The 144,179-nt window shown below is 41.0% G+C and overlaps 1 protein-coding gene and 1 long non-coding RNA gene across 4 annotated transcripts; one reads left to right on the top strand and one right to left on the bottom strand.

Moving 5' to 3' along the window:
- Positions 1-48,085: 48,085 nt before the first annotated feature.
- LOC125739806 (pancreatic progenitor cell differentiation and proliferation factor-like protein) lies at positions 48,086-50,360 on the bottom strand. Its single transcript, XM_049010266.1, has 5 exons — positions 50,224-50,360; positions 50,050-50,129; positions 49,837-49,932; positions 49,502-49,598; positions 48,086-48,845 (listed from the first exon to the last, which is right to left on the bottom strand). Exons 2-5 carry the CDS (start codon positions 50,102-50,104, stop codon positions 48,833-48,835), a joined length of 261 nt encoding a protein of 86 aa, XP_048866223.1. The 5' UTR covers positions 50,105-50,129; positions 50,224-50,360; the 3' UTR covers positions 48,086-48,832.
- Positions 50,361-60,843: 10,483 nt separating this feature from the next.
- Positions 60,844-107,235, top strand: LOC125739808 (uncharacterized). Of its 3 annotated transcripts, XR_007397318.1 has the most exons (5): positions 60,864-60,930; positions 61,065-61,293; positions 62,955-63,101; positions 71,428-71,517; positions 71,985-73,402. It is a non-coding gene; the product is annotated as an uncharacterized LOC125739808 (long non-coding RNA). The 3 variants fall into 3 exon arrangements; XR_007397316.1 differs by having other exon boundaries at positions 60,844-61,293; XR_007397317.1 differs by lacking the exons at positions 71,428-71,517; positions 71,985-73,402 and adding an exon at positions 106,138-107,235 and having other exon boundaries at positions 60,844-61,293.
- The last annotated feature ends 36,944 nt before the right edge of the window (positions 107,236-144,179 follow it).

Below are 144,179 nucleotides of genomic sequence, written 5' to 3'. Positions count from 1 at the left end.
CCGTATTCTCTGCTTGGCTGTTTCTGTATCTGTTTATCACTGTGTATCTGTATATCAAACCGTTTTACTAGTAGCTATTGAGGTATGTGAGATGAGTGTCACTGTTGGAATACCTTCTGGAATAATTTGCCTATACAGTTCAAAAATCCAGTAATGCTTTACGTGAACTGCACCTTCAGAATGCACTCATATGAACAAGATATGAAAACATTAATATCCTTTGAACATTATATGATTATATGATTATACAATAAAACGTGTTTTATTAATGTTATCTGTCGTACAGTATCTTGTTCATTAACAATATTGTGAATGCGATGCCTTAAGGTATGTTAAGGTATACTTACATGCTGCTTATGGATGTTCTATGAAGGCGCTATAAATGCATTACGAATGTGCAGTTACCAAAAATTCAACTTATCCTCATCATTTCTTGTTTTCTTTTTATTTCTTCCTTCTTATAGATAATAAACTGCAGCACAGACAGCACATGTCCAGAGAAGCATTTGTATACCTTGTCAACAATTCTTGCTATCTTCTCAGCCATGGATAAAGAACTCTTCAGGATTGCATCAGCAGCTGTGGATGCTCAGTAGTCACCCAAGTAAAATCAATATTCATGCAGAAATCAATGTACAATGAAAAATTCAGAGATCATTGACCATTTGAATGCCCGGATATTTCAATGCCATAAGCTTTCATTCTAAACAATAAAAGCCAATGAACTTGAACATAAGTATGCTTTTATACAGTGACTATCAATAAATGTGCTCTACCAGAACGTATCTTCTGCAGAAGGAAATGCATAAATAATTAATGGGGGTGCAATATACTGTAGGAACTATTTTCTTTAAGGTGACATTTGTTTTATTCCATATGGTGAAGTAATGTAGTGAAGAGCATATTATATGAAGACAAAATTATAAATATTAGAATCAGTCTAAAAGACAATGTGTTAACTAACCTAAGAAGTGACCCTGGATTTTTCTTAGAATCAGTAAATTGAACCTCACGTTACGCTAGCATATCTTTATGAGAACGGAGATATCTGTCATATCACTCCTCGTTTCCTCCTTGTCATGGCCCTAACAAGTCACGCCTATCCCTCTTATCCTGCCTCCCCTTCTTAATCCTCGTGTGGAAATCACTCCAAGCTGCCTCTCGTTAGCTCCCTTGTTAGTCCAGTATGCATTTGTGTCCCTATCTCGTGTTCCCCAGTTCAATCATTTACGTCATTCCTCTTGTCAGCCTGTGTCTTTCCCTGCACTAGCCTTCCTGTTTTTATCATTTGTGATCTCATTTACTTCCAGTCTCTATTCTTTTTGTTCAATAAACCACCTTTTTTGTTTTGCCACAATGCCTGCCCTCAAGTCACTTGATCCTGAAGTCCTGACAACATTGTCTCAGTCATGCTAAGAATATGTAACAGTAGCTGTCATGACAACAGGATAGAGTTAAAAAATAGAACTTCATTAACTAGCTCTTGAGCGTTGGTACAGTATCTCAGGCCAAAGGGCTTACCTTAAACCGCAGACACGCACACAGCCAAATTTCCTGCCTCTCAGTCCTTTCCTCTTCAGCAGCTGAGCCCCTTGAGTACTCGGTGCTGACAGGACTTGGGATGCTGATTATGAAGAACACAGCTGAGGTGTCTGGGCATGACGCAGGCACCAAGTGCAAATGGGTCAAGCGAAAGACGTCAGAGTCGCACGACTCAGAAAGGTCAGTTAGTTGATAAACAGGCACCAGCATAATTAGAGAACAAACCAAAAGTCAGAATCAGAAAGAATCGATTCAATTTCGATCGGAAAACCACACAGAGCCAGAGAATCCAGTGTTTAGGCACAGATTTGAAAAAAAAAAACAACCAAAAGTGAAATATCAAGACTGAGCAAGGAGCAGTGATCATGACCTGAAATGCATTGATTATAGAGTGTGTGTGGTTGATTATAGATCAGGATCACTGGGAGCAGGTCATGGCCACAGGATAATTATCCCTATGACCCTGTACTGAATAAGCAGTTGGAAGATGGATTAATGCAGCATTGCTTAACAAAAATTATTCCATCTATCTTCTTCTTATCATGCCCGAGGAAGAACACACAGATCAGAGGGTGAACAGGTGAACTCCCTCACACAGAGTATTGATGGGATTCAAAACAACCCCCAAGGGATGACGCAATAGTGCAACCTAGTCGCTGCCATTAGTGTACTAAGAGGAGCATAATCAGAGGTTGCAAACACTAAGAGGAGATTTATTTATTTTACATACTTGGTTTTCTTGGCTATATAATAATCTAGAACCTTATCATGTCATTACAAGTCATTAATTGTTAATTGTTCTGACCTTGAGTCTAGTTAAAAAATTGTTCTCATTACAATAGCTGTTCAGTTACTTTTCTTTTGTCTTATAGTCGTATTAAACATGCTACTTGCGATGTTTTTTGGTGTTTCTTCAACAACATGCTATGCATTCCCAGAGGACTTCAGCAGAAAATATATGAAACTAATTAAAAAGCATTTACAATAATCAGCTGTACAAATTGACATTTAATTTAATAAACGATTTAATTTTCCAATGATTACGCTTCGCAATTCAGCTTTGATGTACAAATTTGCTCAACTCACAGAAAAGAAATCATTCCCAAGTATTGCCACATCAGTTATAGTAATATGACCTGAATTGAATTACATAGTCAGTTCTGGTATTTGGAACGGAAGCATTCATTTAAAAAACCGCAGTCATATATATTTTTTTCAGTCAGATATCAGCTATATATCGCTACACTAACCAGCAATGTAACATTTTATCTTCTCGTTTGTCACTTTATTCTCTAAAGCTATATAATTCCACAGAATAATGAGAAGAATTGCAGCAAACCTCTAAGTAGAATAAAAGAATGTAGTAGAATATTTATATTTATCAGCAACATAATATTAAGGAGCCGTTTATAACAATGGGATGGAGTGGTGACTCTGAGGCTAGGGATCTGTGCCAGCAACTGGAAGGTTGCTGGTTCAAATCCCGTGAATGCCCAGAGTGGTTTTACTCTTTTTGGCCCCTAAGCAAGGCCCTTAACCTGCAATCGGTTCATCCTGAGTACGACGTTAATCTACATCCAGCCAACTTACAGGGAAAAACTTGGTGGCAGGATTGGCTCTCCAGCCACTGGAAAAAAAACCTCACACTGGTCCAGCCAGACTAGTGTGGTGCTCAGATATTGCCCACTGCATGGCTGTGCTCAGGTTCTCATCCCTGAGTGGGACGGGGAAGCAGGAGCAGGGGGACGGAAGATCGGAGAGCGCGGGATTTATTAGGACTCACACAACCACAGGACACTGGCAACATGTAACGTCAATGACAGGACGGATGGGGAAACAAACTCTGACGTGGACTTAAATACACTGAACTAATCAAAACTAACGCAAAACAGCTGGTAAACACGGGAATCCACACGGGGTAGATGAGGGGGCGTGGCACATGGGGTAGGTGAGGGGGCGTGGCACACGGGGTAGGTGAGGGGGCGTGGCACACAGGGTAGGTGAGGGGGCGTGGCACACGGGGTAGATGAGGGGGCGTGGCACACGGGAGGATCGGACGAGAAGGGCATGACACTGAGGTGGTTTGTTGTGTGGTGGGTGCAGCAATGCCACCTTATAACAATACTTCATTGAAACAATACATCTGCCTCGTGCCCATTGCTTCCGGGATAGACTCCGGACCCCCCGCGACCCAGTAGGAATAAGCGGTTCCGAAAATGGATGGATGGATGGAACAATACATCTCCACAAGCACAGGTGTACCAGAATTCTTGGTTTTCATATATCCCATCATGCTCTCCCATGAGACCAAATCTTGATGTCAAAGCACAGGATCGGTCATTTTTTTTTCAGCACCCCAGAGCAGTTTAATATGACCTCACTTAATCACCCATCAGTGATGTCATTAATCTGCAAGCCGCAACATTTAAACTGGCAACTTCCTGCACAGAGCCTCCAACTTCGAACCTGCAGAGCCAGATCAGCACTATTCCATCACTGTCAGTCATTACTTTAAAAATAATAAATGAGTTTGGATAGAAGCCAAAAAAGAAGCCATACTGATATAGATTACAAAAATATAGATTACAAAGTTGGACATCATTAAAATCAACCTCATGTGATTTTCCTAATTACTTCCTATTATGTGAAGGTGTGGGGCACTAGAATGACATATAATTGACTGAATAATTAAAACAGACATCTTTCACATATGAGAATTTGATATGGGAAGGAGACTGGACAATGGGTAAGGTGGGAATCCACGTTCTATTGGCTGATGGGCCGCGTCTCTCTGCCTCTTGCTGCTGTTCAGTGACTGCAGTGCCTAGTGCTGGCTGGACGCCTGCGGTGTCGTGGGTGGAATGGAGTACACAGCTCTCTCCACCTGAAGAGAGAACGAAGACGTGGCTGGTGGGTGGCACACACACGCCGCATAGGGACCATCCCTCGGGGACGAGACCTGTGTGGGTATCGGCTGCATATTTTATTTATTTATTTATTCGTGTCTTTGTTTGATTTCCATTCGTTTGTCCATTGTTATTATTACGAGCATTAGTCATATAATTTTGGAATTGTACCACATTTTACCACATGGAATATTTTTTAAAAGTGTTCCAACGGGTTAGGATGCTGTGACAATGACAGGAAGATTGTCAGCTCAAATCCCAGAGTAATTTCATTGTTGGGGTGTTTAACAAGGCCTTTATACCCAGTTGCTGCAGGGATTGGCAATCCAGTCCATGCACAATCTGTCGCCTCACACCTCTGGACCAAGGTTCCATATGTGGAGTTTGCATGTTCTTCCTGTGTCATTATCGGGTTTCCTCTGGGTACTCCGGTTCCCCCCACATTGGGGGGATGTGTTAGTAAATGGTGTGCCCTGCGATGGGTTGGCGCCCCATTCTGGATTATTCCCTGCCTTAGATCTGTAGGCTCCAGGCCCCCTGGGACCCTGAATAGGACAAGTTGTCACAGAATATGTATGGACGTATGTGTGGGTGTGTGTGTGTGTGTGTGTGTATATATATATATATATATATATATATATATATATACACACACACACGCACAATTAGCTGAGGCTAACTGGAGTTGCTAAATTGCCCATAGGTGTGCATGTGTGAGTGAATGGTGTGTGAGTGTGTCCTGTGATGGGCTGGCCCCCCATCCCGGATCCCTGCCTCGTGCCCATTGCTTCCGGAATAGGCTCCGGACCCCCACGACCCAGTAGGATAAGCAGTTTGGAAAATCACTCATTTCTCAATTTATGGTTATGCATGTGTGTAAAATATATTTTTTTTTTTGCAAACTGCAGCCTGTTTTTTCTCTTGCTTCCACCCTCTACCTGACTGGTTTCTGGTCGTTCCCAGTGTCTCCTCCTTCACCCCACTCTGGTGCACTGCTGTCTCAGAAACTTTGATCCTGGAAGCATCCTGCGGCTCAGTGTAGCTGCCTGCCAAAACAATGTGGAGTGGTCTCTTAATTTTTTCCAGAGCCGTATGTGTGTTCGTGTATGTGTGTATATATATAATCGATCCAGCGTACAGTATGCTGGCTTAGTGAAATCTGTTTTTCAATTTTATATCATTGTTTCAATGCCTTGAATATATAACAAATTCAACAATTAGAAATTTGAAACCTTTGTTTTTCAATGTACAAATGCTGTTATGAACAGATGACAGATGTACCTTCTCACAACATCACCAGGCTTCTGGTAGATCATGGGAAATTTGTGTTATTTATGCCAATGGCTTTTGTGGAGGTGCTGACAGTAAAAACGATCTGCTCATATAGTCGTCGTCACTGTCATTCCTCTCATCCACGCTCCCTTTTCTTGGAGGTTTTTGCGGTTTCTCCCCTTTGGCTGCATCCATCTGAGATGTTCCTTTCGAACGTGCTGGTCTGCTGTCATCTTCTGTGACGAGTCCACATTTATTTTAAACCCTGAGCAAAATGAAGTGCATCTCTCAATATAAAATATATCGATACCATATCATTTTAGCGTAATTTTAGTTATAATTTACATTCTCTTATGCTATGGAGGGTCAGAAATGCTTTACATAAACTTTTGCAGACCGGTAACTTTATGTGTCTGTGCAGATTATGAAATATTTGCTGAAAACAGTCGACCGATTTAGTCACTTTGATGAAAAGTGGAGAAATGAAACCTGACAGGCTAAATGAACTGATGTTTAGGAAAAATAAAATAATAAGAAATAAAACAAAAACTAATAAAGCCTGAGCACTGCTGGTAATACTTTTCATGTTTAAAGGTGATTTATTTTCACCATTAAGAATATTATTAAAATTGACTATACCAGCCATACAATACTTCAGCACATATCACATTTTGCTTTTGCTATTTTAACGTATTTATACTGCATAAAAATGCATGGTGATTTCCGTGTCTGAACCCACATTCTACTTTGCAGGGTGGCTTATTTGACTTGGAAATGTGCTGCAGTGTTATCCATGGCGAAAGAGGAAAAAAATGTAGTAAAGCAAAAATGGTGGAAAATCACGGAACGCAAACAACCTTCTACATAAATCTAAAATTAAAGCACAACCTCAGTTATAAGATATTATACAAACGGATCTGCTGCATTTATGACTCCAGACCAGAACTGCATCGCTATGTAGGGATTTATAAACACCTACATGTATGAATACACTAAATTCAGCTATGCTTGAATTAGACGGTACTGGACACCAACTTAATCGATCTTTGAAGTCCATGTAAAAGTAAGTGCACTCTGAAACTATTAGATAAAACCTATTCTACTTATGTATACAAAAATTTGAAATTCAGGTAAACCTGCTGGCGAGAGTTTAAAAGGTCACTGTTTAATGCTATGTGGGTGTTTTCCTCTGTAATCATGCTTTTTATTGATACTTTCTTCCCACAAACCTAGTTTATGTGACTATAGACCTGTGTAAAGTATAATGAAATACTTATTTTGTGCTAAATCTGCATCAAGCCCCATTTCTCATTGACAAGCACCAGAAACCTCCTGTATTCATCTATGAAGACTTTCCCAGCTGACAGTTATCGGTTATTCTGCCAGTTAGTTGATGTTCAGTATGATTCCAATCCCAGGGAACATCATATACTCCTTGCTCTCTAGTTGACCTTTTTTATTTTTTATTTTTTTTTTGGGGGGGGGGGGGGGGGTTGCTGCTCTGTACTTATTTTTTCTTACATTTGCAGGGAAGATCTGTTTGTGTATCTCCAAATGCACCGCTGCCATCATCGATTAATTATAAGTCATTAATAAATTCAGTTATGCAATAACATCTTAACCATGTGTGGATCTTCACAGCTATTTCATTGGTGCCAATTTCATGTTATGGGAGATATATTTGTAATTAAAATATTTGTTAACAGCTCATGCCTTAACAAAAACAAATCTCTCATGTTCATTGTACCCAGTACCCAAAAGAGCCTCCCCCCATTGTATAACACTTTGGTGTCATCAGCAGTGGTGTTTACCACCATTCAAACCATATGTTTGCATGCTCTTCCCCCACCGCAAGTTTTGGCCCCCTGTTGGTCACAAACAGTCACTACACTAAATATTAAATAGACAAATTCCTAAATAGGAGTAGTTGGTTGAATTAGCGTGTTCTGCTAACCAGGGAGCTAGCTACCTTCTTCTGACTCTACTGACTTGCTTTTCATTTAGATTTTCGAACATCTCAGGAGAAGTGGGGGGCCCCAAAGACACTTTTGAGTGTGGCCCCACAGACAAGAAATGGCTTTCATGTGTTATAACGTGCGCTTCGTCACAGTGCCCGGCAGGAGGTTGTGAAACAGGGAATGTGCTAAATCACAAATGTTTCCTAAAGCCCACGCTCTGCAGTATCCTCAGCAGAGAGAGTGCAGAATAGTGGCTAAAGTTAACTGTGAGCTGTCAAATGTCTCAGAAGAAAAATAGCACCTCTGTAATCAGGTAGTTAAACCCAGTCCAGTGTGTCTAGATTACTTTGTCTGAAGATGGTACCAGTGTCTTTTCTGTGCTTGAATAATCAGTTATCTATACTCATTTCTATTTTCTTTTATTTTGTGCTCAGTCTGAATTCATTGGTCGCCTGCCATTTTGTCTCTGACATGACTCCCAACATAAAATGTCACAAAACATATAACGCGTGAAAAAACTATTATAAGCAATCAAAACAATTAAAAACACCTGTCTTTTTTTAAATATATGTATTAGTATCAGAACAGTACAACATGTAAAACAAATCAAGCAGTAAGTAATATAGATCAAAATAATCACATGTAAATGGAATATACTTTCTTTGCCACATACTGCTTTTTAATTGCAAATATCTCCTGAGGTTTAAACTGGATTAACCTCTTGTAGCCGTAATTTTAGATAGCATTATGTCCATCATCTGTCAAAATGGCTAAGCATTAAAAATGGTTTAAATTGCCTTTTGAAAAATCATTATTATCTTCTTTTGGTAACATACAATAAATTATTGTATCATAATCTACAAATCCGAAGGTGGACTTGTCATAATTTAATTCCATTAATATGATTAATGTGATACGATTTCATGAAATATAAAACTAAAGATAAAAGAATTTGAAGCACGTACATTTATATAGATTAAGAAGTCAAGAAGTGTTCCTTACTTATAAAATATTTATTTTTAACATCTGTGTTTATTTCTTTACTATAATTATTCATTTAGTACAGGGTCAAGGTGAGTCTGTGGAATATCCCAAGAAGCACAGGGAGCAGGGCAGGGCAGCCCATGGTTGGCAGGGCAGGGCAGCCCATGGTTGGCATACAGCCACACACAGGGACACACCGTAGACAAATCTGAGACGTCAATCCACTTATAGAAGACGCAAATTCCACACACGCAGGGCTGTGGGTGGGAATCAAACATAAAACCCTGGAAGTGCCAGGTTTCCTACTGAGCCTCCATGCTGCCGAGTGTGATTTTATAGACCATAAATTATATAAAATGTAAAGACGCAAAACATTCATGCAATTATTTCAGCTTGCAGTGATTGGGGGAATGCGTCCCTTCTCTCTCTTACATCTTCTTACTGAAGGAACTTGTATGGAGGTTGAGCTATTCCCATGGACCAGATAAATTCCTTCAATAAATATAAAACATAAAATCTAAGAATTATAATGATGGTTTAAGAGGGTAACACGTGTATTTTACTTATTTAAAACTTAAGTACTCTGAAATGTTTTACTATGCCTTTGAACTCCTGATCTCTTCCCTTTTGATGAGTAAAGTAGCAATAGTAAGAAGTATTTGACTATATAACAGGTTTTCATTGCCATGAATGATCAAAATTGTCGTCATTGGTCGCAATTTTAGACAAATACTCGGCTGTTTACTTTCTTCTATTTTTTTCATAGTCGAGATGCCTGTGGTCTGAGTCATCGTAGGAGGAGTGGTGATGATGAGAGGCGTATTGGCAGAGCTCAGAGAAATTCCCCTATTCACCTGCCTTGCTGAGTCGCATCATGCCATCTCGCTGAATACAGACTTTCTACACGCACATCCAAAGCTTTGAGTGGGTAGCTACCTGGGAGACTCACCATCACTCCACAATAAATCTTACAACATAAACCTCAGTACTAAAACTGGTTAGGATTTTTTCTCCTTATAATAGAAAGTAATTATGACAATGCTTGACATAAGATCTGAATTTTCATATTTTTGAAAAACCTGAAAAAATGGCTTTGTTCACTTTTTAAAAAAAATCCCAGAACATTCGCAGGACTTGCACGCAGGGTTGTATTAGTACCTACAGTATGTGAGCCTCTTATGAATAATCATGACAATTGACTAATGATCATATATTCTTCGAATGTTAACTGCCTTTGAAATGTTGCAGCTCGATACTTTATATATTATAAAAAATTGTTTTACTGATTAACTATCCCAGTGGCAAGATCAACATTTCAGAGAATAATATAATGGCAGCCTGTTGTTAAACTAGTTTAAAAATTAGAGGACTGACATGTCACCAGAGTTTCTGAGAATAACCCGTCTTGTAAGAACAAATCCATATACTTCAGCTCTTTTCCCTCCTCATTCAGAACAATTCTGTAAACAAACAATTTATATGGTGTAAATGTCAGTATTATTCGTAGCACGGACTGAACTGAAATAACTCAGTGTCGGGCAGCTGAAGTACATCAAGATGAGCACATGCACTGCGGCTCATGATTGCAAAGACACGCTACCTGTTTTGGACCTATTTTTGACTCATTTTAATTGAAAGAATTATCTACTTCACCAGTCGTTTAGCCTAATTGATTCATGTTACAAAAGGGCTTGGTGAAGGAGAGAAAATAGGGACAATCCATGCAACGGCTCCAGTGAAAAGGGGTTTATTAACAAAAGCAAGACAAAGGGGAACCAGAAAAAAGGGACCGCAAGGGGTCAAAAACAAAAACAGGAAGAATAAGAACTAAGCAAAACTAACAAAGAAAACTAATAATAATGTTTTCTTAACCAAGGGGAAAAAATTATAAATTTCCCACAAAAGTCTGTCCATGAGTGATTTATATAGCAAGGATGAAAATGATTAGGAGTGACTGGAAGAGCGCATGCAGAGCTCATGCAAAAGTAGCGGCGGTAAACTTTAAACTAATGTTAAACATATACTAGATAATCCTGACAAGGGGTGTTTATTAAAAGTGTACACCTTGCCCCCTACACTACATATATACAGTCACATACATCTCCACACACATCCAACACTGTAACTCTCACACAGGGGCATGGGGGAGGAGAGGGGGAGGGTCTTCCTATACCACTGCTCCCTGCTGGAGATGGTGGGGGGGGGGGGGGGGTGCGCTTGGGTGGTCGCTCTGCTGGTGCCACCCTGGGGTCGCGGCTGGCGCTGGGAGCTGCATCCGTTCTCCCGCATGTCGGAGGGCAGTCAGGAGTGGATGGGCCTATGTCTTTGTGTCTCTGTGTGTGGGTGTCTGTGTATGTTGTGGGGATGTGTGTATGGTGTATGTGCTTGGCTGAGAGGTGTGTTCGCGGGGTGTCTGTGTGGATGGTGGGGGCCTGGGTCCGGGGCTTGCTGCTCTGTCCTGGGTGAGGTTGGTCTCCTGGGCATGGTTGCTGGCCCCTTTCCTCGGGGTGGTGGCCCAGGGGAGGCTTGGGCCTCTCCGGTGTGGGTGGGGCTCTCTACCGGGGGCTGGTCACTCCCCAGTTGTCTGGGGTCCTAGGGACCCTGGTCTTGGCTCGTACTGGAGTGTGTTGCCTCTGGTTCTCTGGGGCTCATGCCCTTTTGGCTGCGAAGGCAGCGTCTGGGACCTCCCTCCTCCCCCGGCTGGAGTGGGGGTGTAGCTGTCGTTGGGACGTGGGGCCCTGGCTCTTCCGTGTTCTTCGGAGGCTGTGGACATCCTGATCCTCCTGGGCCTGTCTCCGCCGACCTCTGGCTCTCGTGGGGTGTGGCTGTGGCCTCCCACACACGCTATTTAGTACATTCCATGTTGAAAATGCAGGCAGACATGAACCCACACAACACACACACACATGCCTGCACATCTCGCCTACACAATTGAACACGCATGTACATACACTTGCTCCACCCCTCCAAGCACACACAAGAATTTTGTATGTTTGTATAGCTGTGTTACTTTCTTTATTCTTTATTTTTGTTTGTATTTATGTATTTATCCATTTATGCGCTTCTTTCAGATACTGTTGATCTTTTCCCTTTTTTCCTTCCCTCTCCTTTACACATGCAGCAATTGGAGATTATGCTCTCTACTCTACTCCTATCTCCTTCTTTTTTTGTTCTTTTGTTATTTTCCTTTATTTATTTTTATTCCCCCTCCTAATCTGCCCCCCCTCTTCGGCCAGCTCAGCCACTGCAATATTTAACATCTGCTAAAAATGAAACAAATAAATGAAATAAGAAATGGATCAACATGAAGGGCCCATACAGAGTTTATAGAGCCCCTCATGGTAAAGCAAACATGTTTGGCATTCAGTGCATTCAGACCATGATTCTGCTAAAGCTGCCGGACAGGACAAGTGGGGAAAAAAATGCACAGCTTGCTAAGTTTTGTTTCCTATAACAATATAAATGTTTTGGCGAAACGTAAACCTCACGCTCTCGGAAAATTTTATAACCAACATTATAAATACTGGAACTGCAGTGAAAAATAACGCTGTTTATGAACATAGGGAAGTCAGAATTTCGAGTTAGAGTTTCATTGTACTTTGTACACAATACTGCTTTCTTAGAAACTTAACGTGCCATTGCATTTTCAAGACGCTGTACACAAGAGTGCTGGCAAAATTTTCTCTCTTGCCTCTGAAAATACACAGTTCTTCGGGCCATTCATTCTTAAAAACATGTTACCGTAATACTAAGTACGATATATACTGTAAACACGATATGGTCCCATGACAAAAGGTGACCATACTGCCACCCCAGTTTTTTGGCGGTACTGCATCTCGCGTACGGATAGCGTTAACTCCTCGCGTAGGTGCACCTACGACACGTGGAATGAACGCAGAAAACGCGTGGCGGCCATGATGCGTACGAGTATGTGTTGTGAACGTAAATTCTAAATCTGCCCTTACTCTATTCCTGCTCTCAAACTAAAGGCATAATTTAATTGTCAAGGGGGATAAATTGGATTTTTGTGTAGATCACGCTGTGTCTGCTTCTGCTATAAAGCTCTCCAGCCCTTGGCCTTCAGGCTCTCCAGAGCCCACAACACAAAATAAGAAACCACTAATGAAATCATACCATTGGGGAAAAAGATGGCAGCGCCTACTTGGGAGTTTAGTAGCCGGTGACAGCCAGGACACCTCCTGCGGGCCTGTAAGGGGGGTGTTGCAGCAGGGAGTGCCTTTCTGGAACATTCTGGGAATGAAGAGCTCATGTTGAAAAAGAAAAGGCAAGAGCAGGTCGGAGAATGTAACTGTAGCGGTGAAAACACTGTGGGTGAAGAAAGAAATATTAGACATGAAAGTTCAGGCAAAACAAGAATGATGCAGTCAAAATGCAAAAAAAAATCTATCTATCTATCTATCTATCTATCTATCTATCTATCTATCTATCTATCTATCTATCTATCTATCTAAACCTGATACACATTACCTCTTCATGTTCTCAGGAACTGCTTCCGTCTTTATTTTTTGTATTATTTTTCTCCAACACAATAAGCATACATCTGTACTCTATGGGTTCTGGGTATGCTGTTACATCTTGAGCACAGTCTAGTGTCACATGATCAGTGTCACATGCATGTATTGCTGTTTTGCTGATTTCTAGCCTGGGACTTTGAGAAAATATCGTGAATATGTTCAATCTGCACACTGTGCCATATATAATACCCTCTATTTGTTTGGCCACAATTATGGTGCATGGAAATAGCACATTTCTGTATTGTTCTTTTACAGCATATTGCATTGTTTAAATTTACATTTACGTGTGTACTTTACCCCTGACCCTGAGCAGGACAAATAGTCAGAAAATGGAGGGATGTGTACTTTATATGGTAATACAATGGAAATGTGTAATTTTGATGCTCTTTTATTGATCGCATCGTAGAATTTTATTTGTACCGCAGATGAGATACCGAAGCAGAAAAGGTTAACTAGCAAGTGGCGTGTTAGCATGACCCCTCCTGTGAGCTGAGGTGGCTCTGTTGTTTTAATATTCCCAGAAAGTGCCGGCAATAACAGAAAGGCCCTGTGTGGGTGGCTGGAGCTGTTTGAGGCTTTGGGGTCAAGTCTGCGACTTGCTGAACTAAGGGGTTACGATCAACAGTGTGGCTGGAGGCTTCTGCGGAACCATTGGGGGGATGAAAACCGAAAAAGGAATACAGTTTAATAATAATGTGACGCTGTTCAATAAGTGCCTGGACTTGCTGGGGTGGATCCTGGGCAGATGGGCAGACAGACCGATGTGGGTCAGGTACATATGGCAAAGCTGGCTTCGGGCGGAGATGTAGCTACTGAACCGACGTCGAGCAGAAGGTACCTCCATGTGGTCCCGTGTCAGATGATGAGTCTTCCGGAGAAGTCTTTGCTTTGCTGGTGACCTGCTTTTTTTAAGTGCAAATATACCACTATTGTTTCATGGATATAATCATCTAAGATAGTGTTTCCCAATTCAGTCCTTAGGGACCCACAGACAGTCCATGTTTTTGCTCCCTCCCAGCTGCCAGTAGGGGAGCAAAAATAAGGATTGAATGGCCGGGAGTTAACGCAATGGGTATAAATGTTACTCCTTATGTTTTAATTATTTTCATTGTCTTTTAAGATATGCAAATGTATGTAAATTTGAAATTATTCATAGCCCTCTGTCAAAAGTCTAAAAACTTTATGATTCTTGCTTTTGGCTATTTATGTATTCTATAAATAAAACGAGTCAAAAATGGAAATTTCCCCATTCTGATTTGTTCATACAGGTGCAGAATGTGCTTAGAAGACAACCTTGATTGATTGATTGGGTGATATATCCCCATATATCGGTGCATATATCTCCTGTCTGTCATTACAGTTAGTGCATGTATTCAGCCAGGAATCAACCAGTCAGGGCCATGATAGTGTCAATTAGGGGAATCACAATAATAAGCAGGAAAAATAATAATTGCATGGCAATGGCTGAGATACATTTACATGTACTGGGAGTCCACCCCCACTTTTGTACCCAGTAATAGAAAATCATGTTGTTTATATAGTCATTCATCTCCTAGCTACTGTATGAGGTAAGGTTTTTTAAAGCATAATCTGATAATGTCTTTTCCTTGCTGAATGTTGCATGCAAGTTTGTAGCTGTGTTACTCATCGTGCCCTGGCATCAGTCATTTAGACTTCTGCAAATTTAAACAGTAAATTGCAAAACTAAAGTCTCGTGTTAGCAATGCCAAGAACTTCTCTACTAAGTGCTCATTATATGGAACTAAAATATATTTTTTATGGTGCTTCCAGCATAACTTAGACCTAATATTAATCTTTAGGGTGTCATTTTCCTCCTTTGGTCATTTTGAGATTGAAAATGGAAATCATGTTACTGAATTTAATGTGGTTTAAGTATAAATGCATTTTTTTAAGCCATGCTGCCTTTCAATTATATGATTCTGATTGGTTCTTCTCAGCTGCAGATTGAATAAAAGAAGAAATAAAATTTAATCAGAAGCTGGTGTTTTTAAAATTGACCTCTGTAGCATTAAAAATTAAATATGATTATTAATGGGAGATTTTTTTCTATGTGATTCTTCATGAAAATAACCAGGACGTTTGTGGAGGTTTCATTTAAATGTCAAAAATGAATTTGTAAATATCTTTGTTTTATTCATCTATGGGGCTTATTTTTTCAGTTTTAGGCTGAAATTCAGTTTGGATCTGACACAACTGGCGAGTACCTAAGCTATTAAAATCATGAGGTAAAGCAAGTGATCTTTGGGCACCGTTTTGGAAATAATCTTCACAGTGCTGTTTACATTCAGAGTGATTAACAAGAACACACTTAGACCATGTAGGCACACTGAACAGAGTAACACATAAACCAAATTAGCATCCATACTCTCATATCCAGGGGGAATGGAAGAAGCAGGAGCAGATGAGGTTTCAGAGTAAAAGCGGTGTAATGGATTACAATGATAAAACAGACGAGAAACAACATCACAAGGGATCCAAACGAGGGACTACAGAGGCCAGCAGAGGCCAGCAGGGACCAGCACGTGCAAACACAGTGTAACAACATCAATGACAAACCTGGGGAAGACTGAACTGGGAGGCACTTAAATACAAGATTAACAAGAAAGCAAACAAGAGGCAGCTGGGAGTGATTAACACGAGGGCAGGTAGGAGACGTAAGACAAACCAGCACTAGGTGTGGCTCATTAAAGCCTTGCCAGGGACGAAACAAGAGGATTAGACAGACAAGGCAGGAAGGACATGACCGACACATTTTTCATATTTGCTTAACCAAGACCGTGGTCATGGCAAGTTTGATATTTATCCCAGGAAGCGTAGGGCAGAAGGGATTGCATAGATGGGAGGCCAGCCCATAGCAATGCCAGGCTCCTGCCAACTACCACACAGCAAGGCTATTAGAGATGGCAATTTTTCTATAATAATCCGTATTTGTATTAAATTCCGAATGCAGAAGAAACTAGAGGACCTAGAGCAGACCCTGATAGTGACAGACAGCACAGTGCTACCAACGAAGTCACCGTGCCGAGAAAAAAAGCTACTCAGTCACTTCTGCAGGGACGCGTTGTTTTTCTGAAATACCTCTTTGCCCCAAATTTTTAGTATACAGCAGATTTATGCAGCTCACATTGGATGGGCGTCACGTCCCGCGTGCAAATGCAGCTCGACAGGCAGAACTAATTAGTGAATACAGCTGCCCCTTGGCCATTTAAACTTACCTGCCCGAACACTAAGGGCGAGGTATTGTTTATGACGCATAGCGTGTTGAGCATTATGTGCAATATTAATATCATCACGTAAAGTACTGGCACCATGAGTATAAAATGCAGCTTATGAAACACGTTCGCTGTACGGCATTTTAGCTAATTATCTTTCACAGCGAACTAGTGACATTACAAATTAGCTACATACAGTAGTTACAGATAGTCGTTTATAGAAAACAGATTTTCTTTTCTCCTAAAGAGTTGATATTGTTGATTATTTGTTATATATTCTCTCTGTTATACTTCCATCCATCCATCCATTTTCCAAACCGCTTATCCTATTGGGTCGCGGGGGGTCCGGAGCCTATCCCGGAATCAATGGGCACGAGGCAGGGAACAACCCAGGATGGGGGGCCAGCCCATCGCAGGGCACACTCACACACCATTCACTCACACATGCACACCTACGGGCAATTCAGCAACTCCAATTAGCCTCAGCATGTTTTTGGACTGTGGGGGGAAACCGGAGTACCCGGAGGAAACCCCACGACGACACGGGGAGAACATGCAAACTCCGCACACATGTGACCCAGGCGGAGACTCGAACCCGGGTCCCAGAGGTGTGAGGCGACAGTGCTAACCACTGCACCACCATGCCGCCCCACCTGTTATACTTTATTTTGTGTATTCAATTTTCGTTTGCGATATTACTTTTTTTCATTTTGTTTTATAGTGTTCATCGTGTCCACTGGTGTCTTTGTCTATCTGTGCAGCTGTAGCAGAAGCAATTTTCTCCCTGGGATAATAAAGTTTTTTTTTTTCTGATTCTGCTTATCATTCTCTGTGTCCTGCGTCCTGCCCTTACCCTCTCTTCCTCTCCAGCTCCCGATCTCCTCTGCCCAAACCACCTTGGACTTCCCCGGTGTCCCCTTCTGTTGTTCGTGTGTTCAGAGGAATGACCACTCTGCTCCCTGACTTCTCCTCCTGCGTGACCCCGACCAAGAGCCCCGCATGTTGATTCACTGTCCAACTTACTGGTTTCCCAAAATATATCCCCACTTACCTTGGGTCTCCAGGTTTCTTTTCTGACAGTAGGATATTGCAATAAAACATTGTATTAAAAGAGCAATGTCATCCAAATGTAGAATCATTGCAAGAGGAATGGACAATATTAATATACAATGGATACAAACATGTCTACATTGTAATAGCATTTTAGCCATTAATGCTATAGAAACATTTTTCTGCTGCTATTTTTATGCTGTTGTTCTTTATATTGTTTTTATGTTGTCATTTGCTTTATAATTATGCTGGTCCTGTGACGGGCTGGACTTTTATCTCCTGTGCTGGCGCTGCTGGGATAAGCTCCAGAACCATGAGTGACCCCAAACGGGACAAGCAAAAGCCCCAAGATCGATAGATCGATGGATAACTGTTGCCGTTGTGTTACTTTGTCCTCATTAGCCAAGGTGGTGGCGCTGCGTTCGGAGGTGCTCACAGTGCCTATTACTGCTCTGTTTCTCTTTGACCTGGGTGGAAATGCCACACTGCATTACAGAAGCCCCTCCGCTGCTCGCTCTCCTCACAAGCTAATGAGGTACGGCTGCGCTTCGATTTAGGCAGTTAAGCGTATCGTTTTTGGTAACGCCTGACCATTCAGTGCTCTGAAGAATATTATTCAAAACATCTTGAACGACCTACCTGTTAAATATATACATACATACCTATACATTTTTATAAAGCACATTTTTATAGTGTATTGGTGAAGTCATATATAGGTATATACCCAATTAAATATAACTTTGAACTTTTCTTAGTGGGAAATGGTAGATGAAATTCACACAATAAAAATACTTCATATATCACCAAAATGATTTTGTTGCAGTGCAGTCAATACCAGTTAGATATATGGTATGGTTCATGATTATTAATTTTGTAATAACTTGCCAAGAACCATTTGTTTATTATTATTTATTATTATTATTGTTATTAATAGTGATAATAATAATAGGGGCGGCATGGTGGTGCAGTGTTTAGCACTGTTGCCTCACATCTCTGGGACCCGGGTTCGAGTCTCCGCCTGGGTCACATGTGTGCGGAGTTTGCATGTTCTCCCCATGTCGTCGTGGGGTTTCCTCCGGGTGCTCCGGTTTCCCCCCACAGTCCAAAAACATGCTGAGGCTAATTGGACTTGCTAAATTGCCCATAGGAGTGCATGTGTGAGTGACTGGTGTGTGAGTGTACCCTGCGATGGGCTGGCCCCCCATCCTGGGTTGTTCCCTGCCTCGTGCCCATTGCTTCCGGGATAGGCTCCGTACCCCCCGCAACCTAGTAGGATAAGCGATTTGGAAAATGGATGGATGGACGGATAATAATAATAATATTGTTGTTGTTATGATTATTATTATTATATGAAGAAGAATGATGATGACGAGGATGATGATGTGATGATGATGAATAAGGAATAAGGAATGAATAAGGAAGACAGCATGTTGTAATGTTATAATGTACAAAATTCATCAAGTAGGAAGCGGCATTGGGAAGGTCAGAGTGAGACTTTAAAATTGATCATAGTATCATTTAAAAATACTATTTCAAAGCATCTTTGCAAAGAGAGAAGTAAATGATTTATGTGGATTATGTTTTCTCAGGAGGAAAAGATCAATAATCATGGTCAGCTATGAATTATAGCAAACTATTTCTCAATCAGTAGAAGTATAGTTCACAGCAACATAAAAACCATAAAATAATACAGGAGCCCAACTCTTCTGTGTGAGAATATGTGGAAACATGCCAACACACTCTGCTTTTGCTTTATAGACTTGGAGAATAGATACAGTAGGAGCAGAAACCCCAGAATATACTGTTGGAATATGCAGTACTGGGACCGCTACACTGCAGTCCAGTCTCTGTATGAATGTACTAAGAGTTGTACCTGTATACTTGGCACAAAGCTGAGGTAATTTAGAATGGATGCTGGCCTACAGCAAGGATAAGTCTTATCTCGGCTACTGTTTGCAATTTTCCTGGACGGGATATCAATGTACAGAGATAGAGGTGACATTCCACCTATTTGCAAATGATGCTGTGCATTTGGCCTCATCTGGCCGGAGCGTCCAGCATGCAACTTGGGCGAGTTGATGCGAAGCAGCAGGCATGACAGTCAGCACCCCTACATCCCAGGCCGTAGTGTTCTGGTGGAAAAGAGTGAATTTCTACTTATAGGTGAGGGGGAAGTTTCCAGTAATGAAGAAGCTTATGTGCATTGGGATTATGTTTCTGAGTCATATTATGACGATACGTGTCGTTGACAGGCAGTGGGTGTAGCGGGTGTAGCTTTTCAGATTGTAGTTTTTCAGGCCTGTGCTGGGGATTTTGCTATGTTCCCTGTGCGCATCTGTGATCACGAGTCATAATGACTGAAAAAAACAAGGTAAAAGGAGCATCTAAACCTGGGTTTCTCAACAGAACTTGAGGGCTGAACTTTCATGATGGCATGACAAGTCTGGAGATGGAGGGACCCTTATATAGCCACTAGTGCTTGACACCAAGAGGATACAGCTGAGGGCGTCTCAGGAATCTCACAAGAATGCCACCTGATCAGCACCCCAGGGAGCTGGTCTGGACATGTCCCTCTGGACGGAGACCCTAGAGCATATCCAGGACATGCTGGAGGGAATACATCTCAGACCCAGGTGACTTGGGGAAGGTTGGGGATCCCATAGAATCAGTGAAAGTCCCAGGTTTTGAAAAGCGAGATCTGTTCTGATTACCTCAGAATGCCAGCTCTGCAGCCCTCAGAACTGTGTGGAGGAGTGAATTCCACAACATATAAACAAACTGATTAACAAACAAAACATCCATCTTCTAACCGATTATCCCCATAAATGTCACGAGAAGGCCTACAACCTGTCCTGCGCAGCACATTTTACATGGCTGTGATACCCGCTAGAAGTGACTACTCTGGGCTATTAGTCAAGTTCTGCCCAAACGAGCTTGACGGGTTGAATGGCCTCCTCTCATTTGTAAATTTCTAATGTTCTTATGATGTTATTCAGGTAAATCGATTGCGTATAAAACAATTCATCACAGTGAAACAACAGTATGAGCATCTACATGATAGAACAATAAAGGAAATAGCTTGTTACAGGTATTCTAATTAAGGAGGCAAGTGAACTTTATTACATATCTCCATCAACATCATGACTATTATGACACAGTACGGTTGGCCCTCAGATTGTTTTAACTTAACTTCAAATTATAAATCAACCAATATAATAACAACTGACAAATATATATTTATCATTTGAATTTGTTGGCATCAAAATAAAACAAATGAAATTGAACCTGGAGCAGTAAACACTAAAACGCAAATATTAAAATGTAAGATGAATAATGATAACGACAAAGAGGCAGCGTGTTGCTCTGTGGGCTAAGCCTGTGTGCCTGTAACCAGAAGGTCGCTGGTTTCAACCCATCCTCAGCGCATCTGCGGGTCTTTAAGGAAGGATCTTAACCCCCAGCTCCCTGGGCACCGCAACAGGTGGCTGCCCTTCGCAGACAACTTACTTCACACAAAAAAAGTATCTATTATTATTATTATCCATCCATCCATTTTCCAAACCGCTTATCCTACTGGGTCGCGGGGGGGAATCTCGGAAGCAATGGGCACGAGGCAGGGAACAATCCAGGATGGGGGGGCCAGCCCATCGCAGGGCACACTCACACACCAGTCACTCACACACGCACTCCTACGGGCAGTTTAGCAAGTCCAATTAGCCTCAGCATGTTTTTGGACTGTGGGGGGGAAACCGGAGTACCCGGAGGACACCCCACGACGACACGGGGAGAACATGCAAACTCCACACACATGTGACCCAGGCGGAGACTCGAACTTGGATCCCAGAGGTGTGAGGTAACAGTGCTAACCACTGCACCACCATGCCACCCCTTGAACACACCAGGTACAACTAATTATGCTTTGAAAATTAGATGATTAATCAGATTGTCAGAATATTTAAGAGAAAAAAATTATATGTAATGGCTCAGTACTTAGAAAAGTTACCAGTGCTATTGGTGTTCCCAGTAATTGTAACTCAAAAAATACATTTTGATAAACGGATTTATTTATTATTTATTATCCCTACTGATGTCATATACGAGTAGCACTGGTTTAGCACTGTGGTACATTGCAGTGCACAGGAAGCCCCTGCCTTCCCAAAAAGCAGTTAGAATTTCTTATCGGCCCGAGTAATTCCTCTGAGACTTTATAGCACATTATGTCTGAATTCTTGTAATGGTTGTGATGTCATATTACGGAAAAAATACAATCCAAAGAGAGATTCGTCTGCCTGAGAGATTGGAGACAGCATGTTTGGCGCCTTGACAAAAAGAAGCACTTCTGTAATAATAACTGTTTGGACACTATAGGAGTCTCATTACCAAAACAGAGGAGACATTGATTTATATATGAGGGTGTGATTTAGGTAATTTGACAGGGCTGAACTTTGCTAAACACCTCAGCATCCCTCACCATCACTCTAATTCAAATCGCCGATAAGGTGATATCTACTAATAGCCTTGTGCTGTACACTAGATTTCCCTCAGTTTATGGTTTAGTTTGTGTGTGTTATTTTTTGTTGCACACCAGGCCTTCCTCTTCTCAAGCACCCCTACATTCTAAAAATATATTTTAAAAAAATAGGACATGCCCAGAATAAAATGCTTATTACTCTTGGACCACTTGTACTACATGCATGAACAATGGCAAGTTTTAGTTCTGACAAGTTTTAGTTCTGACAACAAACCGATTTCTAACTATGGTACTTATACAGATAAAAAATACTTTTGCTGTTAAGTTTTTGTGCTGCCATAAATGATTTTCTGATTTTGTTTTTGTTATTAGAAATATTTTGCTTAGTCCTCAACTCACCCAACAGCGTTTTTTATCAAAGTTACTGACCTACCTAGCTTTTTTTTAAAAAAAAAACTTTTGTGTTCAGTGATCCATAGAAAAATCTTCTCTTTTATCACAAAGTGATGAATGATATGAGCTACCAGCAGACCAGACCTCCATCCACAGGAAGAAAATTTGCTTGGAATATTAATTGTCAAATTTATGACAGAGTAAAGCAAGCATATGTCCAAAAACTCCCTAAGTTATTAACTGTTAAGCTGCACAGTCCATTGAATTTTTACTTCCCTTGAAAGAAAATAAATGCATTGCAGTACAGTAAATTAAATCTTCTTGACAGTTTTCCAGGTGCGTGAAAGACTCCCTTTATACAACTGAGGCAATGCCAGAGTTCATCACTCGCTGAAATTTGAAAGTGTGAATAATTTTCAATTGTTTTCTTTAATGTTTATGCACAGTGCAGCAGCATAGAAACAAACTGATTTTTTAAGCCAACTCGACGACAAACATGCCAGGGACAGCCCCAAGGGAAAATATACACAGAACTTTGAAGTTTCTATGTTTCTATAGTTTCTATATGAAGTTTAAGTCAATCAGTCTATTTATTTGCTTCTAACGTAGACTTAACCCAACCAAACTTGAAGTTTTCAAATTTTATTGTCAAATGTGTTTAGAGGAACACAGTGATACACTTGTGCTGCAGAGTGTGTTATATGAGATAAGAACAGACACAATAAATAATAAATAAATAAATTGGAGATGCAGTATGGGGCTGTGCACATTAACATGAATAAAGACTCCTCACTTAACGACCTACCTATTTAACGACCGCCCTGACTTACCACCAGCTCTCCGATAGTCGGTATTGTGCACTGTACCAGAACTTTGGTCGTGGAAATGACAGAGCGGCGTCTCAGCATCAAAGATCTCATCTCGTATCATTTATAAATATACTGAAAACGTTATAAATGCTGCAAAGGTGACAATATCTAAGATGGTTGAGAAAAACCTACTAGTACAAGGCTTGAAATATCGATAAGGGGCGACTCCTCCCATATCAACCAATCCGCTTAACGTCCCAGTCGTAGGAATGGAACTCGGTTGTTAAGTGAGGAGTGTCTGTAGTGTATAAAGTGTTGATAGGTAGGTGATATATGTATTAACACAGAATTGGTAAGCAATGGACACAAGAATGACGGATGAATTTATGGAATTTAAAAACATCAAAGTTAGTCTGTGCTCCAGCAGATTCACACAGTTAAGTTTCAAGGGAAATTCTTTGCCACAGGTTCAGGGGCGGGATTTCTTCATGGGCGGACAATAAGACAACAACAGTGCGATGTAAAACAAGGCAATGCAAAACAAAAATAAGTAAACGATAAATTGTTAATAAACAGGGAATGTAGCATGGAGAGGAGGATGTACAAATTGAGAGCAGTGCAGTATGTAATGTTGATAAAGTGCAGGTAGTATATTGACAATAGTGCATTACAGTGAGTATGCAGTGAAGGGATAGATGCAGGTCACAGGATGTTAAGCGGCCTGATGGCTCGAGGAAGGAAACTGTCTCTGAAGTGGAGGGGGGGGGTTATGTACAGGTTTGCTTTCCGGCTGGCAGAAGTGTGAGAAGGGTGAGAGCTGGAAGGCTGGCATCCCAGATAGACTTGACTCTCTTCTGGCAGCGGGAGATTGATTGTAGGTGATCATGATCAGCAGGGATCATCGTCAAAAATGTCCCAACAGTCCTTTGCAGTAAACGGTGGACCAGAACAGTTAGGTTACGCAGCCATTCTGTCAGGATGCTCTCACTTGACCAGTGGTAGAAGTTTGCCAATGTTTTGGTTGCCACCACAAAGCTCTTTAGCCTCTTCAGGAAGAATTCATTGCTTACATCCTTCGGTAAGAACAAACTGCGTACATCCTTCAATCTTTTGAACACTAAACCTGTTTTTTATTTATTTTTTCCTGCTGTCTCACGTAGCAGGCGAAGCAGGGAGAGAGGTAAGGAACATTCACTGATTACAGCACATTGAGACCCAAGAGCTACCCAGCGGGTGATAACTCAGCACCACACTAGTCCAAATGGAACAGTGTGAGGTTTTTTTCAGTGGCTGGGCTGCCAATCCTGTAACCAACCCCACAAATTTTCCTAGTAAGTTGGAGGATCTCCTTGCAGGGCTGGATGTAGATCATACTTAAGGTGAAGTAATTGCAAGTTAAGGGCCTTTGCTCAAGGACCCAACACAGTAGAATCACACCTGGCATTCATGGGATTTGATCCAGCAGCCTTCCATTCCATGGGATTTAAACCCCTAGCCTCAGAGCCACCACTCTGCCCCAAAAACTGAGGTGGGACTTAAATTCCCAATTCTGGAGTTATGAGTCAACAGTACTAACCACTCAGTCTCTAGGTATTTGCTTACATAACAAAATGTTTGCAAACTTCTCTGGTTTCAGGCTTTCTGTTTAAAATATTTCAGTGCAAAACATGCATATCATGTTTCATAAGACGTCTCTATTACTTAATTTGCTTTCTGGGTGTATTCATCTGCTAAAGTTAAAGTGCTTTCCTTAATTTTTTTTTTTTTTTTTTGAAGTCACAAGAGGACTCACAATTTATCTCCACATTTATTGAAGTTGAAAAATAAATATAAAATGCTTCATCTTAGAATGATTTTTTCACTTCCTCTCTGAGTCTGTTTAACATTTTCAATGGGTAAAACTCAGGGGATTATACATCATGATTGGATTCAGTAAAAGGCCTCACCGCGGGGAGACTCTCATCTTTTCATATGACTGTGCCTTTGTGTTGACTTGTCATGAGAACTAGGAGTTTCCTTATATATCTTGTTGCAGAAGGACGGAGTAATTAGATAAGCTGTGTTTGTGGAGGCAAAAGTGATTGAGAGCTTGATATGAAAAACAGCCTTTGGGATGAGAGGTAAATTGAGTTTTGGGTTCCAGGGTGGAGACATGGCACCTCTACATGGGTATGTGCACAACACATATGAATGTTTATATCAGTTTTAAAATATAATAAACTAACACAGTATAATGGCGACTTAATGCTATTTTATGTCTATCTGTTTTCCCACCTGAGATGCAGCCTGCTGAGTGCGGCGTGCTACTTGTAGGATTCCTGTGTACTTTGGATTCCTCCAGCGGTGCAAAGATATGCAGTTAGGCTAATCGGTAGCACCAGATGCTACTCTAAATTACTATGTTGCTGTTGTGAGTTTATTTGTTTTGTGCTGTCTGATGCTGTTACATGTTACTGACTCAGTGGTGCAAGTAAGAGTTCCTATGTACTGATGTACAAAAGGCAGATAATGTTGAAATGGAAACAGCTGTTCTCACTTTGATCCAAGCAACACAACACTGCATACCCTTCCTCTCCCGGGCTTATACTTGTCCAGGTATGAAGCAAGTATGAATTTCACATGTTTTTGTATTCGCAGTAGCCAGGGGGCACTTCACTTGCTTGTTTCTGATCGACTTCAGATTCTTCTTAAATGACTGCAGTAAAGAAGTGAGAATGCACTTTGTTTCTTGTTGCTATAAAAAAACTTCACTACATGAATACTCTCAAGAAAAAGCCAACTTATAATAAAAACATGCTCCTTAACAAAGTCAAATTACTATATTCTGCATGTTGAACTATTCACCACTATGCAGAGAGTAGATGGTAGCGAACCGTACACCATGGATCATATGCCAACTGACATATAGAGATAGTAACAAAACTCCAATTTAGTGTTACAAACCCATCCAGTCCAGCGTGTACCCCAGGCCAAAACAGGGGGGCGTGATGCAGGGAAGGATGAAACACTGCATGTAGTGTCTCCAACAAACGGAGACTTTAATAAATCCAAAAACACACCAAAAACCACAAGGGGTAAAAAACAAAGCAAGACCAAGAGCAAAACTGTAACTAATCAGCAAAGTACACTAACACTAAAAATACAATCAAAAACCCACAGGTAAGTAAAACATATACTGCAGGAATCAAGTAAGGAGCAACACACAGGAACAAAATACAGGAGCAACCACAATGACCAACTGAGGAAACAAGACAAGGACAGGTACATATACATACGCATAAGAAGGGCTAGCAAGGGGCAGCTTGGGGCTATATACAAACGAGGGGCAACGAAGAGCAGGTGAGGTCAATTAACAGATACAGATAGTTCAAACACCAAGGGAGACTAAAACGAGTAAAACTGAACATGCCACAAACAGGGAAGAGGGAGCAAAAAGAAGCAATTGCAACTGAGACACATGACACACCAAGAAAACACAAAATAACATAAAAATGAAGTTAACCTGCAGCGAAAACAGGCGTCTTGACAACAGCCGACCACTTAGCAGGATACGGACAGCGGCACCTGCTGGCTAAACAAGAAAAAGACATACTGTACCAAAGGGGCAGGCCAGGGACCGGTCCTGACACAGTGCTGTCAGCTGCCTAAAATAAGCACAAACAAAACAAAAATATATAAAAAATATGATAGATAGATAGATAGATAGATAGATAGATAGATAGATAGATAGATAGATAGATAGATAGATAACATGAAAAAGTAAGGCTAAAATCATCTGTATTTAGCTAAATCAAAATATATTTTAAACCACAAACGTAAAAAGATCCATTACTGTGGAATTTAGACTACTGTATATAGAAAGGGAAAAATTAGAATTTTTTTGTTCGCATGAATAACTTTTGTTTAAATAGTGAAGTAATTTGAGCTGCAGTGGGGAAGTGCTTCACTGTAAACCTGCAGTAGCCAGCCGCTACTGCTTAAGTCCCATAAAAGCTTGCAGATATCTTGGCTAAAGTGGTGAATCTCGGCTAGGGAAGCTGGTGCTCACCATGCTCTTCTACGAACCCAGAGAACCTATAGCCTCAGCTATAGGTAAGACCCCCCAAAACATGCAGTTGGTTGCCTTGCCAGAATTCCTCTTAGAGATAGTTTCTTTGCACATAATTCCTTTTCCCAAAGACAATGTACTGTAAGCAGAGAATGACAGAGTTTTCAAATCACTGTTTCTTTTTGCTGATATACTGTAAGTGAAGTTTTTACATATGTTACATTTTCATTGATCAATTTCTCTTTAGCATAACAAATGCTGAACAAAACAAATGTTGAAATGTCTTTAATAATAATATCGGAACTGACCACTCTTAGAAATGGACTAAAACCTCAATGTTATCAGTGAAGCTGTTCTAAGATAAATGCCTCTATCGCATCATCCAATTACGTGAGCTGGTCAGAACTGCCTTCTGTTCGTGCATGAGGTTGTCATCCTCATATTCTTTTTGCTAATTCTCCCCCAGAGGTTTGACCATATGGCTGTTATTGTTCTGGAAGAACATGATGGGAATCTTATGAGACATTTCATTCCAGTTTATTAGTAACAGTTGTATACTCTCTAGTTGGGTAGCTGAAATACCTTAAATGTTGTGTATCGCTAAGAAACCTGCCAGTTTTCTAGGGCAACCATGGATCTTTCCTGAAGAACATGTAGCGAACTTTGCAAGTCCCCCCCCCACCCCCCCAAGGGGTATCTGGCACCATCAGCCACTTCTCTAAGTCAGCCAAGTTTTCAAACTACCCCAACTGCTGGTCTCCAGATTATCTTCAGCCTCCAAAACCTGTGCTACTGAAGACTGTTTTTTTCTGCACCAGTCTGCCTATCTTCTCTATGGGAGTTATGTCTGGTCTCATGCATGTATAAATAGTTTCATACTGGCAGGCAAGAACATCACAGTTTCACACTAACAAAGCAAACAGTTCTCCAATGAACAAAATCAATTATATACCAAGTAATGTCAGTTGCTGCATATATTGCACATGTCCTATTTTAATGCTGCAAAATAGGATGACACAAACAGTGCCTCGAAACACCCATATATTCATCCATTCATCTTCAATAGCTTATACCAGAGCTCAAAGCAAGACTGTACCCTGGATGGAATAACCGGAAAACATGTCAGACATTGATAACACTGCTTGTCTTTGATTTGTTCATATAAAGCAAGATATTGTAGGATCACACATGCGCATATCACAGAGCACAAATTCCAGGTGGCCTGAGACAAGGCCTAGCCTGGTACGAGAGGTACACATTGGCCTAGGCACCAAAGGCGGGTTCATGACCCCACACACACAAACACACTTAAACACACACACACACAAACATGACCTGTATATTGAGACTAGCGATCATAAGCAACGTACTATACAGGGTATACAAAAACTGGCTTAGAAGAAACTTTCTTTAGGGTGTTGGTCTGTTGGATGATTGGTATGTAAGGTAGGATGTCTGGGGAGGGGGTTGTGTGCCAAGTCGAGGGACCCCTGTCCTTGAGGTCCACTCTGCTGTCTGTAGGTCCATAAATCTTTGGGCAATATAGGTTAGAATGCTGGCCTCCCTTGTTATCTGTGTGTGTGTGTATCTGTGTTTAAGTGTGTATGTGTGTGTGGGGTCATGAACCCCCCTTTGATGCCTAGGCCAATGTGTGCCTCTCGTACCAGGCTAGGCCTTGTCTCAAGTCACCTGGAATTTACGCTTTGTGATATGCACATGTGTGATCCTACAATATTTTATGCAAATTATCCTCCTTCTATTATGTTATATTCTGTTCATTATGTATACTCTGCATTTGTTACCATGAAGCATAAAAAAAAAAACAAATGTTTATTAAGAAGGATGGGTGATAATATTTAGAAAATTAGCCCAAGCAAGATAACGGTGATGAACCACTGATATTCTATTATCAAAGTATTGTTTTTGAAATTCTGTAGACAATTCAATAGGCAATTTGTCCATTTTAATGTTGTAGCATTCTCAGAATGAAAACAGCACGATTGAGCGTGTTTTAAGCTAAAAGCTAAAAGGTATTTCCACATGTTTATCCGAAACTTTCAAAACCCTATAAAATGGTCACATTTGATAAGCAAAATCTAGATAAAAAATCAGGATATTCTTCCTTGTTTATCTATTCAGTATGTACATTTAGTATATGTTCGTATACTTGTAAATCGCTGGGAGGAATGGTATTCGGCATAAGCACTTTCTGGTTCTTTTTGCTGGAGAAATTCCAACTTCACTCAAACGTCATTTCCAGGCCTGTATTCAGCGAAATATGTATCGCCATCTAAGGGCACTAATAGTCATGCAATGTCTTAGAAACACATGTTGCTTTAAGAGAAACCACCCAAAGGATACTGCAATCATACTCTCTCAAGATTTTCACCTTAAGTAAGTCAGATTTTAACAAGTGCTATAGAACCCAATCAATGTGCTTGCTGTGTAGCAGAACATATTATATTGGCCTTATGCTTGCCGTGGGGCTACATTTTGTATTACATGCACTTTTGAAGTAATAAAAGTGGCTAACTTGTAAATGGTGAGAATGAGCAGTTCTTGCGTCTCGACTCTGAAGTACCGAATACGGTAACACGTTACTTCAGGGGCCACAAATGGTAGAAATTCAGCTGAAGAAGTATAGTAGCTACATGAGATAAAAGATGCATCAGGATTAATTAATGACGAGCAAACATGAGATCATTATATAACTTATGTTATTCATTACTTGTTCCTTCAATAGTTCCTTAGGAATTTCTTCAGTAGTTCACAAAGGTTTATAGAATTAGATATTGTTGCAAATATAGGAAATATATTAGTGCTTAAGATAAAAAACTAATTTATGATAACTGAACATGAGATAAGTATGTACTAAACACTTAGTTTGTGGTTAATTCCTATGTAAGTAATATCTTAATACTACATTATTTGTGGCCTCTCAAGCAAAGTGTTACCCAGAATACTATTAGAATACTGTAAATGTCCAGTGTTAAATGTCCAGTGGTAAATGTCCAGTGGTAAATGTCCAGTGTTAAATGTCTGATAAATAATATTGTGCTGCAAAAATCAAAAGCATATCCTGGTTTCAAATCAAATATCTTTTGCCGGTAAGCCAGCCTCCTGATGTGACTGTCAATCTGTCACAGCAAAGCTTCCTTTTCTGAGCGGATTATTTAATACTCTGTGGTCCCGGGCTTAGCGTGCATTATCAGAGAGCTTTGAAGATGTGAAGTTTAATTGAATTTATAGATATACTTTGAAACTAAAAGCTCAGGTAAGTTTCCTAAAGTCCAGTGAATAATGAGTGACCACAGTCAGCCAAAGGACATTGTAGGATTCCATCCTGTGAGTCTGTGTTTCATTATTTGTTATTTACTGATGTCTTTCAGTTGCTTTTTAAATGCAATCATGATCAGTATTTATTTTGTAAATTGTATCAATTGATACAAGTTCTTGCATTTGGCAACAAAATATATAGTTGTCAATTAAATGTTAACAGTGCAACTTTTTACTACGACGATTAAAAAACTTGTGTGAATCCCTTTATGTCTGATCCTGAACACAGAATACAGTGTTTGAAGAAGTAGTAGCAGCTGAAACATCTACTAATCTGACCCAAATGTAGGGGGTGGATGTAGCCTAATAGATAGGTAATCAAATTGTTCCTCCATAGTTGCATAACAGTGATGTTTATTGGTGGAGTTTTGTACATTTTGCTTAAAATATTTTACTAATGTCAACAATGTAAATATTACATTTAAATGATGCCTGTTATAGATTGCTATGAATAACGATTTCCAACCCAACAAGCATTAGAGAATGTACTAAAACACTCAGCCAATCTTGTAAAACATTTCTTTTTTTTACAACTTTTCTGGCATCGATGCCATAAGACACTTTGGATAAAGGTATCGGTTTGGTGCCAGTGTAAAAAGGATACAAAGTGCATTCAGACTGATGTTTTATAGACAGGAAAACAGAAATGCTGTTCTTGTTCAATGTTTCTGTGTTCCATTGTAAAGGCAAACAAATGTCAGAACTGTTAAGAGATTTCAAAGCACTCTGTGCCTGAAAATTCATAATACACAACTATATCATCATTAATAGGGTTAATGTGTCTAAGGGATAAAGTGTGAAACCCCCTTGTTTAAGCAATAAGGCACTTAAATCACTTCCTCCGAGACGTTACATATTTCTCTTTGCATATTTAATGCTTTTCCTGGTAGCCTAAAGAAATCTTTCTCTGTTGTTTGAAGGGAAATGGCTGACAGAAAAACACATTTTTCTTCTTACGGGCCCTGGGGTTTTTACAAATCAAATTTCTAATTTGTCTGATTCATTAAATATCCAGTTTTGTTTTGTAACTTTCGTTTGCATACTAGTTTGCTTATCAGAACATTTCCTATAAATCGTATTTGAAACAATGTAATTTCTTACATTCTTGTGACAGCTTTTCTCTATCACTGCTTGGACCCCTTATAATGGAACCTTTCTGTAAACAATCTCTGATCTTGAAATAGGTACGTAATTCACTTATATCTCAGCAGAGGAATCTATGTTGTTTCGCACCGTGAATGTAAGGTTTTCCTAAGGTTTCACGTGTTTGTTTGTGGGCGTATATGTAATGGCCCTGGACTTCTTCTGTTTGGTGAGCATGACAGGCATGCAAGGAGAACAGCACTTTTGATCAGAATGACTGTCACAGAACGAGGACGGCTTGAGTTTGTGAAACTATTCTCACGGCAATTTTAAGCCCTAGGTAAGACATGCTGTGTGATGCGTACCCCGAAATCGCAGCCTTTGCAGTTTGCTAATTGCGTTATTTCAGATCGCGATTTAGATTTGAAATCGTTAAGTCGTTCAGCCCTGTAACCTTGCAACCCCATTGACCCCTTCACCCTGTTTTATGATAATAAAACGTTCTTCCTTTCAATTATTTTACTTCAATTAATGGTTTGATTTTTGTTAATATTTTGAGTGGAAGATCAAGAGGATATTTTTTGTGTTCCGTGGGTAAGATGAATCGGTCTTGATGGGGCATTTCAGGTTGTTACCCCTCTGCGATAGAATGACCTTCCTCTGCCACTGCATTTTGCTGATTCTGTTGAAGGTTTTATTGAAGAGGAGCTCAAAAATTACCTTTTTTCAGCCTTTTGGGAAAATCTGATCCTGTGAAATAGTGTTTGACTATGAATTGTTATCTATTTTTACTTGGCTGTTTTACATTATTGTTTGATTTTTTATTATTTTTTTTGCTGTTTTCCTGCATTTTAGTTTTGCACAGTGCTTTGTGACTGTTTTCTCTATGAAAGGCACTTAGTAGTGTACTACAGCTTATACTATACTTATTTCCTATTTACCAAGGATGCCGCTAAGTCTAGAGGGCACTGCATCTTCACATGTTCATTAAAACCATATTTGGGCATCATTCATTAAAAAAAATAATAATTAAGCAAAATGTAATTAGACTGGGGGCGGCATGGTGGTGCAGTGGTTAGCACTGTTGCCTCACACCTCTGGGACCCGGGTTCGAGTCTCCGCCTGGGTCACATGTGTGTGGAGTTTGCATGTTCTCCCCATGTCGTCGTGGGGTTTCCTCCGGGTACTCCGGTTTCCCCCCACAGTCCAAAAGCATGCTGAGGCTAATTGGACTTGCTAAGTTGCCCATAGGTGTGCGTGCGTGTGTGAGTGACTGGTGTGTGACTGTGCCCTGTGATGGGCTGGGCCCCCATCCTGGGTTGTTCCCTGCCTCATGGCCATTGCTTCTGGGATAGGCTCCGGACCCCCCGTGACCCAGTAGGATAAGTGGTCTTCCAAGCATTACAGATACATGGGGTTAAGCTGAAACTTATCCCAGACACTATACAGAACAATAAAATGGTAATTATTGTAATGTCTAATCTTGCTTTGCGAGGATTGTCACTCCTCTTCTCCCAGGATGCATTGGTATGTCATTGACAGGTAACGTTTCTTCTATACTAGGTATTCTTAAGACCCCTCGTCAAACTAACTCAGTATGACTTGTCCTTTCTGGTCTGTTTGGCGCAGATAGTAGCATGCATTACATTCAGTCTCTAGCTTAGGCAAACCAAAAAAAGTTTAATTATTCAAGAGCTCGTGTGGAACAAAACCAACACAGCCTGATTCCCCTGGCCTGACCAAGGACTTCACATTAAATTGGTCAGCTTTCATTATGAACCAAGCTATGAGTGCGCTGACCTTTCACACTTCAGATCAGAGTCCGCTCAAAGCATTTATGGAGAAGTTATTTTAGGTCAACCAGCAATTTTCAAGTTCATATTTATGTTTCCAATAAGCGCAAGGGGTTTGTCTAGCGTGCTTTATGGTTTGGTGTGCATGTTTTTTAATACATAGTACAATGTAAAAATTTGCATTATAATATACATAAATGTTATACGCTGTCACTGCTTATCCAGGACTGGGCCACAGTGCCTGGAGTCCAGCCCAAAAATGTCATTCACAAAGGGGACGCACAGAATGAGCAACGTTGATACACCAATTCATCCGACAACATGTTTTTGCACTAATAAAACAGGAGGAATCACACAAACACAAGGAGGGCAAGCGGTCTCTGTGTCCCAGGGGTGTCAAACTCCTGTCTTGGGGGGCCGGAACCCTGCACAGATTTTGGTTTCCCCTCATTTAACACACCTGATTCACCTCCTTGTGCTAATTACCACACAGCTCTTGAGCTGAATCATTTATGGTGGAACAGGGAAAGAACTGAGCTACACAGGGCTCCGGCCCCCCAGGACTGGAGTTTAACACCTCTGCTATATCCAAATGCCCAACTCTGCCGGTGTAAGGTTACATACAGACTTGTCATTTGTATTGCAAAGGTTTCTCTAGTAAAAGTGAGTATGCTTCAAACAGCAGTGGATTAGTGGGATAACAAAACTCACATCCCAAATACCCATTTAAGCAAAGCATCTAATACAGGCCTAATAATAATTATGTATTGTGTGTTTAGTGATTATTTGAGCTTCGATTTATTTTTTTACATGGCAAGAAACAGAACCATATGAGGAAGACCAACCAGATAAAAAAGAGGAAGATCTCTCTCTCTCTCTCTCTCTCTTTCATATAAGAAAAAAACTTAAATTTAAAAGTGGAAAAAGTCAGAACATATTTAACAGTACTGAGATTGAAGAAAGGGTTCACGGTTTGAGTCTTGGAGAGAAACAGATTAGTAAGAGATGGTGAGTTCCAAAGGGGTGAGACCCAAACAGTGTATTACCTACTGAATAAACCAAAGGGAAAAATGACAGTAAATTGTACAGTGATATCATGCACTGTGGTACTGTTGGTATTTATGATTTCATTTATGGTGAACATCTCACCAAATGTTACACCCACCAGAACTGATTAACGGGCCATCAAACCGATAATTACTAACGTAAAAAAATGATAAGCACTTACAGTATGGGCCTGTAGTCTGTCCCAAGGAGCATGAGGCACAAGGTAGTATTATAATGGTCTGTCACAAAGAACATATGCAATCATCTGAGGTGGATAAATCAGATCCAGAAAGTAAAAATCCAGACTAAGATTTTGCTGCAACCCATCAGGTAAGTTTAAGGAGTCATAGTCACAGAGTACTCAACTAGTTAGTTGAAACAAAATCTTGGACCGGAGTTTTCACTTTCTGCACTTGAACAATCCATCTCTGGCATTCATACTCTATGGGCAAGAGTACCCAGAGGAATCCTGTACAAGCAAGGATAGACAGACTCTGCACACAAAGCAGAAGCATTCAAACCCTCAGCCATTTACGTGTGAGGTAACACTGCTCCCTACTAACATGACATCCATTCAAAATGACAATAGTGCCGAAAAACAGTAAATTCAGATGTAAATCAATGGTATAAACCCATATAATCTGCTGGTGAAAATGAGAAATATGTATTATAATTCATTCAGGATAAGATTCCATCCATCCATATCCTACTGGGTCACGGGGGGGGTCCGGAGCCTATACCGGAAGCAATGGGCATGAGGCAGGGAACAACCCAGGATGGGGGGCCAGCCCATCGCAGGGCACACTCACACACCATTCACTCACACATGCACTCCTATGGGCAATTTAGCAAGTCCAATTGGCCTCAGCATGTTTTTGGACTGTGGGGGGAAACCGGAGTACCCAGAGGAAACCCCATAACGACATGAAGAGAACATGCAAACTCCACACACATGTAACCCAGGCGGAGACTCGAACCCGGGTCCCAGAGGTGTGAGGCAACAGTGCTAACCACTGCACCAACATGCCATCCCAGGACAAGATTCTTATAACAGAACCCAAATTTTAAATAAGGATTTGGTTTTATACGGTTGTGTATAAGTTTATGGATATAATGATTTGTGGTGTCCTTTATTGGTGTCCCTTAGTGGTGTTCCTTAGTGGTACAGTATACCTCAATAGTGTCCCTTAGTGGTCTCCTTTAGTGGTGTACCTTAGTAGTGTCCCTTAGTGGTGTCCCTATGTCCCTTAATGGTGAACCTCAGTTGTGTGCCTTAGTGGTGTCCATTAGTAATGTCTCTTACTGGTGTCCCTTAGTGGTGTCCATTAGAGGCGTACCTTAGTCATGTCGCTTAGTAGTGTACCATTAAGAAATCAAACAATCTACTTTTTCTGTGGCATACAGTAGCAGGTATACTGTTTGACTAAGATAAATTTGAGAGGCTATTTTTTCTCATCAGCTATTTGCAGACATCTGTTGGATAATGATGGTTGTTCAACAGAGGTCAGTTTGTGAGAGGAACGGATCAATCAAAGCAAAGAAAGCATCCCTTTGATGCGTGAAATGAAATGGGGATTAAGCGTAAACTGGGCAGTTTTAGAGAAAATGACACGGATCTCTGTACTACCATGCATACGCACCTGACATTTGTTACTATCGCTTAACAAATCTGGGGGTTATAACTAATAATCTATATGTGCATCGAGTGTGTACCCTGCAGCGAAGAGCAACCCAATTCAGGGAAGTACTCTGTACTTCCTGGAACTCAGTACTTTAGTGGTTGGATGGATGGATGCACGGACGGACATACGCACAAAATTTTTTACCATAAATTTTTGATCACTATAAACCAAAGAGCTGGATCGCTCAATCAAAAAGAACATTTCCAAAGTTCACTCACATTTTTGAGACTATTTCTGTGGCCTTAGTTACTGGAAAGTATAACAAAAGCCCTTCACTGGATGACATGAGGACCGAGTGAGGTTCAGTTCCCAGTACTGAAACATAGGATGAGGAAGCCTGACACTGAAGGTCTCACCTCAAAAACAACAACAGCAACAACAAAATGGACTGAGTTGCTTTAGGAAATGTGGTTGGAGATAACGGGTATTATCCGGAACGACCCAGGTTAAAGCCTGAGGTTGGACTAGTGAGTTCGTCTTGTGTGGTCGTGTGTGGTTCTGTGGTTATACCTCTGTCTCTGTGTTCAAAAAAAAAAAAAACACAAAATATCCAGAGTTGTTCGATGGACAGCTGAGCCTGCACTCAGACCACCTTCATTCTCACATCTATGCATGTGTGCGGGTCTCAAAAATGTGAAGATATGTGGGAAAAATGCATTTAAATGTCCCTCTCTGTACAAACGGCAAATAAAGCCTGAGTTCATATCTCCATTTACTGTAGATACTGTGCTTTATGGTTGATGGTTTATGGTTTCTCGGTGCTTTACTCTGGCTTGTGGTAATTCTTCAGCTCCCAGTTTAACTACCCGTAACACCATGTACGCTCTGCAGTTTTCTAATAAATTTGCATTAGGATTAGTTTGATATGACCAAATAAATATATTAATAGATAGTACAACATTTTACAAAGCAAATTGAATATGGTGAGGATATGTACTGGCCAGACTTGTTATCTAACATCTTAATTTAAAAAAAAAAACATTTTTGACAAAGAGATAATGAGATCCCCTCGCCGTCTTGAAAGGCACAAACCCGCCACTCTCATATAAAGGCTAAGGTAGGATAATGGAAAGCAAACAAAACCCATTGCAATTATTATACTCTGACTGAGAGCAAGTGCTCTTTGTCGGAGTCAGACACCACGGCCACGTCTGAGCACTCTCGAGAGAGACAGGTGATGGAGGAAATTACTGTTTCAGTTAAGTGGGGTCTAGATGTGCACTTATCCTGAAAGAGGCCCCAGAAAACTGTTAGAAAAACAAAATTATGTGAACCGCCGCTTTATTTTAGGATGCACTTCTTAAAAATGTGCTTTGCGATTCGCTACCATCAGAGCATTTTTTCTATATTAACTCCATTTATGGGGCTATTTTTCTCATTTAGGGTCTCATTTATAGGCGAATTCTTACCAAGGAAACAGCTAACACCTGTGATGAATTCCTGAACCGATATTCCTACGCAAGTGTCATCTGTGGGCCGTGTGAATCACTATCTGCTCTATCACGTTTATATTAGATAATCAGTTAACAATAATTTCCCTTATGATCATTTTTATTCAGATATATATAGCAATGGTTATGTAACATTGTTAAAGAAAATAAACGCTAACCTGACTTATTGATTTGCGCTAAAACAGCCATGACTGATTAGTATAAGGAATGGAAAGGTGTGTACAATGTAAATATTTTAAGATAAATTTACATGCTTTATTGCCTTTTTCCCCCAAATGCAGTTAGAGATTAATTGCCAGTGCTTGGAATGAAGGGGGACACAGTAGCTCGCTGATGGAGTCAGCACAGACAAGCCTGTTTTCCTCGTTGATGCACTCCATGGTGCTTCATCCCAGATTTCTTGTGTTACATCTGGTACTTATGATGCATGCATTATTTAGGTGATGCGTTCACTGATGTGCTCTGCCAGTGTATTGATGTTCCGACATGCCCAGTATGGCATTTACATCCTTACAAGCACCAAGCAACACGTACTAATTGCTTCATCAGAAGGAGTCCTCTGATTCACACTTGGCACTGAGCCTCAATAAATTAAAAGTCTGGAATTATGAGGAAATTGGGTGGTTGTGGGGGGGGGGGGGGGGACTATTGCTGGCTACTGACGAATTGGACGTTGTGCCATATATGTTTCTGTTTATTTCTGTCCTATTTTTTCCTGCTGTAGATTAATATGGTATGTTAACTGTACAAGAAGCACAGGTGTTTTTCCATCCATCTATCAATCATCCATCCATCCATTTTCTGAAACCGCTTATCCTATTCAGGGGCGTGGCGGGTCTGGAGCCTATGCCGGAGGTTACAGGTGCAAGGCAGGAAACAATGCAAGATGGGGCGCCAACCCACCGCTTTCCCCCTTCATATTACACATACAGACACTCCTCTACTTACGAACCTTCAACTTACGAACTTTCCGACATGAACGAAGCAGACGTTAAGTCCAAATTGTGTTCCTTGGGCTCCCGTTTCCTGTCCGCAACAACATTTTTTTTTTCTGTGCGCCAATTCCGCCCAGTACGACTTCTGGCCGCTACTCCCGCCGCACAGCAGCGTAGCTGTTGTGAACAAAAAATTTCCAGAACGAACATAACTTCTGCGTTCATAATTCAATCTCTGTTGGGTATGTGCTTGCAAGATGTATGAATGGATATGTAGGACACTGTCTCCTGATGAACGTAATTAATTACCTAATAATTTTTGAGTGGGCTCCATGTTTAATTAATGTCTCCACACACAAAACGCATGTTCATTTTGCAAAGTTGATTCACTGTGAGTTTATCCCATGGAAACTGGTATTGGAAACTACATCCGTGACATTTTCTCTTACAAGGTAGCAGAACAACCATTAAATAAAATTATTATATTTCTTTGTTTAGGTCTAATTAATGCTGAGCACCTGCGTCGTGACCAGTACAACCATAATGACACCCCCACGCACTTTACAACCCTATGAAAAACACATTTCATCTAGCGAAAACAGAGTTGATTAACTGACTTATTGGATTTCATAATTCCTCTATAGTACTTTAGCATATTTCATTATTTAATGAATGAGCATTCCAGACATAGTCATAACCATCAGGAGAAAATCAAATTCATTGTTATGTAACTTTTATACCCACAAAGCTCTACACTAGTTGGAAGATAGATGGGTATTTTGGTTGAAGTTTGGTTGATAAGACATGATTTTCTGCCAGTACATATCTTATATCTTTATATCTTTGGTTATAGCTTATATCTATATCTTTGGTTATAAGGTAAAGCCTCACACTGAATGTGCCATGCATTATGTACCCTATAGCGAATTTGCCCTTTAGCTTGAAAATGATTGTGTGAAGAGCATACCAAGTGCTGGGATGACCCAAACTGACTGAGAGAGAGAGATAGATAGAGAGAGAGATAGAAAGAGATAGAGAGAGAGATGGAGAAAGACAGATAGAGAGAGATAGAGAGATAGAAAGAGAGCGATATAGAAAGAGAGATAGAGAGATAGAAAGAGAGAGAGAGAGATAGAGAGAGAAATAACTGCCCTAAACCACACGACAAATAGGTTTTTATACAAGGTGTCAGAGAGAGCAATTGCTAATAGTGATACTGTGATACTAGTGTGCTGTGATTAAGTTTATATTGTTTTATTTTTTGCTTTATAAGGTCTCTTGTGATTCACCACCCACTCTTTTCCCTAGTCGTGCTAGCTAGTGTTATTTAATGGAGTAGTAGTCTTTTTATAGGACAAACAGCATAGTGAAAAGTGAAATGTATCAGTGGAGAATTTTGTTTTGTTTTACATTGTTTTTACCCAGTGGATTCAGGGTGTAGGTGGGTTATATACGCCTGTTCTCATTAATACTGTCTATCCTCCCCTGCTCACATCTTATCTTGCTGGAGCACACAGTCGTTGCCTATTGGATCATGTTTGAAAAGAAACTGTGAAAACCTGAAAGAGTGCCGATACAATCCATCCTGTTTTACGCAATGTCATTACAACAAAATGGAAAGAGTTTAACAGCAATCAAATGCAGATTATGTAATTTGCAGCTCCTACTCACATGTGTTTTAAATATATGAATATGTGTTGCAACATTTTCCCTTTGGGGATATAGGGTAGAGTGGGAGAGGAATTGCCAGAAAAGCTATTTATCTATGCCTCCATTTTATCATCTTAAATGTAAATTGTTTGTTTTACTTCACAAAGTTCACCGGAGGGCTGGTTCTCCGTTTTACGTTTTCTTGAGCTCATTGAAGCCATCTACAATTTGACAAAACACTGGTGTCAGTAATTAGGAACTGAAGATACATCAATTTATTATTATTGCCTCATGTATAAAGCACATTTTAATTGTTTTCTCTAATATTTATATAGGCTTGGTATTACAGGCAGTCCCCAGGTTGCGAACGACGTCCGTTTCCTAAATTTCTCTTTAAGTTAAATTTGGAGGTAAAAATGAATAGGACATCCGGGTTAACAAAATGGATGGATGGATAATAACAACAATAATAATAATAATAATAATAATAATAATAATAATAATAATAATAATAATAATAATACTGTAATAACAAAAGTACCTATATTTGGTACCGTAGTGTACCTCGAGCCAACAAACCACTGAAGTCACACAATGTTTCCATGAGTGTCATAAAGTAATGTGCTTTGGTTACAAACCATTGTGCTTAATTTAAATTTTGAATACAATAGGCTTTATGGCAGTCCATAAATACAAGTTGTATATCAGACGTTCTTAACAAAGGGACTTCCTATAATAAAAACATACAGGTAAGAAGATAGAGAGTATGTGTATCACCACTTCACAGAGATTGATTTCTTTTTCAAATGAATAAGAGGTTTTACCTCTTTGATATATTGAGCAGAAGGCCATACCAAGATATGCAATGAGGACCATGTCTTTCTGGAGACGAATAAAACTGTCCTGGAAATTCAGACCAGAACAATGACGGACCTTTAATGAGAGGCCCTTTAACGCTAATATGACATAGAAGGTCATGAAGGGCAAGAATGAAAAATAATTATCAAAGGTTGGGCCATCCATTAAGGTTTAATATAAAGATGGCAATTTCTTACCTGATATTCTTCTAGGGCTTCTCAGTAAGGAAGTCCAGTTCTGGGTTGTAGGACGTCCAGAGCCTATCCTGGAAGCCATGGGCGCAGGGCAGGAAACAACACAGGATGGGGCACCAACCCATGACAGGGTACACTCACACCTACAGGGTAACTACAATTTACAGTGGGGGGAAACTCAAGTATCCAGAGGAAACCCCACAATGACACGGGGAGACCATGCAAACTCCACACACAAGTAATAAGTCTTTCTTGTGACATTGTGGAGATGCGAATCCTGGTCCCAGTGGTGCAAGGCAACTATGCTAGCCATACTCAAATTGCATTTTTCCTCATTTCTCATATCTGATTACAAGTGCTAGTGATGGCCAAATGAAGCTTCATGAATATCTTCTGATCCTAGATGGCGTTCTTGGTTTGCTTCGGGGCATGAATTTGAACCCTTTTTTTGAATAGAGAGCACCATCTAGTGGTGTCAGAAAATACAGCAATTGGTTCATGAAGCTTCATTTGGTCATTAATATCAGGTGCATTTGTTGGCCTTGATTGAAAGTAAAGATGTTTCTTATAGATCTGAGATAAATAAAATTTGTGAATTTTTTTCTGAAAAACAAATCATTTTCTTTTTAGTTCTTCTTTTGAGAAGCATCTGTGGATCATGTTAAATGACGCAATGGTGCTTTCTTAACATTTCTAGTACTTTTTTGATATTAGTTAATAATTAGTAGATTAAATGAAATAACATTTCATTTGTCAGTTTACCATAGACAAAGCACCCTGAGGTGATGAAACACCTCAGATAACTTAAAAATTGGTGCAGCTTGTTGGTCAAGTGTGTGTGAAGGTAAATCAAAATTGGAATTATAAATGTATTTGGCAGAGGGGAGGGGGGGTTGGCACTGGACTACGGCCACCGAAGATAGACACTTTCTTGTTAATGCAATAACTCTTTTCAGGTACATTGTCTGGAGTATAAACTGGAGCCGGTCCAAATTCTAAGATATATTGCACCAAAATTGTGGCAATGCCACATGGTGATACAAAAATAAGCACAGTTGCAAACACTTGATTCCATAAAAATAATAATTCAAAGATTATTTGACGGGTTCTTCTCAAACTTTGCAGATACATTGTATGAGTGAACAACTGGAAATCACCAAATTTCAATACAAATCACCCTAAAATTTAATCAAATGCCACTTATTGTAAATATAGTGAAGGGCAACTGGGGCAGTTTTTTTGCCAGATCACTGGAGGTTCCGTATGCACAGTTAAAAACTAGGCAGCAGTAACTTTTGAATAAAAAAAAAAAAATCAGAATAAGGTCTTCATGTGTTTGCATGTATATACATTACAGTATACGGTACATACTTAGTTATACCATTGGTATGTCTGTTATGGTTGTTAATGTTATATAATGGAAAAAAATGGTATCGATGCAAATAAGAAAGTAATAAAAAAAAGTATAAATATTTACACAAAAAATTTTAATAATATAAATGTAATTTTAAGACGAACATTACGACATAAACACAGAAGGTTTGTGACTGAATCAATTGTACTCCCCCTCCCCCACTACTCAGGCCCTGTCACAGCTGAAAACATGTTGGCCCCAAAACTGATGTCACGTCTTCAATTCCCATCCTGAACCTCAGGTGCTGCATCAGTGAGCTGAAACCAAATACATTTCGTTGTGTTTTATGATTATTTTCTACCACTGAACGTGGAAGGCGGCACTCTTTCAAAATGTTCTGTTACTTCCCCTTTATAATAGTCGCTTTGTTACAGTCAATTGGTTGAATAATTAAATTATTGAAGCCGCACCAAACGCACAATAGGAACTGCATGAGGTTTAAAGCTGCCACCTGCAGATACGGAGAATCCGGTAGTGGCTGACGTCGCGGCACAGAGGAGTCTGCGGCTAGGCTAGGCTAGGCTAGGCAGCCCTGTTAATTAGGGGAAGGATGCCAGGGAAAGATTGATAAATTATACATGAAAGGGAGGCCTTGGAAATAATGAAGTTCCCACGCACTGTCTCGCACGCCTGAACACCGCCTCTGAATTCCCTGCCAGCGTTCAGCAGTTCTCAGCAGCGTTAAGAAGATTATATCTACTTGTTACTAATGTGAGTGAAGGGGAGGCTGTTTGCTGGGGTCATGCTGTTCCTGAAGGGGTCCTATTATAATTATGGCATGGAAATGACATGCACTTCCTTTACGCTGGTGTGTGTGTGTGTGGATTATGTTTATATTACATTGTGGGGACCAAGTGTAATAGAAACCTGTTATTCAGACATTGAGGGAACCATTTTTTAGGTCCCCACAAAGTTCTGAGAATCCAATACAAAAACTACAAATGCCAAAAGTGTCTTATTTTGTTTAGTTACTTAAGATTAAGGTTAGGGCTGGGTAGGGGTTAAGGCTGTTGTGACTGGGATTAGAGGTTTCCCATAGAAATGAATGGAAGGTCCTAATTTAGATAGGTACACTGTGTGTGTGTGTGTGTGTGTGTGTGTGTGTGTGTGTGTGTGTTTCTACTTGACCCTGGAATGCTCCTTGATACAAAATTTCACACCTGGAACACCATCAGAATTCTATACCTGGCTAATGTTACTTTAACTCTTTAATCTGGATTTAACCAACAATTTCAGGACCTTACTTAACCTTTATAAAATAATGTTCCTCTAATAATGAATAATTTACCACCAGAGTAGGACCAAACCCATAAATCCCTTAACATTCCTATGTACAGAGCACATTTTCCACATTCCCCAAAGGCTATCCATACATGCAAGCCTTGGGCCAAATGTTTACACATTATAACAGTTTTGCTGTGCCATCATACATATGAAAATATATATCTTGTTTTTTAAAAACACCTGAAAAGACTTTTTTTTTACATTCACCCTCAAATGAAACATCTTGAGAAAGAGCAGAAAGCCTCTCTCTGGAGAGCGGTCTTGGTTGAGGAGATTAATGTCGACTCTGAAATCAGTATTGGGATCTATTGACAGTAGCATTAAAGACCTACTGTGTAATTGACATAAAATCTATTCCTTTTCGCTTCATTTTGGTTTTCTCATGAATTATACACCACCCACTACCCTTGAATACAGAAGACTTTAGATAGAAGTCCAAATTGTAGATTTATGGGCCTCAAATCCAAACAGAATATATTTTCCTTCTTGGTATATGGTGTATTTATGCTGGATTGTTGTATAGATTTCAATTTACTATGCCATTAGAATAACTATTAAGTGATTTCAGATCACTCACTCCATGTTTTGACTTTGAGGATCCTGGTGGCAAAAACCTGTGCAGGGAAGGTGTCAGTATCTCCTGGGGGGATTCCCAAGCTGTCTGGCTTATGACTCATTAGTACTTCCCAGGCTCATCCAGGGAGTCCATTGGCTGTTGGTGAAGTGGTAACCATGTAAGGTAGACCTCTGCTGGCCCTCTGCTATTTAAAGGAGCTCCATGTCAACTCCAAAGCTCCCTCAGCTAGCTAAACTTCTTACCACGCCATTGAATGCTGGCTCTGTGACTTTTGCAGCCGAACCCTATTACAGCTGCTTGTACCGACAAACCCCATTCTTTCAGTCACTCCCCACACTTCAGGCCTATAGATAAGGACAGAAGCGTAAATTGGCCAGTAAACCAAGGCTTTGTCTGAGAGCCTCACGTTACGCTTCGCCTCCGCTGCAGCAAGCGAGCGGCTGCACATCAGCTGCACCTGACTGTCCGCTTGTCAGCTCCACTATCCCCTTTTCCTTGGAATAATTTAAACTTCTTAGCTGCTTCCTCGACTTACATAAAACCAGAAGCAGCTCTGATCTCTCCTTCTCAAATGTAGCACAAAAAAAATGTAGCAGAACTGGGAAAAACAACATTCACTAGCAACTTCAAAGATATACTTGCGGAGCCCCTTTCTTGACATAATGATAAAAATTTTACAGTATATACAGTATCATGGCCACGTTTTATTAATTTGTTCCCACGATATATTATAATGTGGGCGTGATTCACTATGTAGCCTCCTTATCTCCTAATGTGTCACTCTCATTTAAGGCACTAGACATCAGTATATATAAACATACATACACAGACACACACACACACTACATACATACATAATCCTCAGGGATGCACATAACGCAAGTACGCATTCACCTTTAAAAGGGATCCATGCGGAAATGGATTGTTGTAATTCCGTAGGTATGCATTCGCTCTATGACCAGTCTATGTCAAAACTTGTGTGAAGGTTCTGGAAAAAGGAAGAGGACAAGAAGCACCACTACTAGTTAAGCAACCTGTAGTTAACTATTCCGAGTGTTAAATCAAGGTTTAGTAAACCATTCCAGGCACACGGTTGTCTTTATAGCCAGTAACCCGCAAGCTGGAATAACATTATGATGCAGCACGCAGACCTCATGTATGATTGATTTTTACCGTGAAACTGAGTTTGGTCAGTTAAATGGACTTTAAAGTCTGGTCGTGCCTGTTATTGTGATAGAGCCTGTATGAGATGCCCATTGTGATGGGCACAGTGATTCACAAAGATGCATTTTACACGCTCCCATTGTGAAGACCATTCCAGGATAGAGACATTTTGCACATCCATCATTACAAATATAAAGTGCCTTTATTGTGAATCCGGCATATGTTGCATGCTCAATTTGTGGGGAGACATTTAATGAGTTTTTCTTTATTTCCGAGGCCTGCATGTATTACATGAGCACCCATTAAACGTTTCATTGCTTTGCAATATGGATAATTAACACGGCATCGATACTGTCTGCAAGTCTGGCATTTTACTGTAGGTTTTGGTTTTGAAGTTTTGCCTCCGAACTTCATGTCACTTTCACTGACAATGTTTCCGTGGACTTTGTGTGAATAACATTTTGGATTGCAATGAAATTTCAATAATAATAAGAATACCGGTCATAACAATTTGACTGCCAGTTATGAAAATGAAAGTGTGTTGAGTACGCAACAAAAAAAAAAAAAAGATCTTTTTAACATTTTTGAAGACAATACCTGTCGCTAAATTGACTATGATATGAGATGACAAAAGCAATAATATTGAGTTATGAACTGTATTGGTGGTAACTTCTATGAGAGAAGTCTTTTATCATTTCTTAGAAGTGTAATTTATTTTAACATTTTGATCCCTGCACTGGTAATAATGGCCCATTCAGAAACCGCTAGTGACAATAGCAGCACAATAACAAAGTCTCAGAGGAGGAGAATTTCATAAATACTGATTAATGACTATGGTTTATTCCAATATGAAGAATTTATGTTGAATGAGTTTTTCTACCACATTCCCAGATTAATTTGATTTTGATGGTCATATTTGAAAAAAAATATTTTCAAGTTTTGTACCCTGCCAAGGGTTGGCAGTAACTTCCGGGCTAGACTACGGACTCCCCGAGACCCTGCATGGGACAAGCAGATATATGAAATGGATGGATAGATGTTCAGATTTCATGGAGTACTTGAAATGCCTGCTGTTACGGTTTACCCGATGGAAGCGATGCTATTATTATTCGCTATACTTTTCAATTACAGTTCTCTGATAGCGATTATGCTATGATTGGGTGATTGCATTGTTTATGCATATCAGACGACTAACTTGTAGCGTATTTCAATAGCTTCACATTGTTTTTTTTGGTGAGGTTGACGTGACCTCAGATTTCCTGTTCACCCACGACCCGGATAAAGAAGATTCCATTTTTCTGTACCACGGACAATCCAGTCATGACTAGACCTTGGTATCTCCAAACACCTTCACTGCCATTAAACAAATATAGCAAACTGACAAGCTAGCACCTTTCTCCCTGGGTTGGACCAGAGTCTTTCTATCTAAGGGAACACAAATGTCATTGCCAGCCAGCTCTTTCCGAGCTCTGCGCCCTTGCCAAACTTTATAAATAAGACCAGGCCTAGTTTTCCCAGACATTTCGAGATAAGTCACTAGGCTATAACTGTAAGAGAACACGAAGGATCTGCGCACTTGTCTGCTGAATTTTGCTAATCCTGACAAATGGGCAATAATAAATAGTAGCACTTGGGATTTACCTGTTACATATTAATTAACAGCCACGCCAGAGGGAATGCGTCTCCTTTTCATTTTGGGACTGGCGTATGTGTGACATTTCCTTCTTCCTGAAATCTGCGTTGACACAAATAAATGCTCGGTTGCGCAGCGAACGGTCATTGGTCCTCCTTACAGCTGCTGACTGTGACGCTCGGGTACATGTATCCTCGTTGATTAACAGTGGAGAGATCGCGGACCGTGAATTAATGGGTAGGGTTTAACATCTGCCATGTGGAGGCTTTATCTTGGTGTATCTGGAGTGGAGCAGGTTATATTAGCACCACGCTTATCCAGAACATCTGGGACCCTGCCTCGGTCAGAGAATTAGCCACATTTCGGCAACATTCTATGTTCACAATACGTGGCAAATAAACCATTGGGGATCAGGCTTGATGTCAGCTAGTTGACCAAAGATCTGTATTTACCTCATTTAACATTCAGCTAGAACGTTGTGTGACGAAAAGGGTTTTGAGGTTTTTTCCGTGTGTTCTGATATACATGCACACAAATCCACTCGATTTACATCTGAAGATATTTGCATTTAAATGATCTCTGAAGTGAAAAGGTTTGATATGTAGATATTCAGTCGATTCCTTTCTGGTATATGAATGATTGGAATTTAAAGAAAAATAGAAGCAGCGTTGTTTGTTTTAATTGCATGGCTGCACATTAACCGTAAAGTTTATAATATATGAGCCTACTTTACTATTAAACATGATCTGTATACAAACTCAGGAATTTCAAGGAACATTCATAGACATTTAAAAATGTATTTATTTTCTCAGTACAAAATGTGCAAAATAATAAATACAAAAGACAACATTTATTATTTGAATTACTGGTTAGCATACAATATATCTAACTTACATTAAATCTTTCTTTAAATTGTTCATTTGACCGCTGTTGAGAACAGCAATGGCTAGACCTTACTGGAGGTTTCTGTTTTTAAACCACTGGTAAAGAAAACTTGCTGTAACTGTATCCACAGACGAATATGAATGCTCAGGTTTAACCACCATTAGCAAATTTATCTAACTGGTAGCTGAAGAGTCTTGTGGTCTTCAGTTAGAGTCAAGCTGTTTTAATTAACAAGAGCTCCTTCACCTCATTCCATCTTTTATGGATACCTTTTCTATACATTGTTTTCTTCAGCTTCCAGTCTTAACTGATAGTAACAAATAATCATATGCATTTTGCCTTCTATACCTAAAAATTTACTTTGGCCCATTGTGTGTTATGTTTATCAAACGTTTCAAAGAGATTCCCTGACTGCAGAGACAGTACCTTCTTGAATCTAGGTGAAAGGCCACCCTGTACAACTGAAGCTCTGCGCAGAAGTGTCCTAACCCCAGAAATCATTTTAGACTTAATCCCTGTCTTCCCCTCTGCTGCAGTTTTCCAGGAAGGAGATGTAGGAGTCAAGGACATGTGGTGTCCACTCAGCAAGTGGTCTCACTTTACAGGTTTCCCGACGGGTCCAAGTCCTTCCCAGGTCCTCAAATATTAACTGCTAGCACTGTAGAGACAAGAGTAGAGAGAGTGGCTGTTAAAAAACAAACTGCTGTCAGGGGTTTGGAAAAAGCAACCAGGATAACATCATACATGTTAACTAATATGTTCCTTCTAGAATTTATCTACTGTATATTTGATGAGAAACTAGATTCGTATGCTAACACAAGGGTGCTTTTATGTCAATTGTCCATTTATGCCATGTCCTGACAAAAATTGCATGCTTTTTTAATGCACAGCAGAAAAAAAAACACATTGAAAAAAATGCCTTTTTATTCAAATGGACAAAAACTAATGTATTTTCTAGTGTTGTTTATTAAACAGTTACTGTCATTGTGCCAATTATGTCAAATTATAGTGATTTAATACCCTGCCTAGCGGATCCCACAGACAATGGACAAGATGTGAATAACTGGCTTATGAATAAATTATTCTTTTGTCTGGAAAATGTTAATTTGAGTGAAAATGTGTGGTTCTCTGTCTCCTGATAAAATGATTGCTCTTTATGTTTGTTTGTTTGTTTGTTTATCTTTCAGCATTGCAAATGCCAATATTAACTAATGCTAATTCTGCTTTTGACTTTTTGTATACGCTTCATGACTTTTATGACTTAATAGAAGTGCGATCCATTATTGACTAAGGAATGGAATAATTTAAACGTACCTGTTCATGGTGGTTGGTTCTGTTACAGGAAGGGAAACCACTTCACATGTGAAGAACTTCTTCATCCACCAGCATTTATCAAATGGTACTTGTATGCCTGCGGATTTTAGAATAAGCTGTGTCAGACATGCACGCTTGCCGATTATGTGTTAAAGACATCCACGCTGTTTTTTTTAGCTTAGAATGCAAAGCAGTTGTGAGTTGCTAGTTTAAATCCTTTGATCGTAAACCCTGCATGTAACCAAGCAGAAAAACCACAATGTCAGCTAACGACCTCAGACGTATCACAGTTCTGGGAAACGACTGCATAGTGCAATAACAACAATTACGCTTACCGTGTGAGACGGGCATCTTCTCCTGATCTCCGGCAAGATCACAGCAAGATTGAAAGGAGCTTGAAGAGGAACTGCTGGAGGCAGAGTTGAGTCGCGCTTCACAACAAAAAGAAAGAAACGCAAAGATTAGGATCTGCAGGTTCCGAGATCTTGTCGATCACATTTGTTCAACTGATGGGTGAAGGTGATCTGAAAATGAACTTTCGCTCTTACTTCGGTAGAAGTGATTTTTTGCGAGCAGGCATCCAGCTGACGGGACTGCTGCCATTTTGTCGGTAGAAATACTAGCAGCACTGTATGAGTAAAACCACAGGATTAACATATGGTAACTGCAATAAACAAAAAAAATGAACAGACAGAAGGCACTGAGTTAGCGTAGAACCTTACCTTTCTGTGTGAGGTTTAGGCTGGTATATGTTTTAGAAAGAGCTCTTCTCTTCTTGACGTGTTAAGGAAGCAGTTTGCGAGAGTTGACCTCAGCCTGGCTTTATAGTGCAAGCTCAGGAGCTCCTGTAAACAGTGGAAAGCAGCCAAACACGTGAACAGGGAGTGCAGTAGACACCGAGGAATGTTTTGACAACAGCCTGGCTGGTGACACGAGCCGGATCTCTGCGTGTTCGCATTTGTCATCAATGACAGAAGTTTCTCGGCGAGCCTCCGCTGCTCTGGTATTACCTAGTCTGGCAGCTGCGCTTCAACGTACCTTTTTAACCTTTAAAAGATAGTTTTGCTTTTTAATAAGGCGCCTCAGATACACCCTCTGCACTCTGATTTGGATAAATTCCCTCCAGTAGAGGGCTACAAGAAAAAAACAAATGACCCAAGCACAGGCGAAGGGGAAATGTTACAAAGACAACCACACAATGAAGTAATTATTACACGCTCACAAGCTGACTGTGCAGTACTGCTTCATTTACCGCCGTGGTAAATGAGCTATATACTGTGGTAATTATTACACTGACAAAGGCAAAGTATGCTATTCATGTTGGGAAAACACCGCATAATGGTGTAATTAGATCCTCATGGAACATCTAATCTAAGCACACCTGTAATCTTTAATCTGTAAACACCGGGAACCTGTAATCTAAGAGGCAATACGCTTGCTGCATGTTTGGCTTAGTCCACAGTGTACGAGAGGCTGTCCCAGTACCGTGCCATCATGCCTACATGTGCTTAAACAAAAATACCCAGTGACGGGCACAGTTTTAAAACAGGGCATGCTGCAGGCTGGCTTTGGCTATGTAAGCCTCCATGTGGGTCATCGAGGGTATGCAACCTGAGAGCGCTAGCAGATGTTTTGTGCACTTTGCAGTGAACAGAGAAGCACCGAAGCCACCACCAGAGCCCAGCTGGGGGGGGGGGAGGGAGTATTTGCATGGGGTTCGTGGCCTGCGTCCAGGACCCCCAACGACAGCTGTCACGGCAATAAATATGGCGCCTTTTACATAATGCACCAGCAATGATGCTTCTGTGATAAGAATGATTATCCCGTGCACATATAGGGATCCGAACAAGGCTGTAAAGCGATTGTGACAGTGTTTAAATAACGCAAAGCTTGTTAGCGATCTTCTAAAGCCCATCAAGCAGCGTGCAGCAAGGCAATGCCGGCGGACATGTCCCTCTTCTCCAGTCAGTGTCCCGACCTGGCCGAAATATGACACCTTGGAAGGGATGAATTAGCCGCAGGGTCTCCTGTTTGATGTCCAGTTATAGCTCCTGTTTAACCCCTACCCCAATTCCTCCCTCACGTGTCGGCCCACCGTGCAAACAGGCAGCTTCACTTCTGCACAAACACTCATCCTTTCTGCAGTGCTAGAGAAATGAGAACCGGGATCCGAATCAACGTTTCAATTGCCTCTCCCATAAAATGCAATGCTGCTTGATGTCATTACAATTCGCGCCAAGCCATTCATTAAAAATGAGGAGTACGGGTGTTTTTTTCTTTATTTATTTTGTGGCATCATTAACTTGTAGACACATTCAGCGCTGCGATACTGTAATAAGGCTCCCGTGAATTGAAAGTGATCCCTCGACTATCAATTTGATTTCATTTAATATTTTTTTTTGCATGGTTCATGAAAATCAGTCAGCATTTCTCAGAATGTTGATAACCCTTTCAAATTTAGTTAAACTCATCATGCGATTTCCTTCTGTGGTATATGCTGTTTTTGCAAAAAAGCACATTTTCTAGTAATGCATATAATAATGTTCTTTCAAATGGGAAGTTATCTTTGAAATATAATACTTTTTGTCCATGCAGCCTGAGAAAAGCCCTTGTGGCTCTCATTGGCTGAGGGCTGTCCCCCAGCACGATGTCACCGCTTGCATCACTGTGTACCAGAATAGTGACAAGAAAATCCATTTGTATAACATTATCAGTGGTTTGCAGCCGTCCTAGACCCAATAAACATGCTGTTAACCATTCACTACTGTACAATGCTTTTATTGTAATGTGTCCACACACAGTATAAGTAACATTGGAATTTATTAATAAATATGTGTAATAGGAAGGAAAAGGCTGCTCTGGGTTGGCGTCCCATCTTGCGTTGTTCCCTGTCTTGTGCCCACAGGCTTCGGACCCGCCAAGCCCCTTAATAGGATAAGCGGTTTCAGAAAATGGATGGAAGGATGGATGGATGGATGGATGGATGGATGGATGGATGGATGGATGGATGGATAAGGGGACTTATACAGTCACGTCTGTTCTAAAAGTTAAAGACCATGTGGGCACACACAGAAAAATGTTAAAATTTAAACAATTATCTGTGGTTAAAAGTTTACAGCCAATCTCATGCGGTAAGAACGTGTCATTTCTCGTTCCCTACCTTACAAAATGCAGACAGGTAGATATCAGACTAAGCATGATCCTACCCTGTCGATTCTGCTCGTGATGTGTAGATGCAGGATGTGACAGGGGGCCTGGTCCTGTTTGCAGTGTCGTTTTTTCCTATTGGAGTCTGTTACTAAAGGAATACAGTAAATATGGAAATGCCTATTGCAGCTAAGGTTGGAACCTGCACAGTCACTGAAGTGGATTATGGGTATAGCGACTGCCATAAATGTATGACTCATGGAGCACTCAGACACAGAGTATCTGTCTATAAATTATTTTAATAAGCAGAATGACAAATGCGGATGAAAACTGAAAAGGCGTCCAGTTTTTTCGCAGCTCGCTTCCTTGCCGAGAATCTAATCTAAACAGAAATTAACTATCAGCTATGATGTCATTCGAACTGAACAAATGATCATGTTGTCCTGCTGTTGTTTTTACTCCTGTGGAAATGGACTGTGACTCTGGCAACCTGACACGCTCCAACCAGTAAGCATGGACTACGGTGGCTGATGAGGGTCACAGGCTCCATGTGCAATGTGTTATTTCTATGACTGACAATTCTGAATGGCACTCAGTTAAACTGAAGGACAGCCCATGTTTACTTTTGGAAATAAATAATATGCAGTTTGCTGATGGATATGGGAGGCAGAAAGGTTTCTCGCTGGCTGAAAATTAATTATTAAACTCCTTGGTTTAGAACACCAGTTTTTTACAAAGTAAATGGTAATGGTGAAATGCTTTAAGCTATCATTTATAAATGTATCAGTGTTCCCTATGTATACAATAAGCATAAAAAAATCTAAGTGTGTTTATCTTAACAATATTCTGCCAGCGATATTAAACCACCTCTGTGGAGGAAGCAGAAACACAGTAAACCTTGAACAACTTATCACAGGATGCATACGATGTTCACAGAAAGGCTTTGGGACGCTTGCTTAATTCTGTAATAATGTTGCAAATTTACTGGTTTCATGACAAAAGTCCATGGATAAGCAATGGTTAACATACCACTGTGACGGACTGGCATCCAGTCCAAACATTTTCTTTTTATTAAGTGTCATACCTGTAGTTTTTTTTTTCTGACTGACTCTTTCAGTTCATTTCTTACCATTTTGCAATCAATTGCAACTGTAGTCATTGACTCCTAAGAAGATACTATATTTTGGCTTTCAATTTATTACTACTTCGATGTTTTTCTTAAAACTATTGATTGTTCCTAATGATATATATAAAATTATATCACAAATTATATCAATTATATCTATTCATATCCTACTGGGTTGCAGGGGGTCCAGAGCCTATCCCGGAAGCAATGGGCACGATGCATTTCTAAACAAAAGAATAAATTGATTATTTTGCAATAAAACCAATAAATTTGCAATTCAGCATCCCAAAACTTCCTATGACCGCTGTTTCTGCAACATGCAACATGTTCAGGCCCATGCAATACATTATGTCTTTATGTCTTTTAAAAGCACACAGCTTTCTGATTAATGCACACTTTACAGCACTGTGGGAAATATCTTAGGCTGCCAAAGAAAATCTTGTTTATAGAGAGTGAGAGAGAATACTTTATGCACCTCTATGAGGATAATGTTTAAAGCTATTTATCAGGACAGTAAAAGTATATCTACACTGAAAAAAAACACATTAGCATATATGCATACAAATAAACATTAATACAGCCCAACGTAATAAGAATTTCTTCAGTTCTCCAAAAAGTCACTGATATCTAATTGGATAGCTAGCCTCTCCTCAGGGGTACTGAAGCTATTTGATGTACTTGTTAAATTTTACCACCAGCTCACTAAATTAATTAATTTAATTAATGAACATCTCTGGGATGTTGCTGGGGGTGCAGTGTGGAGCTTGCAGGCACTCCCTGTGTTTTCATGCGTTTCCTCTCCCACTACAAACCCTTTCGCTGTGATGAACTGGCATCCCATCCGGGGTGTCCCTCTGCCCTGTGCCCTGTGACGGACTGGCATCCCATCCAGGGTATCCCCCCGCCACTGCCCTGTGTCACCTGTGATAGGTTCATGGTTAACCCACCCTGCATCAGCAGTTATTAAAGATGGATCAAATGATCAAAAGTGTTTCAGGTGTAAAGAAAGCTGTTTTCTAGAGTGTCGCATTTTCATTCCACCAGCAGGTGAAGAAAGTGATTCTAACACACTTTACTGCATTGAAACAGCAAGCCTGAGTCATCTCTGTGTCCAAACCTTCACTCACGTCACACTCTTTCTGATCAGAAGTGTGGATATCTCGTTGTCTTTATCTCTGAGAGCAGATACGATTCTTTTTTTTTTTTAAACAAAAGCAGCCCCTAGGTTATGACAGTACAATCTATTACACATCAGCCCTTTCTGCACAACATGAACTGTGTCACGTCCATCCATCCTTGTGGAAGGCAGATGTGACAGGTGTCATGGCACTGCAGAGGCAGATAGACCAAAGTCACTGCACCCATTGTCATATTGACAATATTGATTCTTTCAATGGGAATAAATTGTATCTTTGGTAACTGGCCAGATAAGGAAATACTTTAACTTTTAAATTTAATTACCAAGCATGGTCCTTTAAAGTATTTCATTAAGCAGTTTTGTTAAACGTACCCAGATACGGATATATAGCAAAGGTATGACTTTGTATTACTTTTTTCCCTTTTGCATGTCCAAGTAGCGTTCTTCAATTGTTTTCACATATTAATACTGCAGTAATTTTATTCAGCATAACATAGATTTTTTGTACAAATTGCACTAGTTTTTTTTTAATCTATCTATCTATCTATCTATCTATCTATCTATCTATCTATCTATCTATCTATCTATCTATTGTACCTGTGATGATTTACATTTATCTTATATTGTAAATAAATGTTTTAGGTTGGGTAGCTTTCAAAAGCTTAGAAAAGATTAAACCAGGACAGGTAATGGACTTTGCTATGTACCTGACTGGGAAATAGATTTGGGATGAATGAGCAGAGCATGATCAGGACATGAGCTTGGGAGTTTAGATGAACCATAGTTATATAACTGTACTTAGAACTACTAAGTACAGTTACCTTTCATGATCTCAGCGCTGCCTAATTTAAAGGATTATTGTAAAGTATTAATGTCCAATATTCATGGTATTTATAGCCTCAGCAAGTCAGTTACTCCCAAATAGCAGGTCTCATTCTTGGTTTTAGCCATAAAATACTTTGCCATGAAGCTGTGGGAGACTTAATTTTGAACTGAGCATCCAATCGACATTGTTCTCTGCTGGTCTTTAAATGCCACTTAGTTGATAATCAGCTTCATTGCCTAGAAATGTAAAGGGCGAGACTCCAGAGACCATTGGGCGCCTGGCTGAAGAAGTAAATTCTCTCTTTAATTTAATTTTAAATCTAAAACTAGTCTCGAAAAAATTGGTAGAAGTCATTGTTCCAAGGAACATCTCGTCAGGGATAAACAAAGAGCTTTAAAAGGATTCAGAGCAACATACAGACAAAGCAAGCACGCAGATTTTAAGGCACTCAAGCAGAATGTTCCAGAACTGTGTATAAAATGTTATGTATAATACCAATATCGGAAACAATGATTTTTGAAATTGCAATCCATCCATCCATCCATCCATCTCCCAACTTTTATCCAGTATAGTGCAAATATATATGATCATCAGAGTTGGCTCAGAAGAAGCGTTATATTCAATATCTGAGGGTACAGGGTGAAACAATAACTGCTGCAATAGCAAACAACCATAATTTATGTTGTATCCATTCAGCCATTTTCCATAACTGTTAGGTAACTGCGGGGCTGTAGAGAGTCTGAGCCCTGAATGGGACGCCACTCCACTGCAGAACACCGACACACTAGAGGAAATTCACTTACCATGCAGCAGAGACATTTAGAGATAAATTTAACTATTTAATATTTTCTGTGATACCAGGACTACATTTAACCTAATAACCTTTGTATAAAGCAGTTAATAGCTCTTAATCCTAGTCTGAGGCACCTAGTTGTACTGATTACTTAATTTGAAGTAACTTACACATCAGTACTAGTTTAAGAGCTTGAAGAACTCGGTTACTTGTTTTCGCCAATACTCATTGTTTAATGAGCTCAGTTTAAATAAAATGTTTAACTAGGTTACGTGACAGTGGCTCAGTCATTCATTATCTTCACAGATTTGTGACTGTGCAGGAACAAATCTACAAATCATTAGTTAGGTTAATAATTAGCAATTTAGCATCACAGTAACTACTTGTTGCTCAAATTAGTCTCTTTTCAGAGCACTTAGTATATTGTTTTTTTTCATGGTAACGGATAAAATTATAAAGGTTCTGTCAAGTCTAGTTCAGTCACGATGAAGGATTCTAACACGTTACACCCAATAGTGTAGATTTTTTTTAACTTTTTATATAAATTAACAACAGCAGTTAAGAGGAAGGTTTTAATTCTTATTTTAAACCACTACAACTCAGATGCAAGAACAGGGTCTCAGCCTGACTGTTCCGATGAGTCGTAAAAGCTTTTGCCCTCTTTACTATCTGGGCCAGCTGTCATTAATATGTATTTCGGTGTGATCGTGCTAACGAGCCTGAACCCATACAGCTGCAATGTGGGCGTGTCCTGGCTGGTCGCCCCACAGGAGCAACGCGCCCAATACAGTCAGTGAAACTGTACACCAAAGGCCACGCCCCCTTCAATCCTATGCTTTCCATCTGGGTATGTTTATAGCCAGGCAGTTGGATGGTATGCAACAAGAAAGAAATAGCTCTGCATGAATTTCTGCACCCATAACCTTTAAACAATTTTCCTCTGCTTGTATTGTCATTGTCATTCAACAATTTTTAAATTCACTTGCTGGATGCTGATGATAATATTTTTTCTGTGCATGCTCCGTCTGTATTACATGCTTACATAGGGTACAGCAGCGCATTTCTGATAGTATAGAATTGTGTGTAAATGCAGGACACAAAGCTTCACAGGGTGCAGGGCTAGATGCCCGGCCGACACAGGGCACACACTCATGATTATACGGGTTGGGCATTTTATACAGGTTGCAAAAGCACATGCAGTGGTTGGATTCACCACGCTAACCACCATGCCAACCCTCAAGCATTTATGCCATTAACAAAGTTATAAAATGACAAATTGTATCAGATACCTTCAGTAGTGGAATAACTTCTGCTACATTCCCTAGAGACTCAGATAACAGCAGACGGAATAACACAATTTGGGATATGAGATGTCAGGCCATCCTTTATAAGCTCTTTGAAGAGATATTAGCAAAGCACCACAATATCTCAGGTATGTCAGTTCGCTAAAATAAATAAAGCTAAATATTAGCTACTAGGAAGTGATAAAGAAGGGCACATTGTGTTCGGGAAGGCTTGAAAGGCTTTTTGATTTAATGAGAGAAATTAGCATCAAAAAGCAATACATTTGTGCTGTCTATGGTTAACACAATTTTTCTTTTTTGTCTCCAATCTGCAGGCATGGTTGTGCAGAGGGATAATATCACATGTAATACCTCACTGTGCACAGTCAATGGCTACTTTAATAAGTACACCTGCTCATTTAGCCAATCAGAGCCGGCCCAAAGCTTTTCGGGGCCCAAAGCAATTTTTGATTAATCTAGCTGTCATTTGTTATTCTCCATCCCATTTTGACAAACTGCTCAGAAGGGGGCCCCCTGGTGGCTAATGGGCCCTAAGCAGCCACTTAGTTCACTTATTCCTTGGGGCGACTCTGAACCCAAATAACCTTCTCCACCAAACAGCGAATCATTTTGCTGCAGGACGGCATCAAGAGGGTCAGTTACTGTGTGGATAAACATTACATCTACTAAAGCATGTGATCTTGGGGATTGTACATACTGTGCCACTGCCAGGCGTCGGGGTTCCAGCATCTCAGAAGCATCCACCCTCCTGGACAACGCTACAATGTCTCGAATTTACAGAGAATGGAACGATGTATAAAAATCATCCAATCAGCGGCAGTCCTGTTGCCAAAAACACCGTGCTAATAGGAGCGAATAGAGGGGAATATCCCGACTTGTTAAAGCTAACAGGAAGCCCACAAGTGCAAGCATCCTGTGTAGAGAGCCATGTCTGCTTCACCTTTGAAGTGGTCCTGGAGAAAATAGGGCGTCCTAACAGATACTAAGTAAGGTTAGTTAGCAAAGTGGACATTTTTTTTTTTTAAGTGGCCTGATTTAGAAAGACAGGCGATATTCTTAGTCTAGCCATTATAACAAACCGGTATCAGACAAGGTGTTCTGCTCAGGCAGTATAGGTACTCAAAGGGCAGGATGGAGCCAACCACACTCAGGGTGGTGTAACCTTGCCCTGCCTCTGCAAGAAAATGCATTTGCTGGTGCCGAAGTGTGAGACCAAATGTGATTTCCTTCTCGTCAGCTTCCGTGTGAAATGCATACAAATTAATCACATACACCCTACTTGGCAACCCAGTTCTGTCAGCTCCACACTAAAAACGAGGTTGTAAAAAAAAGCATTTTTACAATAACGAGACTGGCCTAAATCATCCATTTCCCTACGACAGACTCCTTCCCAATGTCCAGCTTGCGTAGGAATCTCATTGGGGCTTTTGTATTTCCCAAATATGTTGTGATAATCCTTTTATGGTGCCTGCGCTTAATCACTCCAATGATGCATTATAATCCTTGCGCATACAGTGGAAGTCAAGCTGGTCAACAGTAGGGTCATTCGCCGTGCCTTTGTTATGGCACCTATTTCTGTAGTACTTGTCTCTCTAAACAGGTTTTATGTAACAAATTACCTATATTCAGGACCATAAAGACGTAATTCTTGCACAAATACAGAATCATCTCACTTATGATACAAATGTAGCCACTTGAATTTTCCCCTGTTTCCATGATGGGACCTTGGCTGGTCCTTGGCTGGTCCATGACTGGCCCCTGCTGGGTCCTGGGTGGGACCTTGACTATAATGAGATCCCCCACAGTGATGTAACGAACAAGGGGGCTGGCATGATCCGCCCCTTACCTCTGTGTGTAAAGTACTTGCAATGATTTATCCATCCACCAGGGGGAGCAGTGATTATGAAAGCTGAAGTGACTTACCTGAAATCAGGTACAATACCTGATTTCAGGTATCTTAACTTCACTACAAAAAATGAAAATCTAAGCAAGTATAATTTTCTTATATTTAGACAGAATTCCAATTTCATGAATAAACTTACTACACTGCAATAAATGGCCTGTGGAATTTAAGAAAGTGTTTCTGTTGTGAGGCAAAGATGGATCAAAATGTGTCTTAGTTTATTGATGAAATTAGGATTTTGTATTTTACTTCACCTTTTGGAGATGAGGCGGACCCAAGATGTGTGCAGTATAATAATTACAGGGTAACACTTTATAATAACAGTACATGAATTAGCATGTACTAATATGTGAATTAGTAATTTCTTGACTAAGAACTAATGATGAGCCTAGACATGTATTAATCAAGAACTAATGAAGAACTAACGTAACCACGACATGATTCATATGAATTAAGGCATGAATAGCACCGCCTTAATTCATGTTAGTTCCTGCATGTTAGTTAATGTATTAATTAACAGTTTGCGGTAAACTAAATCAAACATGTTCTAAAAGAAAGATGGCACAATGCAAAATCGTTTAGAAATTTGTTACCTGCAGCTGTCACAAACATCAGTGAATGCATCACTGTATGTTGGATGAGTTAGGCGAAATCATTCACTGAAGTGTTACCAATTACACACCTAAACAAAGTAATAAGATTGATATTGTCAAGCAATGAGGGACAGTGTGGTATATGAAAATTAAACAGATTTAAACTTGTTTGGCACATGATGATATAGCTGTATAGCAATGAGAAGACAGTATAGAACTGTTTTCAATCTGACATTTTATCTCCACGTTTTAAGCAGGAAATCAGGAATGAATTTCCACAAACTGCAGACAAACAGAGAACAGCTTAATCTGTTGCTTTCAGAGAACTTATCAGTTGCAACGCACTGACCTTCAGTCCAGTTGGCACTGGAATGAGGGGGCCTGGGCTCATGCAGTGTGTGCTTGTGGCTTGAACCATTCTCTGGCGAACCCAGTGAGTATAAATATAGACCAGACTCCACGTCCTGCACGTTAAGCGCCCTCGGCGTCCACCCTCGCTTCTTGTTTTTTTTTCTTTGCTAATGCTGCATTTCTTTGTTTGCCCTCTGGAATCCCGAATATTTTGCTTTTCGATTAAAAAACAATCTGTATTTCTATACGTACGTATCCATATCATACTAATTACACTACGTGCGTATAGCAGTGCTTTATATGTAGAGCACGGTCTTGGATTTGAGTGAGCCACACATTTATCATCGATTTCTGCTAAATGCATTCCTGCTCATTACTACAGGACATGCAATCCAATGAGAAGAGGCCCATTTCACCTCACTGACAAATGAGGGCAGGCAGGACTGGTGTGAGCAGCTCCAGTCTGTCCTCTGAATTTCCCAGAATCCCCCCATGTTTGGCTGCCACTGTCAACTTCAAAAACCGTGTTAGAAACACTCCAGCGATACCCATGAATCAGAAAGTTCAGGAGCAGAGAGGGTCTACAACCTTTAGAATGTGCTTCATGACAGGTAAGGACTATTTTTACAAGACCTAGTTTTACTAGGTACACTTATATTATTTTGTCCTTAAACACTTTTAGCATTTATTATGGACAAACTTGAAATGATGTGAATAAAATTGAGCAAACTGAATCGCCATATCTCTGCTGCCTTTGTCACAATGCTGTTCTTAGAAATTTGGTACTTGTTTGGATTATCCTGTACTTAAACAAGCCTGTATTACCAATACACGTGTCAGGCCCATTACTAGCATTTATAGACGGTGTTAAACTTTGCTTAGTCTCTGTGTAAACACTAGTCTAAAAATAGCACTAGCAAACGTTACCGCGTTCCTCCATGTTGGAACATTCCCTTCCTGGAATTCATCCACCCCCGCGGCCTTGGCACCAAACAAACTTGAACTCAGTCAAAGTCAAGTTCTTCCTGTTGCTTTCCATAAATGTCCATGCGAATGTTAGTTCCCCCTGAGCGCTGGCATGTCTGCAGATTCAACTGTGTAATCTGTGTTGATAAACAGTAATGACACGGTGCAGTAGTCAATAATGACCTTAATAATGACACCGCTGAGCTGATTTCCATCTACTGTGAAATAATCTTGATCATTTTTGAAAATGCAGGAAGTGATATATTTATATAAAACTCCCCCATTTTGTTGCATTTCTTGAATTTTTAACAAAATCTAATAATACTAAAAACAGGTCACTGATAGAGGAGATTAAAGAACTTTATCATTGTATTATTTCTGATGATTTGTACTTGGAGTTTAGCCCGATCAGCTATAACATTAAGACCACTGACAGGTGAATTGAATAACATTTGATTATCTTGTTACAAAGGCACCTGTCAAGGGTGCCTTCATTTATTAGGCAAGTGGACAGTCAGGGCTTGAGGTTGATGTGTTGGACGCAGGAAAAAATGGGACAGAGTAAGGATCTGAGCGGCTTTGACGAGAGCCAAACTGCGATGGCTAGACGACTGTGTCAGAGTATCTCCAAAATGGCAGGTCTTGTGGGATGTATGAAGTGGTCAGTACCTACCAAAAGTGGCTGATCATTGATGCGCACGGGAAGCTAAGGCTAGTCCATTTGGTCCAAATCCACAGGAGAGTTACTGAACCACAAATTGCTGAAAAAGCTAATGCGGGCTATGATAGAAAGGAGTCAGAACACACAGTGCATTGCATATGGGGCTGCATACGCACAGACCGGTCAGACTTCCCATACTGAACCCTGTCCACCATCAAAAGCACCTACAATGAGCATGTGAGAGTCAGAACTGGACCGTGGAGCAAAAGTGGCCTGGTCTGATGAGTCACATTTTCTGTACCATCATTTGGACAGCTGGGTGTGTGCGTGTGTCGTTTACCTGGGGAAGCGATGGCAGCAGGATGCACAATATAAATAAGGCAAGCCGTCAGAAGCAGTGTGATGCTCTGGGTAAAATTCTGCTGGGAAACCTTGGCTCCTGGCCTTCATGTGGATGTGACATGTGCCACCTACCTAAACACTGTTGAAGACCAAGTACACCCCTTCATGACAACAGTAATCCCCAATGGCGGTGGACAATTTCAGCAAGATAATGTGCAATGCCACACTGCAAAGATTGTTCAGGAATTGTTTGAGGACATGAAAAGGAGTTCATGCTTTTGACTTGACCTCCAATTTCCCCAGATTTCCATCCGATTGAGCGTCGGTGGGATTTGCTGGACGACAAGTGCGATCCATGGAGAGCCCACCTCACAGCTTACCGGACTAACGTCTGGGTGCCAGATATCGCAGGATGCTTTCAGAGGTTTTACAGAATGCATACCTCGATGGGTAAGAGCTGTTTTGGTAGCACAAGAGGGACCTATACAATATTTGGCAGGAGGTTGGCTGATCAGTTCACGTTCTCTCTCTGTGTATATTTATATACATCCATCCATCCATTTTCCAAACCGCTTATCTTACTGGATCGCGGGGGGTCTATCCCGGAAGCAAATGGGCACGAGGCAGTCTATATTTTTCAACATCATTTTAAGGGTATATGCAAGTACAAAGAACTAGGATGCTGGGAGTTCGCACGCTACGCTGCTGCGCGGCGGGAGTAGCAGTCAGAAGTCGTACTGGGCGGAATTGACACGTAAAGAAAAATTTATGTTATGTACAGGAACTGGGAGCCTAATGAACACAATTTAGACTTACAGTCCTCTTCGTTCATACATCGGAAAGTTCGTAAGTTGAAATTTCCTAAGTAGCGGAGCATCTGTACTGTATCTGTGTGTCTGTGTGTGTGTGTGCATGGATGCTCAGTCAATACTTAACCTGCAGTGCGATGTTAAATATTTCTTGAAAAATATGAACAAATCGCTTCAATGCAAACAACTCATTTTGATGCATCACTGTTAGCCTGTAGTTAGCTTTAGGAAGATGTTGCTCAGAAGTGTATCAGCCAATGAAAACTACAACTGTCTAATTACTATATAGAGCGGGAAACTAGACGACAATCTCCAATGGGACAAAAGCCGGCAAACAGGCAAAGTGCAGGAAGAAAGTGCAAGAGGTCCAGTGAAAAGAGTGAGTTTTTGAAATGCTGATAAAAAAATGGGAAAACACATCAGTCAAACCTGATTTAGATCAAGGCAACAACTGTAATGTGTGAGCAAACAGTGTATTTCAGCTGAAGTGTGATTAATTTGAAGCCGTATGACATCTGAATGATGCCTATTTCCCAAAAATCCATGGTGTGATTTGTTCCTGTTCATGAATCAGCTAATAAGGTCATGCTTCACTCAGCTCAGCTCTTTGTCTAGCAGGTCCCTGAAGATGTCATCCTCTCCATTAAAGACTTAATGTGTAGAAATATATATGTTAATGCATTATTAGGGCAGATATTGTTCTTAAACACATAGTCTTGTCTAATCTCAAGTGACAGAAGCTGAAAGAAAAATAATGTAGTGCAAAAGAATGAATGAGTAGATTAAATAATGAATGGTCATAAGATAGATAGATAGATAGATAGATAGATAGATAGATAGATAGATAGATAGACCTATACAAGGAAAATAATATGTTAATGAATGAACTGAGAAACAAATAACTAAACAACAGTAATTACTGTGGCTATACAAAATACACACACCTGTATCTGACATTTATTTGCAAAAATCTGATTCAGTATACATTCACTGAACAGCGATGTTATGTCATTCCCTGAGTATAATAATGTTTTGAGACCATTGGAGAGTTGAGTGATGTAGATGTGATTTGCAGTGTTGATGCATCGGACATGAAGCTTGTGTGTACAAAGGGCGCCTGTGTCATGAGGCAGAGTTTCTTCTTTAGTGGGATGACTGGTCTGAGCTACATTTACATTTAATTTAAGTAATATATCCTTAAATTTTTTATTAACCCAGCAAAAACTAAATGTTATACTTTGTTTACAGGGCAAAAAACCACCGACATAAAACATTAAAGTGGGACAATAAGACAGATGCAGGTTTATAGATTTAGCAGAACTGCTTCTGAGTCCGTCCCTGAAGCAGATTTATTACTCCTTCTTTGATCTGATCGCTCTGCTGAGCATTTGATACGAATAGAAGAGGCTTCCTGTAAGCCCAGACATCACAATAAGGTTGAAGTCCCTCTACTCTGATATCTACGTGACTAGTTTTAATCCATACAGCAGCAATTACTCCAGGCTTTAGAAAGTATTCAAGGAAAAGTAAGGAATTTAAACCTAACGATAAAGGCCCCATGATGAGGAGCTAAACGGATTATTTCTATAAAAAGATCAGTAGACGAGGAGTCGGGGGATGACATCAGTAATTTCTGCTCCTTCGTTTCCCTTTAATTGAAAAAGGGATTAGCAAAAAGACACATAATCAACCTGTAGTTAGGGTCTGCAGGACCAGAGGTGTCCCTGAAAAGTCTGTAAACATGGCGGGCTGGCTATCGGCGTCGCCTCTCCCGACATCCTACGAAGAAGAATCTGGCTTTATTATTTCCGCTCCACGTACTCGGAGAAGCCAAGCGCTGGAGATGAGACGTGACGTCCGTGGTCATTTCACGGCCTTGGCTGTAAACGTCAGACATGATTAATGAAATGGGAGCCTTCTCCGCTATTCGGTTTGTAGTCAGAGACACGCCGTACTTCGCTCTCGTTCTACTGCCCGAAACGACTCCCAGCTTGATGCAATGCCATCCTCTGCTTTCTCTGACACTGCATCTTCAATCATCTTAGAAAAATGTGTGAAGCTGGTAGAGGGACGTCTGTGTGCAGGACTGCCCGTGCCGCCGTTTCCAGAGGGATTGCACAGATCCAGTACATTTTACTGCATTGATTCCTCACACCTTGGCCAATCAGCACATTAAAAGCGTTATTTCTGGAAATAAAGGTCTTTTTTTTCCCTACCCCATGATCAGCAGCACTTACTTAAATGACTGGCATTTAATGTTTAAAATCAAGCTTGGAAAAGTACATTCATTGTCTTTCACTATTATTATACAAGACTGAGCTGTTTCATCTTGCTACAAAAAGCGCATGCATTCTGTCATCCAGAATCCGTCTCCAAAACCCAACATCTGTTTCTCTTTTTTTCTTGTGTGTGCCTCTAATGCTGACACTAAAATATTTGTTTAAATCCCCCCCCACCCCTTTAAAGCCATTAAACTCATCTCCATCCTTGTCCCTCAATATAGTCCCTATTCCTTCCTCCTGTCTTCATGCTGCACGATTCCGTTCACCATTCCACCCGGGGTAACTTACAAATGGCTTACAGCTGATGGTGGAGTCCTGTGCGGTATTAATTAACCGTCTTCCAGGGTGATCTGTGTAAAGCCTCTACGAATCCGAGGGCCATTACTTGAGCAGTGCTGCCTGGATTAAAGGAAGCCTCATTTGCATGCACAGTCTCCACTGCGTGTGATAAAGAGAAGCCGGTTAGCCCAAGGTGATGACTTACTATACAGAATTTGCTCCCTAGGAATATGCTGCTTGTGTGAGGCTATTACAAAAGGCCACTTTGTCTGTCATTTACTTTGTGGGAGCCAAGCTGGGCTTTCTAAAGTATCGAGGTTCGTCCTGCCCTCTCGGAATTAAAACCAGCACAATAACCGTAGAAATTTGCAGCTAACTTCTCCTGCTGGAAAATATGACTGTACAGCTTATCTAAGCCGGGTAGGAACCTGCTCCGTGATCCCAAACATTAATCTGAATGTCTCAGAACGTAAAATATCGTTGAACTGTCGCTTTCACTCAAAGCCAGCGATGTAGAACTGCTTGGAGTCAAATGGTGTTGGCTGTTTTCTAAGCTAAGAAACCAAACATGACCAAATTACAGAGATCGCAGACATATTTCTCTGGTTTAAAATGAGCATTTTAAAAGAATATATGAATTCGAAAGCATCCATGTCAGCATGAGCTTTTGTGCAGGTTTAATACCCGGAGGAAATAATTACAGCCAAATCCACAACCACGAAATGGGAATGGTTTAAAATAAAAATAAAAAAGTCAGAGCTAAGCAGTCTGACATTTTCTGAGTTGTTGGGCAGTGTTAGCGGAATAACAGAGGAATTCCTTTAGATCTTTTCATGCTTTTGAGTAAATTTGCAGAGGTTAGGCTCCTACCAGACGCAGGCTGTTGTCAGATTATGAATGTTATATTTACAAAATTAAGCTAAAGGACAAATCAGTGGCTGACTTGGAGGCAGAGTCTCTTATTCCTGCAGAGTCGTGAGTCTTTCTGTGTCTGTACAGGATTTTCATCTTCTCCTCGTGTCCATGGCTTTCCTCCAGATGCTCTGGTTTTTCCCTTAAAAGATATCTGTATTGGCGCAAATGTATTATGCATCTTCTCTAGAGCTTTGCCTGGGATATCTGGGGCGAGATCTATTGTGATTCTGATCCTGCAGTGGATAAGCAGCTGTAGAAAAGGCATGGACTGCTACAATCAAACCGAATGCTACTTTAAAAGAAATTAAAGAAAGAGGACAAGCAAACGTAAAAGAAGAAAATGTGCAAACAACACAAATTGGCAACTGGCCCCAAAAAGGACTCACTCACAATAAATCTCACCCTTCTATAACGATTTGGAATTTGGCTGCTGTATCGGACTTACAGGAACTCTCAGCAGTATATCTTCGCCTGACTGATATATGAATAAATGTCATTATTCCTCAATGTCAGTTAAATTCGTAATCCAGATATCGTTAGTCTGTCATGGATCATTCCAGGGGGATTCCGTCAGTGTCATTCAGGGGCCCACCTGCTGGACAGTCACACCCCCTGTGGGATTCTCACCCTGCAACCTAGAGCAGTGTTTCTCAATCCAGTCCTCGGGGAGCCCAGACAGTCAACATTTTTGCTCCCTCCCAACTACCATCTGTGGGTCCCCGAGGACTGGATTGACAAACACTGCCCTTGATCACTGGTGTTTCCTGTTTTTGGCAACGCCCCTTTCCGAGCTGTAATTGATTGTCTTAATTAAACTCTTTAATTTGCACCAGAGTTCTGTCAGGCGGATACAAGTTTGAGCGTTTTATCCTAGTGATTACTTGTCTGTCTGTCTGGTTGCCCGATCCCATTTCTGTCCTTAGGTCCCGAGTTTGCCTGACCCTACTGATTGCCCATTGCTGGTCTCCTCACTTCTGCTTCTGGCAGCCAATTTGCATCCTCTCTCTCTCTGTTTTTGACCCGGCCTATCGATGTGGATTCTGCAACTGTTTATTTGCTGAAATTCGATCCGCATTCGAGTCTCCTACTGAGGTGTCTCACACAAGCTCATTAATAAAACACCCAACACAATTTACCATGAATCAAATTTTTATTGAAATGGTAAATATTGCATACCGATCATTTATAATTTCTAAATTTGGAGGTCTTGAGTTTGTCATTCTCTTAGGCATGTGCCCTCAACTAGACATTTTTACTAGCGTTAGGCATTAGAAGTCATTTTCAAGCTTCAGCGGTCTACATGGATTGTCCTTCTATGCATAATTTCTACCAAGAGCTGAGAAGTAAAATGATTTCCTGCGGCAGTGAAATGAGGCAGAGAAATCTTCAATGAGCGTGCGCTGTTGTCTGTGGTTGTCGGAGACCAGTGTTTACTTTGTGCCGAAGCTCGATGTGTTCAGAGACCTCTAGGGAGCAGTCATGACATGAAAATTTTAACAAGCGCATTTATAATTTAAAAATTATTGTAAAAGGTGGTCAGTCTTCCACCTCATCGAACTGTATAAAATCCCTAATTGCAATACTGAATGAATTCTCCTGTGTGCTGAGTGCAGAGTCCCATATACTGAGTGCTGTCTTTTCCCTTAACAAATGATCCAGCGAGTGTCGATTCTCATACGGTGCTTATAGCTGAGACTGAGAAAAATGAATACGATGAAAATTGATTTAAATTATCAAAGATTATCTCCCTGCGGTTCTCCATCCTAACACATTGCATATTAAATGTATCAGACTGGAATTACATTGTCTAGTAGGAATGTAGTCCTCGAGCTGCTTCGATTAGACTGCTATGTAATGTATTGTATAAATCTTGCCCCAGTGCTAACTTACAGTTGTTGCTAGTCACTCACTAGAAGCTCATTCTAACAGCATTTTTACCTAAACTGGTTCCTTGACAGCTGTATGCTTGTTTGCTGTATATTACAGAGCTGCCAGGTCTCAAGCATCCACTGTGACACTCAGGCTTTCAGACTCTCACGCTAATGCAAGGACTCAAAACAGCAAATCTTAAACTTAAACTTAAAATTAGCTACGTCAAAGGGTTTGGTAGTTTGCAAACCATACAGGCGATTCACAAGGTAATAAAACTGTTCTGTACATGTAAATGTGTGTGTATGTGAGAGCAGACTTGTCTTGAATTGAAAATCTAATGATAGCCAGCTAGGGGGCGGCATGGTGGTGCAGTGGTTAGCACTGTTGCCTCACACCTCTGAGACCGGGGTTCGAGTCTCCACCTGGGTCACATGTGTGTGGAGTTTGCATGTTCTCCCCATGTCGTCATGGGGTTTCCTCCGGGTACTCCAGTTTCCCCCCACAGTCCAAAAACATGCTGAGACTAATTGGACTTGCTAAATTGCCCCTAGGAATGCGTGTGTGAGTGACTGGTGTGTGAGTGTGCCCTGCGATGGGCTGGTCCCCCATCCTGGGTTGTTCCCTGCCTCATGCCCATTGCTTCCGGGATAGGCTCTGGATCCCCCGCGATCCAGTAGGATAAGCGGTTTAGAAAATGGATGGATGGATGGATGGATGGATGGATGGATGGATGGATGGATGGATGATAGCCAGCTGTCCAAAGTTAGCAATCCAGGATTTATCTGTCACACGTGCAAGTCATGTAATGTACATGTAAATGCAAACAGACAGGGTCAATCAGAAACACTACCTTTGGCAATTTGAGGTTGGAAATGGATATTATCCATAGCTGTTTGGTTCATTTACACATTTGAAGATTAGCTTAAGCTATTAAACACATAGGCTGTGCTTTAGCTGCTGTGAGATGACATATTTACCACGCAGTCAGCTTACATTTTACATTAATGGCAAATGTTGTAGTGCAACATTGTAACAAGATCAAAAACAGCAAGGAGGAAGTTTAGCATTATAAACAAAACTTCGTGAGATATTGCAGAGATACTGATACTGTAGTTAGCACATTAGCATTAAACTCCGGTCACTGGCACAATTCAGAACATTTTAACAGCCTTTGATGAGTTGATCTTACATAAACGAGATATATTGTAATAGTTCGGGCTGTCAAAGTTAATGTGTTACCACGTGTGATTAATTTTGAAATAATTCCCCATTACTATTTTTTAATCTTCTCCATGTGTTTTATCCACAAGTGCAAATTTGTAGATTATAATGCTTCCTGACTTATTATTTAGCATGTGTTAAATATTAATACTCCCCAAAGACTGAAACCTTGGCATAACAGTAGACCACTTCAAGTTGAATAATCTCAGTGATATCGTTCATGACAGATGGGTTTTGGTAATGTTTTGGTTAATGCAAAATTCACGAATACATCTTAAATTAAAATGCATCCTACCATTCCATTTGTTGTGGGTCTACAGAAATACGACCCCTGAGACTCTTCCATGCTGTTCGTACATGAGCATTTGATGACAGGGCCTCCCACATTTAGTCTTTGGCAGCATGTTAACCATCCCGTGGGAGTAGGAAGTGGAAGGTGCCTTCAACCAGGGGAGGCTGTACTCCGAACTTGCCGCTGAATGCAAGGAGGCTAGCTGGAGAACCATCATCTTCCCGGAAGTAGGTTATCAGCTGGTCACCTCCTAAGGGATATGGGAGGAACTGGAGCAAACCAGGAGAGGACCCTGAAAGGCCTGGCAGGAGAGGTTGAGAAGTGCAGATTTTGGCTGTGGAGAGGGGGTGGGTGACACCTAACCCGAGGTCCAGTTGCAGGGGGTGCCAGGGAGATGTCCCTTCTCCGCCACCAGGAGTCTTTCCGGAGTTAACGGAGCGAAATGCTGTCGATTGGTGGTACCCAATTGATGACCCTGCAGCTGACCTACGGGCACCGGAGGAGGTGCCACAGGCAGCAATGCCAATGCAGGTCAGCACCTACCTGTATAATCAGAACAGGTCTGGTGTGATCTTGTGTATTGAGTGGAAAATGCTAGAATGTTCAAATCCATGTTCATTTCCTCTCTCCCATTTGCACCAAGTTCTAAGACCCTATGCCGATGAATCCAAATCTAGATGTTCCAAGATACTCTGAGTGCCAATATTCTGCTTGCAACATGATCAGCAAAACTTTATTAATGAATGGATGATTAATATCATCCCATCACAGGTATCATCCCTACACACTTATATGACCAGAATAACAATACAAATGTTTGGGCTGTAACTTGGCCATATTCGGCCGCAATATGTTTATCATAAAGTGGACCTTTTTCTGGAATTAAAGTGGAAAATCTGTGAGTAGAAACGTTGCCTTTCTGATAAAACATGCAAAACCAAAAGCTTCAGGCATGAGGGCAGCACAGTGGGTCAGTGAGAAGCACTGCAGTTCGAATGCGACATGTTCTCTCCTGGTCATTTAGGTGTCCTACTGCTGCTCTCTCATTCCAATGGCATCTTTGGTTAAGTGGTGTATCTAAATTGTCCATGTGTGCCTTGTGACAGGCTGGTATCTGGTCCAGAGAGTGCCCAAGCCATGTGAACTCTGCTACATGGAATAAGCTGCATTTCCTGCTGTAGCCCTAGACAAGATGGGTATGTTGATGAACCTCAATAACAGTTAAATCTTTATGAAAAATTAAGTTGCTACCTATTCTCAGTCAATAAAAAATAACAGTAATTAAGAATAAGCAAATGGATCAGGAAATTTGGACAATTGAAATTCTCGTTATATAAGAACCACATTGTCCAAAATAAGGAGATCATGGCAACACTGCCAAACCCAATATGTGGAATTCAAATTAGTTATTACGTAAACGCTTGCACATCATTGCGGACAGGCAGCACAGGTGGCTCGTATATATCACAACTATTGCGTTGAGCACTTTGTGAAATGTTTATGAGCAAAGTGAATGTGAGTAATCGCTCTAGCAAAATTGACTGTTTCTGAAACATTCAAAAGATATTCTGCCAGTTTTCAGAGAAGTTTTAACAGGACTAAACATGAAATAAAAGCAATAAGCTTATTCCAGCATTCTACAGTAAGAATTTGATGTTTGCAGGTCAGCTGGCCATCCAGGACGGGGTGACGATGACACTATCCCACAACGTCCCTGTGACAGGTTCCATTGTTTAACACACTCTCATAACATATGGACAATTTGGAGAACTCTGAGAGGAAGCCAGAGAAAATTCACATCTTCAGAGGGACATCCATACATAGACACCTATAGGTGTAAGCATGCATTGCTAGTCAGTGAACTAGCCTGCACTCTGCAATTGTAAACATACTCAAAGGGCACGTCATTGGATAAACCAACCCAGGATCAGGAAGAGCTCATTTTTGTCTCCAAAACCTTAAAGCTTCAAAGGATGACAAGTGATACTCAGAGCTTTCTGACTTTCTGCACACTATGCTCTGCTATACTGACCTTTTATGTTTGTATATATGGTCTTCCTGTTAGATTTAACAAGTCTGACCAGTCTCTTCATCACTATGGTGTTTTTGAGCACAAGCTCTATGTTTTGTTCTTTATCACACGATCTCTGTATCCTCTAGACCACTGTTTCCCAATCTTGTCCCCAGGGACCCACAGACAGTCCACGTTTTTGCTTTGGAAGCAAAATGTGGACCGTCTGGTAGGGAGCAAAAACAGGGACCGACACTGTATTGCATGAAAATCCCAGGATGGTATCTATTTCTGAGGCGATGGAACCACCGCATGTCGTACCGACGACCACACAATGTTCAAAATTGCTTAAATCATCTCTCTCTAACAGTGACTCAATTATTTGATCCTGTCTGAATGCAGTGTATATCGAGCTGCAGCCACATGACTCATAGTGTGAGGGAGCATGCTGTTTGTATTAATGAGCAGGTGAACATAAAGTGGCCAGTGAGTGTTTGCAGTGCGCTATTATATATGACATTATTTGGATGTGAAAGGCACAACCGTTCCTGCAAATTGGGGAAAAAGAAACGTTGGTGACCACAGATTCACAAAATCGGCTTTATGTTGACAGTCTCCCTTATCATATAACGTCCTTTCAAGCCTTTCCGAACTCAACAATGTGCCAGAGAGGACTGTTTTTATCATTTATCAAGGGATGCAGAGTTCTGCATTCGGAGTCCCTTTACAGGACTGCTTTACCGAGCTGTTATTCTTGGAACAGTGGACTTTCCGTTACCATTGATTCTAGCCATTCTCACCTGATCTCTCTCACTAATACGGTGTTTTCATCCACAGAAATGCTGCTGACTGGATGCTTTTAGTTTATCGCACCATTCTCTGTAAATTCCAGATGCTGTAATGTAGGAATTAAAAGCTCAGGAGAGTTGGCTGTTTCTGAGATGCTGAAATCCACGCCTGACACCAACAATCACACCGTGTTTAAAATCACTAAGTTCGCACATCATAGTTGTCCTAATGCTAAGTCAAGCTCTATGAACCAATTGACCCTGTCTGTGTGCCGTATGTATTTATTTGCAGTTGCTTGACTGGCAGAGTGATGGCCGGGGATGTGTGCTGGCATTCGGAAGATTGCTGGCTTGAATCCTGCAAATGCCTGCAATGTCTCTTCTCCTTTGGGCCCTTAAGCAAGGTCCATAACCTACAATTGCTTCGTCCAGGGTATGACGTTAACCTACATCCAGCCTTATAAGCAGGTCCTCCAACTTACAGGGAAATTGGCAGGATTGGCACTCCAGCCACTGGGATAAACCTCACACTGTTCTGTTCCATTTCAACATGTGTGGTGCTGAGGTATCTCACACCGCTATGGCTGCAGTGAGTTGGTTTGTCATGTGGTGGGTGTGGCAATGTGCTGAATTAGTCTGCACCCCTCTCCGCTTGACACACAAAAAAGGGTATTTGAATCATGTATTTGCAAATCACAATAGTTTGTACAGGCAGTTCCTAGGTTAAGAACCTACTTATGGACAACTTATACATATAAACAGACTGCCATAAAGCATGTTATATTTGAATTAAGTAAAATGGTTCATAATAATGAACTCAAACACTATTTTGTAACACTCCTGAAAACATTGTGCAGCTTCATCGGCTCAAGGTACTGTATGTAGTTAGTTTTATTGTTAATGTATTATTAGCAGAGTTAGAGGTTTCAGGTCCAGAAAGTACAAATCCAGACCAAGATTTTGTTTCAACCAACCAGTTGAGTATAAAGAGTCACAGTCATAGAGTACTCAGCTGATTGGTTGAAACAAAATCCTGGTCTGGATTTGTACTTTCTGGACCTGAAAAATTCACCTCTGATTATTAGTATTTACTGTATTATTATTGTTCTGTCTTAGAAATCCCACTGAAAGACAGACGTTCATCACTTGGGCACTGCCTGTAATGACAGAAGGCCATTTCTGCATTTTATGAAGTCTTGCATTAAGGAGGGCACATGCACAGCTGGCAGCAAAACATACACAGCATGTTAACACTCACCCAGCGAGGGGTGGCCGTGCTGCATGGCGACACGCCAAGCGGCGGCAGAGCACACGCTCACGCTCACGCACGCGCTCACTCACAGCGTCCCAGCACAAATGCACAAACCCCCTGAAAAATGACCGCTCCTGTGGTCATCTTGTTTAATTGATTGAGATAAACACGCTTGACAGGTGTCTCCACTGTGAACTCGGCGGGTTGCTGGAGAGGGGAAGTGCGAGGTTCACATGAAGTGCGCATACCGACCTCGGCCTGCTTCGCCCGCAGCTAAATGTAGGGTGGAGATTAACCTCCATACAGAGAAAGAATCAAACACAAGCAGTTTAAATATTGCTCAGTGAAGCTTGCAGTTGCAATTCTGCTATCACAGGTGGAGCCAAAGTTTACTCACTGCCCCCAGTGGGGGCCAGATACTAAGAAAAGAAGCATTATAGCTGAAATAGCTTCATCGTACAGGTACTTTACTGGTGAATTTATATGAAAGCAGAGCTCTCGAGTCACACAGCAGCAGATAGATAAGTAGACTGCAGAGTTTTTTATCAGACCCTTACCGGGAAATACAATATACTTTAAAAGTGTTTACACCAAAAATGCAATATTTATTCATAAACATTATACAGCAGTGGTGGAAAGTTTAGGTCCAGAAATTTAAAATCCAGACCAACCAACCAGCTGAGTCCTCTGTGACTGTGACTCTTTATAACTATTGGTTGAAAACAAAAACTTGGTCTGGATTTTTACTTTCTGGACCTGAACTATCCACCTCTCTTGTATGGTGTTTATTACTTTTTCCACCTGCTGGAAATATTTCATACTGAGCTCTATCTGGCTGTACTGTTATCAGCACCATGTGTTAATATCTAAGATCAAGTGAACATTAAGGATCATTTTGCCTTGCATTATATTCATCCTAGCTTGCATTTTCTCCTTTTTGTAGCACATGTTTTTTTTCCATTGTAATTATAATACTTGATGCAAGTACTTGATCATTGCAAGCTCTTATTGTTTATTGGCATCTATCAGAGTCTTTTCACACTTGTTTTATACTGACAAAGACGCTTCTCCTCTGCGGCGGTCTGTGATGAGTAGCAGTTCAGTCTCCGGTTAACAGCATCCTTGGCACTTTTTTGGTGTCACGCTTTAGTGTGGAATTTAGCTAAGCGATGTCCAGTTTATTCTGGTTAATTAGCCACTGCTGCAAATGTCAGATTGAAGCTGTTCCCAAGGAACAGAAATGCCAGGAAAACACTGGGAATGATTTAGAAAGTCAATAAAGCTATAATTACCCACTAATGTATCCTTAAATAAGGTAATTCTAAGCAAGGGGATGATTCCGTAAACACCAAATGAGGAAGATAAATTCCTAAAGACTTATTTGTGTCTAGGTGATGTGTACATAATTGCCTCATTATACAAATGGTCAATTAGACTTGGATATAATCCTCATTTAAGAGAATATGTAATACGATCTCATCTAATAAATAAACTCCAGTGCAAAGCTGTGAATGAAAAAAGAAGAAAGCACTGTACTATTAGCTACCCATCCATCCATCCAACTTCAAACTGATCCCAGGCAGCACAGGACACAGGGCTGGGGTACACCTTTGGTGGGGAGCGAAATCACTGCAGGGCACTGGGGAAGGAAACCAGCAGGCATGGACGGGCCATCGGCAAGTTCGGGAATTTTCCCAGTGGACCAGTCTCGTGAAGCTCGGCTTTTACTTCCCCCACCCCAGCATTTTATAGCCCATATTCCAGGGGCGTGCAACCCGTCAGCCGATCTCGGTGTGTCTTTAGGTAGATCACAGATGATGATTAATGGATAATTCTATTATTTCATTGGTCAGAAAAATATACCATGAGAACTCCTTCCCCACCCTGATTGGTGGCGAAATTAACCAAGACGACCTCCTTACATGCTTATTCTTGCAAGTCTACACCTGGAGGAAACCCTTGGAAGTGTGAAGCATCGGTCCTCAGCACCTCACCGCCCAGCCTGGACTATAATTTAGGGAAATGATTACGTCTATATGTTGATCTCTGTGAGAAATACTGTAAACTTATTTGAATTTGGCTGCATTTACAATATCATTTTCAAATAATAACATTTTCATTCATTTGACGATTATAAAAAATCATTTCCACTTGCCACACCTACTCTTTTTTTTCTCGGTGTTCTAGATATAGTGCACTACTCTATCTCAGTTGTTGCAGTAAAAAGTCCAGGATTAGAAATATGCAATCCCCCTGTTCCCGCGTATTTGGTGGGGCTCTATCAGAGCCTACAGTATTGTCAGGCTGGAGTCTTTACCAAGTTTAGTATTCACCAAGTTCTTATGTTGAGAGTTGATAGTGGTCATGATCGTTTTTACACCATATTTATCATAATTTAAAAATAACTTATTTCTGATGGTCCCAGTAAATCGATCAGCACACTTCTTATGTTTTGCCATAACAATAATCTTATGGAAAAATAAACAAAACACAATTAATGAGCAGTGTTCTGGTGTGTGGATTTAGCATGTCCATCCCGTGGTGACTGCAGTAAGAGTACTCTGATCTATTCGCAGCCTGACATGCTATTGAAGGGAATTAGATTAATTATTGACTGTGTGTGTGTGTGTGTGTGAATTATGTTTATGTTACATTGCGAGGAGAATGTTGGGGTTAAGGTTGTCGTGTTGGGATTCGAATTTTCATCATTGAAATGAATGGAGAGTCCCCACAAAGATATAATATTTGCAAACTTGTGTGTGTGTGCGAGCGCGAGTGTGTATGTACGATGTTTACAGGCAGAGCATCACAGTGACTAAAAGTGTGTGTGTGTTTTCTCTAACAGAGAAAACAGGAAAGGTCAAATGCCCTTGCCTGCCCAGAGAAGGCAATTTTTACAGAGTGACGAGCAGGATTTATTTGACTTGAAGATTGTTTATAAAATAGCTTCTTTGCATCCACAGATTATTTTTGATCAGTTTTACGATAGATTTTTCCCTTTTCAGGATGAAGGTGGGGGTCTGACAGCCACAATGTCGTGGGAACATAAATAAGTGTATTCCATTGTACAAAGGCAAATTAAAACCAATTACTATTACCTTAACCAAAAACAAGCATGCTGTGTGCAGTGTATTTCTCAGCCAAGAAGCTAACAGCTATATCACATGCTGGTTTATTCTAAAAATGCAGCAAGTGGCAGAATTTAATACAGGATAATTGTGGTCACCTGGCACAGTCACCAAAAACGAATTAGACACCATTAGAAAATTTACATAATCATGTATTACTTTTGGTAAATTAAAGATAATAAAGTAAATTAAGAATATCCCAACAGTTTTCATAGGGGCAGGGAGTACTTGTGTAGGAACTGGGAAGGTCTTCGTGGGTAGTTATTGACCTACTTAATATCATGTGTCAGTTGGGTAATTCAGGTCCAGAGAGTAAAAGTCCAGACCAAGATTTTGTTTCAACCAACCAGTTGCGTATAAAGAGTCTAGTTGGTTGAAACAAAATTCTAATGGACTTCTAATCTCTTGACCTGAATTACCCAAGTCTACGTATCAGCAACGGGGAAGGAGATGGACTGAACTTTCCTCTCGATTTTTTAACTAAATTCGTCCCTCAGTATCTGCGGGGGATCAGCTCCTGGACCCCCCACAGATACCAAAATCTGCAGATGTTCAAGTGCCTTATATAAAATGACATATATAACCTTTGCACATCCTCCCATACACTTTACATTATCTCAGTATTACCCATAATACCTGATACAATATAAATGCTGTGTGTAAATAGCTGTCGTACTGTATTGTTCAGGTTACAATGACAAGAAAAAAAGTAAACGTGCAGTACAGATGCAACAATCACAGACAATATATAAATTATCTCTCTTCCCACACATCACTTCACTGGCGTGCAGTTAATTCAAGTTTTGCTTCCTGGAAGATTCTGGAATTTGTTACCCTAATATTCTCAATCTGTGGTTTATTTAATCCATGGGTTGCAGGACCCACAGACACGGAGAACCCGACTGTACCTCGGTATCGTTAACCAGGCAATGTTTTATTTCACTTACACTTTGCTGATATTTATATTTGGTTTTCGAATCTGCAGAATCATTATGAGGGCAGCATCAGTCAAGGCATTAACACAGCTACACCTGGACAGCTTGTTTTTGGACTGTGGGTGGTGGAATGGGTAGAACATGCAAAACCAGGATGTGCAAGGTCAGCATACAAGCAACTGAGACAGAGTGCTACATCCAGAAAGAGGCACAAATAGATCCCATTTGTAAATTCATTGGGGGGGGGGGGGAGTGACATGGAAAAAGGAATAAGAACATTATTTGGACGTGTAAGGCAGCTTCAGGAAAGCATCATGGAGAACATGCACAATACAAAATGGACAGAAAGCATTGGCTGCAGAAGGCCTGCTGGGGAATCGGTGGGATTTTGGGTCTGGTGGTATTTTTTGAGGTGAAATAAAACAAAAAAACTCCGTGTTGTTTTTTAGCAGACCCAATTATCGAAAACAGGGTACATTTCTGTTTATTATTATTTTAAGAAATCAGTCTGAGGCAGTCGCTAAAACAACCAGAGTTTAAAAGCCATGCTGTAGAGCCCAACAGTGACACTGTTCATCTGACCCTGGGCTTTAAACCAGTGACTATCTGATCACAGACGCAGCCATTTAAACCACTGAGCCAATTCATCACCACCAGCATAACAACAGCCCCCCCCCCCCCCCCCCCCCCTCCGCCCCCACATCATCTTCCAGGGAGATTTGAATAAAACCTTTAACCTAATGTGCATAAAGTATAAACTATATATGAAATGTCTTATTGTCTCCTTCACAACCCAAATGCCAAACGTGTGCTTTTCATATACTATGAGATCATATGGGTTCTCAGTTGTTTCAAAAGAGCCCCAATCATTCATTAATTGTTAATCAAGGCTTGTGCCTTCTTTTAATGTCATTTTAATTTAATTAAATTTAACATACATAGATTTTATATTACTATGGACCTTATTATCATGATTAAGAATATGTCTAGGGAGAGCTGATCCCATAAAAACATTTTTTCTTCCCGCTGTTTAAGAATAGAGAACTGAAATAAGTCATTAATTTATTATGGATTAGCCTATCACTCAGGAATATTGTCTTTCTTCCTTGAGATGTTGAATGTTCTCCTGTGCATCTCTAAGCATTCGGGTCAGTCTTGTTGAGGCCAATCAGAGACCTGCTGAGCTCTATGAATACGAATATATCCTAGTTACTGAGCCCAGAGCAACTGGCTCGTCAAAAGTTAGCTTGTCATGTGTCACATGTGGGCTTTGGAGATGAACTCATGACCAAAGGTTCCAGCAGAATGAGGTCACTAAACAAGGTCAATATTTCTGAAAATTGTTTTAATCTATCAGCATGGAAGTATTATACACATATTAATGATATGAATATTGTGTGCAGCTTTGGTCACCTTGCCTTAAAACAGACAACGTAGGGCTACAAGAATGATTCCTGGTCTTAGAGGAATGTCTTATGAGGAGAGGTTAGCTGAGCTGAATCTGTTCAGCCTCGAGCAAAGGAGACTAAGGGGGGACATGGTCCAGGTATATAAGATTCTAATAGGTCTGGATGCTGTTCAGCCAAATAGTTACTTCAATATTAGTTGAAGTGCAAGAACTTGTGGCCATAGGTGAAAATTAACGGGAGAACATTTTAAACTGGATTTGAGAAAACGCTTCTTTGCACAGCATGTAGTTAGAGTATAGAATACTTCCTGTTCGTGTAGTTCACGCTAAAACCTTTAAATGAGAGCTAGATAAAATGTTAACAACTCTAAGCCATTAGTTGAGTTCTCCCCAAATGAGCTAGCTGGGCCAAATGGCCTCCTCTCTTTTGTAGTTTCTTGTGCTCTCATGTTCTTATGGATGGATGGATGGATGGATGGATGGATGGATGGATTGTTCAATGGATGGATGGATGAATTGATGGATGGATGGGTCAATGGATGGATGGATGGATAACTGAACTAATAACTGAAGACCCTTGAACTTTCAGCTGTGATTTAAATACATTTTTGACCCAAATCTACAGCAAATAGCACACTGGCTTGCTACAGAATTTATTTCTTCATTTCACAGAATGCCAAAAGGATTGATTTTAGACCTTTCTTAGTCACTCAAAGGCATTTCACTTTTTAGTATTAAGCTACTCCAGTTTAGCTTCGGCCTTCAAAGTGAATTTAACATACCAGTTTTGAGCTTTCAGGAGAATGAAACGGATTCACCTGTAGTTTTTGGCTTCTCTTTATTACTAATAAAATTATTGCAAAAACACACATTTGCTGTTGGTTGTGGATAAACAAGAACAAGTTGCTTATTTGCATTTAAATTGTGAGGTATGCTTTTAACAAGTTTAGCTTGATTTTGATCATAATACTATTTCATATTTGCTGAATTAACCATACGTATTTTTATAACAAAAGAAGCAATATTGTAAAGCATTCTTTGTGGTTTCATTCTTCACTAAAGTTTACAACCAATATCAATACATATAATAAGTGGTTTTAAACTGAATTGAAAATGAAGCAGTATCTTGTAAATATTTAACAGAGTATTTTTTCAAGTCTAAGCCTCAAAGGCATTTTAGACCAATTCTGAGGAAATACAGGATTTACGATATAAGTTACAGTATACTTCTCAGCTTTCTGAGATCAATGAAAATAAATTCCTTACCATATTACAAAGAATAAAATTGAAAAAAGGTAAAGAATAAGGTTTTAAGGAGAGAACGATTTACTTATTAAAGGCCCTTCCATTATCCTTTTTGACTTATTTTGAACATACCAGTTTTGAGCTTATGATGTATTAATTTTAATGAAATTTCCATGCACTTAAGCAATTTAACATATAAAGTATGAATCAATAAGTCTTGGTTTGGAGTCTAGATTCTGGCTTTGTGGGACCAAGTTTAATCTGTTGTTGTTTTGTCTCCCAGTTTTGGTCAAGGTTCCTGGAGTCTTACTTGTACGTTCATGGTCTTACTTAGCTGGAAGTTTGTCGTTTTTGTATTTCACCTCCAAAAAGCCAGTTGAGCATTTACTTGCTTGAGGTTCTTGCGATCATTTATCACTAACAGTTTATGATTGTCCACACAATAATTAGCTTTAAAGCAGGGCTCAATCTCTGTGTAAATGGGTCACAGGGGGTTGCTGGTTCAAATCCCATGGTTGGAAGAGTGGAGAGTGGTTATAGGAAATGTCTCACTAAGGTTATTTCATCCAAAGGGGGAAATAATAGCTAGTGTAGTAATCGCTGGTCATGACAGTAGGGCACAGGGTTAAAATCTCCCTCAGTAGGAATTGGCATCGTAGTTCATTTCTTTTGTTAAATAAGTGAATTTGTTTCTTGTTTTTGCACAGGTGATGGAATTATATCACCTTTATCTATAGATATAATTTGAAAGAAGATTTAATATTGATATGCAAATATTTGGTAATGAAGAACTAAATACTTGATGGGGTGTCCTATGTTTTTCACATAACGGTAAGATCAGTATGTCATCGAAACAAGCAATGATGATGAACCAGTGAGGCATGTCCCCAACAATATTCACAAAGCCTCAGAACGCAGCAGGAGCACCAAATAGCCCAGAAGGCATAACCAGATATTTATAATGCCCAGTGGAAGCCGACATGCTACTTATGCCCCTCCCATATCGGAAAATGACTTTAAGTGGGTCTTTGAATTGCACACCATGTTTATTTTTGTTTTTTCCTCATTACAGTATTCAATTTGAAGACGATGTCTGTGAATGCTGTCGGTAGCAGTGCAGCCCTCACCTTTTCCTACAGCGCTGACGATTCCCACAAAGTGATTACCTAAAGCATCACAGCGGATAATTCTGTGTCGTTTCTGCTGTCTGCATGCCTTTGCTTCATTGTGCCCAATTTAGGGATTCTTTTCGCAGTGCCGGATATCGCTATTGTTTTTGCGTTTCCTCCACAGTGCGAGCAGTGCCTAGGTTCTGCATTTTCCCACTTTCTTCGTGTGATTTTCATGATTATGCCATGTTATCCTAGGATTTACTGCACTGTCTATTTTCAAAACTGAGTCTTTCCATTGACTACAGCCTGAGCTTTTCATTCTATTCTGTGTTGTTTCTCTAGTTTAGCTTCCAGCATCAAATCTGACTTCCCAAAGAACTTTTCTCTCAGTCTCATGTCACAATCACCCATCAGTATTCTGTCAAGGTAGAGACCCATCAGATAGATCTCCAAAGTTAGATATGATTGACTTTCCAATTTTAAGTCGATATTAAATTCTAACAACATATTAACATATTCTAACTGTCTGTGATCTTCTGTGCCAAATAGATCTTCTGTATGTCTTGTTTTTGTTTCCTGGGAGAACAACTAGTTTCAGTGCTTTCCCTTACCAGCCTGTTGCAGTGTTGTTAGCTGCTGTTGAAGACATTCATGTCACTGAAACGACTTGGCTGTCTTCCTTGTCATCGGCTCCAATTTCCATCAAATACGCGGCAAACAATTTCCTTTGTTCTTTGACGTTCTCCGTCAGCTTTGTTTCAGTTACAAATTCTGTTCTATTGTTCATTCTTGTATCTATTTCCTGCTCTCACATAACTTAGCTAGCCTGTTCTGTGCTAACATTTTGGTTCCTAGTAAACTGGCAATTCTGCACTTCTTCATGTTCCCATGCTCGCCTGCGTTCCTGTTTATCGTGAGTTTGTACTCTGGTACAGTACCATGGTGCACTGGTGATTGATAAAAAGACTGGAAAGAAGTAGTAGCCAAAGTGTCTGCTTCATTGCCAAGCTTCCTTCCCTCTCTACACTCTCTTGACTCCCTTGAGACAGATCAGGTAAATGGTGTCTGGCACACATCTTCCCAGCCAAATTACAGGTTTCCTTTCGATGACAAGTTGACACTTGGAAAAAAAATGGGATGTTGCAATATTATTAAAAGTGAGCGCTAAAATAAATTTTTACCACAAAATTGAAGAGCACTGAATGTGTCTGTGGTTTTCAGAGCATGGTTTTACAATTACATTTATATCTTTCGTAGATAGTCTTATCCAAAGTGACATACAAGCATGACAAATAGTACATTACAAGAATACATCTGTCAAGGAGCTAACTAGGTGTAAGTACAGCTTGGCTCAGCTTCCAGTGTATGACTAATAACAAGTGTAAATTGACATCAGACAGAGAGCTAAATAATATGCACAGGTATAGCAAAAAGGGGGCTATTCAAGGAGAAAGTGCAATAATAATCACATTCAGGATACAGAGGAGATTAGGCAAAGGATCGAGGAGCAGGACAGTGGTTGTTGGGTTAGGAGGTGTTTCCAGTTAGCCGGAATCATGCACAAAACATCTAGAGTAAGACTTCTCACATGGCAAAGGGACGACTCAGGAGTGTTGGCTTGGTGACTAAAGGGAGTGAGACAATATGTAGATCTTTTAGAGAAATCAAATGCAACGTTTGGCTGCACTCTGCAAGTTAGATAAGTAGTTTTCTGAAAAGCAGTTTAAGATCATTAACAACAGAGTAGATAGATAGATAGATAGATAGATAGATAGATAGATAGATAGATAGATAGATAGATAGATAGATAGATAGATAGATAGATAGATAGATAGATGGGTTAAATCTGAACTGCATAGGGGTCTGATGCCTGAATGCCCCATTCTGAAGCAGTGAAGTGATTATTCAATATGACCCACTCATTGTAATCTTCCATGCATCTGCTGCTAAATCTGATTTTAAGGCTTTTATCAGTTCCAGGAATGTGTATCATGGTTAATTCCATGGTAGATAAGGACTCCATAGTACCTCAGTCCTATTTAAATGATACACAGCATTACTCCTCAGGAAGTTAATATCTATGGTGTCAATATAAAAAATCTAAACGCTTTGGTTTCTACCTCTAAGATACCTAGGGAACATCTGCTTTGAAGAAAGAGACAAATTTGTCAAATATGTTTTTGCTTGCCAACATTTTATAATTAACTTGTGTTATTTATTACTTACTTACCGTGTGCCCTTGCTCTGTACTCTGTTGCAAATAGTTGTTTATTATTCTTTAAACTGGCCTTACCTGACAAATGAAACTAATAAAGAGATTGCAAGCCAGGGCACCAACCTGAATAATTATAAGGTAAGTGGTAAATGTGGCAGCCGTATTGCTATACAGCTATGTATAACAAATAAAGCCAAATATGCTGAAACATGGCAGTTTAAGGAAACATAAGGTTGGCATCGTCTAATTGCATGTCAGTGTTATGGTCTTTAACTTGACATAAGCTTAAACTGGCAGCCAATCAGAGAGCAGGGAAAAGCCCAGAAGAGTCTTTAATAAAATTATGTAATATTAAAGCTGCAGTAAAACTTTCTTCCAGTAAATGTTCGAATATACACAATGAGGCATATGATAAATGTGGAACCTTTAAAGTATATGTAGCCGTAAAGCTAAAAAAGGTCATAAAGTTAGAGAAAATCATCGTTCATAACTATAAGAGTTGCGTCCTTTGGGACAGTGAGCATATCGCTACGAGGTGGGGACTGGAGGGCGAGGAAGGGATTTTATCAGCAGCCTCTGGATGCAGTGAGCTGGGGGAGCAGAGCGAAGGTCTAAAGGAGGCACTGCAGCCCTGACAAAGGACAACCTGCCAGGAAAGATGGGGTTCAGCCTCTAGTTTGGCGTCCTCTCTCCAAAAAAGGAGACTTAAATCATTAGCATATGGACAGAAATGATTAGCGTAGCATAGACTGGCCAGCCCCCTGACCTTGTCCATCCCTTAGAACATCCACAGCATGCCCCCCACCCCCCCCCTCCCCCATCTCATGTTAACACCTTCTGTTTCCCGGGGATGCATTTGAATTTGATTCAAACAACCAGAACAAGTGGATTTTCATAAAGCACATTTCATCGTGAAGGTGGGTACTATGTGATTTGAATAAGAAGCTGAAAATGTTGAGGTACGATATATATATATATATATATATATATATATATATATATATATATATATATATATATATATATATACGTCCAATCAGTTTTGACTCTTAGCTTTTACAGCAACAAATCCTGTCAACTCTGACTCACAAAGACATGTAGCAGAAAACAGAATCACCTGATTTTACCCAGGTATGCTAGTGCCACAGAATTCTCCAATAACTCTAGAGTTGACTCTTTGTTGCATCATTTCCTTTGTCCTCAAGTCAATGAGGTCATCTCTGCCAAGGTCTGCATCATTGATGCTGTCTAAGCCAGCAAGGAGAGGATTACAAAATCACCTTTCAATTTTCAGGTTGTCTGAGCAGAAGAAGCCTTCTAAAAATTCTGCGGTCTTTCCCGGTGTCTACATATATCTGACTGGAGGGGGGTTTGTCAGTCTCCTCTTCAGTCTGTAGAACCACCTTCAAGGCAATAATGAACCCTTTAAAATTCAGAATTATAGGCCAAACAGACAGCAGTGTGCAAAATTTTAGGTAGTATAAGAAATTGATGTTCAAATGATCTTCATGCTCATGTAAAACTATGATATTATGCCTGTCAAAGGGTGTTAGCTTAGTGATTTCAAAACCTCTCCCAAAGTCACCCCAGTATTTGCAGCAACCATCCAATATACCCATGTATTTTTTGACTCGACCACCAGCACACCTTGTATAACTAATCAATATCTCACTAATTAAATTAATTAATTGAGCTGGTGGTGAAATGCAGCAAACTGCTGGAATGGCTAGGGTGCCTTTTGGGAGAGGTTAGGGAACTGAAACCGTGTTAATCTACCCATCCAAGTTATCAACAAATTTTTGGGAAAACAGAGGAGGTTCTTGTTAGTTTTTGTTGTGTTAGTTTGAATTGTCATATGTTCTAATGTTAAACTGTGTTTTTTGTTTAGAGCACATCTACCTTTACTACTTAAATAAATAGCTTTAAATATTTCCTTTGACTCCCTAAGACATTTGCACAGTGCTGTACATCAGATGCATGGTCTTCATGTATAATGCGCTATAGATACCTTCATAATGCAATATAGTGGTCGGTTTAAGCTTTAAGGATGCTTTATACTGCATTATGAAGGTATCTATAGTGCATTATAGAATATTCAGCTTCATAGAGGATTCGTTAATCATAATAAGCATGAGGATAATGTAGCCTTCCGTGCATCTGCTGTTAAAACTGATTATAAGGCTTTTATCAGTTCCAGGAATGTGTTTATTGGTTATTTTAAATGTTTTTTTTCCCATGTTTAAAATGCTTTATGATTGCATTAGTGTCTGTTACGAATGGGTTCATAGATTCTTACAGACATGACATTCACAGAAAGTGTTACCGTGTCATTTTTCGTAAAAAGCATCAGATAACAGGTTATGATCTCCTGTTTTAAAGTTTCAGTCTTTACACATATGTTGTATATGTTATGATGAAAATGGGTTCGTCACAGTTTGTAAATCGTTTAGTACATCAGCTGAATAGTAACTAGATCAGAGAGTGCGACGACACCTTTACAGTACTATAGCAGGAAATCAATGGAAATGAGCAACCCTGTGTCAAACGCAATAACCATTCCTCTATCCATCCTTCATTCCCACCTGTCAGACTCACGGTCATTGGGGTCCTACCCGTTAAGCTTTGTGCTCAAGGCAGGGAACAGCACAGGACGGGGCGCCAACCTATCGCAGGAAGATACAATAATTTTATCTTCAAATTTTTCACTACAAAAGTTATTCCATAGTGATTAAGATGCTTTGGCCATTAATGCTGGTTCAAAGTACTAATGCAATAACTGTGAGATTAAAATGACATAGCATAGGAAAAGCTAAATCTAGCCGCAGACTGCCTTCCACATCAGTGCTTACTGACTAAAGAACTGATTAGATTAATTCTCTCTTCATGTCCATTAGAGCTTCATCGCCCATTTTCACCTGCCATACCTATTAGTACCAGATAATGAAATGCCTCTCCTCTCTGCAGGAAGTTTCTTTGGGGAAATATATTTTGATAATGTTATTTCATCCTCATTTTTATATTCTCCAGTTATTTCTACTTGTTGCATTGATGTGAAGATAAAAAAAAGTTATTTTCACTAGTTGCCTTCCATATTTTTGTGTGTCATAAACAGGTTATCATAAATGGCAAATCCATTTTGCTAATTAGATCACCTGCAGTTCATCTGAACCTGCAAACTTTTAATCAAAATTTAAACAACCAAAGCAGTATGCCCCCTACAGGCCTTCTTTAGTCCTCCTGGCCACCAGTAATAACTGCTTTCTTGGTAAAGCAAGCACCTAAAAATAATTGTGCTATTATTCATTTTTCTAAGCGCTCTGTAATATTCTGAGGTTAATTTATCCACACCCCGCGGTCGATCTCTCCCTTGCATTCCAGTGCCGTGTAGTTGTGCTGTTACTGTGGTTACCATTTATCTCCTCTGTGTTTCCAAATCGAGGCAATCGCTGCCTGGCACCTGATATTCCCAAAAGGAGCGCTATCCATGCACAGCATGTACATTTCCAGCACCTTCGCCTCACCGCAGACTGATTCACCAGCTCCGACTCCTTGCAAAGTTCTAAGAAGTTCAATTCATGGAAAGTGTGCGCACTGCCCCTCTCCTAGCATGCAGGATTTATTGATTTGCTCATCCAGAAAATGTGGCATGAATGCAGTTTCATTGTAAATGTTATGCATTTGGAATTTCAGAATATGATGTATGAACAGCATGTCTGTCGTAGGTCATAGTGTTTGTACTGTATTGGAATAAGTTTAGACATAGATAATTATATGTTTACCCCTATATGCAGCTTCCATACCTGATTATCCAGAGCAGCTGTGACCCTGTAATAGGTTTCACTAAGTACAGGGCACCAATGCCAGTCCATCACAGAGCAAAACACACTTACACAGACGATGTAATTGAGAGACACCAACTGATAAAAGAATTCTATTTTTGGACTCCAGGATAAAACTGGAGGTACACAGAGAAAAAAAACTCTCTCTTTCACACACACATAGAGCAGGAATAATACCAGCAGCCCTTGAAGTGTAAGCTTATACTGCTAACCAAGTGACATTCAGATGTATTAATTAATCTGTATTTGGTTATTCATTTGGTTGGGAAACTAGTGGCTATTAAATGAAGATGTTTATCTTGGGCGTTGTGTACATTGTGGAAAAGCAAACTGCATTTCTTACTTTTTAGGATAATAGGTCATTAATGCTTCTAGAGCAGTGCTTAGCTACTTTGCATGGAAGTAACTTTACAGGTTCTCAGTGTCCTTCTGCAGTGTCTCCTTAGTGTGCTGGATCACGCCTGGATCACTCCCCTCTCTGCATGAGTCACTGCCCCCCTCCTGGATCACACTGCCCCTCTCCTGGATCACACCTGGATCATTCCCCTCTCTGCATGAGTCACTGCCCCCCTCCTGGATCACACTGCCCCTCTCCTGGATCACACCTGGATCATTCCCCTCTCTGCATGAGTCACTGCCCCCCTCCTGGATCACACTGCCCCTCTCCTGGATCACACCTGGATCATTCCCCTCTCTGCATGAGTCACTGCACCCCTCCTGGATCACACTGCCCCTCTCCTGGATCACGCTTGGATCATTCCCCTCTCTGCATGAGTCACTGCCCCCCTCCTGGATCACACTGCCACTCTCCTGGATCACACCTGGATCACTCCCCTCTCTGCATGAGTCACTGCCCCCCTCCTGGATCACACTGCCACTCTCCTGGATCACACCTGGATCATTCCCCTCTCTGCATGAGTCACTGCCCCCCTCCTGGATCACGCCTGGATCACTCCCCTCTCTGTATGAGTCACTGCCCCCCTCCCGGATCACAAATGCATCACTCCCCTCTCTGCATGAGTCCCTGCCCCCCTCCTGGATCACACCTGCCTCACTCCCCTCTCTGCATGAGTCCCTGAGCCCCTCCTGGATCACGCCTGGATCACTCCCCTCTCTGTATGAGTCACTGCCCCCCTCCTGGATCACACCTGCCTCACTCCCCTCTCTGCATGAGTCCTTCATGGTTCACTCCCATTTGGTCATCACTGCCAAATAAACAGACTACATACACATACACACAAATACACACACATACACAGACATATGTCTTGCTGATCCACAGTAACACAGCCCCCTGTTTGGCATTATGGCATGATGTCCACTGGCTCACTACCTATTCTTACTCCCTACATCTCTGGCTATGAGGCTACCCTATACAGGCACACATACTTATCTATATTCTTACATTGTGACAGGTGTTAAATCACTTTATGTTATGTCAAATTTCCCTATGAACTTCACTTGAATCACTTTCAAAAAGAATGTAGGTTTATCTCACAGCCTCAGGAAATTTACTAATATTCTCAACAGTTTCCAGCAGTCAGGATGTTATACTGATTAAAATGCATACCTGCTCATTAACAAGAAGGAAGAAAGTCTTCTGTTCTACTTTTTTTCCATTAAGACAGGCAATAGACTAAGGAGTGTCACAGAAATAATGTTAAGCTCCATAAGCAAGTGGAATAATTGAAACATTCCTATTTTAATGGGAATTTAATTGCGCTTTGAGTGAATTGATTAGCCAGAGATTATCAGACCATTCTAAGCGTGATTGTTATTAACATTTGCCTGTCTAATTTGAACTGAGATATAATTGATTATTTTATGTCCACTCCTCTTCATAGCACTTTGGGGGGTAGCAGAATAAATGCGAAAATGAAGCTAATAAATGGTGACTAAAAGAGGAGTCACTGTGTGTGCCAAGTTCAGCTAAGGAGGAATCTAGCTGATTACTAAACATTTCAGGATGACAAACAGACCTGCAGAATTTTTACGCAAAAAACTTCAGGCTGAAAATTGAAGTACAAGGGTCTAACTTGGAGTTGCCCGTTCAAAAACAGCAACAAAACATCCATTTGGCCATCAAACCATTTTCTATACCTACTTGTCCTATGGAGGGTTGCAGGGGAAGTAACAGCGGAAAAGTAACAAACGTTGTGGGAACAGGGGGTAAATATTGCTAATGGATACAAAGAGCTCCTGGCACTATCTTCCATGAAGGTCTTCCATGTCTTCATGCAAAAAATTTAATCCAGACAGTGAAGAAAAAGCGGCCAATGATTGCTCAGCATTTATGTGGAAACTCCTTCAGGACAGCTGGAGAAGCATCTCAGGAGGCCACCTCATGGAACTGGCATAGAGGAGACAGTAGGATCAGCCAGTCCCTGGGGTAATTGGGGTTAACTGCCTTGCTGAGGGGTTCAATTGTGGGATCACCCTGCCAACCCTGGGATTTGAACCAGCAACCCACAGAGCTGCCCCCCCCCACAAGAAATATGTTATTTATTTATTTTATATTTTTTAGTCAGTACATAAATCCATATATGATATTTTATAGTGTTGATGTCTTAATAATTATTTTAAAATGTACAAAATAGTTCAAATAAACCTTTCTATGGGTGGGTGATCAGTACTGGGTATTTTTAAGCCACACTTTTTAAAAATAAAAAAAAAGCCCCTAACATTCACCTGTTTAGATACAATCAGAGGAAAATGGAAGTTTTAAAAACTTTAAAACTTATAAAATCTGCCCCGCCGACTGATCCGGCACCAGCACCCTCCCCTAGTCAACGAAAGTCACCGATCGATAACATTTTCACACATCCTGAACCAATCCACGGTCATCAAAAACTTTGGAAACCCCTAGCCTAGTGTATGGGATGTGTCCTGTACTATCTGGGATAGGCCCCAGACCCCCTTGTGGCAATTTGAGCAGGATTACCCGTTATATACGCTTCCTTCCCTGTAAGTGTCAGTGTGTTTGTCACTACAGCTTCATTCTAGTTTACCGTGCCCTTGTACTGAACTGACACTGGAAGTCATTATTTCTGACAGCAGCAGCACTGAGCATTCCCCTGTCATGTGGCTCTCAGTCTCTGCTGAAGAAGGAGTCGTATTCAGCCTTGTTATCTACTTACTGATGTCGGAGCAAGCAGATGTCAGGAGGGTCCTGGGAACTGCGATGCCCCCTCCGTCTCTGTGGGCCTTCGTCATTGGAGTTGTGAGGCTTTCCGGCGTAGTGTTGAGGAACAGCGGAATTACACCGATTGACATCATTGGCGCCAACGATTAAGCTGGTTTCTCAGCAAATGAGCATCTGAGTGATGCTCAATGTTGTGACAGTTTAAATAAAGGAAATATGCCCATCTAACGTAATCTGTTTGCCATCTCAGCATGTCCTCGCAGAACGGGAGCTCATTTAAGGTGAAATTAAGTGTCATTGTCATTTTTAACCATTTAAGCGTTGAGTTTCAAGGGCAGCATTCGTCGCTGAACTGTCTGCAGCCCGTTTTGCATATCTGAGCTCTTGGAACAACTGACTTCTGTGCGGGTGGCTAACGAGGGCATCCCATCAGCATTCAGCTGAGCGACGGGAAAGACGTGACGTCACAGCTTTGGAGAGGTCCACCATCTTGCAAAATGCCTAGCAAAGTTAGCCAAACAGATGGGAGCTGCCAAATATGTCAGGGTATTTCAGATTAGATCCAAAAACTCAAGTATAACAAATCATTCTCTAATTTGGATCACATGCCCTCTTCAAATATGATGATTAGACTGTTTATTTTGTGGTGTGCCAGAGCTTCCACTGATGAAATATAATTAAAATACATCCCTTCTATTCATGAATTCAGATAATGTGTATCTTTGTATATTGCAAAAAAGTCTCTTGTTCTCTAATTTTGATCACCACTGTATGTAGGTCTGATTAGCATTTAATCCATAATACATCACAACACGCTGTTTTAGGGTGATTCAATCATTTCAATCCATTCAGCTTCACGTTGTCTATCCAGTACAGGTCACAGGGCAGCACATCCTGGACAGATAGAGAATGCCCACAGGGCAAGATGCCAGTCCATTGGAGGGCATACAGACACTCACAGAGGCACCATCCCAACGTATAACGAGGGCATGATATTCAAGGATCGCCACCCACCCAATAAGCTGTAATTTAATTAATCGCCTGAAATATATTCACAGCTAAGTGTGAATCAATAGAAATATCGATCATGCAATTCATAAAGATCAACTGTTTCCTTTCCATAATGCCAGTGGCGTTGCTTTATAAACAGCTACACAGACAAAAATAAAGGCAAAGATTCTGGACCAGCAACTTAATCACATGAGGCTGAAATACAGCGTCATGCTAGTGAGCCAAGAGAGAGAATCACTGCAACCGCTGCCTCTAATATCCTGATCAATGAATCTAAAGCTTAAACCTGACATTTAAAAAAAGCTACATCGTGGACACTTTGCGATCCTTATGTACGTCACCATTCCCAGTTGCCCTGGGCTGATCCCAGGAAAATGTTCCAGTGGTATGAAAGCACTTAATGGTACTCATATTTCTACAATGAATGTATTTCAAAAAAGGACACATCTGAGGAAAACATTTTTATCAGCATCACTTTCTAACCATCAGGTCACCAGGTTAATAGTTACACAATTGAAATTAGCAACCAATGGGAAATGTGTAGGATTAGCGTGTAATGAGTATGTGGTTACACTTTACATGAGGGGGGACAAGTATACCTCAGTAACTCAGTTACTATTCAAGTACAAATCAAGAGCAAACATACAGCATACTTATACTGCAAAACACATGAACCGTTATGACTGATTAACGATGAGCGAACATTGGATCAGTATCTAACTAACACTTAGTTTCTGGTTAATTAATACATTAAGTAAGAGTGTTCTACTGCAGTATTTTTGCCCAATCAAGTAAAGTGTTACATAATATTTTAATATTTACTATAATATGTATAATAATGACTAATATAAGATCCGGTCTGAAATTATACTAGGAATGTATTGACTTGCCGGCAACTTAGTAAATTTTCTCACCAACCTTATTGCAGGTAACTTATTGCTGATGACTGTTCAGTTTCCGATTCAGCTGCTTTATAAATCGATTCCTTCTATCTTGTCCCCTCTTTCAGTGATTTTGTGGAGTTGTTCTGTTTATATATGATTGGAAACACCTTCAGAGAGCGAGTGTTCTCCAGCCAATTGGTAGCGTTCCCGAGATGCACACCAAGCATACTTCCACCGTGTAGCCCCGTTTAGGCACAGTTAAGCCTGAAAACCCAGAATAAAGTGTCCAGCATTGCAGAACTGAACAAACAACATCGAAACAGACGGCAGCAACCATCCAGTAATATACCAAAACCTGGCCATGGTAATAAGCTACTCCTTTCTATACCTTATAAGAAAAGACCAATCATAAAGTAGTTGACAGTATAACAAGATTGTTGGGTGTGTCAGAGTAAGACCTGCAAGAACAAAGAGTGAAGACCTACAAAAGAGTCCTGGATCATGTGAGTGAAGCTGGATGGGAAATCGGAGAGGCGGACAAAGAAGTTGGGACAGAAGGTACCAGGATCCCACGATGCACAGCGGCAGCCAAAGCTCGCAAAGCTGCAGCCAGCATGCCTGGGAAGGGTAGGTATGGAGTGGGGCGGGGGGAGGGCAGAAACCACATGTACAGCAGGACCCACGGGGGCAGCTGGGCCCTGCGATACACCAAGCAGCAGAGTGGGAGCCAGGCAGAGGGGGGTGGGAGCCAGGCCGGGGGGGGTGGGAGCCAGGCCGGGGGGGGGGGGGGGTGGGAGCCAGGCCGGGGGGGGGGGGGGGGGGGGGGTGGGAGCCAGGGCAGGTCCTAGAAGAGAAGCAGCTGCAGGCAGTCCAGTCCAGGGGGTGCAGAAGCCAAGGTAGGAGCAAGCCGGAGATGAGAAGGCAGCCTGCCAGAGAATCAGCTGGCAGCTAAAAGGCCCAGTGTGCCTTAGCATAATGTCCCTGCGGTATGGACCTTTTTCGGGGGAGTCGACCGGTCCCTATTAAAAATATGCTTATTAGTAAAATTAATTCATTGATTTATTATTTACTCATACAACATGCATTTTTTAAAGTACTTAAAAATACAAATTCCCTCACTTAAATTCTACTGAGTCATTTGCATATATGTGGGTGTTATCGCTGTTAAAATGTTTAACTTGAATGTCCCAGTACTCACTTAAAAACCATTACCCGCAACCTGCACGGAGAAGCACATTCCCTGCATGTAATCTTATATAAATGTTTACATTCTCATATTTTTCCGAAATTCCAAGGACTTGTGATATACCAGGGTATCGTCCCTTTTTTTGGAATGTCACTTGTGCAAATTCCGGGATGATGGAAACACGTTTGTTTACAAATACGCATATTCGTGTACAGAATTCGGATTACGTGTTAGGAGGCCGTGCGAGGACGTAAGGATCACTGCAGGAACTTAAATCTGCAACCATGAATTCCAGTTCCTTAGACAGTTTGCTGCCTCCTTCCCATCAATGATGAGTCGAGGAGGATGTCCAGGATGTGGTTATAAATTACGAAAGCAGTGACTGTAGCCACAGGGGGTGGAGAGGATGAGGATGCAGAGTAAGTCTACCAGTGTAAGGGAAGGATGCACCCCGGGAGTGAAAACGACCTGCTCGCTCCGCTCTCCTTTGTGTTATTTTTGGGCCAATGCAAAACGGCTGCATGCACAGGAAACAGTCAATCAGTCCCACACCGTTAGTATAGACTACTGCTTCTTCTGATTTTTATATTTAGCTGATAATTTTGAAAAAACAGTTTTTTGTTTTTTTTTTCATTTCCCAGCTACCTTGACTACTGCGTGTCTAGTGTTCTGTCTCCGACGTTTGATCTGCACGGGTGGTTTGGGGGATTGGGGTGCCTAAGCTATAATTTTGACTTGTTTTTATTCTCACTGTATGATCTGGAACAATTTTATACGAGACAGTGCGGAGCAAAAAATATGATTTTTGTGCTTCGTTAAAGCCAATAAAGCTTAATTTTGTGCTAAATATTAGATTAGTTCATTTAAGAATCATCATGTAAAGCATGTATGTAAAGTACTTTGAAGTGCATTTCATGCATGAAAGGTGCTGTATAAATAAAGATGATGATGATGATTATTATTAGTAGTAGTATTACTAGCATTAGGACAGTGCAGTGGCGCAGTTGTTTGCACTGCAGTTGTTCGCAACAAGAAGGTCCTGGGTTTGATCTGGGGTCCTTCCTGTGTGGAGTTCGCAGGCTCTCCCTGTGTTTGCGTAGGTTTTCGCTGGGGGCTCCGGTTTCCTCCCACAGCCTAAAAGTGTGTAGGTTAGGATTGGTAAGAGTAAATTGGTGCTGTAGTTGTGTGTGTGTCCTGTGCCCTGTGGATTGTTGGTGACCACCCAGGGTTGGTTCCTGTCTGTGCCCATTGTTCCTGGTATAGGCTCTGGTGACCCCAGTTTGGATTCAGAGGATGGATGGATTATTATGTATTGCTTAGTAATATTGCAGTGAAAGTATGGCTACCCCTGGAACTATAGATACTTGCAGACATGCCACATCTATGGTATCCAGTACAGTGACATCCTCTCACTGCAGTGGCTGCAGTAGCTTTTTAATCATTAGGTTCAAAAGGGTTCCACTGCAGGGTTTTGAAATGGAGAATATGGACCAAGGGGTGCCTCAGTGGGTCCACACCTCCGTGGTTGCGTGTGTGTGCCTGTGTGTGGAGTTTGTACCCTCCAGGATGGCCTAACACTGATAGCTGTTAGTGGACTTTGATCTGCTCTTGCTGGAAGGGCATCAGAAGGTGTTACCTTGTAGTTTAGCTACCTGTCCCCCATTATGTTGTATGTGCACAGTAGGTCAGGAAAGGACTTGACCTGCAGTGTTGCATGATCTCAATCCTGTACCTCCTCAATGCTGAGATTAAATTCAGCTTGATTCACATATATCAATATGTCGGCACCATTTTTCGGGATGTGAGACAATAAAGACGTTAATGTTACACTCATGTCATATAGATTTGTTGTGGGTTGGTCTTTCGGACCTTAATTAAAAAAAAATAATCCAACGATCAATAAAACTGAAAGGAAAGCTTTGTTTGGGGCTCATTCCTTTGGTTCTCGAAGCCCAACAGTTTGCGATCCTTACTTTTCTTCCCAGGTTTCATTCCCATGTTCATAGCTTATACCCCATAATCCATTTGTCCATCCACTGCATTGCATTGCATGCTGTTGTTAATATCCCACTTCTGTACTTTATCAGTGATTCACTACTTTTGTAGTAATTTACACACCTTACCTATTTATTTCTTGTCTTTTATTGCACTGCTGTTTGTCCCTTTGTCCCATAAGAATTAAACTGTGTTCCTCCAAACACATGACAATAAAACCTGAACCTTTTTTGGCTTCGTGTTATTGTTCCAGTACCCTATTTCTCATCCCCTGTCTTGACCAATCATCTCATCCTCTGTCTTGACCAATTACCTCATCCCCTATCTTGACCAATCATCTCATCCCCTGTCTTGACCAATTATCTCTCCCCTGTCTTGACCAATCATCTCTCCCCTGTCTTGAGCAATCATCCGCTCTCAAGCCCTCCTTCTGTGCACTTTGCTCCAAAGCCTCCCAACTAGTTAGCATCCCCAAGCCGCATTCTTTCACGTTTCCCTGCTGCGTTTGGTCCAGCAATCTCAGGGACCACTGGGCCAGAAACTCATCAATGTAGGTTAGAGGGTCCAGTTTGTGGTGCAGTGTTTGTATTCTGTCGGACCTTGCAGCAATATCCATCCATCCATCCATTTTCCAAACCGCTTATCCTACTGGGTCGCGGGGGGTCCGGAGCCTATCCCGGAGGCAATGGGCACGAGGCAGGGAACAACCCAGGATGGGGGGCCAGCCCATCGCAGGGCACACTCACACACCATTCACTCACGCATGCACACCTACGGGCAATTTAGCAACTCCAATTAGCCTCAGCATGTTTTTGGACTGTGGGGGGAAACCGGAGTACCCGGAGGAAACCCCACGACGACATGGGGAGAACATGCAAACTCCACACACACATGACTTATCCGGAGACTCGAACCCGGGTCCCGGTTCCAGAGGTGTGAGGCAACAGTGCTAGCCACTGCACCACCATGCCGCCCCCTGCAGCAATATCATTGACATAAAATATCTCAATGATTGTATGAAATTCCTTGAGTTAGACTATGGCAGGTAAATGTAGGGGAAACTGAGATTAACACTGAGGCTACACATTTCAGGGAATAAAGGTCTGATTTCTTGCCCTGCCTCTGTGTACAGGCGTCCTCTGAGTATTTTGGTTTCGGCATTTGGTTTTTTGAGGATTTGTTTCTGCTTCCCTGGATAGGTTGCATACTCACTATGATATGTGTTAGATGAGAGGGTTATGAAATACAGATAGATGAATGAATGTTCACAACTGAATATGCTTACAAGACGAATTGGGATGGACGTTTTCTGAAGGGCATGAAGGTCCGGAGCAGTGGCTTCGTCTCGTTTGACGAGGTACCTGTTCTACTTTGAAGAGCTCTTCCGATGTACGTCTAGAAACCCGATGATAACAAGAAACACAGATGCTGGAGTAAACAAGAAAAATACTATAACCCACAAGCTTCAGCACCTGGGTACCAATTCTTTTTCAAGATTCCACAGATGGTCAGGTGTTCCTGTGTCAGTAAACCAGATTACACGAATGCATTAATCATTGGTGCGGGACGACTGTCTGGTTATGGTCCCGAGTGAAAACAGAAGGGAAATCAGACAAAAGGGGCTAAGCAATTTGATGACAAATTGTTTTTTAATATACTCGTGACCTAGTACTCAATAAGCAGTTGCAAGATGGATGGATGGTTACAGAAAGTACTCAGGACAAGTTTTTGTCATACTCTCATGTGGAATAAATACATTTTTATAATCATGAGTCTTTCAATTAATTGAAAACAAAAATGAAATTTCCTGTGATGGGTTGGCGCCCCATTCTGGGTTGTTCCCTGCCTTGCACCCATAGCCACCAGACCCCCCCACCCCACCCCCCGCGACCCTAAATAGGACAAGCGGTTTCAGGATGGATGGAGATGAAATATCACATCTAAATAGGTTTCCAGATTCAGCTACTATAGGTGACTACGGCACACAGTGGCCCACTCATTTGTCCATATTAGCATGTTAATTTGACAAACAAAACAAAAAAAGTTTCTTCAGAATGTGATGATCTTCTTACAGTTATAACACAGCGTCTAAGATTAGCTCCTTCTGTGCAAATCCCTAGCAAACCTTTTATATCGCTCTGGCATGAGAATGGGGGTTTTGCTCTGAGCTAATTCAGATACATGGCAGATGTCACCTACCTGCTGCCTAATAGAAGGTCCTGACATCTTAATGGCCTATCTTGTCCACATGTCCCACAAGGTAGCGCATGCAAGCAGAGGGGGGGGTAACCCAGTGATAAATTTTGCACCATTTTTATCTTCAGTAGCACACAATCTTTGAGGAAGGTTATGTCATTTGTCACTAGCAATATGCAGTGGAGCAAGATAAAGTCAAATCTGCTCCCATGTATCTCTTTGATTTTATTCAGATGACTCGTTGTATAAGTGAAATTTGAAAAAGCTTGGTAGCCTTATTACATCAGTGGGAATGACAGCATGCTGGGATTGCGGACGGTGTCTCGTTTTGGGCTGTGCGGTGAGCCACGCAAGCAGCTTCAAGTTATGAGATGAGGGAACCTGCAGCTGGTGTGTCGGTAGATGACCTGACCTTGAGTGGCTCTCTAGCTCTCCAAGCTGAGAGGGGGCGAGACAGAAGATGGATTTAACTCCTGTTTCATTATGCTCATATATTCCATGTTCATTATAGCTTTTGTTTCATTATGTTCATGTATATATCACACTCAATTAATTTTTGTTTAGCTATATTTATATGTAAATCAGGATGTGCATGCCTACTGTAGGTGTGGCGATAGCAATTACGGTATAATAATCAGTACTTGTGTAAAAGGGCATATAATTTTTACAATATATTTATAATCATGTCCCCTGAAATGTTCATTTCCCTTTTCACATTTATTGAACAAGGAATACTATTTGAACAAGGATAAGGGTTAGGCAGGTTTTAAGGGCAGAACTGACAGGCCCTGTACCAGGATCCTTGAAAAGGTAGCATAGATAAGAGGCGGACTAACAAGGAATAAAGGGACGAGCTAAGGAGAAACATCTGGAAAGATCATGTAGAACGTCACCCATAGAAAAGGTATAAAAATGGATGCTGATTTGTGAAGAGGAGCTCTCCTCCTTCGAATGAGGGGAATCCCCATTCAAATAGACCTAATATATGGGAAACATCCTGCCCGTCTGAAATGTTTAACTTCCACGATGTGAATTTTTATTTGTGGTTGTAGACCTACTGCTTAAATACCCCATTAGAAAAGCTGCTGATAGAGTGTTAGGTGCTTCTAAGTAAACATGGACTACTGGTATCTGTGAATAGTTTGTGGAGGAATGCATGTTCTGGGACAGTTATAGAAGAAAGTTTGTAGATTGTTGTAAAATTGTGAGGGTGCATCAGGGAGGAGGAAAGGGAGTAGAGGAGTGTAGTGGTCAGGCCTGGTTCCACTGGGGGAAGGGGGGGGAGGGGTCACATTCATAGAGTACTCAACTGGTTGATTGAAATCTTTGGATTTGTACTTTCTGGACCTGAACTTTCCACCTCTGATTAAGTCTGTGTTATGATGGAGCACCTGTGATGAGTGGTGCTCAGGCATTCAGCCAAAGTAGATTAGACTGACAAATACTGTACATCCTTAGCTCCCACAACCAGTTTAATCTGGCCAGCATCCTTTCCATTCCAAGTGACCTTTATGGAAAAAGGTTCTTTGACTTGTCCGGCTCCCCGTATTCCGTTTTTCAGGTATCATTTTGTTACTCAGACATATAGTTGCCCCTCTCTGAAGAAGTTGCTGGAAATACACTGGACAGGTCACTTTGAAGTGACCGAATATGTAGTCGAACGTGAGGCCTCCGAATGAAGAGGTAATCCTGGATATTTTTTCAAAGGTTTCCGATGACAACAATGCCTCAGTTTATATGGCAAAGGAAGCTTCAGGGGTTCTATGCTATTTGAAGTAACGCAATTTCTTTGAAGTTGGCAAATTTCTATTCATTTTGAAGCCTGCAACTGTGATCCTTCAGTCCCAGTTTATTTTTTATGCAGTGCATCTAAGGTGGTGCAGGCATCTGTTGATGGAATGACAGCGAATTGCTCAAGTACTGCAGTGACATGTCTTCAGATGAGCCCTCTCCAAACCTCTAAGGGCTGTGAATACTCACTTTGCTCATTCAGTAGTCTTATCACCTTCAGGGCAGGAAGAGCACTCAGACACTGACTGTACTACGGCATCAGAGACCCCACGACGGCCCTCTCATGTTTGCTGCCAAAATCAAGCGCATTCCTTAATAGCGAACTGCTTGTGCCTTTATGTCATCATGCAGAAGTTTCCATAAATGAACTAGACCATGAAATTCTTCTTGCCAGACCAATGCTCTTCAAAAAGCTTATAGCCGATGCCGACCGCTCTGTAATTTGCAAACTCCTACAAGAATGTAAAGATGCATTTCCAAGTCTGCATAAATTATATGCGTGTGCCCATGTCCTGGGTGTCACAACGGCCTCCAGTGACAGTTTATTCTTCACATCTATCAGCGTGCTTACACCTTTCCAACACTAAATACGCCATGATAGGAAAAAAAAAGTTGTTTCCTTAGCTCATACAAAGACAGTATCATGTGCCCCGGACATGGATGAGTTTGTCACAGAACTTTCTGCAGGTAACAGAAGTTGTACTACTCAATAGATCAGATAAAGAATAGAAAAAGTAGTGCAGGTACAAGCTAATATTTCCAAGTTTTCCATTATAATAATTAGAAATGAAGCCCTTTTATATTAACTTTTTACACCCCTTAGGCAGAATTATCTATTAGACAAAACGAGACAAGACTAGACTAGAGGTAATAAAATATAAAAACAGTTCTACCACTAAAACTTGAGAGTTCAAACTGAAATGCGTCTTCCGTAATCCTCCTAACACAATTTTAATGTGATAATGCACGCACATTTTTTTTTACTTTTAGACCTAATTCATTCATTTCAATTTTCTTTGTGTGCTCATGACCATTAATAATTGATATAATTCCATTATAATGATAAACTAGCACAAATCTAGAGAGCTTCATCAGACGATGCAAGGAGACTGGACTGGAGCAACAACACGGAGGCGATCTACAGGAAAGGGCAAAGTTGAGCTTCCTTCTTGAGAAGTCTTTGGGTCTTTGGGGTGTGCAGCAAACTGCTAAACGATTTAATCAGTCTGCTGTTGGCGGCATCCTGCTCTTTGCTGCTGTCTGTTGGGGGCGTAATGTCAAGAAGAAGGATGCTGCAAAATTGCACAGGCTAATTAAGAAGACTAGCTCTGTAGTAAGGCCAGAGCTGGGCACAGTGGAGGCTGTAGTGGCGAGAAGAGCGATGTTCAAACTGCTCCACGTTATAGACAATAAAGAGCATCCCATCAACATCGATATCATGGAGATGAGGAGCACATTCATTCTCAGACTCATCTCTCCCAAATGCAAAACTGAGTGACACAGATCCTCTTTCTTACCCACTGCCACAGCTGCATGCAGCGGTATGTGCAGGTAACATCTGACTCCCAACATTTTCACTGACTATGAAATTAAACATTGGAAGAACATAAATGCCACTTTAAAGATAATACATTTGTTAAATGACCTGGGGATATGTTGTATGTTCAAAAGCTAGCTGTTCGGTATGGTCTTGCGTAAGTACTGCCAGAAATTCTAAGCCAGAATTCAGCTTCTCTCTGTTTCATTTACAGATGTAGATGTGATCTGTTTTCTGACTCATTAACATTCATCTTTACTGCCAGATATCTCCTTAACAAGGTCACTAAGAAAATGACATATTGCTCCAATTATCCCACACCCGGATATGTACTCCTGTTAGACCATGGAGACCCTATTCCTGACAGTTTACCCAGTCAGGGTAATTGTGTGTTTCTCCCCAGTAAGAATGTACGACAGTGGGACAGTTATTTTTGCAATTCAGTTGCTAATGCATTTACATTTACATGTATTCTTTCAGAGGACACGTTTGTCCAAATCGCCCTACTACAATTCAATTCAATTCAATGCAATTTTATTTATATAGCACTTTTAACAACAGTCATTGTCACATAGCATTTTACATAGAACCGGACCGAACACCCACCAAGCTAGCCTGAGGCGACAGTAGCAAGGAAAAACTCTCTCTAGCAGGAAGAAACCTTGAGAGGAACCTAGGCTCCGAAGGGGACCTCACCCTCTTCTTGGCAACAGAAAATATATTACAAGTATTCAGTATTGGAAATCGTATTAGAGCAAGCACTAGAAACACTGATACTAACAAGAATCTTCAGGTGGAGCCATAAATATGACCATTGCAAGGCCTCTAAACACTCTTAAAGTCCATATTTCAACTAAGGAAATTAATTTCCCCAAAATTCGTCCAGAAATTGTTACCTTGCTTATCACATTCCTACTAGGAGATAATGGACTGTATTATCTGTAGTTACGTTTTGTTGGTACCGTTAGACCCATTAGTGAGATCAACTTTGTTACTGGGCTTCTGTAAAGAGACACTAATACAGTATGACACCATGGACAACCTTGTGGCAGACACTGTGCCTCTTTGAAATGTGGTTCTTCAAAACTGTATGGCACTTGACTTTCTGCTGGCTTCCTTTGGCAAGATACGTGCGTTTATATACGCCAAAATATGTAACTATATTCCAGATGAGTCAAGCACGATTTATGATCCTGCAGATTAAAGTCGAAAGCTAAAAGACATCCCAGATGACCCAATGAACTGGCTTATGTGCTGTGCCTCTGTACTTCAAGGTTCTACGGCTTTGCTGTTTGTTCATGTGCTAGTAACAATATTTATTTTGTTATGCAAAACCCGCTGTTCCACTGCTAAAAATCCTATTCTCCAAGCTCCAGTGGAGCGTTTAAAAACAAGAAGGAATTTACGGATCTGCGCTCTCCCCCGATGATGAAGAGCCTCTTCGCGAAGAAGAATTTTGTTGAACTGAAGTCAGGTGATGATGTAGGTTTAAGCTGCGATGAAAACTCAACAGGGAGGAATGTCGACATTTGAAAAAATAAACACCATATCTGTGTGGGCTTGGGAAAATGTGAGAGTTTGTGGGCTGAAATATTATTCTACCAGTCAGTTAATCTATTAACTAATCTTGTAAATACAGGCGATTTGTGTCCTTGATAGTATCAATCAAATTGTTGCTCTTATCTCTACACCATTCATTTTCAAGTCTTATATATGTAACACTCTTGTTGAATAAGCCATGTACAGTAGGCTATATAGAGTACAAGAATGGAAGAGGCTATCTTTTTAAGCTTTCACTCAGTGATAGTTAGAAGGAAGCTTTTGTTTTAACAATTAGACGACCCATTGATTGAGAAGCTCAGCAGAGTGAAGATATGTCTTTAAAAAAAAAACTGTGAAATCAACGTGAGCAATTCTGACTGATAGTATGTGATCGCTTGGACAGCACTGAAGTCCAGGAGCACTAGAACAGTGACAGAACTGCAGTCTAAGGAGAGAAGAACAAAGTCACTCGTCACGCTGACAAGTCGGTCCTTTGTATAAACCTAGAATAGAACATGACGGAAATTGTAAACATAGACAGCTGCCGTGCAGTGGATCCTTTAAAATGTTACACTAAAATGGATGGTTTGAAACAGAACTGCAGTTTGAGAGGCAATACAGACCCGGCCTGCCTTTCTTAAAAAGGGGCTTCATCATTTTTATTTAGTCATTATACAGTTGAGACTGGTATACACTGTATGTTCTGTTCTAAGACAACATTTAAGGCCTTTCTCATGAAGTCCTAAAAAGTATTTAAATTAAAAACCCGAGTATAGGGCCTGGCCAAGTTTGAGCGCCCTCTGTGAAGACAAGAAGACCTGAGCTGGGGATGAACATTGAGCTGATGCTTGCAGTGATGAATAGAAAGGGAGGATAGTCAATATTCAAGCAGGGATCCCCAAGATAACAGTCAATCAAGCTGTGAAGGGAGTGGAGGCAGTTGTTTGCAAAGAGTTTTGATTTCAGTGATATTTGTTTCACATGTGGAGTTGCATAAAGTCATTAAAAAGCTAATTTTTCATTTTGCTTTTGCTTCAGGAGATTCTTGGAAAACATTAAAAAAACATTACATTAAATACTTTGATCTGTTTTAATGACATATTTGGGGTACAATTTTTAAAATGCAGATGACTTGCAGGTTTGTGATTAAATAGATATGGTTGATCATCTCTAGTGGGTCAAGCAACAAGAATTCTTTTACCCTCATCAGATGTTACATGTTCCAGCAACCGATAGAACCACGTATATTTTACCCCTAAAAACTTAAATGATGGCTGCTGGGATTTCAGCTGGGATTTTCCTGTTACTGACAGGGTCAGTGTCGTCTGACCACGCCCTTTGGTGTCTCTTCCCCGATTGGCCAGCAGGTGTCGTTGGCCATCCCACTACTCCTCTCCTTGTCTTTTAGCCCTAGTGTGTTCTTCCCTGTTCCCTGGCCTGCTGCATAGCTCCATAGGTTGAGTGTGTGGTTTAAAAGCTATGAAGCCGCAGGTCATGGGTTGATCTGTTAATCTGTTAATTTACATTGAACGGTTTTGGTTCCCCACTTTTTTGCTATTTTCTATCTTAGTTTTCTTCTCCTTGGTTTGCCCTATTTGTGTTCTGTTCCAGTTCTGTTTTTATTATCTTTGCTTTGTATCCCTAGTGTATGGTTATGTTTCCTTGTTTTGGTATCTGTTTCCGAAGTTCCGTGCTCTTTATTGTTAGTTAACTTCACCTAATCCTTGCTGCGCTGTGTCTGCATTGATTGGTTGTATCGGTCATGTTCCACTCCTGCTCTCTCGTTAGCTTGGTTTGTGTATTTAAATGCCTGCCCAGCTCTGTTCCACAGCCATTTATTGTGTAGATGTCGCTGTGTGTTGTTACTCTGCCTGGTTCCCAAGCTGTGTTGCCTGGATACCTTTCTAGGTCTATTTATGGTTCTGTTAGTTGTTTTCCCTGTTTAGTTTTGGCCCCTTATTGTCCCTTTGTTGTCTGGTTTGCTTTTTGTTTAGTTCTGCAAGGATGGTGAGGAAGAACGTTGCCATTTTGAGCATTGACTCAATCCCGCTGAAGATGATTGTGATGAGCAAATTAAATTTGCTTTTTGAATTATTTTAATAATAGTGATTTTACTCGGCACCAACTCTGCACAAGCACAGCATAATAATTATCACCCCATAGCTAAAACCTCTGTGCACTAATTTTTTGTCTGTCACTGTTTCGCTTTCTCTTACTAGTATTTCATGCATCACTGTATTGCTTCCTCTCACTGAATTTTATGCATCATCGTACTAAGCTCATGTAGCGTGAAACTTATGTCACAAAGCAGCTTGCATGGAAGTTGTCTGAAACTTCTCTCTGTGCAGAAAACTATCAATTGTGAAACTGCATAATATTGTGTGCCATGCAAATTAGGATTGTAATAATCATCAGGTCCAACCAGAAGACTCATACAATACACTGCCATTGTTTTGCTAAGTAGTCTCATTATTGTAATGTATATGTAAGGTGTGAATGGTTGTAAATGTGTCATAGCTACTGCAATGTGTAAATGGTATATTTTCACATGCAACACATGAGAGGCCAACTACTCACATTTTTTTAATTTATTTTACAGCAACTTGGAGAACATTGTGGCAATGACCAAAAAAAACACAGTGTCAACACAATCAGAAACCATCGTCATGGAAGATAGAATGTGATGGTGAGGCGGCTCCACTGCCGCTGTGGTTTCTTCTGGCGAGCGAGCCTGGTGTGCAGCTGAGCAGAGGGGACAGTCACGCTCCTTCAAGCCTCTTCGAGTTCTTTTCAGAGGATGCTGTGGAAACCCTCTGCCAGAAGCCGAACAAGCAAGCCGCCAGGACGAAAGCCAGAGATGCAAAGTACAGTACAGATGGGTTGATACTGGAGCTGCTGAATTTTACAGACTGGACTGATTCTTCATGGCCACGACCGAGCTGAATCACATAGCAGACTGCTAGTCAAGGAACAACATCTTTTCCATCATTTTCCTGTAGCAGGTAATATCACACATTATTTACTTATTTTGTATTTTCCATCCTGTTTTTGTCACAGGTGATGTCAAGGGATGGATATCGGACAACATCCGGGAACATGAGTCCTCCAGATGAGGACAGTGATGCCAAGAGGAAAACCCCCTTGTGTACACCATCCAGAATGCCCCTCACCTTTGACGGAGAACAATAGGCACATGGGAGGTGTGAATTTGTTAGAGCAGCTGATCCAGTACAACACAAGATCACAAAAGCTTTGAAGTGGTACAGGACACCTCTTCTTCACTTCTTGGATATTTCTGCAACCAATGCCTACATTCTCTACAAGGAACTCAGGCAAGACCCAGTAGGTTTTCATGGAGGAGGTCACTGCACAGCTGAGTGGTGTGATGTAGACTACCCCTGCAGAGAGAGGCAGTGGCATTTATGTGCCAGTGCTTGGGACTTGACATCATTGACTGCAGGATGAAGGATACCTCTGGCCATAGGACTACTGTACGTTACAGAACACATGGCGGAAACCAGGCAAAAACCCCTTGGAGATGCAAAACGTGCAATTCCCGCCTTTGCCTTCAACCAGACAGAAACTGTTGGGAAGCTTGGCATCCTGATCAAGATCGACAGTTTGTTTTATTTACGTATTTTGCATTGTCCCTGTATCCACTTACTCACTTATTTGGTAACATTCCGTTTACTCTATCCATTGCATTTAATAAACTGTAAAGAGGATTTTATTGTCTTTTCTTACGTTTCAAACTAACATTCCACATTGACGGCTGTGGGCAGTAACAATGAAATTCCGGAGACCCATACCTGACATAGAATTGGTGAACGGCCCGGCGTGCCGAGTTTCACAGTCTGTGCCCGTGATCAGAAGATCACCAGTTTGAGCCCCGACCCCAGCAGAGCAGTCATAGCCATTACCCTCGGGTCCAGGGGCGCTGCACACTGACTGACCCTGTGCTGTGACCCCCAAGCTATGGAGAGCAAGATGGGGTCAGCAAAAAAAAACATTCCATTGTACTTGTACTTCCCCCAAATAGCAAATAAAAGCACGTTTTGTTATGCAAACCATTATAGGCGTGTTGACACCAACCTCATCAATATTCACTGTGTTGGCAAATGACTTTGGAAAAAAAAAACAAATGATGTCACTCCAAAGTTCTATACCTTTAATAATAACCACATGAAATTTCTGAATGATTCAATCACATTTGTGTAGCCAACCCTTTTGTCTATAAACTCCACATCTCAAAAGCCTAGAAATGCCTAGAAATGTTAATGCCTTTAATCATTTTTCTGCACCTCTGAAAATAGGTTCTTGAAAAATGTACTTTCAAAGTTCAATTTTGTTTGATTTAAACAAAAAAATAGAATAATTCTAAATGGTCTCAGAGTATAGGTGCTGAGTTTGTGCTGAATAAAGTCATATGTAACACTCTGGGATAAATGTTTTATGGGTAGGTGAAATATTTAAAAATGTCGAGGCATGTCAGGCAAAAAGTCCAGAACTCAGAAGTGGCTGAGAGGCCTCAAGCTCCGGCGGGTTAATAATGACCTTTTCATGTGAGTCGCTCAGTGGATCGTTATCTTTTCCCTGCCTTCACCATGCCCCGCCATGACGGTTTCTTGTCGACACATTTTAGAATAAGTTCTTCACACACACACGCACACATTTATATTCATATCTTTTTGGGGATCATTCATTCATTTCTGTGGCCATAATCCTAATCCCAACATGACGATCTTAACCCCTGCCCAGTCCTAACCTTAACCAGAAGTAACCAATCAAAATACAAAACTAAAAGGACTGTTCCAGATGCCAAGACCACTGTGATGTGTCAAGGATGCCCCCATGGATTCTCCTAATCAGGTAAGCTATAAACTAATCTTGTAAATAAAGAGGGTCTGTGCTCCTGATAGTATCAACAAAATTGATAAATCTGATAAATGTTGTCAGCTAACCACATAGGTTTGTATGCATGCACAAGTGTTAAAAAACATTCACTATTTTCACCATATATCTAGCCAAATCTCTCAGCAGCGTGGATGGCCGCGTGAGACCCTCCTCTTTTTCCCCTTCGACCTGCAGTCTTCACTCTTTAAATATATGAGATATCCCAGTTCACTTAAGACAGCTTGAGAATTTAATGGACAATTTAATTTATAGAATTTTGTTTCCCCCATCTGCCGTTTCATAGATTTCAGCACACAAACCCGGGCAGTTTATATTCTGAGTTCTGGTGTCTTTGCTGCCAAACTATGCAGCTGATTCTCCAAGCAGGGTAACTCCAAAGGAGAACTCAGGATTTCATTTTGTCTCCTAATGCATCTTTCCAAGGATATTTCGGCTCAATTTCTTGGGCTTTCCGTCCCATTAAAACTTGGCTTAGGCAAGAGTTTCGGCACGTCCCAAACCTAGACGACCGACGTTAGTGCGTGCACTGCCAAAGGCTACCTTGGTGCTGCTTGAGCAGAACTAATTGATAGCATACAATCCTACAGTCCATCAATCTTCTATATAATGCTCCACCTCTCAAATGTACTCCAGTCCGTTCCATTCCCCGAGGTACAGTTTGGACTTATTTTTCTGAGGGTGAGTTTCCGATTCTCTATATATATGAAGTCATACCTTGACTTTCTCAGGAACATCTTTTGTCCTGGGCTGTTTGATAGATCAGGAGCAGTAGCTACATCCAAAATCCAAGGCATAGCATGAATTAGAACAAGATCTGAGGAATATCTGTCATTTGTGAAAGGCAGGAAATGTCCTCGTAGAAATTTTCTGAAATCGTAAGTTTTCTTCTTCACCTGAAGGAATCCATAGTCTTCCTCAGGTGTATCACAAGGTTCTTTAGACCTCCCATCCAGGTGTGTAGCCATGTAGTAAAATAGTGAGTTTGAACCCCCCCCCCCCCCTCAAAATTTGCTTCAGATCTCCAGTCAGGAAAATCTCCCAGTTTACACAATCTAAGAAGATGTGAATCCCCCCAGCCCCAGCAAAATTTGTTGGACCCCCACTAATTTTACTTCTGTCTACAGACTAGATCCCATCATAATTCTGTTTGGCATCCACTGGTGAATGTGCACTGACAGTGGTGCACTACTATGTCACTTAGTAGCAGAAAAAAATACATCAGCCTGTACTATTGTGAATACGGCAAAATCTACATTGTAATGTTTCAAGGTAGGAAGAAATTTGTGGGTAGGATAGTACTGCTCACTCTTGGATAAACCTTATTTGCGAATGATAAGTCCCAGAGCAATTAGGGTTTAAGGACCTTGCCTAAGGGCCTAATGGTGAAATAACTCTGCTCAGCCTGGGATTTCAATCGGCAACTTTCCGACCACAGGAACAGTGTTTTGACCCACTGGGCCACAAAACACTCTATGGAAGTGGGCATTTAAATGCAATTAAGAGGTTGCTGTAATCCTAACATGGCAATGTTTTCTTCCAAGAATATTTTGCTGAAACAGTGCTACACAACCGTGTGGCTGTAAAACAAATGTTCATGCAAATTCCTGGAATTGAGTTGTTTACATGGCATTGGTGTTCCTCTTCTCCACAATAGATGAATTGTTGACAAATGGAAATTAATGGGAAGCATATGAGCATTATAATAAGCCTGGGAATTGTTTCAGCATTTTTAAGAGGGAAATAGCTTTAGTCTGACTGAACAGGCCAGAGAGTAGCATATGAGCTGACATACTCATAAAATTTCTTCCCTGACGCCTTTCTCGCATCCCTCACCCCACCATACTTCAGTTCAAATATATATCCGGTCAAAGTATATTCTCATGCAGGTCCGCATATTAAATTCTGCCCTTCCGCCATCGCTATGAAGGGCTGAGTGCCTCCTGTGCAAACAATCATATTTGTGATCCCTCTCATCTGTTTGCTTGCGTAGGGTCATGGCCTCCTTGTATTTCTCAGTGTTATTGGCCGATCCCCTTGTCTATAATGCCAGCTGAATGCATTTACGTGGCAGACGATGCCGCCTGCGTCTGCTTCCATCTCGGATGGTTTCCCCATTTATAAATACTGTCACTTTAATTGGCTGTGTTTACATTATATAATAAGCATTCATCCATTGTTTCATTGTTAGCTGATTCAATGGCATTTATCTTTTGCTTCTGTAAAACGTCTGGGTTTTTCCTCTGTGCTCCTGAGTAAGTTTACTTTTGTTTTTGCTGATACTTGCATCCATAGATTTTTAAATCTCCAAGCTTCAGCTCTGTCGCTCCACACAAAAGTTATACAGGCAGTCGCTGGGTTAATAACATCCGACAACTCCTATGCATGGACGGGCTGCCATAAAGCATATTATACAAAAAATTGGGGTTAAATACAATGGTTTGTAATAACTAACGCATGCGCTACTCTGCGAAGCTCATGAAAATATTGTGTGGCTTCAGCAGTCCGTCGGCTCGAGACACAGTAAAGTACCGTATTATGTAGTCCTATTATTATTGCGACTTACCTACAAATTCAACTTGAATTACAGACTTAGGGAACGGATCACTTTCGTAACCTGCTGACCACATTTAGACAGGAACAGCTAACCCTAAGGCGAGGGTCTCGCCCTAGAGCTGCTTGTTGTTATCGGAATACAGTTATTTTTTACAAACATAATAGCTACCTTTGTATGTGACTTTACAAACTAACGATTAATGATGTACCGTGGCAATCACACTCTTTCAAATATGAGACCTCCTCTTCACTGGGAAAGACCGAAAGAGTGCAGAATGTCCTGCTCTGCAATCAGTCTGTGGTCCATGACTAGTGTTGAATCTTGGCAGAGGTTATATGAGCATATTGCCAGGGCGCCTCCAAACACTACTGTGCTCTTCATTCACGCCATACTCCAGTCTGTCTCACAATATTAGTTTGTGGGAGTTTTACTTACACTAAAATGTTCTGAGGGCGGAAGGAATAATGATTGGTTCACAGTGATAAGCAATCAAATTGTACTGGAGGTGGATCAAAGCAACTAGAGGAGGCAGGGTCAAGACACCTCCTCTACAGTCTGATTGGTTATCTCTCTGAACCAATCATTGTTCCATCTGCCCTCAGAACATTTTTGTGCAAGTAAAACTCCCATGAGCCACAACATATGGATGATATACATAACACACCTATTTTCAATTAAATATGATTTGCAAGTGCATTCTGTTTTATTCACATTTTACACAGTGTCCCAGCTTTTTTTGAAACGGGGTTGTATGTAATCGCATTAAGAGCTGCAATTGACTTGCCAGGACCCCTCGCTGTTGTGTTGAAATAGAAGCGCTAATGTCCAAGACTTTCAGACAAGCATTTCCATTAGCGTATTTAGGATGGTGACTTTAAAACTCTCCACCCTATAGAGGTCTGCATAATTCAGCACAGCACCCCGCCTAGTCATTTCTTCCCTCGTTAGCATGGGTAATAATGCAAGCAAACGGATAAACTTGAATGCTAAAGCAGTTAGGTTCTATAACAAAAGGCACAATGGCATCCGACTTGTCCCACAGCACAGTGCTTTCCTTTCGAGCTCCCGTACGTGCAGGCCTACTTTTGTCAATAACAAATCACGTCAACCACGCCGCATACAAATCTCTCCTCCTCTCTGGTGTTTGTGGGACGTTTCATTGCTCTTCCTCTATTGTTCTCTTTGTACATCCACATCGTTTAAATTAACTTATGGATGGAACAACCCTATGTATAAAACATTGTGTATAGAACGATCTGTGTAAAGGCAATGGGTACATTGTGTTCGTGGTAATGTTGTTTCACTGTTTATTTGTTTCAGTCATATGATCTGGAGCTGTTTTAAAGGTTCTTAGCAGTAGAAAATAAAAATATAAGATAAATAAATAAACGGTCGCTTATGCTCTCTACTATTACCATCATTGTTACTTCTTAACAGAATAAACGCAAAATGATTCTTAACCTTGATGCCCTTCTCTAATGATTATCATAATGTCTGACTAATCAATTTATTGATGCCCCCCTCATTCAATTTAATTACACATAGTACAATTTTGATTGATGGCTTATTTTAAAATGATATTGCCATTGAGCATTGTGTTATACAGAGAGGGAGACCTTAGCTTTGAATGTGGTAGAGAGTTTTTGATGCATCTGCCAATGCATTATCGCTCCCCTGGCATGGGCAGGAAAGTGTGGTCTATAGATGAAGATGTATTTGGATGAATAGTGATGAAATCTTTCCCACATTATTGATTAGCTGTAAACAGTGATCTTTCAATGTTAGAGGCTAGGCAGTATAGTTTCCAGTCTAGGTTTAATGTCAGCAGTCAGTAATGAGAATAGGTAGATGATGACATCATATTACTTATGTTCAGTACTGTGCAATATTCATTATAAAACTATGATGTTATGCCTGTCAAAGGGTGTTAGCTTAGCTGTTTCAAACTTTCTGCTAAAATCACCCCTAGTGTTTGCAGCAACCATCCAATACAGCCACGTGTTTTTTCACTCGATGACTAGCACACCTTGTATAGCTAATCAATATCTTATTGACTTTTTTTTAAGTAATTAAAGTAATGAATTAAGTGAGCTGGTGGTAAAATTTAATAAATACATAAAAGGGGTGAGGGGCCCCTGAGGAGAGGTTTGGGAACTGAAGCTGTTAGAGAAATATGTACTTTTTTATTGTCATTTTGCTAGATACCATTTCTTAGAAACAACACCCTGCAGCAGCTTGATCTTAATTTAGCCATAACACTTCTTAAGAACTGTCGCTTGAATATTTCCACTCCATACATGGTGATAAACAATGTTGAATGTTATTTGCATATCCTGTTTGTGTACCTCAATAAAAGGTACTGCGAGGGGAGTTCCTCTTTCGAAGTTGGCTGAGTTCGACTGAGAGGCTGACACCTCGAAGTCAGGACCGGACTTCCCTTGCAGCAAGTAAAAAGTCATCGCAGCTGTCTGTGTTCTTCTGTGTTCAGAGACTGGTTGCTTTCCAGCGTATCTTTAGAAGAAAATAACCCTAACAGAGGCGGTGTTCATCTAGCCGCCCAACTAGATATCAGTAACTTTTTTGGAGAATGGAAGAAATTCTGACTAGTTTTTATTGTGTTGTGCTTAGTTTGTATATGTTCTAATGTTAAGTTGTGTCTTTTGTTCTGAACAAAAGTGCATTTACAACCCAGATAAATAGCTTTAATAATTTCTTTTGACTACCAAAGACTTTTGTACAGTATCGTGTGTGTGTGTGTGTGTGTGTAAATCTGTCTAAATGACTTAATCACATTATTAAAGAAACATCATATTATGTTTGCTTGATTAACTGGCTGAGTACTTAGCAGACAGTTGCCATTGTATATATAGTTCTTTCTGTCAGTGAATTTAGAGAGATTCAATAGACAATCATCTCAAAAGGTTAAATTTCACAGCCTTTTAACTTTCCTAAAATAAACCACCACAGGTGATAAACCTGTAGGCAGTCCCTTTAATGAAAAATACTGAGCATGTAAATAATATTGCTTTGCAGTATGTGCAGTTAAGTGCAATAACGCTATAATGTTTTTTTCTTGTTGGAAATATTCCATTGCATATGAATGGATTATTTTACAATATCTGCAATATCTATGTATAACCATTTTTAATATATTATATTTTCCACCCAGAAAACAACAGAGCTTGAGGCAACTAAGATAGCATGGGATTTCCTATATGTGGGTGACGCTCGCTTCAGCTATGTGAAGAGATGTGGGAGGAACACCGTCAGTCACAGAACCTCAGTAAACACACCAGAGCGATGCTGCCATATGCAGAACCATGGTAGGCTAAACCATTCTGCCCAAATTCCCACATTTAAGCTGCATAACACAGCACGCCTCATTGACTTTCTGGATGCCCTGGGTCTGTAGAAACGTTCCCCGGGGTCAGGCTTGATATGCTTGATAAGATTTGTTGTTACGTGACACACTGTTGTTTTACAGGTCTCCTGTCTAGTAACAGAATGGTTGACAGGTCACTCGTGCATGACAATTCACTTGCTCCTTTCATACTCTGCCCAGGGAAGACATGATGTCAGGGAAGTCATGTGACTGGGGACAAATGAAGGGCATGAGGACATGATGACAGGGAAGTCATGTGCCTGGGGACAAATGAAGGGCGTGAGGACATGATGACAGTGAAGTCATGTGACTGGGGACTAATGAAGGGCATGAGGACATGATGACAGGGAAGTCATGTGCCTGGGGACAAATGAAGGGCGTGAGGACATGATGACAGTGAAGTCATGTGACTGGGGATAAATGAAGGGCATGAGGACATGATGACAGGGAAGTCATGTGACTGGGGACAAATGAAGGGCGTGAGGACATGATGACAGGGAAGTCATGTGACTGGGGACAAATGAAGGGCATGAGGACATGATGACAGGGAAGTCCTGGGACCGGCGACAACTGAGGGGCATGAGAACATGATGACAGGGAAGTCATGTGACTGGGGACTAATGAAGGGCATGAGGACATGATGACAGGGAAGTCATGTGCCTGGGGACAAATGAAGGGCGTGAGGACATGATGACAGTGAAGTCATGTGACTGGGGATAAATGAAGGGCGTGAGGACATGATGACAGGGAAGTCATGTGACTGGGGACTAATGAAGGGCATGAGGACATGATGACAGGGAAGTCATGTGCCTGGGGACAAATGAAGGGCGTGAGGACATGATGACAGGGAAGTCATGTGACTGGGGATAAATGAAGGGCATGAGGACATGATGACAGGGAAGTCATGTGACTGGGGACAAATGAAGGGCGTGAGGACATGATGACAGGGAAGTCATGTGACTGGGGATAAATGAAGGGCATGAGGACATGATGACAGGGAAGTCCTGGGACCGGCGACAACTGAGGGGCATGAGAACATGATGACAGGGAAGTCATGTGACTGGGGACAAATGAAGGGCGTGAGGACATGATGACAGGGAAGTCCTGGGACCGGCGACAACTGAGGGGCATGAGAACATGATGACAGGGAAGTCATGTGACTGGGGACAAATGAAGGGCGTGAGGACATGATGACAGGGAAGTCATGTGACTGGGGACAAATGAAGGGCATGAGGACATGATGACAGGGAAGTCATGTGACTGGGGACAAATGAAGGGCGTGAGGACATGATGACAGGGAAGTCATGTGACTGGGGACAAATGAAGGGCATGAGGACATGATGACAGGGAAGTCATGTGACTGGGGACAAATGAAGGGCATGAGGACATGATGACAGGGAAGTCATGTGACTGGGGACAAATGAAGGGCGTGAGGACATGATGACAGGGAAGTCATGTGACTGGGGACAAATGAAGGGCATGAGGACATGATGACAGGGAAGTCCTGGGACCGGCGACAACTGAGGGGCATGAGAACATGATGACAGGGAAGTCATGTGACTGGGGACAAATGAAGGGCATGAGGACATGATGACAGGGAAGTTATGTGACTGGGGACAAATGAAGGGCATGAGGACATTATAACAGGGAAGTCATGTGACTAGGGACAAATGAAGAGCATAAGGACATGATGACAGTGAAGTCATCGTGACTGGGGACAAATGAAGGGCATGAGGACATTATAACAGGGAAGTCATGTGACTAGCGACAAATGAAGGGCATAAGGACATGATGACAGTGAAGTCATGTGACTGGGGACAAATGAAGGGCATAATACATACAGCTCACACAGTTAAATACTTACTTACTTACTCACTTGCTTAGGGTGCCAGAGTGTCTCAGTACACAGTGCTAATACTCTGTACTATATACCCCTCCCCATAATGTGTGACTCCCGCTTGCTTTTTCTCTGATGCTGGAGTTTCTATCCCCCTTCCAAAGATATGCAGATAGATGAATAGGCACCTGTCTGATTGACTGGCATCCAGGTCCAGGTTGTTGCCCTGCTTTGTGCCCTATGCTGCCCGGAACAGTCTCCAGCTCCCCTCTAACTCTGCAATGGACAGTCAGGAAGATGGATGGTTGGATGAGTGTTTCTTCATAGCCTATTGCATCTCTATCTGTGCATAGATTATCCAAGGTCAGAAAGGTATATTACAATAACAATTAAAATCTTAAGGCATACAATTTGATTGCGTCTCATTGGGTGTCATTTGTCATTTATGCTATCATTTTAAAAATGCTGAATTAGTGCTTAGCAATTTGGTAGCACTTGGAGTTTTGCATCGCTTCTTTTTGGGGTGTTTTGTGAATGGTTTTTTGTTTGAGGAAATTGTTATAGCTTCAAGTATATTTTTATTGTTCATGGCATACCCCCCACCCCCACCCCCACTCACACACAAGCATAAACATGAACAAAATAACTTTTTTTTGTGATACCTAATAATCATCCAATGGAACAGTATGGCTCTCAGTGTGACTTGTTTTAAAGGTGATATATTTTAGTTGCCTGAAATTCTGCTTCAGTCTTCTTTGATTTATTCAACTTATAAAATCAAAATACAGCCAACGATGTGGTTAAATCTTTTCCCTTTTACAAATGCAATTATAGTACCAACAAGTGGTGGACAAATTGATAGACTAGAGCATGGCCTCAGGGTCAGTCTTGTTATGCTTTATTGGTGTTCTTAGTTTGACACTGTATAATTATTAATAGAAAGGTATTGAACTTCATTTTGTAACATATTTTTATTTGGAGGCTTTTATTACATTTTGGAAATGAAATGTGCCATTTTGGCAATCCTATTACTGTCTATGGAGCCATAATTGTTTTGTAAAAACAACTCTGTTGCATTCAGGGAAAATGTCTGTGAAAATTGCTGCCGATCATTAAGATTTTGTTAACTCTGTCTCTGTCAACAGCCCTTTGTGTGTTTTAATCAATCCAGATCAATGGGGAGTTGGTTGTTCCAGACATATTTTTAGAGAGCCAGCGGGTTTCTTTTTTTCAATAAAATTTGCTAAATGGGGAGGTATTTTATACCCTTATGCAAAACAATTATTAAAGTTGTTAAATGTTAATGGCATAAAGATTTTCTCTCGCAAGGAGGAAAACTTACACAGACATTTAGCAATTATCGCTATGGACATTGTAAAGATGTAGGGTATATCAGATAAGGGGGACACCTTCTCTTAAGCCCTGTTTACATTTGGCTTTAAAATGTGTCGATTAAACCACAAGTAGGTAGCCGAGACACGTCACCATTTATAAGTGTGCCTGCCATGCGTCTCAAAAGGGTCCAGCTGACTACTTGCGTTCAGATTTCCTTACTGACCCGCACAGTTATTGCGATGTCCTATTCAGGGATGCATCAGAATGCATTAGCGTTTTAACTACAAAAGACATGCGATCGAAATACATCCCAAACTACCTCCGCAATTTGATTGTTATGATCGGATCACGATGCGTCTTGGTTGTCATTCGCACTAGTACTTACAGTAGCGTTGTCCACTTGTGATCTGATCATGCAAGACATAAATTAAAACCAAACAAAAACAGGGCCTAAAAGATTTTTGCTTAAATGAGAAGATATGTAAAATGAACCCTTCACCATTCATTAATTGTCTCCAGTATACAATATGCAGAAAGTGAAGATAGAGGTGCCCACGCATCACTGTCTTGTTAGATAACTCTGGATTGATTTGCATATTATGTGTAACTTATACGGTTTGTGCAGTAGATTTTACAGCCACACAATAAGCTGTAAATAAATCGTGTCAAACCTTCCCTGTACAGACAAGTCAGTATGACACAATAACCTTTGGTTGCTCCTCATCTTTTTAACAAAAACATCCACTGTTCTTCAAACTAACTTGATTCTTCAAATTCAGTCATGAAAAACAAAAATGAAGATGTGCCACAGAATAAATGCTGAACTCCCTCTCAGAAATGGTTTATGTATAAGGCACTTATCTATGCTTTTTGTACAAACAGACATTAAAGTCATCCATCCTTCTTTATATGAATTATACATTTTTCCAATTTGACTGTCTCCTACATTTTAGCCCCAAAAACAATAAAACCATGTACTGCATGCAGACTTTGAAGCCTGGCTCTCTTATTAAGGGAACATAAAAAATAACAAATTAACTTAAACAGTACCTGTGCAAATAATTAACTATTGTCTGTTTTCCTCTGTATTTTCTGCATGCAGAAGCAGAAATATGATGGAGATCTTCTAACTATAGTACAACATCATGAGGCAGATGAAATATGCCATGCACAGCCTCTCCCTGGGTTACTGTGGGGATACGTTCCCATAGATAAACCTATCATAAGGCGAAAATATTGTAAAGCAAAAATGCATTTTAATACAGTACGTCTAAGCAAACAAACACCATAGCCTAGCCTAGAATACCTTAAAACGTACTTATAACACTTACATTAGCCTACAGTTGGGCAAAATCATCAACACATAATCTATTTTATAATAAAGTGTTGAATATCGTGCAATTTATTGAATGATATACTGAAAGTGAAAAACATTTACCCATAGTAAAGTAATATTGTAATTCTGTCTGTATTTATTTTCCAAACTCCACTATTATGAAATGGTACTAAGCAAAGCCCAGCGACCAGTGGCAATGGCAGTTACTGAGTTACTGCGGCTACATCAGAACTTCTCAGACCTTTCGTGACTACGTGAAATAAGGCAGCGTGCTTCCATAGGCTCAATACAGTTTCCACATCTTCGTCATCAACGGTCGTTCTCGATGACATATCACGTTCAGACTTTCAGTACTGAGATATCAATCTTACTTCAACACTAAATCAGAACAAAACTCGTCTTTTAATATGTAGCTACATTTAAACTATCGGGATCATTCATCCCCAGTGTAGAATGACAGAATATATCTGGTCTGTGCTTTGATGGGGCATCTATATTTTATTTCCCAGCATGAACAAGCATATCAGCTGATAGACCTGGGTGGCATTGTACTGCTTTTTTTGTCCACTTCAGTTTTTGACAGATCAGTAGAGATGAATATATGAAATGATATTAGAAGGTAAATGTAAATCAAAATCTTATGTAACATCCCTTTCAACATCCCTTTCAAGCATCAATGGATGGAGACTTTTTTTTCCATTTCAATGGATTAAATTTTAATGCTCTGTCTGCTCCATTACAGACACATGTTCGTGTTATTAGGATGCTAACTGTAGGAAAGGCAAATTCCAGTAAAACACACACACACACACATGCATGCAGGCACACACCCCACAGGGGAATACTGCTGCATTTGTGAAAGCGAAGCTTAAGGTTATTGGTTAAGGCACATCAATCTATGTAACAGCACCTCTTCTCATTGGCTAATTCTTAGGACCTAGCAACTACTCCAGATGACACTTGTAGATACGTTCTACGGTCAGTTATTATCAGCTAAATTCCACTCTGAGGAGGTGTCGCTGCAGAAATATTCAAGGGATTCTGTTGTGTTCTCGTTTTCAAGCTGATATAACTTTTAAAGAACTTTCCCTGCTGGGCTTTAGTCTCCAGTGAAAGGTCAAGATTCCTACACGCTCTACTGTCTGCGATCCCATTTTTGCATGTTTAACACCGTGTTACGAGGACTTGCAGACTTACGCTGTGAAGTCGATTTTTGTCCATCCCACAACCTGGAAATCACAAACACTTCTTAACGTTTCGTGGAATCACTCTGCAGAGATCGCATAACATCCATCCATCCATTCAACCAAACACCCACCCAAATGACTCTGTGCGGAGTAGGCCTTTTTTTTAAGAATTCTTTATTATGCACACAATTTTGGGCACCTATATCTACAACGGGTAGCAATGAAATATGCTGATAAATTTTGATTTATTTATAGGAGCAAAACAATTTACATACTATCCATCCTTCCATCCATTTTCCAAACCGCTTATCCTATTGGGTCGTGGGGCGTCCAGAGCCTATCCCGGAAGCAATTGGCACGAGGCAGGGAACAACCCACGATAGGGGGCCAGCCCATCGCAGGGCACACTCACACACCATGCACTCACACATGCACTCCTATGGGCAATTTAGCAACTCCAGTTAGCCTCGGTATGTTTTTGGACTGTGGGGGGAAACCAGAGTACCCGGAGGAAACCCCACTATGACATGGGGAGAACATGCAAACTCCACACACATGTAACCCAGGAAGAGACTCGAACCCGGGTTCCAGAGATGTGAGGCAACAGTGCTAACCACTGCACCACCACGCCTCCCCCAATTTACATACTACAAAAACAAATTGCGATAAAGCATCTCCTTATTAAATATATAATGTGGCAATACTAACCACCTTCTTTGAGATAGTATCCAATCTTTTCTTCAGAGACTTTCACTCATTAGACTACAAAATATGCCACAGAAAGGTTCTCTTGAAAAAGAACCTTGGTGGATAGCTGTCTAGCGAACATGACACTTCTGTTTCTCTTGCAGACTGAATACCAGTGTCACCTTTCCTCAAGGAGACATCAGGCCTTGTACAGATCTCTGAGATATAATCATGCTCTATTTATGCGAATGACATGAACTTGTTCGGCATGAAAGCTGGAGCTGCAGCATTGACGGCGCGGCTGTCAAATGTTTAGCCGCTACTTCTGAAGTGCAAATGCTGAGGTTAAGGGTTTAATGCAATGCAAGGCATGATAAGTAATTTATTTGCTCAACTATTGTTTTATCATTATTTTATGACAGGAAGTAATGGAGCGTAATAAAGTAGCACTTACTATTGACATAAAATCCAAATCAGTCAATCCATCCATCCCTCCACCCATCCATCCATCCTTCCTTCCTTCCTTCCATCCATCCATCCATCCATCCATCCATCTATCATCCATCCATACATCCTTTCTTCCATTCATTTATCCATCCATCCATCCTTCCTTCCATCCATCCATCTATACATGATCCATCCTTCCATCCATTCATCCATCCATCCATCCAACCATCCTTCCTTCCATCCATCCATCCATCCAGCCATTTTCTGAAACCACTTGTCTTGTTCAGAGTCAAGGTGGGGGGGATCCAGAGCCTACCCTGGAAACTACGAGTACAAGAGAGGGAACAGCCCAGGATGAGGTGCCAACCTATTGAAGAAAATACACATTCAAAGGATTAAAAAGACTAATGTCTAATATTTTGTTGTTAGTGTTGTCTGTGTGAATATTATATTTCAAAGTGGCCTTGGAATTAACATTATTATTTTAATATCATTTTATGTGTTGCAAAATAAATTACATATTTACATGCTCAGATTCAGTTCTGTCTCACTAGTGAAACCAGATTGTTTTTATACCTGAATTAAATAGAAAGTGGGATATTTTTCTAAGTAAATCTGTAGCTAGCTTGCTGAGTAAGTCATAGTACCTATACATTACATCTGGATCATGACATCGTAAGTACAGCAGAGAAAAGTGCTGCAACTTCATCGAACTCATTCTCCACTTAAAGAATATTATGTGTAATTACTGAATTTCATCAAAGGCATTTGAAATATAAGAAGTTCAACCATTTTCAGGCTCTTTTCAGACAAATGCCATATGTGAAAGATAAAAGTAATTTGAGATTAATTCCGAAATTTAATGCAAAAAATGCAGCAATTTTAAACATCCATCTTCTTCTCACAGCTTATCCCAGTCAAGGTAACCAGATTCTATTAAAACAATTCATTTAAAATGTGTATATTTCCATCATGCTGTTGTACCCTGGGTTGGCCCAGTGGGGAATGATGGAGCTTTGCATGCATTCGTGGATGAATAGATGGTTTCCAGAGGAAGAGAATCACCAGTGCACTAGTCTGCTAAATCACGGCTACTGTATGTTAATGAATATTCATTTGCCATTGGTGAGTGGCTCTGTGGATTCAGACTTGCTGCTCAGAAGGTAAGTGTACAGAACCCTATTGAGAGAGAAGTCTCTCAATAATGAGATATTTGGTAGCACTTTACATTAACTGCACCTTCATAATGCTTTTATATTGCATTCATAAAACGTTCAGTGCACCTTCATAATGTATTCATTAAGTATTCATAAAAGATTCATGAACATCATGCATGTATAACATCCTAAAATCCCTTAACAGCTGTAATATACATTAATAACGATCATTATATAATAATAACAAGCATTATAATTGTATAATCATGTAATGTTTGTTATTGATGCATATTAAAGCTGTTAAGGGATGTTAGAATGTTAAGGTGTCAACTTTCACGCTTCTGAATGTTCTATGAATGTTCAACGAATGTATTATGAAGGTGAACTGAATGCTCTATGAATGCATTATGAAGGTGAACTGAATGCTCTATGGATACATTATGAAGGTCCACTGAATGTTCTATGGATGCATTATGAAGGTGCACTGAATGCTCTATGAATGCATTATGAATGCATTATGAAGGTGCACTTAATGTAAAGCTATTACAGTAATATTCAATCTTTGTTCCCATGTGAACATGGCACATCAAATTTCAAAGACATCAAGCCGGTAAGGTGCAGAATCACCACCTGTCAGAAAAGAGAGCACCACGGGAATCAATTATCTCGGCTTAATGAAGTCTCTAATAATAGAACTGTGTACTAATCAGTGTGTATACTGAATGTGTAAAAGGAGAAAAGCACCATTTCTGTGAGAAAATACCGAGGGGGGGATGTGACCTTACAGTACTGAATTCCCAGAGCCTGTTAAAAATGAATAAAATTAAAATCACATTTAATCAGTGAGGTTCATATGTTGAACGGAAGCACTGGGATATTAACTTTTCTTTGGCTCCTGTTTCATTAATATAAATAAAGTTAAAATAAAGTCCCTAAACAATATTGAATTATGTAAACATCATCCCGTGATCTCCCTTAAGAAGGCAACCATATGCAGAGAAAGATTAAATTATAAAAACTATGTCTCTGGGGGTATTTCTGTTTTTGAATAAAGATTATTTACCCCAGCCAAAGCCAAAATGATGTACCAAGTATTTTTTTCCCCTTTTTTGTTTTTTTTCTCTTCTTTCTCCCTCTAATTTTAAACATCCTTCTTGACGTATAAAAGAAAAATCAAAGAAAAGCATCCCCCCACAGGATAGGTCGCTGGTCCAGCTAAATCCAGTGTTTTCATAATGTGCTTGTTTATTATTTTACATAATGCGTGTGTGTGTGTGTGTGTGTGTGTGTGTGTATACACAGTACAAAAAAAGTCTTAGGCAGTAAAAGGAAATTTTGCTTAAAAGTTCTTCATGTTGTAAAACTATGACGTGTCTGTCAAAGTGTGTCAGCTTAGCTGCTTTCAGAAACCTCTCCTAAAGTCACCTCAGCATTGGCAGTAAATTTACCTGTGAATTTGTTGATTCGACCAAATGCTTACCGTGTCTGGTGAATCAGCACCGCATCAATTTATTTAACTATGTAAGTTAATTGATTAAATGCCGTGATAAAGTGAAATTTAAAGTAATGGCTGGGGAGCCCCACAGGAGAGGTTCGGGATCCAATGCAGTGGTCCTCTAACAATCCAGCTCTTTCTGGAGAACAGAAGAAATCATTATAGTTTTTATTGCATTAGTATGGTGGCCGACAAACGTCATGGCACTGCAAATTCAGAAAACACTTCCAAATTCTGAAAGTGCATACAAAACAAAAAATGTTGCAAATTCACTTTCAACACAATGGAAATGAGCCAGAGCACAATGGAAGTTTCCAGGGGACAATTGAAGAAGGCGTAACATTAGCGTTGGGTGGTACATGGAATCTTTATAGTGTATCCATATATTTTCAAAATGAGATTTAGGATGACACAATATGGGTTACAGCGATTGCTTTTATTGTGCATAAAATTAGGGTTTTGTTAAAATTTTTAAATGCGGACCAATAGTATTCCTTCCTGGTTGTAAGCACCATGATAACTGTGGTTCTGTCACTGCAAATCAAACCATTCAGTTAGCGCCTCATGGGGAATTTGATGGAGGGAGTCAGTTAATCACCATTTTCACATGTAGTTTAGTTTATGAATTATTACTATTATTGATTTCCCTGTTTTTTGTTAATAACTTTTATTACCCCTTTGGGTTAATTAGTTTGATTTTAGTCATATGTGTGTCTTGTTATTCTTTCGGTATTTTAACCTCTTCTGAGTTTGTCTAGCTTCCTTTTGAACATACCTGCTGTGTCTGATTATCCATGTCCTGACCTATTGCTGTGTCCCCTGACCACCCCTTCAAGGGCAGCCCCACACCCCCTTCAGATTGCCAAAGTCGCTGATTGCTGGACCTTGGGACCCTGCCTTTTCTCTGACGTTTGTGTTGGCCCCTCGAGGATGGATTGCCAGTAAAACCTAGCAAGAATCGCTGTGTATAGGTCTCAGTCCTCCCTGCACTATGACGGTTAAATCATTAAGCTGACTAACATGGACTTTTTAAGCATATTAAAATTGTCATTAGTTGCCCGGTGTCACGCCCACCTCGTCCGATCCTCGTGTGTGCCATGCCCCCTGATCATCCACGTGTATTTCCCCGATCGTGCCCGGCTGTTTCCTGTCATTTTCGGCTCGTCTTGTGTATTTAGTCCGCGTCCAAGTCCGTCTTCCCCAGACTTGTCATTAATGTCCGTGTGTCGCCATCTGCCCTGTTTCTCCCGTATCCTGTCTTCCCCAAATAAACCCGTTTTTCCCTCTTCCTCGCTGCGGGTCAGTACCCGCAGTACCTGCCTGCCCGACTTCTCTGCCACCTGACACCCGGATTTATTAAAAAAAAAAAAAGTTCCCCAATTTGACTAAGCAAATAACGCTTGAAGAAGAGGGAGGGTCCAAAGGAGGGGGGGTTTTAATAAAGACCGATAGGACTGGTGAGGTAGATCATTACACTGAAGCGCCCTAATGTAGACTTAACAAAACCAAGAGGATGCATGAATCAGAATTTTTTTGGGATAACTGGCATGTTCCACTCCTGTATCTATGAGGGAGACTTAGCAATGGGGGGTGGGGGTTGTATGACATCATTACATAATTAAAACCAGTGTTTTCTGTTAAGCAGGAAAGTGCACAGATATTTAGGACCACTATTATTCCTAATTTACATGAACAATGTTGAAACCAATATATACAGTAAACTGGTTAAATTTCCAGAGACACCAAGTTGGTTGTGAACTAGCGGCGCAGAGGCTACAACGGGATCTGGATTTAATTAGCGACTGGGCTGATACCTGGCAGATGAAATGTAACGCAGATAAATATAAGGTGATCCATGCAGGGAGCAGAAATATAAAGTGTAGATATTTTATGGATTTCACTGAAATAAAGGTAGCTGATTATGAGAAAGACCTCAGTGTGCATGTTGATGCTTCCATGTCCCACTCTCACCAGTGTGGGGAAGCAATAAAAAAGGCCAATAGGATGTTGGGTTACATCTCTAGGTGTGTGGAGTTTAAGACAAGGGAGGTGATGCTACGATTATACAATTTCTTGGTAAGATCCCACCTAGAATATTGTGTGCAGGTTTGGTCACCATACCCTAAGAAGGACATTGTTGCCTTGGAAAAGGTGCAACGTAGGGCTATGAGAATGATTCAATGGAGACTAATGGGGATAGGATCCAGGTATATAAGATTCTAACAGGTCTGGATGCTCCTCACCCATATAGTTATTTCAATTTTAGTACAAATACAAGAACGCGTGGCTATATGTGGAAATTAGCAGGAGGACATGTTAAACTAGATTTCAGAAAGCAGTTCTTTACACAGCGTGTAGTTAGAGTATGGAATAGTCTTCCTATTAATGTAGCGCAAGCCAAAACCTTGCGTTCCTTTAATCAGACCTAGATAATATTTTAACAACTCTGAGCTATTCGTTGAATTCTCCCCAAATGAGCCTGATGGGCCGAATGGCCTCCTCTCGTTCGTAAATTTCTTACGTTCTTATTTGTAAAGTACATGCTTTGATGCGTATTCCGTTTGTTAAGGGACATATCATAGATACGAAACATAAGAACATGCATCCCTGCAAAGGCCGGACAGGGCGATGTAAGCGTGTGTCTTCATTTTATGGATGATAAAAAAATAATAAATATTATAACAATAAAAATAACAAGGCTAGAGTCGACAACCTCCTGATCACAGACAGTCTGCTGAGCCACTCACTGCCCCTGGGTTGAGGGCTGGAAGCCTTGAGCTTGAAAATGGAAAAAAAATGGATCAATGAAGTGATGTCATACAATGAGGACGCTGATTGGTTAAAGTAGTGAAATGCCCCTGCCTTGTTGACCCAGGGACACGCTGAAGTCAGCAAAATCAGGATGTCCAAGTTTATAATTCTATTTCGCAATTTGAATTCTCCTTGAAAAGCCCCAGCAGAAGAAATGGAAAACAGCAGGCAAGTTTGTTTCACTTGAGTTTTGAGAGCAAAATAGTTATAATGAATCTTTTCTACAGTTGCTCAAGTTGTTTCCTCGACCTGTCTCGAGGGAGGGTCTTGTGGCCATCGCTGGCTGGGGCTCAGCGTCTGTTTTGAGGCTCTTCCTCTATGGGTTGGCACTTCAGCAGACCTTCCCCTCATGCCCAAAAAAAGCCGTAATCTAGCTTTGAGCAGAAGGTACAAAAGTCCGGCGTGGTGAGCCCGGCCCAGTCCCCTCCTCTGGATGTAGCCAGCTGGCGAGCCGGCTTTCAAAGGTGCTTTCATGTGTCGCTATATAAACAGGCCCGAATCATAGCTTGGTAAATTTATTCCTTTGATTGGTTTTACTTAAATTGGAGATTCGTTTCAATCTTTAACATGCATCATCCTCTCGGTCGTAGTGATCTGGGTGTATCCAACTGGCAGACAGGCAACACACACAACACAACAGAGTGTGCGTATTAGGGTCTATGGGTTATTTACGGAGTCATCCTATTTTATTCATTCGCATTCAAAATTAAATTCAATAATTCCTGAAGACGGCTGATACCAGCAGTCTTTAGTGGTCATGTAAATATTTATATGGAAATAATTTCATTTCATCAGCTTTGACGGTATAACAAGGCTCCCTCGCCATGCTTGATTTTCCCCGCTGTTGATGCGTTTGATGGGTTTATATGTGACCAATCGCAGAGGCTTGTAGGGCATGGATGTTCCTGGCTGTGGTGTGGGACTGGCTGTGATTTTGCTGGCTGCCTTTAAGATGTGGAGATCCAGGTGGATGACTCCCAGCCGGGTGTACTGGGACATTGGCCTGGAAAATGGATGGATGGATGGATGGATGGATGGATGGATGGATGGATGGATGGATGGATGGATGGATGGATGGATGGATGGATGGATGGATGGGACAAGTGCATGTGGGAACAAAAGGACAAACAGCAATGAAATAAGAGAAGACAAGGCCAGACAAAACAGATTTCTTTAATATGGCATGGAAAATTATTCCTATATTATTGCATTGGCATGCTTGATAAAGAATTCTGTAATGTACTGTCCATGTAATAAGCATTAATTACTGTAAAATTCTATATATACATCTTTTAATAATATTCAACGTAATTAACCAGTTTTCTGGGCAAAACACCAGGTTCCTTGCTTTCAGCGTTAAAAACCCATAATTGTCCAATCAGAATTAATATATTACAAAAGCTGTATTAATTATACCTGGTGACTAATCCATGTGCCTGAATGATTTGTCATTTTACTAACAAAAGCTACTGCATCTTTCTTGACAAGCTGAAAAAAAAATCTACCTTTTAGAGCAATAGCCCAGAAGGGTAGAGCATGCATTACCACAGAACAATGAAAATCCTTAATCAATATCGCAAAGATGTCTGTGGGAATCTGGCCGGTGTCTTTTACAAATAAGCTTTGTGGACAGACTTGGCACCCGCTTCATTATACGGGGGGCAACGTGAAATTACTCTGTTGGAAACCTCCTGCCGTTGAGAATTCTCCTTATTTGCAGTGGCTTGTTATCTTTTCCACCATGGGAAAAAGAAACAGACATGAGACAATACAACAAAGAAACGCAGCACCGCCGTTGTCAAAGGAAGCAGCGGCAATTTCATTGACGTGGCTCAGGAATCCCTCGCACTTCCGTGAAAATGGTCACTATAGCACTCCTGCATGCTTATGATTGCATGTTGCACAGATTATCCTCTGTTCAACGTCCAACCCGCATTCAGATTACTATCTTGCTGCTTCTTATGCCTTTCAGTACCTTGCTGCCCTCTCATGCTCATTTGGACTGTGGTTCACAGTAATGCAATGCTGTTTGTTAGAAAGAGGACTTGCATCATACTCCTATTCCCTGCTGGTGAGCTTCGTACAGTTTTTCGGTATTTGTATGATAAACAAAACATGATGGCAAGTATGACATCAGGACTAAGCCGCGCAGCAAACTGGTGGTTTTCCATCGTAGATTATGGCAGCCATACCCACGCCATAACCGCGCAGACAAGGCGCTGCTAACTAGCAGGACCAAAAGCTTAAACCAGATCAAGCTGATTACATCACCATCATCTGATTGGTCAGAATGCACGTAGATACCGGTGATATGTGTTAATATGCATAGATTATTTGATTGGAAAAGGGGCATATTCCACATATATTACTCATTATTAGTAGTATCGCACATTGCAATATATTGATGCATTCCTGAAAGCTCAGAAAATTTCCAACCCCCTACTTAAAAAGGTACTAAAGAAGAGCTGAATGGAATGGATTCCTAATGCAAATTTGCGCAAGTGAATGCTAATTCCGCTAGCATTTGATGCTAACATAACATGGCAGTTCTCACAGGCATGCTAGTGGAAATTAATTGCTGCATAGTAAATCACGACGTACACCATGTGAACAGTAAATGACCATTTCTTCGGTTTTATGTCGCTGTTGCTCTCCAAACCCCTCCGTTACCGAGCCGACCCTTCTGCAGTGGAAACCCGAAGCAAGCTGGAGCCGCACTGTAAGTAGTGTCTCTTTGTGGCTGAGGCGCAGTTCCTGTATGCCAGTTGAAAAGTGTCATAAGAATAAGAGCTATATAATATTATATCTCAGGCCTATACCTGACAATCAGAGATAGATAGATAGATAGATAGATAGATAGATAGATAGATAGATAGATAGATAGATAGATAGATAGATAGATAGATTGATTGATTGATTGATTGATAGATTGATTGATTGACTCATTCATTCCTTATTGACCCCGTCGGTAACGGTGCAGGTACATATTTGGAGAACCTTGGGCTGCAGAGTATTCCTAACTAATAAGAAACACTCATATGCTAGATCCAGGAATTAATATTTATTTTACTGGCAGCTCAAGCTCCCCTAAGGGAAGGTACCAGACGTACCAAAAGGAAAGCAAGGGAGGCCATGTCAGCAAGCTAGTAGGCAACCACCAACCTAGAGAAAAGCCTTAAAATCCAGGCTGAGGATCTTTCCGAGGAATGCGCAAATCACCCTCAGTCATGGTCCTCGGTCGCGGTCAGAGGCTAAGCTGTTTGTACTTGCTTGCAATGTGCTTTGGACAAAAGCATCTGCTAAATATATGAATACAAATGTACTTTGTGAGGGCTGGGGGTCAGAACGGCCCATAAGACCGGGGATTCGGCATTGATGTGGACAAACACGTTTCGCTTTGAGAGCGGCAGGAGGACGCAGAGCAGGGCTTTGCCGCACACATGGCGGGAACAGCAAGACAGGAGATGATTGCGAGGAAGCCGACTGGTGTAAGAAAAGACCCGGCGTGACGTAGGCAGTAAGTGAGAGGGAGCTTTATTTTTATCGGAATGCTTCCTCTTCAAGAGGAGAGAGTGGGTGAGGATGGAGATGTGATGTAGGACGAGGTAGGAGCTGGCAATAACAAAACACACGAGGAGGGAAATCACAACAAACATGGCTTCGGACTACCCCAGGAGGGAGCATATGCAGACGCAAATATTTTAATCAAGTGCCCTCGAGACTAGGATTACTGGGGTAGAAAATGGAAAAACACAGAGATAGATGTAGCTACTCCTGTTAATTCATCTGACTCACCCTTTGAAGAGCAGTAGTTTTTGACCCAAAATGATGTTGATTTTCACCTCTGGGATTGCTCTGGCCCGCCAGCCGGTCTCAGCTGGGGATTGCATCCGCGCTTCCTGTATACCTGTCATGAGTCCGCATGACTCCGCTCTCCCGGAGCGGGGGGCCGTTTATCCGAGCCGCGTGGCTCCTTCGGCTGGGTGTGACTCGCTGCTGATTAAAGCCAGCAGTGAACTTGGCAGGGACAATATCGGAGCAGTGCAGACCCTGCCTTCAAGGCGTCCTCATGGGCGTGAAGGTTGCTGCCGATAACCGAGGCTGGTAACAAATGAGAAACGACTGGAATGCTGTGGAAGGTGCGAAAACAGAATTGGGCGACCGCAGTTGAGGTCCAGTGTAATAAAGGAGAAGTGTGGCCTAACGGACCTAAAGCGGGGAAGCTTCGGTGTTGTGGAGAACTTGGATGATATGATGGAAAGTACAGATCTGATTTTTTGGGTCTCTTTTTAGAAAAACCTTTTATTTACTTGTCTGTCTTAACCTAAAGTTAGTCAGGACTCTGTAGTATATATGAAGTACACAGGATACCGTTGTTCCTTCATCAGGGTTCTAGCCAAAGGAACTCAGGTTGAAAACAAGTAGGAGACAGACTTTAGCCTGGACTGGAGGGCACTGCAGGGGTAGGTGGGGGGCATGTTGTACCAGGCAGTAGCAGGGGAGCGTGGGGGGAGAGAGATCTGAGATGAGGGGTCACACATGCACACAAACAGTGGTGGTTCTAGACCATTTCAACTGGGGGGGGGGAGAGAGACTGAGGCCAATTGTTCTGTTAGGGGGGCCAGATGCATTTGACCTTAATGTCCTCCATATATTACTTACCCAGATTGCCAGCATTAAGAAGCAAAAGACAAATCTGAAAACCGATAACTTATTTATGGAGTACTTTGAGGCCCCGTTTTACAGATGTAACAAATATGTAACTCGCTGATTTCTCATTTAGGCTGTCTTGCTTGCACATGCTTGATATTTTTTCTGTGGGTGACGTCACTTTTCACCCATTGAAGTGACTTGACCACCCAGTGAACCCATATTAAGGGTCTGTCAAGAAAATGTGCTTCCGTTTGTGTTACCAGCACAGAAAAATGTATCCCATATATATGTGTATGTATGTGTGTGTGTGTGTGTGTGTGTGTGTGTGTGTGTGTGTGTATATATATATGTATGTATGTATATATATATATATATATATATATATGAAAACAATGATAATAATAGTAGTTTTGTGCCTTTATTTTAAAAGTAGCATACATATTTAGGGGGGTCACACATGATTGCTGTCATGGAGACGCTGCCCTCCTCCCCCCCGGCCCCCAAGTAGAACTGTCCATGCATACAAAGACACACTAACACATACACACTGTGTTAAGCATGAAAGTGTAATTTACACTGATCCATTTTCCTTGTATATGCAAGAACTGTATAGAAAGTCCATAATCCCCTGCTTCGGCTTCCGAATGCAGAGGTCTCATTAAAAGTTGATCCAGTAGTGATTCTGTGAGACAGCCATGGACATTCAGCTTCTTCCCTTTTCGTCAGCTCCCACACCACTGGGCGCACACACGCAACACTTTCCAAACACATCACAGCAGGCGTGTGGTGGTCAGAATCCTTATTTCATCCATAAGTCATGAATGTTCTTGTGCTGTTAGCCCAGTCACTGTTGGGGAGTGATTGAGCTTCCTCACCATCAAGATCTTCAGCTGATAACCAGCATAATACATCAAAAAATGATATATTACATTGCAACCAGGCTATACTTTAAGAGAAACTTTGTCATATTGTAGTTTTTGTAAAGTTTAAAGTGAATTGATAGACTGTAATATAAAAGGAGTGACACATCTCTATGTCAGTATTGTTCATTAAATCTAAATATATAAAAATGCTAAAAGATGGTCACCAAAAGCATGTTTAAAAAAATTCTTAATTTCAATCCACATTGCTAAGCAATTTTCAAATACACAGTGCCCCCTGTTGGTGTCTAAATGTATAACAGAGAGACTGAGGCTACAACGTCCAAGTCAAAGAAGGCTGCTGACAGGCCGGAGTACAATAAAAACAATGGGAGCAATTTGCAGCTTGCTTGAGATGTATTGGGATGGCATCTGCAGTCAGATACACCAATCAGGTAGCGGGAAAACAATAAGTGCTGCCAGGTGCCTCCTGTGCAAGACGGCACGCGGTAACAGAGCGTCATGGTGCTTGATTAATGGAAGGGCTTAGTATTTCATGACAAGCTTGTCAGGCCTTGATACCTTGTATACAGAATCAAAGGTGCATGAATTTGTGCCTGTGTTGGACTGGCGTCCAACCCAGCTATTCCCCTGTCTGATGCCCTGCGTGCTGAATGGTATTGGCTCCACCCCTGCACTCCATAATCCTGTCTAGAATAAGCAGCTGAAAGATGGATGGATGGATGGATAATAACCAGAACAAGTTTAGTCCGTGGATAGATGGATGGATGGATGGATGGAAGATGGGGGAAGATGGTGGCACAGGAGGTAGTGCTATCGTTCGGCAACTGGAGGGTTGCAGGTTCGAGCCCTGGGTCCTCCTAACCCCATCAAAGTGTCCTTGAGCAAGACACTGAACCCCAAATTGCTCCCGGTGAGCAGGTTGGCACCTTGCATGGCAGCCTCCGCCACCGGTGTGTGAATGAGTGTGTGAATGTGAGGCATGAAATGTAAAGCGCTTTGAGTACTCGTAGGAGTAGAAAAGCGCTATATAAATGCAGTCCATTTACCATGAATGAATGGTCGGATGGATGGATGGATAATAACCAGAACAAGTTTAGTTCGTGGATGGATGGATGGATGGATGGATAATAACCAGAACAAGTTTAGTCCGTGGATGCATGGATGGATGGATGGATGGATGGATGATAACCAGAATCAGAATGCCTTTAAACAGAGCAAAAGAAAATTTAATAAGCAGAATGTTCTCCGTATTATAGCTATTTGCTATAAAATGTAGATAGTTACCTTCAGCCTGAGCTGCTATGTCTCAAGCTGCAGTGCTTGGTTGCGTAAAGACATCTTTCATTAGAAAATTTACACACTTACTGCCAACAAAATGTTAACAATCAGACAGCTCACTGTACAGTGGGTTTAGCTCACAGCTGTCAGTCAGACTAACGAGAGGTTAACGAGAGGAGATCGAACTGGGAGGGCAGTGTTTATAAAAAGCATCAAACACATAGGTGCCGTCAATACCCTCTAAATGCAGTATAACGAACAGTGTGTGAGTCATTTCAATTCATTTATTTGTACCTAAACATAGTCAGTAATAAGCTGATCAAGCAACGGCAACTTTCCTCAAGAGAGAAATACATTAATTTCCCCACTTTCAAACATTTGCTGCATCCTACTAAAGATGCATTTGGAAAGTTGCACCTTTATATTGGTGAATTGAATCCTTGAGATCTGCCTTTATTGTCTCTTTCCCAGCAAAGTAGATTCCATTAGTATTATTACACTGAATTCTTCACTTGTAATTAACATGATGAATCATCTCTCCCTGCTCTGCTCTCTTCTGCAGTGTCCCATCGGGGTACATTTCAGTCAAACAAGAGGGAAGGGGGGGGGGGATTTCATATGCAAATCAACTGTACAGCTGGTTCCTATTCAGAGTTTCAACTGAACAAGTGGATTATTTTTTTGGATGGATATTCATTCGGGCTCCATACTGCGCTGTGAAGGCACCAGATTTTATACCCTGCTCTTCCCCTACTGTTTGCGTCAGGAGGAAGTTAATTCCACTTCATTGTAGGCAGCAGAGCTGGACAGTAAGGTCGTGGATGATCGTCCTCTCCCCATAGCTTCGTTGGATTTGAACATTTGAGCGTACGCTGACACACAGGACGGGAGTAGCGGTAACATTGATCCTGAGGTCCTTCTCCGGTGGTGAATCTCGGTACCGAGAACGCAAAGATCATACTTATGGTGCAGCCTTGCTAACATGCCTTCAAAGAATGAACTTGGAGCACGATGAATCATGGGATTGGTCTCGTTCGGCGAGGGTGCAAGCAGTGTATCCTTGATATTTAGGGCAGAGCAAGACCAGCATCTGTGGATTTTTACCATCCTCTGTACTTGTGTTCTTAGTTTGGTCTTCGGCAATGGAACATGACGTAAAATGGGTAAACGAGAACACAAGTATGGACAAGTATGTATATGGTTACCCAGGCCTTTCCTGCTGGAAGTGGTATGATCCTTTTTGTCATTTAACTATCGTTTCTGAAGGTTCATGTTACTTGGAAGTGCTGAAATATGAGAAAGCTGCAGCTTCCTAGGTCAGGTCTCTCAAAAAGGCAAAGAGAAAGAGGAAAATGCTCAATGAAATGAGGGAGCGATCTGCATAATATACTGTGTTTATTTCAGTATGCCTTATTTCGGGGTTTTAATAACTGTTATTGTCAACTGGGGCACTTTAGTTACAGCCTATTTTTTGCGAAGGAAACATTAATACAATAGGCATCATAAGCCTGTCCCTGATGCCTGGAGATCTTAACAAAGATGGCGATGTAAGTCTGCTAGCTGGGCCTGGGGCTTGCGGAAGATTGTATGCATTAAAAAAAGATCAGGCTTACATTGCACATGTAACAGATGCTTTAATCCAAAGCGAAATGCAGTCGGAAAGCAGGGTTAGACAATCTCTGGAGAAACTGATATTAAGGACCTTGCTGAAGGAGCCAGTGGTGGAATCATTCTACCAACCCTGAGATTGGAGCCAGGAATGGAGGCCTAAGTCACAGAACCACACACAGAACTTACGAACGATGTAACATTAAGAAAGGCTTCGGCAAACTCACCCCAGATCTGTATACACTTAAAACCCACGTAATACAGACAAGTGATGTATGTTCACATTGAGTAGTAAGAACAGAGTCAGAAAACAGCTGACTGAGGTATGTGGTGAGGAAGACCACAGTAACAGGAGAGTTACTGCGGCTGCGTATTAAATACAAACAGCAGACACAGGTGGGTCATTTCTTACTGAGACGCTGATGAGATGCGTGCTACAGATATTTCATTAAAGATCCTAGGGACCGGGATCCTAGGTGCAGTGGTTAGCATTGTTGCCTCACCCCTCTGGGACCCGGGTTTGAGTCTCCATCTGGGTCACATGTGTGTGGAGCTTGCATGTTCTCCCCATGTCGCCGTGGGGTTTCCTCCGGGTACTCCGGTTTCCCCCCACAGTCCAAAAACATGCTGAGGCTAATTGGAGTTACTAAATTGCCCATAGGTGTGCATGTGTGAGTGACTGGTGTGTGAGTGTGCCCTGCGATGGGCCGGCCCCCCATCCTGGGTTGTTCCCTGCCTCTTTGCTTCCGGGATAGGCTCCGGACCCCCCGGGACCCAGTAGAATTAGCGGTTTGGAAAATGGATGGATTGTAGGGACCACATTTCGATCACTGGTATGACTTGCAGCAGTTGTTCCATTCACTGTGTACTGGAGTCATAAGCTAATCTACAATTACTCTATAATACTGTGTCTAGACTGGATACGAGACAAAGGTCAGGCAGTTCCAAAAGATGTCAATTGTTCCTCAAGCAGTAGCTGGAAAATGCCATTACCTGTTTACAGAATGTCTCTACAGATCATGCCGTAAAATTCTTCTGCAGGCGTATGATCCTTAAGATTATCTCCCATGACAGGAAATTGCTTTACAAACTATTACTTCAGGTTCTTAAACATTTCAGCTTTGTTATCTATGGCCAGAACACAGCATTAAGCTGTAAAATTACACAAAAATGTTTACTGCAGAGCTGATGCTTTCAACAAAATGCATTCGGATTTCCCCGTGTTACGCTGCTGTATATTTTAATTGATGAATTGAACCAGAAAAATATCTACGTTTGTGCGACCCTCCGATTGTCTTTCTCTTATCTCTACTGGGTTCCATTTGAAGTCTGAAAGTGACATTTTTTACAAATGAAACGGTATGAAACATTTCAGTGTGAATCTTACAGAGATGGCTCTTTATGCATTGTATGTTACATCCTTTTAATGGTTAATGGCACCATGTCACACTTTTACATTTGCAATCCTCACTTTCTATAAGCTATTCAGTATTCATGAGTGTTCTCGCACCCTAAAATCCTGGCATAGGAACAGTGCCGACCACAGATGTGCCCTGAAGCATTCAACTTTCATATTCCTGTGCTCTTAGCACCTTGTAGATTCCACCTAATATCTCCAGCTGCACATCTGCTCAGTATCTAACACCATCTGGATCTACGAGGAACAACTTGTCAGAAGGATGAATAAATTAGGCCCTACAACTGTTACCTAAAGATCACAATTAAATGGGCTAACAATTATATTTTAGCAGAGTATGCATATGTTCTGCCATTGCACTCTCTAGCACTTTGAAACTCCGGCCAGTTCCAACATGGCAGGGAAGCTAATCCAAGGTAAAAGTAGATTCCATAATAGCTTCCGGAATGGCCTTTAGCAAGCCTGCTGTGGAGGACATCTTGGTCACCCCGACCTAAGCCGAGCACATGACATCATGTGACTTGCTGTTGGAGAAAGAACATACACAACTCATAGGGTCCATGCAGGGTGACAGGGGTTCAGAACCTGCCCCAGATACAACGGGCGCAAGGCCAGGAATAACCCAGGATGGTCTCCACAATGTCAAAATTTTACTAAATTGTGGGGAACATTTGGTCCCCACAACATAATATAAACATAATCCGCACACACAGACCTGTGCTTATATCTTTGTGGAGACAATCCTAATCCCAACAATGACAGCCTTAATCCCTACACAGCCCTAACCTTAAGCATAAGTAAGCAACACACAAGTTGTCTGGCATTTTCAGTTTTTTTGATTGCAGTCTGAGATTTTTATAAAATTGTATTTTCCCTTGTGGGGACTGAAAAAATGGTCCCCATAACGACAAAATAACAGTTTTTTTTTAAAATCACATTTGGTCATTGACATTTGTTCTGTATACTTGGCCCACACACACACACACACACACACACACCAGTCACACATATATTCACACCTACAGAGAACTCCAGTTCACCTTGGCATGTTTTTGGGCTGTGGAGGGACACGCAGACATATGGAGCTGGGGGCGAACACGCGATCCCTGCTCCCACTGCACTCTGGCTGGGTTTATGCTGGCTGCTTTCAAAGTCATATTTGGATGGCATCTTTTTTTTTTAATTTTAAAGATGACCAGACATTATAATAAACAATGTAATGTGCAACTTCAGCCTAGGGTGCTTTATTTTGCAATAGTGATTGCTTATTGATGTGATATCACTGACGTAACAGCAAACTTCATTTCTCACCTGGGCTTATTCATTTAGGTGGCATATGTGCGGAGGGCAAAGTTTGTTCTTGCAGAAGAAATGAAGGTGAGTTTTATTGTAATTAAAAAACATTATAAAACAATCCATTAGCATAATATGTAATAGTTCATATTATATTTGACTGGGGTAAACAAGGCAGCAGCAGAGGGGAGCCTATGAACGGTGGTGTGCTGGAATAGCTCAGTTGGGAGAGTGTTAGCCTGAAGCGCTCAAGGTCCCTGGTCCGATCCCGGGTTCTGACAGTCAGAGCCACAGGTTGTCATGTACTGCAGTGGTGGCTTAATGGTTAGGGACGCACACTTGTAATTAAAAGATTGCAGGTTTGAATCCCCGACCAATAAGGTGCTGGGTTAGCTGCCCCCTGATATGTCACATATGGGTTAAATGCAGAGAAGACATTTTGCAGTGGTGTGTCAACAATGACAATTTATCACAGAAAAAAAAGAACCCCATTGGTCCAGCCTGGAGGGGGTGGGGGGCATGCTGAGAACCTCATTGGTCCAGCCTGATGCGGTTACCGCATGATCAAAGAGTGTGGTCTTCCAGATCGCAGGTCACGGAGAGCGTCCCTCACATCCGTCTCGAGAGGACATAGCGTTTCGTAGCAGATGCTTCTATTCACATTAACTTGCAAATTCTGCCTCACTATATTTGCAATTTAACATTTAATGAAGCTTAAAGTTTACATGTTTAATATTACAAAAGACTTCATCTTATAGTCCTTAACTACAGGACTGTCTTGATGAACAACGAAGTATACTGTTCAGTCATGGCTATTTGTCAACCATCAGTATTAATCTTTCACATTCTTGCTTCCACTTACTTTGAACGACACACAAAAATCAATTAAATTCTTATAACATAGGAGTTTTGTCTTATTTGAGTGGGACAGCACAGTAATATTGCCTCCAATTACAAATTCCACACCTCTACCTCTAAACGTCTTTCTAAGGCACTGTTCATGAACAGATGGCTAATGCCATTATGACAATGTTGAACATAAATGACATTTCAAGATGACCCACAGCACCTGGAGATGTCAGAGTGACAAAATCCTCCATGACGGATCCCATAAGGTAAGTCCGCGGCCTATGTGGACTTTACAGCACTGTAAATGGACTGTTTGTGAGATTCTTTAACAGATTCTTACCTTCTACACTGCAACAAACATGTAACTTTATATATTTCGCAAAACCCTCCAAATAGTGTCCAAACAACGAAACAAGACTATAATGAGAAGGTCCCTATGTCAGAGACCTGGTAAGGACTTGGAAAGCGTTGATTTTGGTCTTTGTGATTTTAGTGGGATTTTTCCTTTAAATGGTTTCTATAGTGATTGTCTCAATGTTTAAACAGTTCTTACTGTTACAGCAGCTTTTATTATTATTTAACATATTTTGTTCTTACCATCTCCCTCCTCTCCATCTCTTGTCACTGGAGGAAGGTAATGGTATAAAACTGACTCTAAATACAGATTTTTAAAGTGAGTATATGACTCATGTATTGTAACTAGTACATTATATAAAGAAGAAATAACCATCATTATGTGACTGGATCAGCACTCAAGGCCAGCTCACACCCAAGAGATCAAGAGAAATCAGACTGATGACTCACTCTGGAGAACATGTATGAACACATGAATGCACATCCATGAACACGTGCATATACATACGCAGGTTTATATTGTGCATGCACATCCATGAACACGTGCATATACATACTCAGGTTTATATAGTGCATGCACATCCATGAACACGTGCATATACATACTCAGGTTTATATTGTGCATGCTCCCGATTTACAGTGTAAAGTGGAATCCTGCATATTCAAATAAATAAACCTGAATTCATTCATCATTATATAATACTTGAGCATGCATTTTCAATTCCTGTAATTTATATTAATAAATTTTTTTGTTTTTTGTTTGTTTCTTTGTTTGTTTTGTTTATTTTCCCAGGGGATTTCCTAATGTAAACATGCCTAAATCCACTGTATCCAATGCTTCACTAGATATTTTTTAGGTATATTGCATATACCTTTATTGCAGAATAAAGAATACTTGACACAGGGAGACACTCATTGCCATTTTCATAAATAAAGAGTCACATAAGAGTTCAAAATGTAGTGTGGTGTTACCAGCAATATGACACACGTAATTTGTCCCAATGAGTAAAATGCTAGCAAGGTCAGCCAAAGGAGTGTACCATCTATTAATTCTGAAAGGGCCCTGTCAATTCACAGGCAAAAAATGACATGCAGTGACCTGACAGGATGTGACAGGAAACGACTCAGGCTTGCTGTCGCTTTGACTGCCATTGAGCAAAGAGGGATATTTATGAGTAAGGTTCAGCTTTGCCTCCTGATGATTTATCTGGGGTGAAAATAAAATAAAGTAAAAAAAATAACTGACTTAAATATATTCAAGGTTTATACATAAGCATGCTGCAGAGAGTTGCAGAATGAGCACCGTGTACTCCACTGAGGTACTTTTAAAAATAAAAAAATATGCGCATCACTCAGTATATATGACCTCAGTTTGACAGAAAAATTGTTTTGGCAGAAGACTCCATCCAGAATGGATGACTAATAAAGATCATTGTCCCCTTTTGCCCAAAGGTGTGCTGCTCTGCTGAAGTCATGTTTGGGTTGTGTGCTGTACGCCTTCTGCTATACTGTATTCCTTTCTGGGTGTCTGTCTCACATGCCTTCCGATCTTCTACATCAGTTGATGCCATATATGAGTCATTCACTATATTATTATACTACTATATTATATCAGGCAGTCAATGATCTACAGTACAAACTCATAAAAGCTGATATTTTTGGTATAGATTGACTTCCTTCTTTGAGGAATATCTTATACCACTCATCTTAAGTCAAAAGCAAAACAAAGATTTGCGTAGGCAGCAAATCGAAATAATGCAATGCTAATATTCATTTGACCTCTGCATTAAGAGACCATCCATCTGTTTGTCCAATGCAGGGTAATGGGTGTAAGTCAAGAATAACCCAGGATGAGGCAGCAACACATTGCAACTCCAACTCACCTTAACGTGCTTTTGAACTGCCTGGGTGGATCCTCATGATGAAATGGGAAGAACATGCACACCTGGGTTCTAAAGGTCCAAGGTAACAGTGCTAACCACGGCAGAACCACAGCAGAACCACGGCAGAACCACGGGACCCTTCTACCTGAGAGTCTTTTTTGATATTTATTATCACTTTTAAATGCCCTGGCTAAAAACAGTCAGATCACCTTATAGTATATTTGCATAACTTTTGCTTTCATTTGTTTGTGCATTATTATAATAATAATAATAATAATAATTATTATTATTATTATTATTAAAAAGCAGAGTCATCTTCCATCCCTCACGTTTGCTAGCTAACATCAGTCTCTTTGCATCTTGTAATAAATTAAAGCAGCGAAAACTATTTTGATCCCACATTTTTCAGCTCAGGACGTTTATGATTCCATTTCTCTTAATGGCCCAGATTCGGTCCCAGTTACTAGACTTGAAATGGATGGTACATAACAGTGTAAATCAAGGGAATGGAAGGTGTAATTGGTTTGGAGTAACTCTGAGATGACAGGTTTATCCATAATACGGTTGTCCTTTTCTTTTTTTGCTAATTCTTGTTTTAAGAAACAATTCTATTATTAAAGACATGAACTTGTTAAAAAAGACACATTTAATGGGGGGTTGTGCAAAAGCTGGAATGGATTGAGGTCAAACCTGCAGTAAAGTACTGCAGTATAGCCTCAAAACTCCAAGTTGCCATAATAAAAAGTGGATATTTTCATTCACATTTCAGCTTAACCTTGGATACAAGGAGTACACAGATACATAAAAAATATTCTGTATCATTTAATAACATAATAATGTAATAATAATTCTGGTGGAACTTTCAGCTTATTCTCTTAAAGGTAGAATGATGTACTCTAATGATGTACAGTTAATTGCTTCTTTGATAACATACTAATGTATTTAATAAACTAAATAAATGCATGTATTACAGAATATTATTGGTGAGTTACTTTTAAATAAACTGAGTATGCATCTCAGACACCAGAATCAGTAACATTTCTCCTTAATTTAGATCAAGGAGAAATCTGTATAATTTTAAACATTTGAACTTTAAGTTTCACTAAATGTTAAATCACTTGAGCGGCCAGGACAGTGTCAATTATCAAAATTTTAATGCTTTATTACCAGACACCAAGCTAAAAATTTTTAAATGCATTTTAAATCTATAAGTCCACGTCTTGTTCATGAATCAGATTGTAATTTAAGAAACCCCTTTCTCACTTTTTTCCACTAGGGTATACTAATAAAGTTTACAACAAAGGTTGGTTGTAATATCCTATGAAATACAAGCTAGGTGACATTTATATTGCTCTCTTTAGTTCAGGCATCTTGTGACATGGCCACAGGATGAATGCTTTGTGTATCTGTGCTTTGACAGCAGAACCGATTCTATAACTGTGGCTGCTGTGTTTATGATGTAATATCTGCCATACAATGACATCACAGTGGAATGGATTCTAACACTCCTGTCTTGATGGGAGAAAGAATTTTCCACTTCCAGAAAAGTCTACAGGGGTAATTAAAAGAGGGTATTTCTTAGCAATGTATGAAGAGAGGAAGATTGCTTCTACAGCTCTGTCTCTGTAATCTGTGTTCATTCAGTGCACGCTACATATCAAGCCCCCACTGAGGTGAAAACACAGGATGGCAGCCATTTTCCTGAAGGGGCTTAAACAGTATACCTCCATTGACATGGGCAGCTTGGGGGGAGATATTACTAACTTCTTTATTTAAGGGTTTTTGTTTTTTTTTTTTGGGGGGGGGGGGGTTTGTCCATAGAAATGTTGTGATGGTACCATAGGATGGTATTGTTTTGATCATCTTTTCAAATCTGCAATTACCCTGTTAATGATGATCATTGTCTTTATTGACAATGCAGCACCTTATTCCAGTCTATGTAATACCAATGTCACTATGCACCTCTATTCAGATTTCATTGGCAAAAATCAGTTTCTTGTCATGACTCGCGGGACGAATGACTCGAGGGCAGCCATTGTAGTAAAACAAAAGGGGGCTTATTGAACTCAAAGAACAGAGACTGGAAATGAATGCGATTGCCAGGGCTCACAAAACGGAGTGGAACAAGGAAGGGTATCAGCATCAAGAGGATTTGACATCACTGGGGAACACAGGACTAGGAAGCACACACACATACACACAAACTAACAAGGAGAGAATGAATGAGAGGCAGCTGGGAGTGATTTTAAGAGGGTTAGGAATGAGAGGCAAGATGAGGGGGATAGTTGTGGTTTGTTAGGGCCATGACAGGAAGAGGCCAGACCTGCAGGGATATGACAGTATCTACACACCTCCCAATTCCTAAGCCACACTCTGCGTGTGCGGTGGTACAGACAGGACACTCAAAGACTGAGACACCAGACAGGACGTTGACAGGGTCTGGATATGACACATGGCAGGGCCAGAACAACGGAACCAAACACCAGGGCATATACACCAGGGCAGGAGAGTGCCGAGGAGGCAGCAGGGCAGGAGGGCGCCAAGGAGGCAGCAGGACAGGAGGGCGCCTAGGAGGCAGCCGGGCAGGAGGGCGCCGAGGAGGCAGCCGGGCAGGAGGGCGCAGAGGAGGCAGCAGGGCAGGAGGGCGCCGAGGAGGCAGCCGGGCAGGAGGGCGCCGAGGCGGCAGCCGGGCAGGAGGGCATTGAGGAGGCAGCAGGGCAGGAGGGCACCGAGGATGCAGCCGGGCAGGAGGGCGCCGAGGAGGCAGCAGGGCAGGAGGGTGTTGAGGAGGCAGCAGGACAGGAGGGCGCCGAGGAGGCAGCCGGGCAGGAGGGCATTGAGGAGGCAGCAGGGCAGGAGGGCGCCGAGGAGGCAGCCGGACAGGAGGGCGCCGAGGAGGCAGCAGGGCAGGAGGGTGTTGAGGAGGCAGCAGGACAGGAGGGCGCCGAGGAGGCAGCAGGGCAGGAGGGCGCTGAGGAGGCAGCCGGGCAGGAGGGCACCGAGGGAACTGCAGGGTCATAGCACAATGCCGCCACTCATGGCCGCAGCAGGAAAAATGTCCTGCTAAATATTTTTAAGCAGACACAAGTTGGGGCATGTCGCGGATGGTGCCAGAAGGATATCAGGAGGTGAGTAGGCCGAAGCTGGGACACCTGGAGGAAAGGCAAGTAGCCCTCTCTGGGCAAGGATCCTGGGCCGTGGCCTCTGGGGGCACAGCAGAAGGGAGGACAGGGTCTGGGGTGCAGCAAAGGCAAGTACAGGCAGCGTTGGCCTCCTTGAG

This window comes from Brienomyrus brachyistius, chromosome 4 (genome assembly GCF_023856365.1).
Source record: "Brienomyrus brachyistius isolate T26 chromosome 4, BBRACH_0.4, whole genome shotgun sequence".
NCBI classification, from domain to species: Eukaryota; Metazoa; Chordata; class Actinopteri; order Osteoglossiformes; family Mormyridae; genus Brienomyrus; species Brienomyrus brachyistius.
The sequence above is the reverse complement of the archived record's forward strand: the minus strand, read 5'-3'. Positions and strand labels throughout refer to the sequence as shown.

Bases quoted from the DNA above. Each gene is read 5' to 3' on its own strand.
- LOC125739806 (XM_049010266.1), bottom strand. From the start codon at position 50,104: ATGGCAGCAGTCCCGTCAGCTGGATGCCTGCTCGCAAAAAATCACTTC. The intron at 49,933-50,049 runs GTAAGAGCGAAA...TTTGTTGTGAAG, and splicing joins AAAAAATCACTTCTACCGAA to CGCGACTCAACTCTGCCTCC. The intron at 49,599-49,836 runs GTAAGCGTAATT...TAAAATCCGCAG, and splicing joins GAAGATGCCCGTCTCACACG to GCATACAAGTACCATTTGAT.